The sequence below is a fragment of the Furipterus horrens genome, unplaced genomic scaffold, assembly GCF_987537825.1.
Source record: "Furipterus horrens unplaced genomic scaffold, mFurHor1.1.pri manual_scaffold_6, whole genome shotgun sequence".
Taxonomy (NCBI): domain Eukaryota; kingdom Metazoa; phylum Chordata; class Mammalia; order Chiroptera; family Furipteridae; genus Furipterus; species Furipterus horrens.
In genome coordinates this window covers 182940080-183084258 of record NW_028327176.1, presented here as the reverse complement: position 1 = coordinate 183084258, position 144179 = coordinate 182940080, and the positions used below count along the sequence as shown (strand labels likewise).

At 41.4% G+C, this 144179-nt stretch overlaps 1 protein-coding gene across 1 annotated transcript; it reads right to left on the bottom strand.

Moving 5' to 3' along the window:
* Window positions 1-51951: 51951 nt before the first annotated feature.
* On the bottom strand, window positions 51952-139085 carry CCDC170 (coiled-coil domain containing 170). The gene is made up of 11 exons (XM_090280850.1): window positions 138168-139085; window positions 112279-112407; window positions 110675-110931; window positions 106880-107024; window positions 103779-103964; window positions 91146-91463; window positions 80980-81180; window positions 77493-77666; window positions 74503-74745; window positions 55159-55395; window positions 51952-53131 (listed from the first exon to the last, which is right to left on the bottom strand). Exons 1-11 carry the CDS (start codon window positions 139083-139085, stop codon window positions 52931-52933), a joined length of 3009 nt encoding a protein of 1002 aa, XP_090136976.1. The 3' UTR covers window positions 51952-52930.
* Between the last annotated feature and the right edge of the window lie 5094 nt (window positions 139086-144179).

Genomic DNA, 144179 nt, shown 5'->3' with positions numbered 1-144179 from the left:
ACAGCGGAGGGAGCTATGAATTCAGCCATCTCCTGTGGATTTGAATTAAACTACCTAATGTCTAAGTCCTCACCAAAGAGGTACTGCTGTGCAAGACCTCAGCAGACGTGTAAGGGTTCTAGCAAAATTTCTTTAGGGGTGAAGAGACAGTGTAAGCCCTAATAAAGATGAGTGGGCAGGACCACATCTCAACCAACATCAATGACATATGTGCCATGAATATTGTACAAACAATGTGGACAGTCTGCTCAGGGCTGGGTCAGTGTTATTCTTGCCTGTTTTCCTTGCAGACAGTCTGCAGCCATGAAACAGAGCTGCTCAGTGTCCAAAGCAAACTGAAGCCCAACCACTGGGCCCTGAGCCCTAGCCGTTGTTCTGACCAACTGGGCTAAACCAATATGGACTGATACGCGGGGAATCCACAGATAACAATACAAAATTGTTTAGCAGGCACCCAGTGTGCATATTTAATATTATGTAGAAGTTTAGATTGTTGGGGAGAAGGCAGACAGTACCTAACTCTAAATCCTAACCTGAATGAGAGACACAGGGTTAATTGAAATGAAGAATAATTGCTTAACTTTGTTCTTACAAGAAGTTTAAGACACAGGAGCATTCTCCCTTTTTCTGACTGCTACAAGCAACAAAACAAAACAAATATCTCCAAGGGTCTCAGGAAAATATCCTGCTAGTAAATATAACCTTTATATTCATATTCAAAATGTTGCTTTTTTCCCTACATGTCACATCTCTGATATTTACATTATTTTTGTTCCTAATTTCTTTGAAAATCCAACAACTTCTACAATATTGTGTCTACCCTCTGGAGTTTTAGAGCCATGCGTGCCAAGGCCTGGTGGGCTGTCTTCATACGATATTAATAAAATCCAAACAAGCACTTGCATTTGAGAAATAGGAAGGAATGTTACTGAGTAGAAATGGGCTTTGAATCCTAGATCTCAGAAGTTCCCATCCAATTTCATACACACACACACACATATACACATATGTGTGTGTGTGTGTGTACATATCAAAATGCATTCAAACGCAGATGATTTTCCCAGCAACCCCATGATTGGAGTTGCTCTACAAGCCTGTTAAATTTGGTTCATAAAACTCATAGAAATCTGGCACCTTTGAGCAGAAATCAGTGCCGTGGCCCAAGTCCTGATAAAGCTCAGCCCTTCGATGGAGTTAAAAAAAGGGAGATCATGTTGGCTTTATGGGCATGCCTGAGAGAACAAGGAATGGTTACCTTCTTGACAAAGCATGAAACTTACACCCTAATGCACATTTCCTGAAGCGTGTGGCATTCCTCTAACCAAAATGAAAGTATCCTGCCCGGTCTTCGGTGACTGCCACATCACTACCCAAGGAGCCCTCTGCTGTACGCGGGGGACGCATTCACGGACGCACCATCCTGCTGCAAAAAGGGACTGATAGTTTTCTCACAGCAGAGCAAACTGAGGCAGCAGGATGCAAAAGAACTTGCCTAAACTCTCGGGGCAAAGACAGGGTGTCTCACTTTTGTATTGCCAGATCACGTAGCTTTTCAAAAAACCTTGACTGTCTTCAGGGAACAAATGATGGCTTATACAGATTGCTTAGTCCAAACTCACATAAGTTACGGCACCAAAGATTAAGAAAACAGCTAGTGGGTTCAGGCTAACCCACCATCAGTCCAATTAACAACTTTTAACATTCCGACACATTTCAACAACATAGTTCCTCATAGCTAGAGTTGGAGCCAATAAATCCACAATCCGAGGCAGGCAGATAGCCTATCAGTGCTGTCGTCAATGTTGCCCTCTGAGTCAGCTGAATTTCCACCACACCAACTTTAGAGTTAACCTTTTCATGTCGTAGTAGCACGTGCCGGCAAACTTTGCAAAATATCCCTGGCACATTAAGAGAAAAGGGAACATCTTTTCACGTGGGAGGAAGCTCGCAAGTTAACCTCATGCTTGTAAATAGTAGCCCATCGAGCAACAAGGAAAAAAAATAATAAACTGAAAGAGAACAAACAGGAGTACATACTTGAGAAGAACGTCACTCAAAGACTGTCTTCTTATGCTATGGCCTGGGCCAGAGGAAGGACCATTAACCTTCCAAGCCCGTTAAGGAGAGTCTGAGCCCGGAGCCTGCATTTTCAGTTTTGGTGAAATCAGCTCTGAGGTAGGAGACAGGAGGCTGTTATGACCATGAAATTAGGAAATGCAGGAGCTCAAAACTAAAGAACTAGCACCACCATTTGACTAGGAATGGAAAATATCCTTACAGAATAGAGGAGGGGGTGGCCTTCCTCTCTCCACACAAGGCTCGATTCTGACTTCCTTAGGACTTCGGTCAAGGCAGGCGTCTCACAGAGGGTGAGCAATCTGCTTCATCTGCCTGAAATGTGTTTCCGTAATCTGGCCGAGTTTCTCTTCACTACTAATAAAGCTTGAAGTCTAGACAGGCATGTCGAGTTGGGGGGAAAAAAATAAAGCGTTCATTCAGGACATAAATTTTGTTCATCCAAAATTAGTTCCAGCTAAGAGCAAGAGCGAGGACACGTCTCCTGTGAGCGTCTTTCTTAACTTTCTCTTTCGGCCATTGAATCAGCACCGGGCTCCGCACTTCTTGTCCCTGATTGATTAGGTTCTTGACTTCAGTAACCTGCAGAGGCTCAGCTTCTCTCTGAAGCCTTTCCTTCTGTTATATGATCTCTCCCTAAAGCATCTGGCATTTCCTGCAGTCATTTAAGAGTTTGAGCGTGTTTTGTTTTGTTTACACTGAGAAGAAAAACATTCAGTGGCAAAAAAATGGGCTACAAAGTAAAATTGGAATTTTTTTAAATAATGTTGAAATTGCAATACTTTACAAAGTCTTTCGTGGTTTATGTAGTATGTATTATAAAGGACCTTTAAATATATATATTTCCTCTTTCTATTCGACAAATCTTAAGAAAGGCTGATACTCTGGAGGCGAGAATGGTGGAGAAGGTGAAGGGGAGGAGTCACTCTTGCTGCCGGGAATCCTAGAATATCCAAGTGAAGGTTTACATTTGCAGGGCAACAGGTGAATCACAAAATTGACTTAGAAAAGAAAAAAAAAAAAATTCTCATAATCAATGCTTTAAAAGATTTTGAAATAAAGGATTTTTACTGCCTTCAATATTCTTTATTCTTGTAAATTACCATAAAATAATTTGAATATGCAAATTTGAGATTAATTCCACAGAATACATAGAGCAGGGTGTATTTTAACTACTATGTAAGGTATTTCATTTTAATTTAAGAAACATGAAATTGCAATGAGATTCATTTGCAAAAAGAACAACCATAGATACTCATGTTTTGTAGGGGGATTATTAGTTTTTTATTAGTTTTATTATGGCTTCTGGCAAAAGGTAAATTCTTCAATAAAATGCTTTGAATGGTTTATATGTTTTGAAAGCAAAATAGTTGTTTTCTAAATTAATTAAATCTTCAATTGTTTTACTTGCCAAAATGGATGAACTATGCTTTCAAGCAGCAATTGGCTTCCTGTCAAAATCACTTGTACACATCAATACAGAAAATAAAATTACTTAGAGCTACAGTTCTCAAAATAAAATATTTGGTAGATTCTGAACTGAAGGTTATAGATTTTTTTTTCATTAGAAAATATAATTGTATAATATAAAATAGAAATTAGATTAATTATTCCTAAAAAGCTATCAGTGACATTTATTTGCATTCCAAAATGTGCTTTCTCAAGAAAGAGAGAGAATAAAAAATCATAGCAAATATCTTCTGGGCACATAGTAGAAGTCAGATACTATTCTAAGTGCCTTCATAACAACTCAGTGAGGTAAGTACTACTGTAAACCCACTTTCCAAATGAGGAAATCATGGGATACCAAGATGAAGCATCTATGCCAACACTTCACAGCTGGAGTCAGCTGGACTCAGGTGATCAAGTCAAGCACCTAAGATTTTAACATTCCACTGTGAAAACAGAACCAGCACACAAGAACATACTATGGAAACACACTTATTTATATATGTCTCCATGGGAAGAAAAAATAGTGAGGTTACCAGTGAGCGAGTAAGAACAGTTTCTACAGACTGACATAAAATGTATTTATGAATCACCTTAAAGTTTATCATTCTAATGAAATCACTAAAAATGACAGTGTTTGCTTGGACTAATATTATTTTTAAATATTCTGTGCTTTCTTATAGAAAGAAATTTCCTTTGATGAAAACTTTCTAATTAAATTGCATTCACCATTATTTGATAAACTGAATAATAATAAATAAGAAAAGTCTAATTTAAGTAAAGCTATATAATGCTATTCTAGAAATCTTTCCACGTTCCCACCTTCATTTAATATGTTCTGTCGTTCCTGAAGGGATCACTACAACGGCCTGGTCCTCACAGGCAAGTAAGCAGAAACTCAGTGAAATCTGTCTGGGCCATTCAGGTAAAATACTGCTGTGATCTGGGTGATGCAAGCTAAAATAAAAATCAGGTTTTTGATTTGGAATGTGTGTTTTTGTCTGATGCCCCAGCTGATAGCAGAGTTTAGGACTCAGTTATATAGTTAATAGCACAAATTCTTCACTTGTCCCTATTGCCAAAGATGTGGAATGGAAATTTGGGACTGGAACCCGAGCACTGCTCTAAACCCTCTCCAGATGCCATCACACTATTGTGGCTGCTCTGAGCCTCTCGTTTTCCCCGTGAAGAGCACTCAGAATTGGAACCCTGCTTGCCCTGAGATATCAGACAGTACCCGAGCACCCACTCACTCGTCTGTCTGGGGGGGAATTGCCCTGCCCTAAGGTCCTGTTGTGTAGACAACCAAGTCACAGCCATAGGATTTTCATCCCCCACCTCAGCTCACAGATAACTGGGCCTAAGTTAAACACCTGACCGAGACAGGCCAGGGTCCAAGGACATGACCCAATGTGATAAACTTTACCCATCACATTCGAGCTCGTGGGAGCATAAAATTGGGAACAAAGATGGAGCTAGTGAGGCACACGGGCAGAAAGGAAGTCTTGGGGTAGAGGGAAGGCCATAGTAAGCAAAGGCCCTTAGCAGTGAAGTTATATAGGGGCAGAGAAACCAGTAAGCCAAGATGAACAAATGTGGGGCCCTGGTCCATGAGCAGATGGCAGGGCCCGGCTACCACTGCACTGGTCAGTGGTGGGGTTGTGGACATCACACAGTTCTTCCACAACCCTTATGACTGGGAGCTTAACACAGTCTCTGTTTTATGCCGTTAAAAGAGTGTAACTAAAATTCTCATCTCGGATCACAGGTACTAGTTTTTTGTTTGTTTGATTGGTTGATTGGTTGGGTTTGTTTTTGTTTTGTTTTGTTTTGTTTTTTAGCAAAAAGCACAAAATCCAGCAGTCCTGTTTTCAAAATACAAGTCCAAGTTATTTAAAAATAGCTTTAATATGACCAATATCTGATCACTCTACTCTCATTTACTCAACATCAAACCTCTCCAGTGGAAACTTTTAGAAAAGTAAAGGACTCTTTCTTCAAATACAAGGTCAGGCAGAAAATACTTCTGCAAAAAGATCAATAAATTCAATTAAACCTTACACTTTATAGAAAAGCCTTTAAAATCTGCCTTCATAAATCACATGCCTTAATATAGAAATAAATATCTATCAAGTCACAAACATTCCCAGGTGAGAAAATAATTATTGCAAAATATCATTGGGAAAATAAACAGGCTTTCATATTTATAGAGGTGACAAAGGAAACAACATCTGAAGAATATGGTGATTTAAAATGAAAGAGCAGTTTACTCTACTGAGCAAAGGATATCTCTCTCTGACCCTCTTACTCACCAAGAGACCCCACACCACCCCTGCCCCTCAGCCTTAGTCACAAGGAACACACGTGCACATACTTCTCAGGGGGAAGACAGGTCTCAACCAGGATTCAGTGAGGGACAGCCCTTCCAGTAGTTTATTTGCATGGAGGTCTCAGGTGTCTTTCTAAGGGGAAAAGGAAACTTTGCAAATCTCATCCAAGGCCAAGGAGCCCGGGCCAGAGAAAAACCATTTTTAAATATAGCTCAGAATTTGTCCCAATTCCGTCAATGGCTCATCTTGCACAAACACCTAAGCCGTAATGAAATGAGAGACTGCTATTAAAAAGCAGAAGAAAATCGCTGTAAGACGTTGAAAGCAAAAGGAAGCTTTGATTCCTAAACCAAATAATAATGAGGAGTGAGGAGGACTCCCCATCCGGTGATATGGCCACCTTCGCCTGCTGATTGGCACCGGTGGCCACAGCCTTGGCTGCTGGTGGTGGTTTCCGCGGGCCCTGCAGTGACACTCAGCGCTCCTGGCAAATTCTGCAGCATCTGCTTATTTACCTCGCGCCAAAGGAAGGAAAAATTTTAGAAGACTGAAGGTTATAAAACAGCCGATGGAGAGCAGGGTGAGAAGAGTTTTGTTATTGTTATTTGGATCCTATTTTTTTCCTGGGCTGGCATGTTCTAGAGAACTATGGATTATAAAAACTTCAGACTCCACCTCCAAAACATCTCCAGTCTCCATTGCTTTTATCTCCTTCTCCATTGCATTACTGAAGCCTTCCTCAGCACTCAGCTGGACTGTCACAATGGCGTCCTGACCAGTCTCACTGCTACCAGACTCTGTTTCTAATCCATCAAACGCACTTTCACCAGACTGCCTTCCTGACTAATCACCATCATCATGTCACGATGAGAGCCAATCAGGGGCAAACCACTCACCATCTCCCAGATAATCCGGCCACAGCCCACCCCTCCAGCCTCCACCTCTGATCAAGCTGCCTCTTTCCCTGCCCCCGGTATCCTATGCTTTGGTTCCAGCCTCTTCCCCGTCTCATCAGACACGATTCTGCCACTGCTTTGAGGTTCATCTGAAAGAATACCTTCTCCAGGGAGCCCTTTCTGATGGCCCAACATTGCCCTGTTCTCGCCCGCCTCTCAATCCCCACAGCACACTGCTTATACATACCTCTCCCCTCCAGCAATAAGTACTTAGGAAGCATCTCCTCTGTGCCAGGCAAGGATGTCTAGACACGACCTTGAGGATATTGTGTCTAGGAAAAGAGATAAACACTTCAACAGATGACTTTGTGTGACAGTCTGGTTACTGATGCATCAGGACTGGAGCACACTTTTACTGAACACGTGCTAAGCACTCTTAGGTAAATGACAAGTTTAGTCCAGTGCTGAGTCACTTGTGTATCTTCCACACTTCCTACCACCAATTGATTGTAGGTTACCTGGGCATGTGTCTTACTCCATCTAGCTCGGTGGCAGTAACTCACAGAATGCCTAGACACAGATCTCTTTTCATTCAAATAAACCCCAGTTTGAATAAAAGGGACAGAAAGTCCTATCCATCTTTCATCCACATTCCTCTATGATCCCCATTGTCCAAGGAGACCTACAATTGCCTTGTTCTCCAATAGTAGAGAAATAATAGAAGTTGACCATCCTCAGGGGCACTGAGTAGCTTCAGCTCCAAGGACACCCCTGCATGGATTTGGAAAGCTTCTTCTGCAACGTCAAAATCTGTACTGGAAACTACTTTTTCCCCAGCCCCAAAACTTTCCAGGTCCTTGAACCAGGGACAAGAAGCAAAAACTAAAATGTAGGAAACAAGGGACAAAAACCAGATAATTACATCAGAGACTGAACATGGCAGATTTAAATTGCACAGTGTTGGCATTAAGTAAAGTAAGAGAATAAAAGCAAGTGAAAGGCAAGTATGTGGGTCACTAGATTGCTCTAAGTGTAAAATGTGCTTCAAATGGGTAGTACTATGAGTATTATTTTGTGTCATTACTCGGGCAATGAATGTGTTTACCATCATTTTCCCCACAACTGAACTTTTGTTGATTGCTGTCTATCTGTACTGCTCTTTCTTAAACTCTTTCTAGCATTTACTAGTTTGCTTACTCCACCCTCCAAAGTGAAGATCCACATGGATGTTTCCAGGGGATTTAAAATCCCCTGAAATCATATCCAGCCTTTTGGGTATATAAACACATGTGTATTTTTCTGAGAACAGTCCCTAGAAATTTTATCTGAATCTTTAAGAAGCCTAATGAAACACAGAATACTAAAGGAATGGGGTTATCATTGTAAATGTGGTGTTTAATATGCTATCATATGTACTATTATGTATCTTTTTTAACTTTTAACATTGCCTGTGATTACTTTTCTTTTTCAATATTAGCACCTTTTACCAAATTAGTCAAGTTTTAAAATTTGCATCTTTTCTGTAAAATAAATGCAGATAGTCATTTCTCATTTTTGAACATTTTAGTTATAAAACCCCAAGATCTTTGTTTTTTTCATTAAACTTTGTTTTAATGTGTTTCAAAAATTTGTGACAGATTTATGGTCAAGTTGTTTCCATTAAAGAGTACTGATTTTTAAAACTAACAACTTAAAAACTGCCACCAAAAAAAAATGGTCCATTATCCTTTCCTTATGAAGGTTTTCAAAATTTTAGGTCTATTTAGCAATTACCAGGTGGACACGAAGCAGCCCCTGGAGTTGAGAATGAGTAACACATGGACTGCCCCCCAAGGAGACCCAGTTCCGTCCTTCTTCACCACGAAAGCTTCGTCTCTGGGGAAATGCAAGACAGAAAAGTGAATGTGGGCTGAGACTCGGTCAGCCCCCTGCCGGGCAGGTCAAGGGTGCTAGTTATTTTCCTCAAACAGGAAAACAAAGGAAAGAGAGGGGAGACAAAGGGGTGAACAAATCAAATGACAAACTGTGGAGAGAGTTATTTGAGTATGGAAAAATTATCAAACATTCCACGGGGAAATCTAAAACCTATACTAGGAGGCCCTGGCTGCTCAGCTGGTTGGAGCATCATCAGATCCGCCAAGGTTGTGGGTTGGATCGCCTGTCAGAGCACATTCAAGAATCAACCGATAAATGTGTAAATATGTGCAACAACAAATCATTGTTCCTCTCTCTCCCTCCAAAGTGAAGATCCACATGGATGTTTCCAGGGGATTTAAAATCCCCTGAAATCATATCCAACCTTTTGGGTATATAAACACATGTGTATTTTTCTGAGAACAGTCCCTAGAAATTTTATCTGAATCTTTAAGAAGCCTAATGAAACACAGAATACTAAAGGAATAGGGTTATCATTGTAAATGTGGTGTTTAATATGCTATCATATATATATGATATATATGTATAATTTTCTTAAACCTATACTAGGAGTAAACGATCATATACGAAGTTATCAGGTAAACGGTCTCCTTTACAGGCAGAGCAGACAGTTGATCCGTTTGCGTTTTTCACTCCGGATATTTTAACCTGTCCACGCCCGGGGCCTGCTGTCGCACTTCTGCACTTAGGAGCCGTCTGGGAGGAGCGACACTGGTCCCGCTGCACAGAGGCCCCCGCACCTCGTGCTGAGCCCGTCTCCCAGGGTCGCGCGGCGTGGGTCTTTGTGAGCTGCTGGTTGGGCCATGTAAGAGGTGTTTTGGCAGAACTCACACCCCCAGAAGAACCCGAGGTGAGCTCTGGGCCGCCGTGAAACCCACAAAAGCAGCCGGATCCCTCGGAAGCGCTCAAGCAGAGGAAGCCGCCTGCCCCGAGAGTTTGTGTCCTATTTATTTAGGCAAAGAAAGGGTATTTATTTCAACCAGCATGGAAAATGTTAGGTTGTGTAACACTGGGGATGAAGAGAACGAGGCTTTTGAGGCTTTTTTTTTTTTTTTTTTTTTTCTTTTCCTGGAGAAAAGTGTTGTGAAATAGTCCAGGAACAAGCTCCAGTTTCCATTCTCAGTCTTGCTTCCAGAAGCTTCTATATCACAAGATCAACAGTCAGAGCTCGGACTCTGGGGTGAGGGTTAGAGGTAGGAGAAGCCAGAGGAGAAACAAGACCCTTCCTCACCTCCAGCTGCGCATGCCCCGTTAGAGCCTTCAGAGCTTTCCCAGGGGTTTCCGAACGACGGGTCCCCGCCGTCCTGAAGCATCTTCGCCACCTCCCCACGCTCCAGGGCAGCCTCAGAAGGAATCATTATCCGTGTGGTCTGCTCTGCAGAGCCAGCCCGACGTGTAATTAAGAATTGCTCAAAGGGCTGCTCAGGCAGGACGGGGATTGGCTGATGTATCAAAATTCCAAGAGATGAACAGCCGGCCAGGGGCGCTTGCTTAAGGGAAAAGTTAGGAGTGTGAACCCACGTGAGGTCTCGGCCAAGAGATGGGTCCAGAGAGGAGGGGTTCAAACAAAGACCCCAAGTGGCTGACCGAGCGGAGACAAGAAAGCGATCAGCCACTGTCCCAGGCAGTTGGCAGAGCTCCAGATGTGCAGGACAGGTTAGAAGGTTGCAAAATACGCCATGCGGCCATAGGTTCTATCTGATGTGGGAAGCTGCACCTCTGGGCATCTAGGGCATGCGGCCAAGATTTGGTTACAGAGAGAAGCGAGGCAAACCCAGTCCCTTGGACAGGATTTTAGAGATTATCGAAAACACCAAGCCATTTTTTCTTTCATGGAACAATGGTTTATTGAGTACTCACAACATACCAGGTGCTGTTCTAGGTGTTAGGACGCAGCAGAAACTAAAACGGACAAGAAACACTGGTCTCGTGGAGTTTATATTCAAGCACTAACCGAGAAATAAACTAGAGAGACACAGTCAAATGGTGACAAGTGCTGAGGTGAAGGGGAAGCAGGGAATGGGGGCTGGGAGCCCAGGGGCAAGGGTTGAATTTCTAAGTGGGATGATCAGACTTCAGAAGGTGGCATTGAGCAAATATCTAAAGACAGTGAGGAAACACGGAGCTATCTGGGGAAAGAACATTCGGGGCAGGTGACAGCTCAAATACTACCAAGTGCCAAGACAAGAGTGTCGCAGACACGTCTGGGCAACAGGAAGAAAGCTAGAGTGGCTGTATGAGCACCCACGAGGGGAGGAAGAGGAGATGGAAGTGGTGACCGATGGAAGTGTAGGGTCTCAAAGGCCACCCACGGGGGACTCGCTTTTACTCGGAGTACAGTGGAAAGCCATTGGGAGGTCCTGAGCAGGCCTGGCATGATGTGACTCATGCTTTTAAAGACTCACCATAACTGGTTAGCATAGCCTGGAGTGTGGGTGGGGAGGTGGGGGAGGCAGGGACCAGACAGGAGGCCATCACAATGACCCAGCTGGGCCACAGCGGTGCTGGCACAGGGCGGCGGTGGTGGTGGTAGGTAGTGCCGAGCAGTTCCATTCTGGGTGCATCTGAAAGGTGAGGTAAAGTCAACATGTTTGCTGATGGATTTGCTGTTCAAGGAGGAAGAGAGAAGGAAAGAATGAGTCCAAGCCTGCTGGTCGCCAGGAGCCTTGCATGGAGCCGTCATTTCCTGAGACGAGGAACACCCCCCAGCAGGTGCAGGTTTGGGGGGCAGAGAGGGTTCCAGAGTCCAGCTTTAGACACGTTAAATATGAGATGCCATTGCTGAATGCTTGGTCTTGCTCTTTGGTGTAGATTGGCCCCATGCCACCACTGAAAGACTATGATGGGTCATATACAGTCACGAAAGTGCTGAGAAATTCCTGCTACAACATAAGTGTAGCCTGCAGAAGAAATCCGAAAAGTCTATATAATTGGCTGGACTTCTGTTTTTTTATTTCAGTGTCCTCTGGGATTTCTTATAGCTCGGGAACTGAGATGACATTGCATCTCTTGGTGGACAATACATTAAGGAACGTGTTAAGGACGTAGATTCAGTACCTCCAATGATACTCGTGGTGGAAGGTAAATACAATGCCTGAGGGTAGATGCCTCTCAGCATTAAAACAACTCAGTCTGTTGTTGTGAGGCATGTTGAACATGCAACTTTACTTCTGGGTATAAAATTTGCAGAAATTTAAAAAATATATATATGAGATGTCAATTTAGACAGCCAAATAGATATGGCAAGCTGGCAGCTGGAGGGCAATAGAAAGGGCTTGGATGGAGATAAAAATTCGGGTCATCGGTACATACATGGTATCTAAAACTTGGAAGACTGACCCTGGGTTGGCAACACTGGACGCTGGTATCACTTCCCTTCCATTTGGTCTCCCAGGGTCCCTACCCTCCCCCTTCTCAGGGGCCTGTAACCTTCCTATGATCTGGTTCGCCTGGGTTTGCTTTCCTCGCTCCTGGCTGGTGCCTCCCTCCTCATCCCACACACATGTGCATTGCCTGGGCCTCTTCTCACCGAGCACTCTTCTTTGGATGGAACAGTCTAGCAGATACAAACTAAACTATCAGGTATAGCTGTCTGCAAAGCACCTTTCCAAGATAATGTGATTTCTTTTCCACAAGGGACTTTCAGGCCATGTCGAAGGAAGGGAGCAGGTCACATTTGAGACATGTGGCCTCCTTTGAACTGCACAGGAAATGACAGCTGGTTCGAGGCTGAGTGCATTGCCCTCGAGACACAAAACAGACATGTCATCCACACTCAAATAACAGTCTTTCCACATTTGAATCAGGACCTTGGAAAAATATATAATGTTTGCTACAATTTAGATAAAGCCAGTCAATACCATTTCAGACCACTTTAGTCAATATTTTCATAGTATTGTAAGTGCTTCAGTTCAACTGAAGAAATGCTGTGTTTTGTTTCTGAAGGTAAGGAAGTGCCAGAAAGCGTGGGCACAGTGCCCAAAGAGGAGGCCCACCACTGAATGCCTGATAAAATCCACAAATGTGGGGGGGGGAGGGGCTGGTGTTTGGTGCCAGGCTAAACCCCCTTTCCTCGAGACGGACTCTTCTAAGAAGTGTTTTTCTATTAGCTATCAGTAACTCTCAATACAGGCTACAACTGAGGAGTCTTTACGAATGTCTGTGCCTAACCACACCCACCCATATTCTGATTTCTGGAGAGAGACCCAAGCATCATTTTTAAAAAAAAATCTCCAGGTGATTCTAATGTGCACTTATGATATTGCATATGTGGCGGAACAGCTGCAATCAAAAACCACAGGAGCTGCCAAGTAGAAGGAAGACTACCCCCTACTGGATTTATGGTTTAAAACTGGCAGAGACCAGCTCAGTCCAACATGGCGGGGTGCCTACTTTCACCTACCGGTAACCCCTAGCCTCGTTATATGCCCGTTGTAATACATTAGCATGCTAAATGATACACCCTACGCAACCATGATCAGAAACTGAAAACCCATATAAGGACACAAAATGGCCAACCTCTGGGGCTCCTCTGAGAAATCTCTACCCTTTTCCCAGGAAGTTCCTGAAATTACTTCCCCTTATTGAATACCCTATTGCCCGATTAAATGAGCCTCAAAAAAAGGAAGCATATGGTGCTAGAGAGGCTGCTCTGTCTGTGGGGTAGCTCATTCTCTGTCTCACTGCTTCACTGGTAAACTCAGCCCCATTTTCAACTTTATGCTGGCTTGAGTTTGAATTCTTTCATCCACAAAGCCAAGAACCCACAGTGGCTCACAGATCTTCCAGTCCCCAGACCCCTGGAATACCTGCATCATCAAGAGTTGAGAACCCCTGGGTTGGATTAATTTTCCTTCGCCATTTGTATAACTCTGTCCCGTTCAACCCTATGCATGTACTTCATGCACATATAATCAAAGCAGACCACAGCATAGCCAGTTTCCTGTATTACTATTTCTATTCCTTTACTTCTTGTTTTTTTTTTTTCATTTCATTTACTTTAACATATTTTTCATTATTTTTTTACAAGTTTGCCGTGTTTAACAGTACCTTTTAAGAGAATGTGTGAATTTTCATTAGCGGAAAAGAATAACTCCCAAGAAACAGTTCCAGTGCCTGAGAAAATGAAGCTAAGACAACGCAGTATTCCAAATGTATACCAAGCCCTCCTCCCTCCTCACACGCTGCTGCCGAAACTACACTGCACGTCCTGTGCCCAGAGCGATTCTATTATTGACAATGTGGGTAAAGAAGTAAACAAAAGAAAGCCATGCTCATTTCAAGTCGCTAAGAAACACAGGCCGAAAGAAAAATAAAATCAACCTTTGCCAAGTGGAAAAGAACAAAACCAGCAGGGGCTGAATTTCTATATTCAACTTTCAAAAAGAGTATTTCAAATTACAGAGAACAAATACTGGGTAATCACTCAAAAGATTTCTAAACAGTGCGACAGAACAATGCAAACTGAGTCAGTACTACTGGGCATAAGTTTACCTTGGAAAGAACAACTGGACACCCTGAACTTCATGAATGAAATGCTCTCTGAGTGTCTACACTCATTCATAGTCATCCTCTCCCAGGACCATTGGACTGCCAGTAATATACTCTGTTCTTACCCTAAAAACATTTGTTTGCCATGATGTCAGCAACCACTTTAATTCCCATTTTACATAGAGGGAGGTAAAAGCTAAAAGTGGTGAATGGCTCTTACCTGCCACTTTGCGCCTCGGCACAGCTACGAGTAATCACTGACCTCTGATTATTGGTGTCATCACTAACTAAACAATTTCCATCCATTTTCTCAAGAAAACCCATTCGTAGTGTTTTATGTTCCACAGCCTAACTCAGATTTTCCTTCTTTTCCAAGAACTCTTTAGTGAATTCTCCCTTTGCCTTTCCTTCTCCACACTCCATCTCTACCTCCAAGTTGCCTTCCATGCTTCCAACTCTGTTATAAAGAGTTCTAAGGGACTATCCAAAAGGCTTTGCTTCTGCTCGGATTTTGGTGACTATGTGTGTCTTAAGATAAGCAGCCATCTGCTAAGACCTGGCAATGTGCTTTATTGGATAGTGATTTCTGTGTTGTGCAGCTCACGGGGACTGGTAAGGGGAGACGGGGTGAGGGTAGAGATAAGAAATTGCCAGAATGCCTTCCCACCAGGGGTGCTAAATGCAGCGCCTGAGAGTGCCAAGTCAGGGGAGGGAACGGTGCCCATGTGCTGGCTCTGTTAATTAGCACCACTTGCAGATAATTATGACAAGACCACACAGGGAGAGCATGGTGCTTGGAGTAGAGTAGAGCCATAAGTAAACGGGAGCAATGAACTGTATTTCACGGGTGGCTGTGAGGAATCTTCCAGAAGGTGGACAAAAGGATGCTGAGGGCTTTAGTTCTTGGGAGACCCCAGAAGGAGAAGTCCAAGCAAAACTGCACCACTGCATCCTGATCACTACCAAGTTGTCCCACACTTTCTCGACTCATTTCAATATTTGTCAATAAAACAAGCACTTTAAGTACAATCTCTGCTCAAGAGAGATATGGAGCTGGCACCTTCCATACCTCAGTCCGTTAAGAGCCACTGGCCCTTGGAAGATCAAGCAGGACCAAGCAGGGACCTGGCCACCGTGTTAGGAAGCCATTGGTAGAAATGTTGGTGAAGCCAGCTGTCTTCCCTCGGGCACCTCCTGTCCCAACCCACCCAACTCGCCTTCCTGTTTCTCCTGCTCCCTTTGCTCTGGCCACCCAGTTCTTGACTTGCATCAGTCCTGCTTCAGTCTTTGTTTCCCCTGCATTCTGATCTTTGTGGTATTTCTCTCTTGTTTTCCTCCCATTCTCTTAGATACAGAATTAAAACCTTGACCCTACTTCTTAACTCATTGCCATCAGGGATCCCAGGGGAGGAGAGGGCCTTGCCTGCAGGGGACCTCAGCTGGCTCTCTGCTGCCCCCACCTGATCCTCAGCAGAATCTGCAGATAGTAATCGGACTAACTGGTTTTTAAATCCAATACAGCTCCACCAATTTCTGACGACTCAAATTTACCAATTTTGTTTCACCGTAACCTGACTTAAGGTATGGGTTCCAAACAATTCTTAACCTTTAATAGCTAAGTTATGCTAGGAAGTAAATGAACTTCTTTAGGGTCAGCATTTTATTTTTTACGGTAAGTGCAGAATGATGGCAGTGTGATGAGCATTCTAAAAAGTCCAGCCTAAAATGATGCGCTGTCTTTTTTTTTTTTTTATCACTAGGACACACTACATAAATGTAGTTATTCCCAAAAGTGACCATTTGTATAACATTGATTTTTTTTCTTTCTTTCTGGGTCAAATTTCCTGTAATAGTAATAAAAGGGGTGAGAAGAAGAAGAAAGAAGAGGAGGAGGAGGAAACACTTTTGGGTTTTTGAAGCAGCTTGAAAACTTTTTAAGATAAAATTCAGCATCTGACACTGCTGAGTTAACTATCCAGCCATTCACACACGAAGAAATAGTGGGAACATAAATACATGCCTGACATGTCCACCTCCGCATCACCAGCACCTGGCTGGAATCAGGTACACACACAGCACACCTTCAATAGGTATTTGTTGAAAAGAGCAGTGACTGCACACGTAAGTAACAGCACTTTGTAAGCCATACATTCATTTAGTGCACTGCAAATGTGTTATTTTACGTGGCCTGAAATTGACAGCGCTTGCTTGTCATATGCACAGATACTCAGTAATACATGCACCGTCCCCTCACGTGGCCTTCGTTATTCCTACTTTCATGTCCCCTATTACTGGTCGAAAGTGAGCCTACGAGTGCAAAAAATATTTATTTTTATAAACCACCACACCACTTCAATACGTGGCTCAGAAGAGAATGATCAAAAAAATCCATCTCTACATATTTTCTTCTTCTTTAGAAAGTATACCTTCCTCAAACGGAAAGCTAATACATTCTTACTACCATTCTCTTATCCAGGTACTGGCACCAATGCCTGATGGTCGCAGGTAGAATGGAATTATAACTTAGGCCCAATAGAAAATCGTGCATTAGCTTTATAATGGAGAAAAGTCATTTAGTTGTAATTAACATCCAAAGTAAGCATATTGGGGATAGTATTTTTTTTTTCCAGTGGCAAAAAGTGACATGGAATTTTTAATAAGTTATCTCAAAATATATAGTCTTACAAAGGTCATTGCAAAGGCCCAGTGCTACATTATGCGGGCAGAGTTGCTAACCTACTTTGAAAAAGAATGACATTAATAACATGGCACTCTAAATGTTATGGGGAAACTGACCAAACAATACGGGGATATCATATATTATAAAATGTGTATTTTTCTAAAGAAGGTGTAACAGTCAGTAAATGAAGCTTCCCAAACTACTTGGCAGTAAACATATAAAGCAAAAACTACTTATAAGTGCAAGAACTTGATTGATAGGAAGGCAATTATAATGCAAGATGTCACTACATCTCTTTTAGAAGTGAATCAATACTATATTCAACGATCTACACTTGATAGTGATACAGAGATCCTGACATCTTTCAACTAGAGAACTTTTTTCATTTCTCCACTGTTTACAAAATTTGATTATGAACTTGGGCACAGAGAATATACTTACAAATTATCCACACACAAAAAAGACAAATAATTTGATAATAATCCAATAAAATCTGAATAAAAAGATAAAATCTTTATTTTAAAATTAGTATATATACCTAATTAACCTTTAAAATTGAAGAAATCAATGGTGATATCCAAACTATCTTGAAAGCATTCAAAAAAGATGCTTCAGACCAGTCAGTGGGTTATGAAAGAAACTGACTTAAATGCAGTTTTTTATACATATATCATAATTATATTACATATAATTATGAATTTCTATATAGTTACATATGTATTATATAGATATTATCTGCCTAATTCTATATATTATATATAATTATGTTGCTATAATTATACTATATAATATAGTATATGTAATATGTAGTAATGTATAATTACATTGATAAACTTTTATATATACATCATTTAATTTTACTTATTAAACTACGTATACATATAATTTAATATTATTTCTTAAAATCAGAAATGAGCGAAATAAATCCAAAAATTAAGAGAAATTAGAACTTGAAGAAAGACAACAAAAACAATGGAAATACTAAGTAAGTCTGAAAGCTGTTTCCTTGAAAACAGTAAAATAAAACTCATAATCCTGACATAAGAAATAAAAAAGAGAATTAAAATACACAAAAGGAAGAATGAAAAAACAACAGTGTTTAAGAGAATTACACATGCAAACCTAAGACAATATAAAAAAACCTTTTGGCAAATCATCCTATCAAAATATAAATTACTAACATTTTCCCAGGAAATTGTGGGGGAAATTGAGTAGATCAGTTACCGCAGAGACAGAAGATTTGAGAGAGCTACATTTGATGACCTAAGGGGGTCGCAGCTGAGCCCTCTTTAACACAGAGAGGAAGGACCAATTACGAGAAACCCTTCTTCATTCCCTGGATGCCCTGGGCAGTTCCACCCTCCTCCCAGAGGCACGGAGTCGGGGTCTGGGGGTACCAGAGCCAGCAAATATCTCTCTCCATTCGCACCTCGATTTTGTGGGTCCAGAACCGCAGGAGGCTTGGAGCCGGGCCCAGGTGAGGAACAGCCTGCACCACCTGCCCCCACCCACCGGTTTGGGGAAGTGCGCAGCGAGCTGGTAGAGCGACAGGGTCCAGGCCGTGGGCTGCCCTCGGGCCTGGGACCGGTTCCCCGCCCTCCCACTGACTCCGTTTTCTCTGCTGTAAACGGGACTGTTGGTGGCACCCACGTCAGGGGTGACTGTGTGGATAAAATGAGCGCTAAATGCAGGTAAAAACTTACCACTGTGCCAAGTACATGGTACGTATTCAGAGGTGTTAACCAATGTTATCAAAAACGATCAAATAGAACAGAAGCCAAACAGAGAACAGCTACCGTCAAGAGCAAGAACTGCTAACCGCTGCTTACCCACATTGTCGCGGGATTCCTCCAAGACCTTCCTTCTCCATTCCCTGGGGCGTAGCTGCAGCGCAGCCCACTCTCTCTCTATTCCACTTCCTCTTGATTCCTTAAGATGTTCCTCTGAGATCTATCCGGAGTCCAGCGCCCCAACCTCACCCCCTCACTTTCTACATAATTTATTTCATGATTTACAGAAAAAGAAAGGTAATATAGCTCAATTTGCTCGACTCCTTCCTCTCCACTTCAAAACGCATCTTCCTCACCTAAACTTGCCTCCCATTTTTCTCACACGTTAGAGAAAAATGCATTCACTCATTCATTCAATAAACATTGCGCCGAGCTCCTACCGTGTGTCAGGAGTGACGGAGCGGACCACCACTCGGAAGAGGCCTCTGCCCCAGGGAAGCTTGGATGCCAGTGAAGAGAGGCTCACAAGGGACCGATAAGCAAGAAAACATCCAAAGGTGATAAACACTCCGAGATAAGACGCGGGTGACACTGGACGGCCGCTTTAGGTTGGGTGGCGGTGGGGAAGGCTTCCACAAATTTAAAGTGAGAGGTGGATGGCACAGAGGGGCTCTGTGGGAATATCTGGAGCAATTCGCAGGTGAGAACAATCCTGGCCGGGCAGCAAAAACGAAAGTGGAAGAAGTCTACAAGGCGGTAGGAAGAATGGGAGGTGTGATATAGCTGGAGTGGCAGACAGGAGCCAGTTCCTTGAGGCTTTGGTGGTCCAGGGAGAGAGGCTAGATCTGATTCCAATTGCAAAGCGGCGCCATTACTCCTCCCTCCAAGATTCAATTCCCCGCATCCGTGTATTTCCATATCCTCTGGCCTGGGTCTGAATTTACCTCCCACAAACCCTCTTCTACATCTTTCCCTTTCTCCCTCTCCCATATGTCCTTCCCCTGAGCTTTACATGTGCTTAAAGATGTCCCATTAATTAAAAGAAGCAAACCTCCCTGGATTCTGCTACTCATTCCAGCCAGTGCCATTTACACTTGTCTTCGCTCAACTCTCTAAAAGCATCCTAATGATAGCAAACACATGTACTGCTTATTACATGCCAGGCTGCTCTGAGAATTCTACAGCATTAACTCACTGAATCCCCGCAACAACCCTCTCAGGTGGTTACTATCACCACCTCCACTCCGCAGATGCAGAGGCTGAGGCAAAGGCAGTTAATACTTTGTCCGAGGCCACCCAGCCAGCAAGTAGCGATGCCGAGATTCCAACCCAAACATTCTAGTGCCAGAGGCTTCTTCTTAGTCTGGACTTGGTGCCCAGGGCTCCTTCTCTCTTTGGAGTTAGACTTTTGCCTCGTAGGGTTTCTCAAGCAATTTTCTCAAGGGCATCCTTGTCCTTTCTCCCTCCACTTTCCTCAGCCTCTCTATAGATGTGATCTTGTTGACTACCTTCTCCGTGGTGGGCCTCCCTCCCCCTGTGGGTCCTCTGCAGGTCACGTTGGACCCCCTCCTCCCTGCCCCAGCATGCCCCTATTTCCAGAATCAGCACCCACCCCTGGAGCTCATCGCCGGTCCAGGCTTCCCAGCTCCCAGGTGCTTCCCCACCGCTGCTGTGAATCTCTAAAGCCCAGCTGTAGGTAGCCAGCACCCTGCCCAGAGGTCTGCTGTGGTTCCACACTTCCTACAAAACAAAGTCCAAATGCCTTTACCCTGACCGCAGCGGTCTTTTTAAATGAATTTGCCACAGGTCAGCTTCATGTCACCTGCTAGAGCCGAACCAGCCTGTCCCTTCCCCGGTCAAGGCCAGGTACTCTTCCACCCTCCTTGCTCTTCTCTCCTCCCAAGATGCCACTTCCAATCTCCAAACACCCAAATCCTGCCATTCTTAAAGTCCAAGCTCAAATACCACTTCTCTAATGATGCAGCAGGAAGTAATATTGCTTTCCTTTTAAATCCTTAACAAATAAGAAAACCAAGCCGGGAGGCCTGGCAAGACGTGGACTCCCTGTTTTATCCCGCTTAACATCTTCTTTGTTATATTTTCACCTTTCCTCCCCAACCAGATTTCCTAATCCCTGCGGTCTGATTTATCTTTTTATCCCTTAGCATTTTCCCCAAGAATCCATTCAATAATATTTTCTGATTAAATGAATATATACAAAATCTGTCCAGAAAAAGTCCAGCCATTGTTAATACAACAAGAATGGTTTGCATGACATCCATATAACCTGGCAGCCAAGGAGAGTGGACTGGAATGCGCATGCGTAAACAATGACGACTTCACTGTACTAGTCAGTGGAGATGATAGACCCCATTAAGTGAGCATGTGTACTGTGTGACCATCTCATTCAAAATGGCTGAGCAAGTAGAGTAACAAATCTGCATCATATTTTGTGTTAAGCTTGAATGTTCCTCCATGGGAACTATTCAGATGATTCAGAAGGCCACAGCCATGGGCAACTGGTGATTGGCAGCTTCATCACAACAATGCACCCACTCATGCATCATGTTTCCTGCAGAGTTTTTTGGCAAAACGTCAAATCATCCAGGTGACTCAGCTCCCCCACGGCACAGATTTGGCGCTGTGCAACGTCTGGCTTCTCCCAAACGTAAAATAACCTTTGAAAGGGAGGAGATTTCAGACCATCGATGAGATTCAAGAAAGTATGATGGGGCAGCTGATGGTGATTGGGAGACTGTGTGAGGTTCCAAGGTACCTACTTGGAAAGGGACTGAGGCATCATTGTCCTATGTACAATGTTTCTTGTATCTTGTGTCTTCTTCAATAAATGTCTCTATTTTTCATAGTACACAGCTGGATTCCTGCTGGACAGACCTCATACATGATGCAATATATACATATAGACTTAATTCATTGCTCTCTTGTTTCTGGATCACTCTTCCTTATCATTCTGAAAGATCAAGCTTATCTCTGAAACACCCTTGTAGTGATCTTGCTATAGCTCATCAATTTATCAGATCTTCATGTCCATGACAGATGGATGGGCAATAACATCTTTCCTTGGAAGTGGCTTTTTGCTCTCCTCCTACCATCCTTTCCTACAGTCTTGCATGGTCAATCCAAGGTCCTTTATAAACAGTCTCCTAAGCAGTCACCTATTACATTACAAGATCTTGGGGGTTGCGCCAGACACCATCTCTATCTTCTTGGGTTAAATTGTTTCTGACATCAGGCAGGAAGACCTGTGCTGGGCTGGGCCTTACGTATCAATCTGACCAACTCCCACAGCACAGATGAGGACTCTGCAGTCCATAAGCCTAAACTGACCGACTTGCCCAAAGCACTAGGCTGTCAACAAATATGTAATTATTTATGATGGGCAGCCATTGCTGTGCTTTGGTGCTGGGGCCACCGTGATTAAAAAAGAAAAAGAAAAAAGGCCCTGAAGAAGTTGACAGTCTAGAGGAAAAAGAAGTTAACAAAAAGTAATTTTAATGAAGTGTCAGTAAGTGTTCTGCTGTGTAAAGCATTGATTTCTATGGGAACCCATAGCCTCCCTGTGGAAGTAAAGGAGGTTGTAAATAAATGATGAGAAGAAATGAGTCAGCAAAAAGGAAGGAGGAAAGTTCTAGCTAGCTAGTGAGATCTTAGCTGGGTATCAACTCTATACATTTTTGTCTTTCTCCCTGTTTTTGACTCTATCTGTTTTCTACTCTCTAATTATCCTCTCTGACTCTAAATTCCTATGATCTAACTACTCTTCCATTTTCCTACCTTTCTTCCCTTCTTGCCTCCCTTCCTCCTTTCCCGTCTCTCCCTCTAGCCCCTCCCACTCACCTCACCTGATGGCCTCCATCTGTTTTCTGGAGCACATAACACCCTTGCACAAAGAATCAAACACACTTTGCTGAGTTCAGGTGCATCACGAGAGTAACAGAGCCTTCTTCCTCCAGCCTGTGCGTTTACTCATTCCACAAACACTCCCTGCCAACCCTGAGTTTCCTGGGGGAGGTGACGACCTCAATGGGGTAGGTAGGCATCAACCAGGGGAAGGAAGGCTTGCTTCACAGTGGCCACGCTTCCAGCCATGGAAATAAATGGGCGAAGGCCAGGAGCCCCAACATTTTCAAGGACAAGGACGTGAGAGCTCACAGAGCTAAATCAAGGAGAAGACTGCAATGGGCCTGGCAAGGTTAGCAGAGGTCAGGTGGCAGAGACACATGGTCAAGGAGCCATGGGTGTTTTTGTCAAACGCACCCCACGGGACCCTGATGACTGCGTCCACAGGAGAGCCGGAACATGCAGTTTTCCCCATAAAATAGTTGAGGTTATTAACCAAAACATTCTCTGTAAAGTATGATCATGGCTAAAGGAAGTATGTGTCTCTTCCTCCACACCACTCGGCTTCTTTTTTTAGTCACATCTAGCATCTGAACAAAGGGCCAGTATTGGGATCCTTTGGGCATGGGACTTTTAAAAAATATCTTCAAACCTAATATCTAATTTTTTTCAATGTAGTTTTTCTTCCCCACTACAGCTTTAAATCAATTTCAGAATGCCAGTTACTTATGGCAGACACAGTTCTACAATTTTCTATGAAGAGCCCAAAGAAATACACTGAAATTAGCCAATTTCTTCTGATCACTATAGTTGTGCTAATGGGATTTTTTTCAATGATTTCTTAGTTTTTGAATGCAATTCTTTAGACCCTGACAAAGTAAAATGTAATTTTTAAGTGATACCAGAAAATATAGAAGGAAATAACTGTCTACGAGATTTAAGAAAATTGAAATAAAATAACTAAAATGATTTGAGAGCTAGAACAGTGCAAAATCCTTGTCTCCATCTCTTTGGAGTAATAATTTGAGATAATGTCTCTATATCCCTTAAAGAGACTATGGATAAGAATAAAATCATTTCTTATGTGCTATTCTGCTTTCAGAAAATGTGATAAAACATTTTATGTTAGCAGTCTGAGGTGATTTAGAAATCATTTATTTTTGAAGTATTTGAAATCTCTTGGCATGGGAAAAGGGAGGGAAGATATATTTTTTAAAAAGAAGAAGCCAGCTGCATGCAATGGTGCTGGCCTGCTGAGATGGCAGGGGGCTGGTCACCTCTCCCACTGTGACTAACTGACTGTCACTCCCTCCCCAGCCCTCTCACCTTTAGTTAGGACATTGATAAGAAGAAGAAAACACTAGTTCAATGTTTGCCAAAATCAAAGTTAACTTTGAATATAAAGCAGACTGGTAACATTTACTTCCACTGAACTCAGCGTGACCCAAGAGAGGAGTGGGAAGAGACCACAGTCAAGAGCAAACTTCCATGCAGGAGAGAGTTGGCCATGCCGGACAGCGGTCACAACCTGGTGCACCAGCCATGGAAGACCTTGGTCAGGTCTGGTTGCCCAGCTCTGGCATCCTGTGCTTTCAAGTTCAGAGCTCAGGATTCTCCAAAGGCACTGTCCCTTTAAAACAAAATCTCTAAGGCCAGTTTAAGGATGAAATTAACAATGATTTATATGTCATGACAGACACTTCTAAGAACCAAACTACTTAAAAAAATCAGTGGAGTGGTTGATGCTTGGGTTCAAGTCCAACTCCCCGTTACCCTGCTATTTCTCTGACCCACCCCACCTTGTTTTCCTATTTAATTGAGGGGGCTCCCAGCCAGGAAAATGAGGACATAAAAATAACTGCGCTGGACACAGCTGTAAGCCAGGAAGAACATTAATTCTGCTAATTCTAAACAACCTCCCCACAAATGAAACTTGGAGTGTTCTCAAAACTCGATTTGATCCTTATCACTCCTCTTTCTATTCATAATGATAATAATGCTACCAAAAATATTTTGAGGACTGCAAGTTTGGAGCAGTTAGATTTGGCATGTTTTCTCCTATTCCACAATTGAAGACAGTAATTAGGAAAATACTTATTACTTTGTAAACCCAAACTTATCATCATAGTAAAATGATTATGTATTATCTCCTTTCTTTTCTCAGATCATTTTAAAAACAATTCACAGTCTTCCTTTCCTATTTCCTTCTCAAATCAGAAGATAAAGAGTTTTATTAGATGTGTTTTTGTTTTAAGGGTAAAAGGCAGGAAAAAAAAACGGACACATCACATTTATCTTAACTAGTTTTTAGCAACAACACCAATTGGTCTCCAGTGTAAAAAAGTAAAAATAAAAATTTACACACAGAGTAGAGAAATTTTGCTTTATTGTTTTCTAAAACTTTAAGGAAATGGCTCTGTTAGAATTGAGAAAAACAATTTTGCTGTGTTTGTCAGCCAGGTGCTGTGTATATGAACTTGCCTGGGTGTTCAATCGTTGACCTTTATCAGATGGGCTGGAGAGCAGGGATTTTGGCAGGTCATGCTGTCAAAGATAAATCTGTGCCTGGTATTTTTCTGCCTAAAGGAAAATTGTCTTCTCATTGTATCTTAAGTTTCATCCTTATCATAACCTGATACATTTTTAATAGTTATTTCTTTAGTAATTGTCTTTCAATACTCTACTGGGTAAATAGTAGATCATTTAGAAACTGTCAATATCAGTGTTGCTTAAGTTCTCTAAATGAACTTACTTGAAAATACGGTAATGGTGTCCTTGTTTATTTGCTCTTACAGAAGGTCGACCTTCTCCTAGTAATCCATAAAAGCACTGCTCCCTTCCATCTGGTGGCGAAGTAAGTTCTCAGTATGTCCTAAAACCTAAATATGGCTTTCTACAGAGACTCTATTTCCTCACTTCTAAGTCACCATTTCCATCCTTTGTTTTTACTTCAAATTATGTTCTCTTTAGTCACTTAGCAAGAATGTAACTGAACTGTGTGGCATCAGAGGACACCAAAGGACAGTGGAGAAACTGTTAAAATGCATCCAGGGTCCTTCATAGAAACTAGAACAGAGTCTGAGGCAGAAAAAGCCAAAGCCCACGCCAAACAACAGGGTCTCCATGAAAAGCTCCATGCACCAAGGTCTCCTCTGAGCTCACTCATTTCGCCTTTAGGTTCCCTCTTCTTTCCTAGTCTTATTTCTTCACCCCAGGAAGAACCCGTGCTTTGCTTTAGATCATAGTCATAAAACAAATACAATCACAACCTCCACTATGTACTGTTCCTGCATCCTTTCCCTATAATTCCATGCGGGAGGCTTTTTGAGCCAATGAGATTATCACCGCATTGAATATAAAACTGTACTTTTTGGAGTTACTGTGAGAACCTCACACAGTTCTGGGGACACAGTGAAAGCTCTAACGGGAAATGAATGGGACTGCGCAAAGAAGGAAAACACACATAATTCTCAAGGCCGTCATTAATAACCCAAAGAAACTGCACTAATGCTTTCATTATTAGGAGCAATTAATGTGAACAAATGAAACCAAAGGCACGAAGTCCTCTGAGGGAACTAAATCTGAGTCTATGCTAGTAAAGTTCTTACTAAATGTACAAAGCAAAGTGCTGACACAGACTATTGTCCAGAAATCTCAGTCACAGCAGAAGAACATATATTGAACTGAAAGTGATGAGTTCATAAATATAACTGGGATTTTTAAACCCCCAACCCACATGAAGCTCTACAAGCCCTTCATTAATTAATAAATGAATTAATTTCTAACCCAACTCATTCCTGTAGTGAAGACACAATTTTGACACCATGTGTCCCAGGCACTGTACACAACACTCTCCTCCTATTATAACTAACTGAATAATCACCAAAAAAACAAAAAACCTGAGGCTCAAATAGGTGAGAAAGTGGCTCCAAGAGCATGCAGCCAAGTCCTACCTTGTCAGAGGATTAGGCTCAGCCCTCTGTGAATACCTGAGAATCATGACACAGGTAGCTTAGGAGACTTAGCCAACATGACAGCGGGTCTAGGGCAACAGCAATCCTAGAACCAGGTCTTCTGAGTCACACTTCCCATTACATAGACTAAAAAATGACTTCAGTTACTAGCTGCATGAAAGTTTAACAAGAAGTTTTCAGAGAAACAGGAATGCTTCACATTTTTCTTATAAAGAAGCTCTTGAGACTTCCGGACAAGATGGAGGCCGAGACTGACACGCTCCATCTCCCTCCACAACTAAGAAGAAATAAAACTACCGCAAAACCAGAAATAACCAGAAGTTTCAGAAAATAAATGAAAGTCCAACGTATGAAGTTATAAAGAAGTGGTGCTCATCCAGATGGGTAGGAGGGGCAAAGCCAGGGCAGAGAGGTCAAGCTATGCTGGTGGCAGCAGCAGCAGCAATAGAAGCAGGACAGCAGTAAGCACAGACACCCATATTTAAGGGGAGGTGAGAAGTGCCTGGGGAGCACCCCTGGCTGCAGATCAGACCCGTCAGCTTGTGATTCCAATGCCGGGGAGGGCAGATCTCCATTGCCTTGGACTGTAAGGCCCAGAGGGGGTGGGGATGGAGGAGGCTCCCGGTCTCTCAGTGGAGAGTGAAAGGCAGGAATCCATCTTGGACCCCCACCCCCACAGAAAACACCACAGCATGGTGAGAAGGCTCATCTGGTAGTGATGAGTGCATGGGGCTCCACCCCCTATAGCGTAGGAGGTGTGACAGCCCTGCCCAAGAAGCAAAGGTAAACACAAAATGGTCAGGATGGCACAGATCATGATAGAGATCCTGGTGACACAGCTGACCGGACAGCAAATATCTAATATAACGAAGCAGCAGATAGGAAATGTTTCTGAGGCTCAGTTCATAGCTTTGGTTATAAAAATGCTTACAGACCTAACAGCAGATCTTAAACAAGACGGGGAAGGAATGAAGGCTAGTCCTGCTGAAATGAACAGAAACACATATGAGACAAGTGGTAAGGAAAAGAAAACCAGGGATCAAATCAACAAATCGAAAAATAGGGAAGGAACAAACAGTCAACCAGTGCAGAAAGAGGAAACGAGAAGTGAGGAAAATGAGGAGAGGCTCAGAAACCTCTGGGACAACTATAAGTGGGCAAACATCCAAATCATAGGGTTGCCAGAAGGTGAAGAAGAAGAACTAGAAATTGAAAAATTATGTGAAAAAATAATGAAGCAGAACTTCCTAACTTGGGGAAGGAAATAGACTTACAGGTCCAGGAAGCACAAAGAGTTCAAAAAAACTGGATCCAGGGTGAACCACACCAAGACACATTATAATCAAAATGTCAAAAGTTAAGGGTAAAGAGAGAATCTTAAAAGCAGCAAGAGAGAAGAGAATTATGTACAAAGGGTACCCAATGATACTATCAGCTGATTTCTCAAAAGAAACTCTGCAGGCAAGAAGGGATTGGCAAGAAATATTCAAAGTAATGAAAAGCAAAAACCTATAACCATGATTACTCTATCCAGTGAAGCTGTCATTCAGAATAGAAGGGCAGAGAAAGTGCTTCCAGGACAAAGTAAAACTGAAGGAGTTCATCAGATCCAAACCACTGTTATACGAAATGTTAATGGGACTTGTTTAGGAGAAAGAACATTATGAACACTAAGAGAAATTTATGAAAGAAATTTATGAACATTAAAATGAAAACTGTATCACAACAACCAACAACAGACGCTAGGGGACCGAAACAAAGGCAAACTAAGTAAGCGATGAGAGTGGGAAAAGAATTATAGGCATGGGGAACTTTATGGGGGGAGATCAGTGGGGAGGGGGAAGGGGGAAAGGGAGAGAGATGGTACAGGAATTAAAAAGCATAGTAGGAGGGAGTGGAGTAGACAGGAAGATGTTGAGAAGAACTATATGCACAACCAATGGGCATGGACTAAGGCGGGGGGAGATGACTGGAGGGAGGGGGGTCACTGTGTAGAAGGGAACAAAGGGAAAAGAAATTGAGACAACTGTAACAGCATAATCAATAAAGTATATTAAATAAATAAGGAAAAGAAAGAAAGAAGCCCTTCATTTTCCAAATACATAATAACAACTTTAAAAACTATTTTTCAAAGTTAATTTTAAACAGAAACTAATAAGTGATGCATCTGTTACTTGTCTCTCTCTTCTGCCTGCAACCTGGGGCTGCGGGCTCCTTCCCAGCAGGACAAGGAGCATCTCCAAGCACTGTCTCGTGATCCAGCTCCTCTGCATGCGGCCATCCACCTGGGCTCTTCTCTGCTCTTCAGTCGTGACCCATGGATGTGCTAATGCAGACGCGAGGGATGTGGAAGAACAGAAAATTGGTGGCAGGAGTTCCAGGCAACAAGGCTCAAGACCCAGACAGACCTGGGTTTGAAGCCTAGTCTTTCATTTCCCAGCTATTGACTGAGGCAAGTTACTTAACCTCTGTTTCCTGCCGCCTTCGAAGTGGTGCTCATCGCAAAGGTTGGTAGGAAGATGAAATAATCGGTTCTCAGTAAGAATCACCCATGATGGTTATCACCCAGACCTGAAAGTAAAGCTCTGTTGTTGCGCATAAACTATACGCTGACAGCTAAAGAAATGGAGAAAGAAATAGCGAGACTTTTAAGTCTTTTGCTAGATGGCAGGCAGAACTAATAACCGCCCTGTACACACCAGTAAGGCCAGAAGGATTGTTAAAATATTAAATAATTCCACACCAGATATTAAATAGCCACTCAACTGAGTCTCTGGCATACCCCCTTCCACCTGCCGGGGTCCCTCCCCCAGGATACCACCTCCCATTTCATTCCACCCAACTGGTAAAACCTCAGTGCCTGGCAGGGTAGACGCGCAGGAAGGACCCTGCTCCTGGGCCACCGGTCGGCATTCCCGCTAATTGGTTGGCTCCCATACTATACCGTCTGTGCCCATAACTATTTTGAACACTTGTCTGTGTTTGGAAAAACATTTTGATATGTTCAGCAGTCCTTGTAGTCCTTAAGCACCAAGATGAAAGCCGTGCCTACGGGACCAAGGTAAGTACTTTAGGAACTTTTGGAAAAAGCACTTGCTCCTCCCATTGGAAGCAACAATTCACTGGAAGACTTTAAGGGACTAATGCCTGCGTGCTGGCTCAACTCCAGCCTCCACTTACTGCTCATCCAGACCCCTGTTTTGAGGGATGGTCTACTTTCCTCTTTCCATCCTACTGCCCCAAAACACACTTCAAAATAGAAACAACACGAAGCTGCAAAATCTTTGTAAGGAGGTCCAACAAAGTTGTGATTTTTTTCCCCATGATATCTGTGTACAGTATTCCCTCACTTATCGCAGGTATTACATTCCAGACCCCCCCTCAAAGTAGGAACCTTACATTTATTCTACACTCTTAAACCTACATAACTTTAACAACATATGTACACAGTACTGCAAAATCCTGCGATATAGTGAAAAATCCGTGATAAATAATTAAATATAATATTTTTTAAAATCCCGCGATACAGTGAGGCCACAATAAGTGAACCACAATATAGCAAGGGACTACTGTAGGTTTTTTTTAATATCAAATATTGAACTATTTTAATAATTTTATTTTTTTACCCCTATCCCTTTTCACTTAGTGACTATTGCACTAGCTCTTATAAAGAGATCTCAGTATTGATCAATTTTAACTTCACCTTACAATCGATTGGGCAGCTTTTATACAAAATACTGATGTTTACTGGTTCAATTCCCAGTCAGGGTATGTGCCTGGGTTGCAGGTTTGGTCCCCAGTCAGAGTGTGTATGGAAGGCAGCCAACTGATGTTTCTCTCTTACATCGATATTTCTCTCCCTCGCTTTTTCTCTCCCTTCTCCTCTCTTTAAAAATAAAAAATAAAAATGTTTAAAAATTCAAAATACTGATTCTTAGGCCTAAACCCATACAAAGCAAACCAGAACATCTGGGGGTGGAGCCTAGCATTGGATGTATATTGTAAAGCTCCTCAGGACTACCTAATGGGCAGCCAAGAGGTAAAACCACCATCCTACAAACTGCTAGTGATCATTCCAAAGTGAGACAGAGTGCTGAGACTTGCCAATGTGCACGCATGTGTGTGCTATATCCCTCTCAGTTGTACTAACAAATATTTATTGTGAGTGAAATATACATACATCATATATATGTTGTTTTTCATTACAATAGAAAAAAGAACACCCCAAAGCCTGTCTACTAAAAGAATTGGAACATTCCCAAGTATACAATGCCAATTTTGTGTTATCCATTTTAGTGCCCTTATTTCTTCCTGGCCAGATAACCACTACCCAGGAGTTTGCCTCTTTCCCTTCTTTTTCTTCTTGATTTTTTTCATTGATTTATGTACCTCTAAACAAATTATTGTTGCTTCTGCCTGTTTTCAGTTTTTATAACTGGATTCCTCCTGGGTATATTCTTCTTGCTACTTTTTGGCTCAAAATTCTGTTTTAATGAATATTACATATTTTTCATTTAATCCTCACAACAACTCCATAAATAAGGTTTTGGAGATGAAGAAACTGAGGTTTGAAAGGGCAAACAGTTTGACCAGAGCCATGTTCTAACACGGGCAAAAGTGAAGTCAGAACATAGTCTTCCCATCTTAAAGCTTAGCCACTGAACAATACCAACTAACAATTGTACTAAACTTGACACAGAATCATAATATGAGAAATAAAGTCACTGGATAACAAAGCTGAGAGTTTAAGACCACAAATCATGTTATTTCATCATGCCTGAGCTATACTCTGCTCACTGAAGTTGCCAAAGTCTTATGCAGAGTTTATGGGAATTTTATATTTTACTGTGGAATGAGGACATTGTTTATTTCACTACCACGTGAGTGTTCAGAACTGATATTCATTCTGATTTCTTTGAAACTATTGAACTCTAATGTGCTAAACAGATGACCATACAGACATGTCTATTATAAAGTAGACATATTGCTTATAGATAAGTGCTAGCAATTCTGGTTTGTTTGTTTGTTTTCCACATTAAATAATGATAAGTTTTTCCCACATCCAACTGTGAGTAATAATGTGAGGCTTGGTCTGATTACATCTTGTCCTAGCAATTACAATATTAAATTATCTGAGATAAATTTAATGAAGCAAAATAAAAATAAAACTTACCTTCTTTAAGAGCTAGAGAATATAATTCCTAATCAAGTGGGTTGGTACCAGTTTCTGAAGACGTTTAAAGCCACACGTTCACTTATCGAACTGATCAAAAGCTTAGAATCTACCAAAATAAAATCTATAAACCAAATATTTTTTTTGGACAAAGCTAACACTGTTTGTTTAGGCACTGAGAGCATACCTGCAAGAGGCATTTCTTCTTTCAAATAAATTTTGCTTAAAGAAAGCACAGAACAACTGTCTCAAAAACCATCAGCAATTTCTCTAAAAGATAGTAACTATGGAATTCATGGTGAAGGGAAATGCTGACCGCCACCAGTGTTCATGGTTGATACACCACAAAGTAGTGAAAGTGTGGACGGGCAAATAACAACCTTGCATTCTGACCCTTACAGCTAAAAAACTATATTAGAAAAGAGATTCTGAAAAATACTAATTTTAATGGACAGCAGGTTAATATTCTTAATACATAAAGAGCTCTTAAAAATCTATTTTGAAAATGGGACATGTATCTAGAGAAACTAGCAAAAGATTTATAAAAGACAAAATACTCAAGGCCAAAAAATATAATTTTTAAAACTTTCAATCCCATTCATAATCAGAGAATTACAAAATTTTAAAACTGCATGCTACCAGCCTCATGACAAGACATGGCCACTCTGGGCACTGCTGGAGGAACTATAAATTGCTAAGGCCTTCCTAGAGAGCAATGTGATGTCAGGAACATTATCAAACTCAAAAAACTTTGGTTCGCAATTCTCCAACACTTTATTTAAGCAAAGAAAAATCAATAAATTGATTACAGGTAAGACTATAGACTTTGGAATCAGACTGACCACGTAGGAGACCAGTCTTTATTCTGTGCTGGAACACAGAGCTTGTGTAACTCCCCCGACTTCCTCCCCTTCTGTCTCTGGCCTTCAAAAACAAAAGGTAGTATCATTATCTTGTAGACCACTGGGGGTACTAAGTAAGACTTTCTGTAATGCTCCTGAAACTGTGTCAGACACAAAGCATGTATTCATTAAACTTTTTGCTCTGCATCAGACAACTCAAAGAAGAAGAAGACATAGGGAAAATAGTCAATAACATTATAATAACTATGTGTGGCACCAGGTAGGTACTGAAAATAACAGGGGGAACACTTTGTAAAGTATATGAAAACCTAACTACTACGCTGTACATCTGAAACTAATACAAAATAATATTGAATAAAAACTGTAATTGAAAAATAAAATTTTAAAAAGGAAAAAAGATATAAAGACAGAACTTAGAATGCTTTACATTTTCACATGATTTTATATACATTAACTCGTGTATCCCCACCATAGATACATGAAATAGACAAAGCAAGTATTCTTTTTTCCTGCAGTAACACGGAGAAACAGAGGCATTGTGCTGACTTAGGGGCAGAATCAGGCCCGGAACCAAAGTTCTGACCCAGCCTCTATAATTTCCTGTGCCTGGTCCACATATTTTAGAATATTTACTGATGACACCTACAACTGTCTAGTTCAGAAACATCTCCCTCCCATGCCAAAAGTCAGGGTATGACTATCACTAGCATTATAACATGAACAATATCTTTGGCTACGCATGCAAAAAAATAGTTTTATATGTGCATTTAAGTAATAGATACTAAAATTGTTCCCTGATCTAGTCATAAAATTAGGACAGCTATACACAAACTATTTCAGATTATGTTACCTAACAGACAAAAGCTGCAAGGATACTCAACAGGCACTGTTTATGATACATTGCATCGTTCTGAGCAGTATCTGGTCTGAAATCCACACAGGCACGTGACTGTGGACAGCATCGGGCCAGGACGAAACCTGACTTCTCGGTGCTCCTCTGTTAGAGAAAAGATGGCCTCATAAAAAATTATGTCTCCATATTTTGTATTTTGTGATCAATAATATCCCATTTGGGGTAGGAAGAGCAAATAACCCTAGACAATGTATCATTGAAATGAAAGAGACCTATATGTTCTACCATAGAATAATAGCTAAGCCTCATCACAATTTCAGTAATACAATTAAGTGCCTATGATAAATGTGTCAAAATGTTTAATCTATAAATGGACATGCAATTCATGGTAGGCTCATAAAATATTAGATTTTAAGAAACATTAGAAATTCTTATTTCATCTACCGCCCCCATTTTTAGATCTGAAGATCAGAGATATTAAGTAACTTTCCAGAATAACAGAGACACAAAGCAGTACAATGGTGGGAAGATTCAAAACCTGGAATCTGGAATTAGAGTTATGTTTCTATATCACCTTTCTTATATAATTTAATAATCTAAACCTAAGGCTATAATAATTTATATCTTGGCACTTTGAGGAAAACCAGTCCAACTCTTTCCTCACAGTACCATGACGTAACGATTAAAAAATAAAAATAATGCTTACATCTTAGACTGTAATGAAAATAAACTAAAATGCCCTTTGTGTTAAAAAGCACTGTGTAAGCTATAAATTTCCAAGTAAATATTATTAGCAATGGATATTGAGTGACAGAAATTTCTTACTGTTTTCTCAAACTGCTGGACCCCACCAAGAGTTCCTAAATGGCCAGTATTGCCTTATTCATCACTGTATCCTCAAAACCCATGCAGGGTCTGGCGCAGAGAAGGCCGTCAGCAACTATGTGGGAAATTGATATGTTATTTTTGGAAATGACATAGAATGAATGAAACAGAAGGAAGCTTGTCCCCGTTATTCACATTAATGGATAATAGGGATGATTTTTCTTTTGCTCCCGAGGAAAATCTCTATATGCACTCGGACAGGTTTCTGAATTGGGTAGAAGACAAACAAGATGGTGGACTGAAGCGCCTCCCCCCAACTCCACCTCCCTAAAATTGAGAAGAAGAAAAAAAAAAGATAAGACCCACACACTTACATATATTTATAAACTGATATCAGTCATCGGTGGAGAGATTGAGCAAAAAAGAAAAAAAGCGAGAAAGAACTCATGGGCACGGGCAACAGTGTAATGATTTTGTGGGGGGAGGGGGAGGGGTAGACGTAGAAAGGGTATAGGGGGGATAAATGATTGTGGAAAAATAAAATAAAAATAAATTTAAAAGAAAAGTAAAATAAATGGCTCATTTTAAAACTGTTGACCAGTGATCCTTAAAGCTTTTCTCTGAAAAGAATGGTAAAATAAGCATAATATTAGGAGCTCTCTGTCTAACTTGCTTTTTTCCTATCCTTTCATTGCAACATTCCCCTTGAAGTACGGTGCTCGTGCGCGGCGCCCCTCCCCCAACCCTAGTGCCCCTCCCCCAACCCTGCAAAATCAGCCTCAGAGTAGCCCCTCCACCCGCCCCCTCCGCCGTCCGGTGCTCGGTGGAAACGAAGCCCCTGTAGAGGTTCTCTGCACTGCAGCACTGGAAGCCGTGGAAGTGCGGTGCCCACAGGTGGAGGGAAGGATGGTCACTGGGAGCGAGGGGACCCCTGATGATCCATCCCCTCCTTGTCGGCACCTCCGGGACACGCCAGGGGTGAAGCAACAGGTTCCACGGTGATCTCTGGTGTTGACAGGCTCGTGAGCCATCACTTGCTGAGCTTCACAAAAGACTCCTACGAAGGGTACATCAACGATTACGTGAAATTAATCAAAGAGAGACTTAAAGAAGCGGAGCTGCCGCACCAAGCAAGAACAGACGCTCCTCCGCTCGCTCCTGGGACCAAGATTTACACAAACAATAGGCGGCGCTTCCCTGTACCAGGCCCAGTTTAAGTTCCTCACGTTCATTAACTCACTCCATTGACGCAGTATTGCAAGGTGAATACTATTATCAACTCCACGCCACAAAGGACCTGCGGCCCACCGGGTAGTTGGTTTGCTGGGAAATGATGGGGCCAGGATTCACATACAGCCTTGTAGCTCCAGAATCTATACCCTGAGATGCTGTAAACCACCACTGTAACCAACCTCAGTAGTTTAACAAACAGCGAACACGAATCCAGATGGCAGGAAGATGCCTTGACTCGATGATGGTTTAATTTATGAATAGTTTTAAAATATATATATATTAACAAATTTGGCTAACAGCTTTATGTTAACAGAATGTCCTCATGACCAGCTACTGTTTTCCCTCATCCGCAGCAACTAAAGATTTAGACAAATGAACTGATATCACCTTGAGTTCTATATGTTTGTTTTGATTTATATTTCTTTGTAATAGACGCTTTAAAATTTTTATGTAGGCCATCCCAAATAAAACATCAATTTTTAAAAAGTGGAATAAAAAGGTGATAAATACAAAGATTTTTTTAAAGGGCAGACTAGATTTAAAAATTGGCAGCAAGAAAAGTGAAATCTATATAAGCTTTAACTTCAAAAAAATACGAATTATGAATATTGGTACAAGAATAAATAAACTTAAATATACTAATAGCCATTGAATAAATTAGGAGATTAGTCAAAGTCTGTCTCCCAAGAAAAGCACTGGATAGTTTTACAGGCACTATGTCGTACCTCAGGTAACAGGTACTATACATGTAAACAGGCATTTCATAGACGAGGGGTTAGACAACTGCAGCCTATACTGGCCCTGGCGCCTGCTTTTGTAAATAAAGTTTTATTAGAACACCCACTCTCTCCTTCGTGGGGCCAGGCTCCGATGGTGGTCCGACAGCTCCCACCACAGCCTCTGCTCCCCTCACCAGCGCCTGCCCTGACCAGTCTCCTGAACACCTCTAGGCTCAGCTTCTGCTCCTCAAGAGGACCCGCGCTCCCTGGGCTACTACGCCTGACTATTCCTGCATCAGAGAAATGCAAAATAAAACAGCCACACACCCTTTTACGGTCAGTCAGATCAGCAAAATTCCTAAACTTGATCAAGTCTTTGGTGATGGTGGGGAAGTGGAGAGTCTCACACTCTTCGGGAAGTTAATGGGTTCAGCCGCGTAAGAAAGCAACATGGGAGGTGAGCGCACACTTCAAGCCAGCCTGCCTGCAGCTCCGTTACTGCCCTAGAGGAGTACTTGCAATACGTACAGCGATGCATCAACAAGGCGTTGCATTGCAGCGTTGTTTATAATCGTGAAAAACTGAGACTGTCCAACGGTGTTATTAAATAAGTCAGTAAATACCTGTGTTATGAGACACCAGGCGATATATCACTAGAGGGGCAATATATCCATATGTATTGAAAGATCTCCAAGACATCCTAGTGACAGAAAGCTAGATGTAGAGTAATACATACTCTGTAATACCATTTATGTTTAAAATATACCCAGAAATACATCTCTCTCCCTCCCTCCACACATACATACAGGCATACAAACATACATACACTTTACATATATTTATAAACTGATATCAGTTATCAGTGATGGTATTTGGGTAGAGGAATGGAATTAGTGGTGAAGGAAATTTTAACTTTACCTCATTTTTTGGTTAATATTCACAAGGGAAATCCATTCACACACTATTTTTATAAACATATACACACATGCAAGTGTTCGCGATTCTTCTTTTCTCCTTTCTTTCCGTGAGCTGCTGGACAATATCAGAGGTTCTGTAAATGCAATGGCATATATTACATATGCGGGATCTAGAAATGTCTTTAAAGATCAAGATTGCAAAGAAATCATATTATCAGGGATTCTGTTTCTACTAATGCAACAGAAAAGCACTACATGGTTATCAAAGAAGAATCCATAGAATATCCATTTCCAATAAAGTTTCTAATAGTTAAGAGAGAACTAATTCAGGATAGATGGATGATAGATAACAAGAAGAAATACACACATATATTCAGTAATTACCTACATGTATCAAAATATACATTGCACTATTCTTGGTAATTTGCAGTCAGTGTGTCCCAAACGAAGCATCAGATGGAAAAACCTGCCGTATAGTCGGAGCAGGTTTTATTTACAAAGGGGGCTGACAGGTCATGAGGAGCTGTAGGAAGCAAGCTGTCATTCTTTGATCGTGGTAAATGCTTCTGTCCTTGAGAGTCATAACCAGATAATGCATTTTGTAAAGACCAAGCCTGAAACCAGAGACACTACACAGGCGTAGGCCAGTGCTTTTCCACTTCAGCAGCTTCACATTCATGGGACTCATTTACTGAAAATGAGATAATTTATTTATCTGTCCCTAGTTACTCATCTGCTCTTGATATTGCTCCACCGAAGCCTTTTAACACTGCATGAGATACACATCAGTTCCTCTGCAAAAGCATCAATAACTCCAACAGTTACCCCTTGTCACCCCTGGCTCTCTCTTCCATGTTAGACCATGGGGTAAACTGTGGAGCAGGATTTAGTGATCACATCTGTAACGGTGTTTTCTCTGGGGTGGGGGGTTTATGCTTGTCGATAGCAAACTAAAAGATCACCGGTTGTCATGAATCATTCTGAATCCCAGGAGTTTCGCAGGGGCCTTGTGTAGCATTATAAGGACTAGTGAGTCGCTGCAGACTGGCCATCTGGAAGTGAAGCGGGCCCACAACCTTGTCCCCTCGCCCATTCCTGCCCTGCCTACGGTCAGAATATGTCTGTGCCACAGGGGTGTATAAGTGCAAGTGTCCTTGGCCTAAGGCCAACCACAATATAGAAGGCCAATGTCAGCAGAAAGATGCACTAGGCCAGGGCACCCCGAACCAAGGCAAGGCACACTCCTGCCTCCTAGCACCAGTCTTATCCACACGGCACTTCTGCCTTCCAGGGTTTGCCGCCTCCACCAGCGAGGACTGGCATTCCTCCCTTGGCTCGTGCAAACACAATTTTACTATTGCTTGTGCATCATGTTAGTTTACGTAACATAATGACTAACATCTGTTGAGTCCCTATCACAGGCCAAGCACTTGCCACCTGTATTCTTATTCAATTCTCACAACCAGCCCTATGAGACAGGCATTCTATTGGGTCCCATTTTACTGCTAAGGAGAAGAAAGGTATCTTGCCTAAGATTGCACAGCTTAAACGTCATGAATCAAGGCTCGAAGCTGACTCTCAGATTTCAAGGTCAAGCTCTTTACCACGATGTAATAAAGTCTCCAAATGTGTTAGTGCCCCAACCTGGTCATCAAATAATATTTAAGATTGTTTCTGACAAATCCAGTTTCACTGAAACTTTAGAATATGCTTAAGTTAGGATGCATTCATCATACATTTATTTTTTCAAGAAACATTTACTGAAAGTCTGCAATGTCTCATCACAGATGCAGCAAAGATTCAGGTATCAGGAAGAAGTCATGTCTCAGGAACTTACAGACTAGTAGAGGAGACAGACACACAACCACAATACAGTGAGACAATGGAAATACACTGACAAGCTCCTCTCTTCTGCACAGATTTTCCCTCTTCCTCAGACTTTGTTAGATTGCTAGTCTCTGAAAATTTTCATAACTACATTTTTGCAGATAGCAAATAATTTTTCTTATATTCTCTCTACATAAAATTATCAGATTGGTTTTAGAACCAACAATTTACCAATGCTTTGCCAAGAATTTAATCACAAACACTAACGTATTTCTATTTGTTCTTAACTTTAAAAAAAAATTTTTTGTTTACACAATGCTAAAATTAATTTAAATCTTTCAAAGATGCTTACCTTGCAAAAACCTGTTCTGGGACAAAATTGAAAATACAAAGAACACATAAGTCAACAATAAGAAAACAACCCAATTTAAAAAATGGGCAAAAGATCTGAACAGAAACCTCATCAAAAAAATAAATAAGAGATGTCAAATAAGCACATGAAAAGATTCCCCCCATTATAAGTCCTTAGGGAATTATAAATTAAAACAACAAGCTGCCACTACACACCTATTCAAATGGCCAAACTCTGGAACACTGACAACAGTAAATGCTGACAAGAATCTGAAACAGCAGGAACTCTCAGACATTGCTGGTAGGACTGTAAAATGGAATAGCCCCTTTGTAGGACAGTTTGGCTGTTTCTTAAAAAAACTGAACATACTGTTACCTGATGATGTAGCAAGCACGCTCCTTGGCATTTCCCCAAAGGAGCTGAAAACACGTCTACACCAAAACCTGCATGCAGATGTTTACAGCATTGTTACTCATCACTGCCAAAACTTGGAAGCAACTGACATGTCCTATGGTAGGTGAATGGATCAATTGTGGTACATCTGACAGTGGGATATTATTCGGAGCTAAGAAGAAATGAGGTATGAAGCCATCAAAAGACATGGAGGAATCTTAAATGGACATTACTAAGTGAAAGAAGCCAATCAGGAAAAACTATATACTGTATGATTCTAACAATATGCCCTTTTGGTAAAGGCAAAACTATGCAGACAGTAAGAAAAGATCAGTGGTTTTCAGGGCTTGAGAGGAGACATATATGAGCAAAGCACAGAGGATATTTAGGGCAGTGAGACTATAAGACACTATAATGAAGGGTACATGTCATTACACATTTGGCAAAACCATAGAGAGTACAACACCAGGAATGGCCCCAATGTAAAGTATGGCCTTTGGTGACTATGGTGTGTGTATGCAGGTTCATCAACTGTAAAAAATGTAGCACTCTGGTGTGGGATTTTGATAGTAGGAGAGGCTATGCCCAGGAGGGCAGGAGAGGGCATGTGGGAAATCTCTGTACCTTTCACACAGTCTTGCTGCTCTGAAAAATAAAGTCTAGTTTTTAAAAGAACTGTTCAATCAAAGTTGATTTTGTTTTATTTATTCTTAGTCATAAATTAAATGTATTTTTCCCCTGACAATGTACAATCCCTTCCAATGTCCAAATGATTCAATTCATATAATCTATGCATTGAATAAAAAGCATTTCAGGAAAGGGAAGGAGAGTCCTTGAGACACAGGAGTGTCTGCTGCATGTACTTAAGTCAGCCCAGGGAGCAAGAATAAGTCACATCTGTTCAGCAGCCACAGTGTAAAGAGGTTCATATCCCTTGAAATACCATTAGTCAACTTATAAAGCTCTCTAAATAACTCAAGTCCTTACTCCACTCTTCTTACTAACCACATGTTTTGGCAAAACACCATTAGGGTGCAACTGGCACTAACATTTTCCAAATAAAACATTTGTTTCTGAAAATATAAATTGTCTTATTTTTCGGTCGTAAACACTGGTTTTGTTGGCAAATGGGAATGTGAGTTGCAATTATTGTGGCAAGGCCGTTGGCGTCCTTGTGGGGTATTTTCGTATTTCTACAAGCCAACAGCCACAGTGATAGCTTTCCCATCAGGCAATAGTCCTGGCAACTCCCTAGGTGCCTTCTGATGGACCTCTTGGCACAGAACAGGGGCCCATGATGCAGATGTGCTACTTTGAACTCTGAAAACTCTTCTTTTTCCACACAGCTGTCCATTTGCCAGTAGGAGTATAATATTGGTGCTGTGTTTTTATTACTACAGCTTTGGGAAAAGGTCACGTTTTACAAAGTTAGGCCGACATTGCAGAAGGTGTCTCAATCACCTATTGCTGCATAGCAAACTATCCCCAAAGTCGGTGGCTTAAAACAACATTAATTTACTGTTTCTCATGGTTCTTTGAGTTATACAGACAGTCCTCCTGTTTATTGCTGGAGTTGCCCATGTGGTTGGTTTTGGCTGAAAAATTGGCTCAGGGTTGGGCTCAACTGGAGCCCTGGGATGGCAGGGCCTCTCGCTCCATGTGGTCTTAGGATCTCTGTCCAAGAACACCAGCTGGATCTAATCTTTCTTGCATGATATCTGGGTTCCGAGAAGGCAAGCCCCAGTGTGCAAGTACTCATCAACCCTCTGCTTACATCACACCTGCTCATGTCCTGTTGTCTAAAGCAAGTCACATAGCCAAGCCCAGAGTCATTATGAAGTAGGAAAGGATTGTCCACCGAAATCAATACCAGGATATGATTGTAGTGATTTAGTCCAGGAACAAAGGCATTAAATATGAACACATGATGAGTGGGCATATTAAAGGCCTGATATTAATAATAAGTAGTATATATTGACAATTATGATGTACCACTCATTGACCTAAACATTTCATATTTATTATTTCACTTAATCCTCATACAAACCCTAAAAGACTGGTGACATTATGAATTCTCATGTTACAGATGAAAGAACTGATGCCCAAGACGGGAGCAGACAGTAGAGGTGGGGTTCAGATGAGAGTCCAGTGAGTACAGCTCCTGAGCCCATGCTCTTAATCCATGTTACCAGACTTCTAAACAAAAGGTATAGAGGTCCCCACTGCAGTGAGAGTGGCGTGTCTTTAAAATATAACCTTTAAAATTAAGTTGAAGTAGGTCATCTTAATTCCCAAACCAGAGAGTCAGAGTAGGCTCCTGTCAACCTCTCTGCCTGGGCAGGCTATTATCCCCCTTGTCCAGTTCACCTAGACATTCAAGCCACTGGCTTGATACTGTTCCCACTACAGGGCACACGCTGGCCAGGTGTCCACCTTCGGGGCCTCTGTGAAGGAGGCCAGAGAGCACAGGGGGAACAGCACTGGTTAGACCACCCAGCAGTGTTATCAGACACCAGCCTGCGGCTCCCTTAGCCTGTTCCTTCAGTTCTAAAACGAGGCCAGTCACAGCATCTGCCTGGGAGAGTTCTGGGAAAGATGAAATTAGATAAAGCTTTCAAAGAGCTCAGCTGCGCTGTGTGGTACATAAACGGTAACTATTGTTATGAAGATTTAGTGCTTTTCAGACCTTCTTTGGAAACTAACTGATCACATACTTGGAGAGGAGCGGGAGCCCAGGGGTTTCATCATCTTCAGGGAGGACCTTCTAAGGACCTTCAGCAGAACAATGTCAATTACATATTAACTTACTTACTGAGAAATAATCAAAGAAAAGTTTAAAATCAGCTATTTGACTTGGCTGGTAAAAAGAAAAGCAATGCGATTCTTAAAAGTACATGAACCATGTCCTCCAAAGTCATATATTATATATCCTGTCGGGTTTTATGTCAGCTCAACCTCCAGACTAAAAGCAATAAAGTCAAGTTGCCTGGGTGAAGACTCACATTGGAGTGTGCTCTTTTTAACTGAATATGTTACTTAATTTTATGTATTTTTGCTAAAAGAGGAAAAGGTTCAAAAACAAATACTGAATTAAAAGTCAAATGTTTAAAGAGGCATAAACACTGTGAAGAATTCTTTTTCATGTGTTTTAGAAGCTTTGCTGTGCTCACATTGCTACAGCCATACACAGCTCAAGCCCCAAATACAGGACAGGCTGTTACGTTTACGAAAAGGAGATGCCCAGGGGAATATTTTTTGTTACTTACAAATTCTTCCAGTTCCTTTAAACACTATCACAGGCCAAAGGAAATCGTGAAAGATATGAAACAAAAATAAGGCCCACAAATAAGCTTCACAATTCCCTGTGACTTGTAAATAACAAGGTCCTATGGAGAGGGCAAGATGCAGCTTAGCAGACTTAGCTAAAATGGGTAACTTAAGTACCCATTAGAATGTCTCTTTTCCTAAAATATGGAAATTCCAGTCTTCCTAACAATGTCTGTAGGGAGTAGTTTCTCACATGCTCACCTTGAACAACCAGTGGAAGTAACAGAAACGTGTTCCAGCAGGAAAAGCAAGAGCTGAGTCTGCCAGCACTGAGTGAGAATTCCACTCGTTAGTTTAACAACCGTGGGTGAGCCCGTTTTAATCACCTTAACCTTTCTTTCCCCTCATCTGTAAAAATGAGAATCATAATCCCCCTTGAAGAACTGTGAGGATTATGTGAGTTATTGTAGAGGAAAATGCTTGGTACACCATTTGGCACAGAATAAGCAACTGTTAAAGGTTTATCTGCCTTCCCAATAGGCTTTCCTTTTTTAAAAACCAATTACCTTCAAACCTATACCACATTAGAAAAAAGTCCTTATTGAAAGGCCTCAATTATTGGCAAATACACACACACAAAAAAAGGAGGAGTTTTTACTGAAAAGCTCTACATGAAGGGATTAAATTCTTTACAAACCGTAACAGTGAAATTAACAATCACCTCCCAGACATGGGATGGGTGAACTGATCACACACTTCACATTCAATACCTACTGTCATGCTCTCAGAATGAATTAGATTTCACACCTACGTGCATAACCAGGAACTTAATTAAAGCCAACGAAGAGTTCTTAGGAGCACAACAGTGGATCCGCGAGGGCATTTGCCATCAAGACTGCCTGTGAGCTCAGTCCATCCTCTGCTAAAAAGTACAAAGTACCAATCCCCCTCTTTCCCCTTTTTCCCTGGTGAGTGTCAGGAGGCTCATTAGCACACTGTGGCTTACACAAGCAAAAACAGTTGTTGCAAGGACTAGAACCGGTTCCCCTAATGCTCAGTCCTCTGCACACTACATCATATTACTAAGTCCCTTATGGGAGTGGACTTAAATTCTTCTGTTAATTCAGGGGCAGGGAAGAAACCGTATAGTGTGGTGGATATTTTGGATTGGCATTCAACATCCATTTCTCCCTTCTGGTAGTGCAGTATCTTTTTCAAACTGCCAGTTGCCATCCATTAGTAAGTCATAAAATCAACTTAGTGGGTCAAGACCAACATTTTCTAATGGAGTGGAGTGGCCTTGAGTAAAACAGATTTGCACAGCACAGACTAGAATAGAAGCCATCAGGACATAGTACATTGTCTTCTGAATCTTTTATTTCAAGTAGACATGAATGTGACCATATATATGTGGCAGTCAAATAAATTTTACAATAGTATGTGTCCACAAGTTTGAAAAACATTGTTTTGGTATGCCTCTCTGTGCCTCTGATATCAGGAAGCTAAATACTACATTTGCTGGAATCCCTAGATAAGAGATTCTAGCGTAGTTTTGGTTTAGCCACTCAGATGCCCAAGTGTGATATCTAGAAGATGGCAGTGGTTACACTGCCCCTGACACCTCTATTTGTGTTGTCAAGCATGGTGGACACTTTCGGTCTTCTGTGGCATCATTAGCAAAAAACCCTGCATATGGTCACGAGATCCATGGGTCTCGAGAGGCAGGGCACAAGGCATCCACCTCCTGGCCCAGATAGCATCAATGCAGTTAGTTAGGTTCTGGAGTTAGCAGCAGGAGGCCCCCTGAAGGCGGTGGCTTCCAGACCTTGGTTGTATGCATGAGATTCAGGATCCACTGGCTTTCTGATTGTAGAAGTAACAGCAGCTTTCTTGTGGTCTAGTTCTATGGTGTTCCTTTGGGAACTGCTTTGGGATGTAGAACCTCAAGTGTATTTCCTCAGCCATCACATGATTCTTTCTGTAAGCCACTTAATACCCTATGATAAATCCTTTCTTGCTTATTTGGAGTAGCATCTATTCTTTACTCTACCTTATCGAAACTGACAGGAAATGGAAAAAAAATAAAATTAAAAAGAAATTTTGGTACTCAACATTATATTGGAATCTCTACAGAGAATTCTGAAAAGAAGCAGAAAACTAAATTATTAGTCACATATATTTTTGGCTTTATCTTATAGTTTTTGTTTTTCTGGGTTTTATACCACCAAGTAATCAATAAATACCTGTTATTTGGTTGATTTATTGACAAAACCACAGGATGAACAATACCAAAATTGTTTGATACCTTCATAACTAGTTGTAAGAATGAATTAATGAATCTGTCTTAGTTCCAGTTTCCTGAAAAAAGACACTGAAATTGGAATGAAGACCAGGTCTTTATACCCCCACATTGACCAAGATGCAAACTGCCCTTGGGAAGGGCCTGGGACCCAGGATGAAGTAGCCATTTTCGACCAAGGTCAAGTCCTTGCAAGGGGCTCAACTGTGGGTTGTTAGGAGCCAACTGCTCTGGGCAGCTGAAAAATGAGAGCTTCGGTCCTAAAGAGGGGGCCCAGGTGGTAAGCCACAACATCTGTTCAGAACCCAGAGATGTCTTAATCGTATTTTCCAAGTAGAACTTTAGGAGTCGAGCCAGAGAGCATGAGTGTAAACTTTGCCCCCAAACTTTTATTTCCAGATCAACAGTGAGTATAATTTACAATCTCTCCACTTTTATTTATTGGCCATTACCACTTTGAATAACAACTTTTTTATGCCGTCTTCTTCCCTACTTTAAACTAGGTCAAGAATTAACTACAAAGTTTTCCAAAAAACTGGAAGAGGCAGCTTTGTAAAAAGGAAAACTCATAGGACCAAAACTCAGGAAACCTGAGGTTTATTCTCAGTACTGTCGTATCTCTCTCTGTCTCTCTCTCTGTCTCTCCCCCCCTTCCTCCCTTCATTTCCCAGCATTTCCCAGAAATAACCACACTTTCCCTATTGTATAGATAAAAAATACTGCACACACAAGAAAACATTTTGGTAAGAATTATAATACCTCTTGAAGCTTTTATCATTGGTAGTAAAATGCCCACTTTGTAATTACTCATGCAAATTATTATACTTTGAGAACCCATTCAAATCTGCATGCAGTTGGAATTTCTTGATACATAGAGAGGAAGGGCCAACCCATCCAGATATTCAAACTCTATCCCCTTGGTGATTCAATCAGACATTCAACAAATAAATATTCTTTAAGCATCAACCATGGGCCAAGCAAGCGCTGGACGTACCATGCACAAACCTGCAGGAGCCAGCATGGCTGGAAATGAATTATGTGGACTTTGAAGTAAGATTAGCATATATTTCAATTTCAGCTTAGGCGACTATAACCTTCACTTCTCTGAGTCTCAGTGTTTCTTTGTCAATGCAAAAAAGTATTACCATAAGGGATGGTTGAAAAATAAGTGCAGGTAGAGTTAAGCACAAGACACCATGAAAACCCACAGGTGGATTACCTGACTCAGCCTTAAAATAGCAGGGAGAATTATTTGGTGGGGGTCACATCCGAACTGAGTCCCTGAGAATAAGCAGGAGTCAGTCAAGCAAAGGGAGAAAAGATAGACAGTCCAAATGTTAGTAGTTGCAAAGCCCGGGGGGTGGGCGGTGAGAAGGCACTGGAGAAACTGCAGGACTTGTTCTATAGAAAGCCCGGCATTCACAGGACTACGGGGACGTGGAGAATCTGGGGTGCCCTGCCAGCAAGGCTGGCCTGTATCCAGAGAGCAGCGAGAACGATGCAAGGGCATAAAGCAGCACCTCACAGGGTCATATTTGTTTTGGGCGTTTTGATTTTTTAATGATCACTCTGGCTACAAAGGAGAAGGGTGGGAACAGTCCCTAGTGCCAGGAACACCAAAGCAGAGACAGAGTGAGTAGGAGTCAATGGGCATAAACCCTGGCGGTCGGTGTTCATGTGGAAGGAGAGACAGGGACAGGTGACCGAGAAGCAGGGGGTGAAACGGACAGGGCTTTGTGATTTATCAGATGTCGGAGGAGAAAGGGGGAGAAGTCACAGTCCCCTGCCCCCCCAACATGCTGATGTGGACATCTGAGCAGACACCAGGCCATTCCCTAAGGCAGGGAGCATGGGAGAGAAGTAGGACCTTGGGGTACAGGGAGGGAGGGAGGAAATGGTGGTGGAGGCAGAAATGATAAATTCAGTATTACCTCTGATGTGATTTGAGATGCCTGTGGAATAAATAACATTCGCCGAGCCCTTGTCACGTCTCTGTTCTAAGCTATGCACCTTACATATACTCAATGGATCCTTACAAGGATTCTATGAGGAATGTTCTCATGTCATCCCTACTGTAGTCCTGAAGCACAGGGAGTTCAAAGAGGTTATTCAACCACCCCGGGTCAATACAGAGCCTGTGTTTGAACCCAAGTCTTTTGCTCAATCCTTGCACAGCACAGTACTGCACACCTTGGTGTGAAGCTCTGGACAGGGGTCTCAACTAAAGAGATTCAAGGTAGGCGGCTCCCTTACCCTTAAAGCCCCATGTTTCTCTGCTTCTGTGACCTGTGATCTGTACTGGTTGTGGGAGTTGTAGGAAGGACTCAGGGAGACCGGGGAAACCTACAAATGCATGTATTTTAGAGGAAAAATGGGAAGACCATGACAATGAAGATCAATGCGAAAAAGGTGGGACAAATCTTAGCAGTCATATGGTAGATAGACTCTGTAGAAGAAAAGAAGGTAGTCAATGGAGGCAACCTTCAGCCAGATTCCAAACCATAATGAAAAGAAGAAAACTACTACTGAAATAAAACTACCTAAACCCAGGTAGAGTAGACAAGTCTGCATGCATCACTGGTCCTTTAATAGCCACATGAGCTCACTCACTGGACCCAAATTATACCAGTGTTAGAAATACAAAGAGGAGCCTTGGAATGTGGGAGAGCTTTCAGTTAACTCAGATATCTTAGAAAAGATAAAAGAACTCATGGCGGAAAGAAGGCTCATGAACATAAGGAGTGTGTGAAAGTTTCTCGTTATCCCACTTTTCTTAGAAATCACAAAAAAGAAATTTGTACTAGGGATAAACCCTATGAAGCTAAGCAATGTGGCAAAGCCTTCAGTTGCCCCAGTTACTTTCAGATGCATGAAAAAACTCATAGTGGGAAGAAACCACATCAATGTAAGCAAAGTGGAAAAACTTCCAGTTGTTCCAGGTTCTGTCAAATACATAAAACAATACACAGTGGAGGAAAGGCCCACGAATGGATAAAATGCGGTAAAGCCTTTGGTTACCCAAGTAGTTACCGTGAACGTGTGAGAAGACATTGTAGAGAGAAACCCTGTCAATGTCAAGAATGTGGGAGGACTTTCATTCATCACTCAGCTCTGCAATCACATGTGACAATGCAGTTTGGAGATGGACCCTAAAATTGTAAGGACCATTGGGAAGCATTTATTTCTTCCCGTTTACTATAGAGAATGAAAGAGCTGTCAACGTATACTGCACAAAAAGGCCCTGGCCACTGTGGCTCAGTGGATTGAGTGTCGGCCTGCAAACCAAGTGTCACTGGTTTGATCCCCAGTCAGGGCACATGACTAGGTTGTACACCAGGTCCCCACTTGGGGGTGCGAGTGAGAGGCAACCTCACAGTGATGTTTCTCTCCCTCTCTTTCTCCTTCCCCCTCTCCCTCTCTCTAAAAACAGTTAAATAAAGTAAAAAAAAATAAAAATAAAATAATAAAGTAATCTTGTTAAAAAAAAAATAAAGATTGTACAAAAACCTTTCATCATCCCAGTTCTTTACAACATTATGAAAGAGCTCATACCTAAGAGAACATCTACAAATATGAGGAATGGGGGAGAGTCTTTCATAGGCATGTAAGACACTAGAGAGACATCGTATAAAAGTAAAGAATATAGAAAAGCCTTCAGCTGTCCCATTTCCTTGGAAAGCCATGAAAAACCCTCAAGTAGAGAAAAGTCTATTGAATGTAAACAAGGTAGGAAACCCTCATTTTGACTCACATGCCCACAATACCATGTGAGAATGTACACTGGATACTGTATAAATGAAAATGAAGACAAAGCTTCAATAAATACTTTTAGAGCAGCTTTAAAACTGCACTGAAAGAAAATCATATTCCTGTAACTACTACATGCAAGCTTGGTGCAAATTAATTCATACACTCCCCAAAATTCACAGCACAAAAGACATACTACAGACGTTAGACATATATGGTCATTATCACTGACTCATTCTTACAGTGATTCTCTGTAGTATGGAGTTCTACTTACTTTTATAAGTAAACATGGAGACAATAGAATTCTGTAGTGAGAGCTCACAGGGAAAACAGCAAGTGCCTACCACGTAGTACAGAGGGCTCAAAGAGATCCAAGGCCATGAATCTGCTACGAAAGTTAGCTGTGATTTTGTGATTTCCTCCTGTCTCATTCAGTGGGGCAGAAAAAGCAGCAGAAACATTGGTAGTTGGGATTAATTCAAATCCGAGGACAGAGGGCAAGGGAACAAGGAGTCCCAAGTGTTAGGAAGGAAATAATTGAAGAAATTGGCAATATCTCCATGGGCTCCAGATGGAGTGGGAGTTGGCAAGGCTAGCAGGGACAAAATACGAGGATGAAGGCGTGGCTATTTGGGAATAAGAAAAGAGGTCTGGGGTGATAAGAGGTTAAGATCTTACAGGCAGAGAAGTTCTAGATGATTCGAAAATCCTGAATTTGACCGTGTATCACAGATGTGCGTGTCCCGCTTCTCCTCCTTTGAGGAACGTTCTGTCTGTCATTACATGTGGTTTTGCTTGAACAGCTCTTCCTAGAGCCTCACCCTACCCACCCCACCCTCCCTGCAAGGGCTGGTTGGCATGGAATACAGACTGGTGAGTTCATCCCTGGCTACAGGGCTGGTTCGGGGATGACCAAGAAGAGATCAGACTCTGAGATTTCTTTCACGGATGTTTGAGGCAGCGAGTCTCTCCTATTCTCAGCTCACGAGTTGGAAAGGTCATGTAGCTGCCTGTGACCATCTTTCCCGGCAGCGTGGAGGAGCCCATCTGCAGAAGGTGAAAGTGAGACCAACATGCAAAGGCAAGCCAGTCAGCAGAGGTGAAAGATGGAAAGGCGCTAAAAGAATCCAGATCATTCTGAATCCCTGGATCTAGCCATGCTGAAGCTAGTCTACCCCTGGACCTTTCAAATAACACCCCTCACCAAATTCTGTCTTTGACTTCAGGCAGTCTAAATTGGATTTCTGTAAACCGTAGTCTAGCAGGTGAGCGGCCGAACCAGAAGGACGGAATGGTACGAGAGCTGAGAAGGCCAAGAAACTGAAAATACAGTATTACACGGATTTGGTTTATAGTCATTAAAGTCACCCAAAATGAAGGGAGTACTCCATGGGAGTGGAAGACACTTGTGAACCATTTGCAACAGGTAAGAGCAATGAGGACCAGAAGAGAGTTAAATACCAGTTAGCAGGAGCCTCAAAAGAACAACGGTCTTCATACAAAGGAGAAGGAAGGCCCCATGGGGGAAAGAGAAGCCTATACACCCCTCTTGCTGATGAAAAGTGGGATGGGCAATCATGTGGGGGAAATTGCTGCTGCATAAACTAGACAAGCTGTATTGTGTAACCACGAAATGCTTCAACAGCGAAAACTAGTCTCCGTTTCTAAGTCCTGAGTACTACTGCAATATCAATAACGGAGATATTCTTTAACAGCTCTTCAGCCCACCACACCTTGACCTTGAATCACTCACTATTCCTCTGTAAGACAGACTTTCAGGTAAAATTGGAAATTGAGGTAAATCAGGTTTAACTTTTTGCCCTGACACACTTTATGCCTTCATTTAAAAGGTCTCAGACAATGACCAGAATAATCACCTCCTAGCAGGTATCACTCAAGCGTACTTGATAGAAGAGATGGTGTTAAATATTTTAAAACTCTCTTTAGAAAAATCATATCATCCTAACACATTTTATGGGACAACATAAAATAGAGATGGATATTGTGGAAGAATAAAGCCTGACACAAAAATGGGAAGCTGGCCTGCCAACTCTGAAATGAAAGCACAGAGACAAAGCCAAGAGCCAACAGGCAATTTAACAAGGAAAGAAATGGCTTTATTAAAGGGGTTTTCAATTTGTCCAAAGGACACATAGTTAATGTGCATCTGGGTTACATACACGGACAGAACTTCTTTTTCTTAGCCTATATACTCCTCCCACCAAGAATCTCTAAGGATTAAGTTCAAGAATTTTTAGTATCTCTATATGTGTTAAAGACGATCGCCTCTGTATTTGAATCATGTTTTGGGAATATTACATAAACATATATTCAGATAAATGGAATATAATTTTGTATAATAAAGAGAAAGCCCAGTACTAATAGTTACGGACCATTTTTATTCTCATATAAATCTAGAAATATAAGTAATAATAAGTCAAAATGGAAAAATAACATAACAGCTTATATCTTTAAAGTGATGTTGCTAAATGTCTTTTTGAATAGTGTGGAAACAAATTTACAGAGAGAATGAGACGTTTATTAAAGACTGCACTTAGAGAATGTACCAAAACAATCTCCCACCCCCAGGTGACCCACCCAACATTAGTGCTTTCTAGGGCCTAGGCAAAGCAGAGCCTCTCAGCAACTGCTCCCTCCAGGGACCCAAAGCTAATGCCACCTGCTCCACCCCGGCTGAGTGTGGGTCCGTGGCAGCAGCTGCTGCATTTGGAGCACTTGAGGGGACCTCCAGAGACTGCAGGGTTTCCCCTGGGAAAATCTGAGGCTGCCTCTCCTGCCTGTTGCAGACCTCGCTACTTCCCGTCCTCCGTCAGCGCTCAGCGGTGTTTACTCGGTTGTGAAATGCTATTTCACCCTGTCCTTGCTCAGGAAAGGGAAGTCAGTGACCCCCCCCTGCTGCGGTGATCCTGTCCCTCTCCCTCTGTGTGGCCTGTCAGCCAGCCTGCAAGTGTCAAACTCATTTCTTCTCTTCCAGAGTTTTCATGTTCTCTTAATATTTGGTTGTAATCTATTTTCTCTCTCCTTCAGTTAGACACCAATGCTTTTTTCAGACACTGAAAAAAACTTTTCCTATGACAGAAATAAGGTAATTGCCCAAAAGAGTAACACGTTTTTCTCTTTGAAGTTAAAAAGAGGACTTCCTGAAAAATATTTGTGAAATAGAATTTTTAAAGGAAGTCAGAAAGTGAGAAAAATTCATAAAATCCTGAAGTGTGAAAAAGTCTGCTTGCTGTGAATGCGTTTGATATACTGGTGAATAAAACTGGGTGGGCTGTCCTTGTCTTAGAGGTTTCATGTTAACGGCTCCATTTTTAAAGTAGTGACATCAGCCCTGTTCAAACATTAAAAACTACCACCAAATGCAATCTGGCAACAACATTTGAAAACAGGTAAATTTCTTATAGCACCTCTGACCAGACATGTTTAACCCAAATAATTAGGTGTATTGCTTTTTTAAAAGTTCATATAGGTCACACTCTTAAATCTCAGTTATTTTTGGCCTTCAATTCTTGACTGTAGGGATGTTTTCCTTCCTTGATGCAGGCAATTTTCACCTGAAACATGGGATCCAGGAGAAACTGTAGGATGGCAGAGAAGACATGGCCTTTGATACAGGGTCAACACGGTGGGTATCCTGCTTCTGTCACCAAGCAATCGCAACCCTGGGTAGGTAACATCCTCTTTGAGCTCCAGAGAGGTTGTAAAATAAAAACGTAAAAGCGTCTCCACGTGGCTATTACAAGAATTAGATTAGGTAGTAAAGCTCCTGACTCATGATAGATACCCCATAAATGTTAATTCCCCACTGATATTTCCCATTCTAGATATGCAATCTAGTGGAATTCTTCTGGGCCCCAAAGAGCTAGAAAATGAAATAACAGGTGTGTATCTACCTTTGTTGCCAATGATAGATTCTTGCCCTATTATCAAAGTATACAATATTCACCTATTGATCAAATTTGTTAAACTGAGCATGGTGCCCCATCTCTTAGCTCCATATTTCTCCAGAGATAACGGTGTTCAATGAAGAAGCTTTAAGTGGCCTTGCTGGTGCCTGTCTTGCCTGGTAGTCATGTCTTTGAAGCAGGCACAGGTGACAAAGTGATGCTGGTGGGAATTGATCAGTCTTTCAAGACATTTGATGATTTCATAGTCAGGAAGAGCAAGGCGGGTCATGTTCAAGCCCAGCATCTGGGAAACCACCTCCCTAAAGTCCACCAGCTGGAACATCAAACAGAAACACATGAACTGAGAGAGCAAATGTGCCAGCTACTGCTGGGGCAAATGCCATGAAAACAAAAGAACATGGAAAACCCAGGGGTACGTGAGGCCGGTAAGTGACGTGCTCCCATTAGCCTTAGTTCTCTCGTTTATAAAATAAGAAGGCTCGCCTACTCGATTACCTCCAAAGTCCTTTCGGGCACCAACCTTCAACACGTTCATAACCCCTTTTCCGGTGTGCCAGTCAATGTGGCATTGGCCACCAAGTCAAGGATCCCAAGTAAGCAACCAGGAATGAGACTGACATCACTCCAATTTCATTTTCTCACATTCTCGATGGGAACAACCATAGACCTCCCTCCCAGGACTGTTCTGAAATTGGGGTCAAATGAAATGATGGCCGGGTGTGTGCTCTGCATACTAGGAAGTGCTTGACAAATGTTGGTGGGGTCATGCCCACGAGTGACCAGTGCTTATGCACAAGAATGTTAACTGGGAATAAACCTCTTAAACTAAAGGAAGAATAAATGGCAAGAAGGTACGAGTCAATGAAAACAGCAGGACTTCTAAGCGATGCTCACATCCCGTCAGACAGAGCACCACCTCACAACCCCGAACATTGGACTCTCTGGGACTGCACACAATGCATAAAAAAAAAAAAAAGAAAGAAAGAAACTGAGGGGACTTGGGGTTGGAAAAGAGGGACTAGAGACAATGTTTGAAATGCACATCACACTCCTTCAATTTCTCATAAACTGGTTAGTGATTCGAGGCTGAAGCAGAAGCAGATAAACCATGGATATCTGCATAACATCTCTCTAGAGGTGCCTTCCATTTTATTTTTTAAAGATTTTATTTATTTTTACTTTTTAGAGAGAGTATGGGGGGGAGAAAGAGAAGGAGAGAAATATCAATGCACAAGATATACATTGATCCGTTGCCTCTCACATGCCCCTAACTGGGGTCCTGTTTGCAACCCAGGCATATGCCCTGGCTGGGAATCGAACCATCAGCCTTCTGGTTCACAAGCCAGTGCTCAATCCACCGAGTCACACCAGCCAGGGAGGTGCCTTTCATTGTAGAAAAGAGGTGATCCAGCCTGAAGACAGACGTTACATCCACAATGGCCTTTCAACCCTCCCTACCATATGCTCATTCGCTTCCCAACCTTCTCCCTATGCTGAGTCCCGTTTGAGAAATGTCATACTTTTCTCCAGCCTAGTCTCTCTGATGAAAAAAATGTCCTCAAATTTCCTCGTCCTTTTGAATATGGCCAATGCTCTTAATGCTGGAGTGGTTTCCCTCCGAGAACACTCACTCGTTTGGCCTTCCTCAACGGTGCCTGACACATGAGCCAGAGCAGAGGCAGCAAAAAAAGAAACAGCCCCGGATCAGAGTCCCCTCTGAGACCTTGGAGCATCAGGCAGAGAGATGAAAGCCAGAGGCAGCGGAGGTCAGGCTGCCCAGCACAAGCCTCTTTGTGCCTGATCTCCTGATGTGCTCGTCAGATAACATGCTCCTCCTTGCAACCGGCCAGCAAACGAGCACTGTTTTATGGTTTACACCTGACTTTGGTCGGCCCTCAAGTCTGGGTACCACTGTTTGAGATTCGGGACTATTTCCTGCAACTGATCTCTGCTGGAGATAAGTTATATCCTGACCTCCCAAGGCTGAAGCCCTGGTAACCATTAGGAGACGTGGGATGATGCAGGCTTCAGAGGCAATCGGTGAACATTAATAACTGACCCTCCATCCCCCAGAGCCTGACTGCTCACGGGCTCGCCGTTGCTTTGAGAAGAACGTCTTTATCTTTCCTACAATTGGTGCCATGAAAACGGGAATTGCTTTTCTTAGCAGAGTAAATCATAATGGCTCTTTTAATGCCAAAAACATGCTAGACGGCAGGCACAGACATCGAAATGATATAAAAAGCTCCGTAAATTGTTTATGAACTGAACGGTGATCAAGCTTTTGAGTCATGCTCTCTGTCCTAAGTGAGAAAGTTTCATCTCCGCGTTTCTACCCACCTGTTTTTCCCTCTTTTCTGCTTCTTCCAGGGATTTTTTCAGTGTCTTCATTTCGCTGGTTACCACCTCTATCACGTTCTTGGCCCTCTCTTTGTCCTCCTTGGCTTCCTGCTCTGTAGTATCCAGTTCTGACTGGACAGACAGCAGCTTTTTCTCGGCTTTCTCCCTCATCTTCTCCAGTTTGTCTCTGGACTTATTCAGGTCTTCGATGGCTTTGGTCTGTTCCAAAGTTTTAATCTAAGAAGGCAAGAGAATGCTGATGATTTCTTTGGTATCTGTTTAGGAAAACTGCACAAACAAGTCAGAAGTCAATTGAATTCACTGAATAACATTTTTTATGAATAAAGAATGAAATCCACCCCAATTATACAGACTTTGCCAAACATATGTGCTGGACAAACTATGTCTTAAGACTGTTACAGTTTATAAACAACATATCGGAGTGCCATTATTTGGAATATCAATGATATAAAGTGGTCCATAGCATGATTCTGGGGTGAAATATTAAAATAAAGCCTGCTGGTACTTACACACGGACTCTGCGAGCTCCCCAGGCAAAAGCAACTTGCATGTTTTGCCCCTACCACCAATGGGTCGCTCCTGATGTACAAACATTAGAAAGAGCAAAATGTCTCTCCTCTGTGAGTGTTTTACTACAAGGAAGCCCCACCTAAAATGCCCCCAGCAAGTCTTCATCCCTGCTGTGAGGAAAATCTACACCAGCAAGTTTTCAGAGAAATGTCTTTGGACTTCACTGGGAGGCTGGGAGGCAGGGGATGAGTACAATATTCCACCTCAAGCAGGCAGGGTGGGGTGGGGGGTGGGGCGGTGCCTCTCTCTCAGAAACTGACCTGCGATCTTAAAGCCAAAGCACTGAGCATCTTGGAATATGAGGCTTTTTTTTTTTTTTAGCTTAGTATTTAAAATTATACCAGCTCTGCTTACAAAAAGAATCTGAGTAAATGGGGATAAAATACATACATAGGACAACAAGAATTAACCTTGAAGGCATTATGCCAAACATAAAGGGCAAATATTGCATAACCTCATTTACATGAGGTACCTAGAATAGGCTCATTCATAGAGATGTAATGTAGAACAGAAGTTACCAGAAGCTGGGTGCGTGAGGAGTTATTGTTTCTTGGGCACAGAGTTTCGGTTGAAAATGATGAACAAGTTCTGGAAATGGATAGTGGCGACATTTGCACAACACACACTGTCAATGTATACTTCACTCCGCTGAACTGTCCACTTAAAATGATAAATTTTATATATGTATACTTTACCACAATAAAAACTTGAGGTCTTTTTTGAATAATGAAACACAACATTTTTTTCAACCAAACTCACTAAAAATAAATATGAATGAGCTGCCATTTAACATACACTAGGACAGCTGTCATCAAAAAGACAGACAATAACAAGTGTCGGTGAAGAGGTGGAGACACTGGAACCCTCATGTTCTGCTGGTCAGAGTGTTAAATGGTGCAGTTGTCGTGAAAAACAGTTTGCCAGGTTCCAAAATGTTAAACACAGAGCTAACAGATGAGCCAGCAATTCCACCCTTGGGTATACTTTATATATTCGAGAGAATTGAAAACTTATGTCCACATAAAACCTGTACACAAATGTTCATAGCATATTCAAAATCATCAGATAGAAAACAACCTATATATCTATCAACTTACAAACAGGTCCATGAAATGTGCTAGATCCATAAAATGGAGTATTATTTGGCAATAAGAAGGAAGGAAGTACTTCTTCATGCCACAATATGGATGAATCTTGACAACATTATGCTACAGGAAAAAAAGTCAGTCATGGAGCACCACTTATTGTATGATTCCCTTTATACAAAAGACCCGGAAAAGGCCGGGGCTGGTGGGAGGGGAGAATGGGGAGTCACTGCTAATGGGTACAGTGCCTCTCTTAGGCTTGATGAAAATATTCTGAAAGTAGATAGCAATGATGTTTACCCAACTCTGCAAATATACTAAAAGCCACTGAATTATGCATTTCAAAAGGGTGAAGTTTATGATGTGAATTGTATCTTGATGAAGCTGTTATTGGAAAGTATATTTATAAAGAAGTCTTTAGAAAGTATAAAAACAAATTACTTTGAAACAAATACGTAAGTACGTATGGCATGAACAAACAAAGAGCAAACGAAGATCAGCAGAGCTCTGAGTTTAGTCCTGAGCTGCCTAACAATTCAAACAGCCTACAGCCATATTCTCAAAAAAAGAGAACAATTTTCTGTTTTAATTTTGTTGAAAACCATTTTAAATTCTGTATGAAAGTAATAAAAGAAACCATGTAATGAGTGTTTGCTGCCTTGTCCCTTTTGTCCCAACCTTCTTTACAATGAAGGATGTTTGCTTGGCTCATGTACACCCATCCTTGATCGCAGGGCAGAATCTAGGTTATTGGAAGCATGTCAAGGAAGAAGAAAGCCCGAGAGACTAAATTGAGCTACAGGATAAAGAGCTGAGAGACAAATGGGGAGAAAGATGAGAAAGTCTATGTTAACGAGGCTGCAGGAACCTCTTTTTGAAGAAACTTGAAATGGTGGAAAAAGGAATTGTGGGGTAGGGTAGGTATCATGGAGCCAGGAAATAAGAGAATGAGAAATGAGAAAAAAAATGTTGAAAAATACTGCTGTTTGTCATCAGGGAAATCCCTCTTTGTATTTCTCTTTTTCCTCTTTTTTCTTTTTTTTAAGTAATAATAAAGTTAACAACTGTCATTTAGTTTTGGGGCTGCTGATTATTTATTGATGTGGCTGTGACCTACGTAGACTATATTTAGACACTACTGTCAGAGATTAAAGTCCTTATCAAGTCTCACACTTAGAGTGCATTTTCACAGTGATTGTGCACAAGAATTATGGTGCGAGCACGGATTGACCCGATCTAAACTCTGAATTTTCCTCCAATACTACTAGGAAGTAAGAGGAAAGGTAGGAACTATTCTAAGACTGGAATGATGTGATATGAGGAGAAGCAACTTGGGATCCAATCTCCGGGTGGGAAATTAGAATTATAACGCCTTAAGTGACTTCAATAAATTGCAGAAGCCTCAGGCAAATACCTGAACTGGAAACTTACTTTTATCTACTTTAATACAGAGTTAAGAAATTAAATTTCTTTCTTGGAAGAGAGGAGGTCAATGGCAGACATACGTGAACAAATTCAAAGCTGTTGAACTTGTTCCACACAAGTGAGTGGGAAACAGCGAGCAGCTGTGGGACTTGCAAGCAAGAACGTGTAAGGACAACCGATGCAGCTTGGGAAACACTCAGGAAATAAAAGGCCAAAAACAGCTGGGGGAGGTGACTTCAAGTGAACCATTTAGCCAATGAAATGGCATCAGTAGAGCAAGCACTTGAGGCAAGGAAATGCCACCCACTAAGTGTAGGTCCCCAAAGACTGACTGGACATCATTCAAGATTCCCAGTTACCAAAGCCCATATTTGAACATGGCCTGTATATCATCAGTACATTACAGTACCATCTCAGTGTTGATTCCTGAGTGTGATGTGACAATTGTACTGTGGTCACAGAGAAGAATGCTCTTGTTCTGAAGAGATACCCTGTGCGTATTTACGGGTGAAGTATCAGGATATCTGCAACTTACTCTCATATCATTCAGCAAGAATGAACAGCCCCACATTAGGCAAAACAGAGCAATCGGTAAAATTAACAATTAATTACTACATGCATAATTATATAAAGAGTAAAAGACTGTATTATACTAGTCTTAAAACTGTTCTATAGATTTGAAATTTTCAAAAGAAGAATTTGAGAAGGGGACATTTCCCATGCATGATCAACACAAAGCTGGGAAAAAGCTACTGTCTGTCAAGTCAGAACTGGATACTACAGAGCATGAGGCCAAGGAGGACAAAGAGAGGGCCTCCAGAATTGCCAGAGCATGGGCAACGGGGTGACTGGCAGCTTCATCATGACAACATGCCCATTCATGCATCACATCTCGTGCCGAGTTTTTTGGTATATATGTAATAACAAGGTCTGTCCAGAAAGTACCGAGCCAAGTACTATGAAAAATGGAGACAGTTATTGAAGAAGATACAAGAAACATTGTACACAGGACAATGATGCTTCAGACCCCTTCAAAGTAGGCACCTTGGGACATCACACAGTTCTCCAATCACCACCAGCTGTCTCACCATATTTTCCTGAATCTCATCGATGGTCTGAAATCTCTTCCCTTCCAAAGGTGATTTTAGTTTTGAGAAAAGCCAGAAGTCACAGGGTGCCAAATCTGGGCTGTAGGGGGGATGAGCCAGCTGGGTGATTTGATGTTTTGCAAAAAAACACTGCACGAAATGTGATGCATGAGCAGGTGCGTTGTGGTGACGAGGCTGCCAATCACCAGCTGCCCATGGCTGCGGCCTTCTGAATTATCCAAACAGTTTCTGAGGAGGAATGTTCAAGCTTAACACAAAATTTGATGCAGATTCATTGCTCTACTTGCTCATTTTGAATGTGACAGCCACATAGTACACACGCTCACTCAGTGGGGTCTGCCACCCCCACTGACTAGGACAGTGAAGTTGTCATTATTCATGCATGTGCATTCCAGTCCACTCTCCTTGGCTGCCAGGTTACATTGATGTCACACAAACTGTTATTGCTATATTAACCATGGCTGGACTTGTTCTAGATAGATCTTGTGTGTGTGTGTGTGTGTGTGTGTGTATATAAATTATTTAAACAACTGCTCTAAATAATATATTCTGTAGATTATCAAATGTTTTACAAATTGGAGAGGTAACATGGATAAAATAAATATGAATTTTAAAACAAAGTTACCTCCCTTCATATGCAAACTCATTGCTGCAGAGAAAATGTGTAGCAAACAGAGAAGTTGCTGGGATTGGTGTGTCGAATCCAAAATCTTGAATTAACAGAAGAGGAGATACATTCAGCCATTCTGCTCAGAACTGAAAAACATTTACAGTGGGCTTGCTACCAAAGGCAGCAGAACACAGCTTGGAGAACTGAAAGCAAACAAATCAAGTCTTAATGAGAAGGATTTATAGCCAAGAATTTCTGAAAAAGCAAGACTTTATCGCAATCCTCATGGCTGCCTGAATTCTTGTTGTCAAGGAGCAAGAGCGAGTAATGGAGCTCAGAGTCAAGCCCAGGACCGACTGGGAGCCAGAAGTGGTGCCTGGTGCCGACAGGAAGCCTGCATTTTCTGAATTGAATCCAGCCAACGAGATTTCCGGGAGTGGGGCAGGGCTGAACTGGCTTCTTATCCTCCCCAGGGAACTTCTCAGATCCACACGGGAGTTCAGTGAGACATTGTGCCCGTCAGTGTCCTTCGGTGGCACAGATCTGGTCATAAACAAGACTGATATGTCACCTAGTCCACCATGAAGATGGAGAAGGTTCCCAGCAGTGTCTGCCTCCCTGAGGGAAAGAATTCTAAAATCTGGTGAACAATTCTCTCTTATGTTATAAGGGTCAAAGGCCGTAAACAGAAAGTGATTAAATTTAAAATCTGATGTGTTGAGCTCTCCAGAGGATCTAAGTTCTCCAGCTGGAGGGTTTTTGAGAGGCTGTATTGCACATACATGAGCCAGGCACCACACAGAGCAGGTGGGACAGCCAAGTGGGATAGTTTCCCCAAGTGGGAGAGTTTCCCCAGGGACCAAATAGACGCTGTGCCCTCCTAGAGAGCCATAAGGACTTAACCAGGGGGAAACCAGAGCAGAAACCAAAGGAAGGTGTTCAAGTTTGCCGTCTGAGCACGCTTCCACTCTCCAACCACACCAGGATGTCCCCCCCTACAGGTGCTGCTTGGCGCACATGTTCAAGACCAATGGGATGTGCATAATCAGAGCTGAGTCCAAAATAGTAGGTTAGGAGAAAAGTTTTTTTAAAGGCTAAACTGGCTGGTTTGGAGAAAGTTCCAGAGTGGAGAAGAAGCAGGGGGAGCAGCTATCTTGTGTGGAGATTATCAGAAGAGTTAGCAAGAGGGAGAGATCTCTGCTGGTGGCTGGAGAGTGTTATTCCCTTTGTGTGTCTCTTTGAGAGACTACAATGAAGATGATAATGGCTTTCCATTAGTTTTATTTGTGTGTCTTCCGATTTGTGGCCATCGCACCATACTAAGATTGGGTCATGTGACACAGGCTGAAAGCTCTCCAACAAATATCTATTTTTCCTTTCTTTCGTACTTCCCAGAGTAAAGACACATTTCTCAGGCTGACTTTGTCTGAGTGAGGCCAGGGACTAAGTCTTGGCCAATGGAGACATACAAGGTGGCATGCAGGATGTCTTCCCACCTTTTCTCCTCCTGGTGACTGCAATGAGGTTAGAGTCCCAGCAGCTAGCAAGAGGTGGCATCCAGAAGCTATGGCTCGGATAGTGAAGCAGAAAGCTAGAACAAGCCAGCGATGCTCATGATCATGGGGCAATCCCACTAAGTATGCAATGTTTACTTCCATGCTTTTCAGTAAGAAGAAAATACAGTATTCCTTCACTTATCACGGGTATTACGTTCCAGGACCCCCCCCCCCCATGAAGTAGGAACCTTACACTTATTCTACACTCTTAAACCTACATAACTTTAACAACATACGTATACAGTACCGCAAAATCCCACGATATAGCAAAAAATCCATGATAAATAATTAAATATAATATTTTTTAAAATCCCACGATACAGTGAGGCCACGATAAGTGAACCGCAATATAGCGAGGGAGGACTGTAAATACCTCTCCTGTCTAAGGCATTGTTATTTTATCATGGGGTGGGGGGCAGTGTTTAAATCTATTCAGCCAGAATTAATCGTAACTGACATAGACTATAAAGCACTGGCATTGTATGAGTTACACTAAGGGTCTTCCAGGCCCTGTGGAATGTTGCCATATGATTCCAGTGCCTACATTGGCACTTGTGTATGAGGCCATGTTTGTGCCATTTTGCAGTACCACTTTAATTACTGTATGTTAAGGAGAAAAGAGCAAAGGTATACTTAATACGTAAATAATGTGTCCATGCCCAGTGAAGGCCACACCATGTCATGGTATATGTACAAAGTTTTTGCACTGACAAAATAATGCTCATGGTAGAATAACTGCCCTGCCCTTAGGCAACGTAAACTATAGGCATGCCACACTCAAAAGAACTTGTAAGCAATTGGTACCATACATTCTTAGTAATGGTGATTTTTTAAAAAGTAACATAATCTAGATTTTTGCATTAATATTGCTAATTTTTAAATTCTATTTTTATTCTTTGTTTTGATTTCCAAATTGGTTTGGATCTTATAATACCATAAATTTAATAAGATTAAAAAATTTTAATATAATGTGAAGTTTGTACATATGTAAGCAATATTATAATAAAATAATTTTGACTGAACAAAAGGATGTGAAATCTATGAAAGAATATTTTTCTTTCAATAAGGAATTTCTACAATACTTATGTTTGCTTGACAACTTGAAATGTAATAATTCATCTGAAAAAGTCTACTTTTCCTGATCTAGAATTCAGGGGGAAATTTACTGCATGGGTCTTAAAGAGAGAGATTTCAATAACCCAGAAGTCAAGGCCTTCAGCCGTGGTTTTCCAGCAGACACATATATGCACACAAAAACTTGCACACAAATGTTCACAACAGCCTTATCCAGAATAGGCAAAAAGTGGAAACAATTCAAATCTCCATCAAATGCTAAATGGAAAAACAAAATGTGGTGTATCCATACAATTAAATATATTCAGCCATAAAAAGGAAGCATGATCGTTAATTTTATGTGTCAATTTGGTTGGGCCACAGTGCTTATATATTTGATCAAACATTTTAGGGGTATTTATATGAGGGTGTTTTGGGGTGAGATTAATATTTAAATTAGTGGATTTGAGGAAAGAAGATTGCCCTTCCACCGTGTGGGTGGGCTTCATCTAATCAGTTGAAGATCTGAATAGAAGAAAACACTGACACATCCGACCAAGATGGAGGCGTAGAGAGACACGCTGTGTCTCTCTCCACATCTAAGAAGGAATACAACTACCTCAAAACCAGAAACAACCAGAAGTTCCAGAAAATCAAACTACATGGAAGTCCTGCAAACAAAGAAATAAAGAAGAAATACTCATCCAGACAGGTAGGGGGGGCAGAACTGGGGTGGAGAGGATGTGGTGTGGTGGTGGCGGCAGCAGCAGGCTGGCAAAAAGTGCAGTCACATGTTTTAAAAAGTCAGGAGGGACACCTGGGGAGAGTTCCCAGCTCTTCGATGGTCCTCGGAGCTCACAGTCCCAGCACCAGGGAAAATCAAGCCTCATTGCTTCTGACTGTGCAGACCAGTGGGGGTTGGGGCAGATGCAGAAACTGCCAGTCTCTCAGCAGAGTCCGCTTGTTTAAGGGGCCCCCACAGTCCTAGAATATCCGCAGACCCACCCACTCTGGGAACGATGGCCAGGGCAGCAGCTACAGGGGCGCCAGTCCCATGTGGAAGTGGGAGAGGTGCCTGAAAAAGGGGCAAGTGCTGGGCAGGTGGCATTGTTCCCTCTCAGGTCCCTCCCCCACATACAGCACCACAATGTGGTGAAACATGTCACCCTGCACTGACGAATCCCTAAGGATCTGCCCCTTACAACCTAACAGGAGCAACAGCTCTACCTGGGACGCAGAGGCAAACAAATGCAGGAGCCTGTCAGAATGAGGAGACAGAGAGGTATGACCCAAAAAGGGGAACGGATCAAGGTTCCACTGGGAGAACTAAGCGACGAGGAGATAGCCAACCTAACAGATGAAGAGTTCAAAACACTGGTGATAAAGATGCTCACAGGCTTGATAGATATGCTTGAGTAAGATAAACACATAAGAGAAGAAGTGAAGGCTATGCTAAGTGAAATGAAGGAAAATCCACACAAAACTAATGGTGAAGGGAAGGAAACTGGAGTTCAAATCAATTATTTGGAACATAAGGAAGAAAAAAACAGTCAACCAGTGCAGAATGAGGAAGCAACAACTGAAGAAAATGAGGAAAACTTCCCAAATTTTGCAGAGAAGATGGACATACAGGTCCAGGAAGCACAGAGGGTCCCAGGCAAGCTGGACCCAGAGGGGAGCACACCCAGGACACATCATGATTGAGATGCCAAAAGTGAAAGATAAAGAGAGAGTCCCGGGGGCAGTGAGAGAGAGGCAGAGAGTTGCCTACAGGGGGGTGCCTATAGGACTGTCAGCTGATTTCTCAGAGGACACTTTGCAGGCAGGAAAAGACTGGCAAGCAGTATTCAATGTGATGAAAGGCAACCTGCAACCAGGATTACTCTATCCAGCAAAACTATCATTTAGAATGAAAGGGCAGATGAAGTGCTTCCCAGACAAGGTAAAGCTAAAGGTGTTCATTATCACCAAGCCATTATTATATGAAATGTCAAAGGGACTTACTTAAGAAAAAGGAGATCAAAACTATGAACACTAATATGACAACAAACTCACAACTATCAACAACTAAATCTAAAAAATGAAAACAAAATCCAACTAAGCAAACCAGAATAGGAACAGAATCAGAGGTATGGGGATCATTTGGAGGGTTATCAGCTGGGAGGGTGGAGGGGGAGAAATGGGGAAATGGTGCAGGGACTAAGGAGCATAATCAGTTGGTACAAAATAGACAGGGGGAAGTTAAGAATAATATAGGAAAGGGAGAAGCCAAAGAACTTATATGCCCGACCCCATGGACATGAACTAAGGAGGGCGGGATTGCTGGAGGGAAGCGGGTACTGGGCAGAGGGGAGCAAAGGGGGAAAAAATTGAAACTACTGTAACAACATAATCAATAAAACAAGAAGAAGGAGGAGGAGGAGAAGAAGAAGAAGAAGAGGAAGAGGAAGAAGAAAGCACTGACTTTCCCTGAGCAGGAGGGAATTGTGCCAGCAGTCTGCCTTTGGACCTGAGCTGAAACATTGGCTCTTCCTGGGTCTCCAGTCTGATTCCTTCCCTCCCTCTCTCTCTCGCTCTCTCTCTCACACACACACACACCTTATTAGTTCTGTTTCTCTGTATAACACTGACTCACACAGGATTGAAGTATTAATTACAACATGGGTAACCTTAAAACATACAAAGAAGAGGCCAGTGGCAAAAGGCCACAAAGTGTATGATTATATTAATATGAAATGCCCAGAATAGTCAAATACATAGAGGCAGGAAGTAGAATAGTAGTTTCCAGAGGAATTCTTTTTGGTGGGGGAAGGGGCAGGTGATGGAAATGTTCTAGAATTAGGGGATAAAAATAGTTCCTCAACCTTGTAAATATACTGAAAACTATTGAATTATACCCTTTAAAAGAATAAATTCTATGGCATGTGAATCATACCTCAATTTTTAAATAAATAACATATTAAATAAAAATGTAGTCTAGATTGTTATTTTTTATTGACCCTCCATACATGGTAAAATTAATTCTTAACTTAGTAAGTGTAGTGGGTTGAATAGTGTACCCCGCAAAATTCAGTTCCACCCAGAACCTCAGAATGTGACCTTATTTGGAATGAGGGCCTTTGCAGGTCGAATTAAGGCAAGTATCTTATGATGAGATCATGCTGGGTTGTGGGGGGCTGGGAGGAGCACTAAATCCAGTGATGGATTATCCTTATAAGAGACAGAAAAGGGGAGACGCACAGAGCAGAAGGTCACGTGAAGGTGGGAGCAGAGGTTAGAATTTCACAGCTGCACATCAAGGATAGCCCGCAGCAGCCAGGAGCCAGGAGCCAGGCCAAGCACAGATTTCCCCTCGGACCCCCCGGAAGGAACCAACCCTGTCAACACCTTGATTTTAGCCTTCTGGCCTCCAGAATTGCCAGAGAAAAATTTTTGTTGTATTAGGCCACTCGGGTTGTGCTTATGCGCCCCAGCAGTGCGAGGAAACTAATATAGAAAGGTCATTTTGCTATTGGTCACAGTGTTATTCTGGAGAAACACTGATTTTCCCAGATGTCTTCTATTTCGTTTTAGTCTCTTTCCTGGCAATTTCACCCTGCTGCTTAAAATACTCCAGCGGCTCCCCTACACCCAGAGGATAAGTCCAAGCATCTCAGCATGACGCACGAGACCCTGTGTGATCGGGCCCCTGGCCCCTGCCCAGCTTCCCCCAGGGCTCCCTGACTCCCAGAAATGATCATTCTGTCATCAGCAGCCAATCAGAGCTTCTATTCACCTGCTTACTGCGTAACATTGTCACTCAGAATCAATTCTCTTTTCCAATCCACTATCGTTTTCCAGTTCTTTCCATTCCGCCTCCACAATTTTTGCCAAATCCACATATCGTCCACGTTAATGTTTTCTTCTCAGCCACCTTTCTAACTTGACTTCCATAGAATTTGCCACACATGGAAGGGAACAATAAAACAACCACACAGTGTATAATGAAATCAAAACAGCATTACTAGGTACTATTGCTTGTACTCAGCACTGAACTTCCAGCTTATTCTTTGTTTAAAAAGCAGACTAGCAAGTGTCCTGGAGATACAAAGACATAATAACCTCTAATTATGATTTTCTCTTTGATTGTGAAAGAAGTGAAAAAAAACAATGAGAGGGAATCCATTTTTCACCTGAGGCCTGAACGTTAAGACAATGCCCTGGCCTTACGACCTAGACACACACTGTAATACCACCAGAGGTGTGTGCCCCACACCGGAAAATGTTGCCTTATGCTGCTGATGCTGGAATTGGAAATCCTTAAACCAGGCACTATTGCTAGAACCACATGTTACATAATCACGTCACCCAAAAAGCAAAACTTAATTCTAAGAACTAGGCTTGCTGGAGAAAAGGTTAAGTGAAAAGACCACTTGTAAATAATTAGAATAACCCAGGCAGACAATGGTGCAGACCCGAGGCAGAGGTCACCGAGACCAAACGAGGACATATTCCATAGACGCAGGATGTGCTTTCCACTTCTGCTCTCGGCTACAGAAGTGTGGGCCCCTCTCACCCCAACACATTCCTGGTTCACGGGGTTGTCTGGGCCCAGGTGTCCTATGCTCCTCCCAACACACAGAGCCTGGAAGACCTCCATCGCAGAGCCGAACCTGCACCTGCACCTGCACCTGCCTTTCCTCAGATGCTGCCCGACTTCTGCAGCTGTTCTCCGCTCACTCTCGTCCACTGGGTGCCAGACACTGAGCCTCGTGTCACAGGTCAGGAAGTCCCCACTCCACCATGACTTTGGTCTGCCATGTCCCCTTTCTGCAGGCCAGTCCTACAGAGGCTCCTGAGCGGTAATTCTGAAAGCTCGACCAGTCTCACAGTATGACTTCCACTCTTAGCAGTGACAAAATTAGTAATAATGGCTGCTCATGTTCCTATCATGCTTTACAGTATATGTAGTCCCTATATGATTATATTTCAGCTTTATAATATCTGGAAACATGCAGAGAGCTGGCTGGAATCTGCAGGTTAAGGTCACAGAGGTCTGGCAGCCCTTCATGGAGCCCCGCCAGCTTCATTTAGAAACAGCATTTCACTTCTATGGAGCGAAACTGACAAAAGCAAGGCAGGGTCCCCGTTATGGAAGTAACCCAGATTTTTCAACTCACTGAGCATTAAAATAAAAGTAAGGTTGAGTAAATCCTTGCTTTCTAAGTTAAGCTTCTTAACTTCCCCCGAGGACAGACATAACGTCATCACAGGAGAAAGGGCAAATGTGTTGGTAAGAAGCAAATGTCCCCAGCTGAATGGTGAAGGGCACTGGGGACAGGATGTCAGGCAGCTCACACTGCATCTGCCATCAATACCATATCTTGCCTCTGAAACCCACTGGTGGTCTAATTAGGAACATTTGAGCTCCTTCCTCTAGGAAGTCAACAGGCACTAGGCTTCCTCCGCGTCACTCCCACTTAATTATCTCTAGGAGTCACCCAGAATGTTCAATGTCATGCCCTTGCCCTCTGCTCTGTAGAGTCCCATGGAGTTCACTGTATGAAAGACCACAGTGCTATTTACCCTTCCTTCCTGTCAGAGATTTCTTTAAAGAAATTGGACTATTCCATTGACACATTCTTCAGTGAAACACGTCCTTCTCTTTGACCTCTAAAACACGAAATTTATCTCCCTGTTTTGGAAGTCCAAGTTCACTCTATTTTTCATTCCTTTCTACCATGGTAATCATTCAACACCAGTTATGGGAGCCATTGTCATCTTTTATCCAACCCCAGGAAGCAGGACTGAAATACGACCCCCCTTCCTTCCCAAAGAGAGGGATCTTAAGGCGTATAAGAGGGGCTTTATGGAAGACTGAATGTTTGCTTCACATATGTACCCAGTGGACCGGACAAACACTTGCTCCGCAGATCTGCGTTCTGCAAAGTGGAGCGGACGCTCAATAATCGAGAGACTGCTGCCCTGGAAAACTGAGGCGGCCACCGTTCCAGCAATGCTCCCCTGCGACGTAAGCAAACAGCGTCTTCTTCCCATCACTTCTTTGTTATCTATAGAGATTTTCACATACCTACTGGGTATTTTTATATCTCCCCATCAAACCAAGGCTTACAATGTCTTCTTCTGCCTTGGAAAGGAAGACCAGATAGTTCAGACTAACTCTCCCACAGAATACAATTTAAGAGGGAAATGAGAAGAAAAATCTTAAATATTCGAGAGGCTGAGAAGATGCCAGAAACTATGAGGCCAACCTCTGGAGAGGCTAGGAGCTCAGAAGTACACAAAGTCTCGGCGGTCCTTTGTTCTGTAGGAGGGGCAGCTGAGGGATTCAGGTGCATCTTGTCAGCAGGAGTCGGAGCCTGGATCCTGCCTCTCGGGGGACCCCTAATAAATCCTTCCTACTTTGGACTGGGTACCTGAAAGGCTGCATCTTAAGACCAAGGGAACTGGGTGGGGATGAGAAGGAGACTCTCACTCTAGTGTCTACCTTGACTTCAGGTCATTTGAGTATACTCAAAATAGCCCAAGGCTTAAATTTGGCTGGTCCTGAGCTATTAGGTTAAAATGCCACATGGAATTGGGAAGAAGGAAATAAAAATCCTCCCCAGAAAAAAAGTAACATCATCCTAAACTTCAAATTACTTCAACAAGGATAGTTACAAAATCTCCAAATATTTGGAAATTTAGAAATGTACTTCTAAATAACCTACATATCAAAGAAAAAAACACAATGAAAATTAAAAAATATTTTAAATTAAATGACAATCAAGCAATTATGGACTAACACTTTGATGATGTCACTAGAATAATACTTAGGGGAAATTAACAACCATAAATTTGTGTATTTGAAAAAGAGAAAGACTAAAAATTATGAGCCAATGCGCATCTCAGGAAGATAAGAAAGAAAGAGCACAATAAATCAAAAATGAAACAGGAAAAAAGCAAACAATAAAGACGAGGAAAATTTGACAGAATAGAAAATAAGAGAAACAAGATGGTGGAGGAGTAAGTGGAAGCTACACTAACTTCCTCCCAGAACTAGTCTGGATTTACAACGTAATTTTGGAGAAATCATCTGGAATAACCAACCGAACACCAGCTGGAGAGAAGTCTTATAACCACGGAGAGACAGAAAAGGCCGCTACATCACAATGTGACCGGAATTCCAGAAGGAGAAGAAGAGGAGCAAAAGATAGAAAACCTCTTGGAAAAACTAATGACAGAAAACTTCCCTAACATGAAGAGAGAAAGAATCATGCAAGTCCAGGAAGCACAGAGGATCCCAATGAAGATGAACCCCAACAGGCCCACTTCAAGACACATCATAATTAAAATGCCAACATTCAAAGACAAAGAGAGGATCCTAAAAGCAGCAAGAGAGAAACAACTAATAACATACAAGGGAGCTCTAATAAGGCTATCTATCATCAGATTTCTCAGCAGAAACACTACAAGCCAGAAGGGAATGGCAAAATATATTCCAAGTAATGAAAAACAAAGGCCTACAACCAAGAATACTCTACCCAGCAAAGCTCTCATTCAAAATGGAAGGTGAAATAAGGAGTTTCCAAGACAAAAGAAGGCTAAAAGAATACATCTCCACCAAACCAGTATTGCAAGAGATGCTAAAGGGTCTGCTTTAAGAAGATGAAGAAGCAGAGAGAGACAGAGAGGAACACGAATACAAAGGGGGAAAATGACAATGAATAAGTGCTGAAAGAAAGAAGGAACTTCTACCATTTGCAACAACATGATTGGAACTAGAGAGAATTATGCTTAGCGAAATAAGCCAGGCAACAAAAGAAAATTACCTTATGCTATCACCTGTTACAGGAAACTAATGAACAACACAAACAAATGAGCAAAATTGAACCAGAGGTATGCAAACAAGGAATAAACTAATAGTAACAAAGGGGGAGATGGGAGGGAGAGAAGTGGTAAGAAAGGGAAGAGTCTAGTCAAAGAACATGTATAAATGACCCATGGACATGGACAACTGGGTGGGGACTGAATGTGGAAGAAGGGGGGGCAGGGTGCAGGGAAGCAAGAGGGGGAAAAAAGTGAGACAACTGTAATGGAAAAACAAACAAACAGAAAAATTTTTAGTGGGGGGGGAAATAAAAATATAAAGAATAGAAATGCAAGTTCAGTGAATATTAGAAGGACAAGGATTTTCCTTCACACTGTATATATTTTCTCCCTATCTGATCCCTCCAGAATTTGGTATTCTAAAGAAGTAAGTAATGACCTAAGTTTCTTTGCATAAAACTAATAAGACCAGTTGTTAATAGAGGTTTTGTTTTTTTTTTAACTAAGACTTTGAATGGAATGTCATGCCTAAAGGAGACATGCTTGGGCTTTGGTTGTTACCAAAAAGCCCTGAGCAACTGGGACTGACTTTCAAAGGTAATAAAAGTCCACAAGATAAAAGGTCTGGTACCTTGGATGGATAAGCGGTCCATAGCAATCTTTCCAGGGAAGGAATGAAGATTGTTTTCCTGAAAGATGGCTAGAAGGGACCTTAAGGCACAATGGAAAGACAGGAGGACCTGGAAGGGACAGGTGTTTGCAGGCAAGGCTGAATGCCAGGTATGTGGCTCAGCTTCTGTGCCCTGAAGGGCAGACTGAAGGTCACCCTAAATGTTCCTTGCGTAAGTTCCAGCAAAGCAGAACTAAAGATCATAAGTGATCATTTTCTGCTCTTGTTGTGTTTATGCAAATGAACAGGATAAATTAAAAATGAACTTAATGCAGTCCCTTTAATGACAAGGAGGGTAATCTTAGGGAGAAAAATCACGATTCAAGGAAGATCACAATGCCCAGTGGTAGACTATGAAGTAGTGCAGCTAACCGTCTTTAAAGTTTCTTTTCATTTAAAATTTGTTTTCATTTGAAAGTTAAACTATGTCTGTGGCATTATCAAAGATGTTTAATTTACAGGCAAGAAGAATGTCAAATGCCTTGCAACTGGATGTCTTTCCGATAAGACAGTCCTACAGATTTAGAGACTTGTATGTGGGTTATGTTACATAAATTCACATGTTTTCTGTTTTCAAAGGGCATAAGCCTACGATCTCATTACCTGAGTGATTGTCTGTACGTATAGGCCTCACTTAATCCTGTCTGCATTGCTGCCTCCTGAGACTCAATGGTTTGGCTGAACTAAGTGGCTGGGTTGGTGAAGAACGGGGTGGTCTGTGGGCTTCACTTTAAAACTGGTTTCTCTTTTCTATCCTAATGGCTTGGACAGAAAGAGCCCAGAGGCCTGAGAGGGGGGAAACCTAAAATATTTCCCTCTGTCCAAACTAAGTATAATGGGCAAAAGGGTTTTGGACAGGTGAGATGTACCTGGCATACCCTCCTCCAAAGAAGCCCTTCTTTTCCCTAATGTGGGACACTGAAAAATTAATACCTGTCTTTTGTCATCTAGTGGTTATGGATTGAATGATGTCCTTTAACCCTGTTGCCCCCAGAATACAACAAAGATGCCAGCCTGTTAAACCAAGCATGCTGTTGTCCAGAGACAGCCAACCAACCTGGAGTCTGCACGATCCTTCCCCTTGTGGGAAGGCCACCCTCCCCTCCACATCCCCACTCTTATTAGGGATTTCTTGACCCAAGGGTAGGTAGGACGACGACCATGTCCAGCTTGAAGCAGCTAGAGGAGCTCGAGACCTTCGTCCATTGTCCTTTATAAGATTGTAAAGGGTCTTAAGTCTGAGAGGGAGGGATTGTTATTTTTTATTGTTAAAATATTTAACTAATTAATTAATTATTTTTTTAAAAAGAAGAAGAATATATGAAAGGGTGAGGCAGGAGAGCTTGTATGTACGACCCATGGGCATGGACTCGGGGAGGGGATTGTTGGGGAAGGGGGGTGCTGGGCGGAGGGGAGCAAAGGGGAAAAAATTGGAACTATTGTAACAATATAATCAATAAAATATACTTTAAAAAAAAGAAAAAGAAAATAAACCTATGATTAAGTTTCAATGGTCTATATTACACTTGAGCTACAATGAAATTCTTTTTCTTTTTCTTTTTTTTTTTTTTTTTTTGTTCCAGAACCTTACCCCACTACTCAGTATCTTACCACTGGTCTCCAATTCTTTCATTTTCTTTCTGGTTTCTTTGGAAGGAGTTGGGGCCCTGGATTCTCTCTAACAAAGCAGTGCTCCTGCTAAGCCAGGAAGCCAGCAGGGCCTGTGTGCCAGCCTGGAGATGAAGAAGCTTCACATCCTACAGGTCAGGAAGAGCCCATGCAAAGTCCCAGCAGGATAACGTTAGGATAAGCGGTGTTCTCCTTTGGAAATAAGAAACCAGCTTCCGCCAACCATCACCCCAAACTGTGGGAGCTGAGGGCATTTTGTAACTAAGCGTATTTCCTCTGGTTGAAAGTTTGTTGTCATTCACACGTTGCTCAATCTTTCAAGAATTCCTCTCTTCCCTCCCTCTTCCTGAGATAGTGCCTGGGTGAAGAAAGATCCTTGCGGCAGTTTGCAGAGATGATTCCAGCCCCCAGGCTACTGACCCTGAATCTGTGCTGTATCTGATAACTGACTGGTGAAGTTGGTGAGAGTTTCCTGATCAAGGTCAAGGCCTGGGCATGGGCCTTGGCTGTAACTGCCATTGGATCAGAGCTTGGGTGACCTGCCCCAGCGCCTCTGATGCAGGCTCACATTGTCCCACAGCATCTGCCCCCACAACGAGCCCTCCACACGCATCTTTCCCCGCCTTCCACCTCTGCCTCGAGTGCAAACGGAGCTTCAGGCCCCACGGAATGAGGCTGCAGCCCAGGCCCCCTGCCTCGGCACCTCCTTCAGGACCCCCAGCCAGGGTGGGAGCAGCCGCATGCGGTCAGCAAGGGTTCCACCCCTACGCCAGCCCAGGAACACCCAATGGTGAGTCCCAAGGCAGGAGGGCTGTGTTGATACTTAACATGTTCTCCCCACCATGGCACACCTTCGGATGCTTTCCCTTGTTTCCCCTTCCCCTGTGTTCAAACGTGTCCCCTCTCCTGGTCACACCTGCCCTCCAGGGAAATAAACCTCAATTTAGAATGGTTTTGGAGGGGGGATGATGGGGGGCTAATTTATACAGTGGGAAATATCTTCTAAAATATGGTCCCCACTACACATATTTCATGGCTGGCCTAATTCCAGATTCCTTTTCCCTGCCGGTTTGTTTCTCGATCTGGACATATTCCCTAAATCCACCTCAGATCACCTGTCGGCAAAGAGCCAGGACTTCATTGCCACCTGTACTGGTGACATGCAAATATGAACATTTATAAGATGATATGTGCCTATGATGTTAGTTCTCAATGCCACCTACATATTTTGACTAAATTCTTTTAGGTTTTAATTCCTTTCTTCCATTTATTTGAAGTTGAACACCTCAAATCCAGGAAGCATGTTGCCCCAATGTGCCCCCCCTCCTCACCACTGCCTGACATCACTCGGCTCGCAGAGAACAACGTTACACCCTGGGGCCTGCCTGATTCTTCTACAGAACCGTGTGTTTGTGTCTCATTTCTTCCACAGCAAAGCCCTACGTGTTTGTGTCTCATTTCTTCCACAGCAAAGCCCTACCTGATGAATCCCTGCATGGTCCCTAATATCGTTGTCACCCACACTTTCAAGAGGTATTTTTCTTTTCTGGACTTAATATCACCCTTTTTGAGGGGCCTTTCACAAAGCAACTATAGTTCATCTCAAATATCAAAGAGACTTTAAGTTGATCTAATACGCTGATTTGGGTAATTTCTGCATTTTTCCCACAACCTTGGGAAATCAGAGGAAGTTTTATCTTTTTTTTTTTTTTTTTCTGGCATGTCCATGGGTGAGGCTGCCACTCCTTTGCATGGGTTTTTAGGGTGGCGAGCAGGAAGCAGGAAGGAAAGGGAGCTGAGAACTTACCTTTAGCTCATTGGTGTCAGCCAGTCTGGCTTTGAGCTCAGTGTTTGATTCTCGACAGAGGCTCAGCTCCTTCTGCAGCCTCTCCACCTTCTTCTGTAACCTCTGGATGGTGACATTAGCCTCGTCCCTCTCCACAGCCAGGGCCGTCCGCACCCGCTTCTCCTCTTCCAGCTGAACTATCTTCTGCCGGAGGAGGTTCATGTGCAGTTCATTGCTCTCCAGTCTTTCTTTCTGAGTCTTGAGCTGGTTTCACACAAACAGTAATTTCTTTGTAATATAAGAATTGAACAGCCCTGGCCAGATAGCTCAGTTGGTTAGAGCATTGTCCTGAAACACCAGTCCGGGCACATACAAAAATCAATCAATGAATGCATAAATAAATGGAACAACAAACATTGATATCTCTCTCTCTCTCTCTCTCTCTCTCTCTCTCTCTCTCTCTCTCTCTCTCTCTCTCTTCCCCTTCCTCTCTCTAAAATCAATAAATTTTTAAAAAGATTGAACAGTCAATAAAATAAATGAATCACTCAGATAACATTGACGTTTCTCCACAATTCAATAAACCTAATGTCTAAATCATCAAAAAAAAGGGTACTGGATTCCTTTTCCTGATTGCATTTTTTAAAATCCTTACCCAAGGTCATACTTACTGATTTTAGAGAGAAGGGAAGGGAGGGAGAAATAGAGAGAGAGAAACACCAATGTGAGAGAAACACCAATCAGTTGCCTCTCGTATAAGCCTTGACCGAGATCAAATTTGCATCAAATGGAATTGAACGCATCACCTTCTGGTTTGCGGGATGATGCCAACCAACTGAGCCACACATGGCCATGGCCTGGTTGAATCTTTATGTCTATCTTTCCAAGATTTAATTTTGTAGCTGCAAAGAGATAAAAGAGCCACAGCAAATGCAGGCTCTTAACACCTGATTCCCTCCAACACAATATACACATAATAAAAAGGTAAACTTGCTTTTCAAACAACTAACGTGGGCTTATCCAGAGGAGAACATAGCAAAAGAGAGAAATAAAATCCTCCCCAACCCCCCACGGCAACTGTACTTGCCTTGGTCTTTTCCGAAAGACAACAGGCTGCATTATTACCAAAAATCCCAGACTGACTAATTTCAGTCCCTTAGAACCAGTGAGTATACAGCCTACTTCAAAGTTTGTATATTTTTAAAGTAAGCTATAGCAAGGAAATTTTTAAAGCTTTATTGAAATATTATTTAAAATCTCAGAAATAGAATGGACTTGAAGAAAGTTTGAGTTCCTTCGTGTCTTTATTACGTGCCTGGCCTACACCATCCACAAACCAAGCAGAGAACAAGGTCTTGAAACAGCACTGATCATTGACAATTAAATTTGATGAAGAAAATTATAGCTGTTTTTAGAAAAAGACTGTACACTCTAAGAAGAGAAAACATATCCTCGTGGGCTTCACATGCCACAATTAGTGAATGGAATATTGAGTACAGCAACCTCTTCCATCTGTAACAAACACTAGGAATCAGAATCATGTCACATTATAGAACGTTAGAGCTGAAGACCATCACATGCTCCCTAATTGTAGACTCCGCCTTTGTAAAGTGATCAGAGGTGTGAAGGACTCACAGAAACGTAAGCTTGAGTATCTTGCTTGATGGGGTCAGCAAGGCCACACCCAGGTCCATTTGCAGCATGGCCCTTTCAGTATTTCTCTAACTAACCTCCCTTCCTTGAGCTCCTTCACGTCGAATTCCACTCTACCGCAAACTTACACTGCTGAGTTCTGTACACTGGTCATTTTAATAATTACACAATACTTAAGAAGAAGTGATATTAGATATTGACAAAAATTCAATTATCAGAGGAGAACTTCAGAAGAAATTGTAGCTCCATTTAATGTCTCAGGTGGCAACAGGGGTTGTCTGCTTTCTTTTATAAAATGTTCCCAAGACAGAGTAAATGGAGAGGAGGTCAAATGCGTACCTTTTATGAGCCAAGAGTTCAAAATGTTATTTATTAAAAATTTACAACCTCATGACGTAGGTATTGTCCCCAGCTTCAACATGAGGCAACAGAGACAGAGAAGCATGTAGTTCGCCCAAAGTCACAGAGCTTGATGGAGGCCAGATGTGACTCATCACATACAGCCTGCACACTGTAATTCTACCACAGAACTTTCTCCTAAGAACTATTATAAGAATACATCTGTGTTTCCCTTTTTCTTTCTCCAAAGCCAATAATTATATAACTAATAATTATATTTTTATCCTTTTCATCCATTCATATATTTAGTCTAAATGTTTCTAACTCTTCTTTTCAGTGAGTGAAAGTAAGCTCTTCTCTCTCAACTTTCTAGTCCAGTAGATCTTATACAGGCAGACTATAGTAATAGAAATAATAAATTTTTTAGTTAGACAAATGGCTAGACAGAGTGAAGACTACAGTTTCAAGCCTCCCTTGCAGCTAGCTTTAGCAATCAGAACATATTCTGGCCATAGGATACAAATACAAGTTCATGTAGCAATTTCTAGGGGACTTCCTTTAAAAGACAACTCATGCCCGTTCTTTTGCACCTCTCTCCTGCATTCCTTTATTTCAACCTCTTTCCTGGAACACAAAAATAATAGCTCTAAGAACCATTTTTAACCATGAGGATATGGGCCACCGTAGGGATGGGAGATTGATGAGCTCAAATGAGCCTGGCTCCTTCAAAACTTTACAGAGTGGAGCTATCCCACTAACCCTAAGCTCTCTGGCTCCAGTAATTTATGTGAGAAGAGAAAAACAAAACGTTTCTACTTGTTTAAGCCACAGTTACTTTGGGTCTTTATTACTCACAGCCCAACATAACCTTAGACTTGAAATAGAGATTCTGTATACATATCGTTATAATGGTGCTTCCTAACCACACTGGTAACTATTGTGGCAGTAAATTATATTTCAATATTGAAGTTTCACAGAAATGCATTCTCTCAACACTAACAAGTCTCCATGTGCCCTACCCTTCTCTGTAAGTTGTAGGCGATGGCCTTGCTTTCAATGACAGCGTTGCTCTCCAGGCGCACCAGCTGCTCCGTGCGAGCTAAAACTACATCCAGGCGCATGTCAAAGCCAAGTTCAGCGGCCATCTGGTCCAGTTTCATTTTCTGTGAGAGCTGATCCAGAAATTTAAGATACTAAACCGAAGAACAAAAATGAAAATGAAACACACACAAAAAAGTTAACAGGTGATCTTACAAAATCCTTCCCTTTCTCCCAAGTTTACAGGTAATTATCATTAAATCCAGTATGATCTCACCCACCCACCCCTACTCTAATGTTTGGTAATGAATTCCTGAACCTCCATGCCAATTCCATTCCTGCTCCTTGTCCATATTCTCTTGATTCTGCTCGTCAGTAGTTCAACTACTATACACTCTTCTTTACCCTGACTTATGACAAATTCAGCATGCTCCTGGCTATTTCTCCATCACTGCTTTGCGACATTCTGGTGCCACCACAGCCCCTCCTAGACTAATCCAGCCCCAGGCATCCACTCTCCCAGACCTTCCAGAGAGATTTTTCCCACCTAAGTTGGCTCTGCCCTCAAAAGTGGAAAAGGAGGACTTAACCAGTTGCCACAAGCTTTCCACACAAACTTGAGCAAACTTTTTTTTTTAATTAAATTCTTTAGAAAATGTCTTTAAGAGTTGTTAGTGTGTCATAAAGGATCAACACTCCAAAACAGAGTCGTGTGAAGAAAGTCAAGGTTCATATTTTAACAGGTTCGTTACAAAATAGTTCTGGGACTTTCCTCCACATGATTTCTGTGGCTTCTCTGGCCATGCCAGATGCACAGCAATGTTTACTAAGTGCTTGCTGGATGACTAAATCAATCAATGAGCTTTCTATATCACCATTTCATGATTTGGGTTCTATCTTTGAGACGTTCTTCTCAAGGAAATAACTCAGGCAATTTCACATTTAAATAAGTAAAATTTCCCATTGACTGAAACATGCCATCTTATAGCCCAGAACTATCTATATTTCAGTCATCAGGATAAAATTATTTATAAGTGCACATTTTCCAATTTTGCTTAAAAAAATCACACATGAAAGTTGATCTCTTCCCAGTGGTTACAGCATCACTTATTGTCCTGTGCTGCAAGGCCACAGGTGGCTATTGCCTCTGCGGTGTGACTTTGTCACCTTTCGATCCCCCTCAGCTCTCTGGGAACTCCTCATTCCTAACCTGTGCAAATGAAAGTGAAATAACGGCTATCGTTTGTATTTTAAATAAAGTGGAGTCAGGACCTTCCATGGGGAGGCACAAAAGCCTCTTCCACTATTTCCCATGTGAGCTGTCCACCCAGCGTGCAAGGATCCACAGCAGACAGACCCAAGCCAAACCCCAAAGAGGAAGTGTCTTTTTCAAGGATCTTGACTACCCCTCCAAAGGTTGGGGTTGCTGGAAGGAATAATGTGCATTTTCTTCATTTGAACCATAGTTTTGTATGAATATATTGTTTTGTGAAAACCTCAATTACCTATATTTAAACTTAAACTCTGTACAAGTTTGGCTTTCAGTTTTACATGCCTACGAGCCTTATTAGGGCATGGATTTCATAGGCAGTTAGCTACTGAAAATCCATCCTGGACAGAATCATTTTACATAACTTGCTTTCATAAGTGAGAGCAATTCTGGTATAATCTCAATTCAAAGTAATGAGCCATTATAATGAAGGAAGGGAAGAGACACCAATGTACCTAAAATTCTTTGCTTTGATATGTTTCTTCTATAATATAAATATTTATTGACTCTTCCCTAAGTCTTAGAAAAACCCAGACAAAAGATTTCCCTTGGCTGCAAGAAGGTTGGAGTTGATTGGGGAAAGAGAAATTTTTAAATGAATACAGTAAAGAGATAAGTACCATATGAGACTCGGGCCCTGTCTGCATGAAGTAGAACTAAGTCTCTCAGGCAAAGTTCCAGAGGAAGTGATATTCAAGCTGAGTCTCCTGAAGAAAGGAAAGAAGGTAAGGAGAACAGTTTCTCAGAGAGAATAGCAGTGTGTGTTATGGGATGCCAAGGAGGCCCTTTTCTTTGGCCAGACAACTGTTATTTTTACAAATTTGAATGTGGATGTCCTTGGACTCTGCTCGGTCACCACACATACTACCGAGTCCCTGCCGAGCTGTATACCTGCCTCCATCAGGGCACTGCATGTACTCCTGTGTCCTGATCTGCTCACCTCGTCTGCTGGACTAGGACTTCCCACAGATACCTTTCATGTAACATTGCATATCCAACCCATGACGCAGGCATGATGTCTCCTTGATTTTTTTTAAGTACAGAAGAATGAAAATGAATGAGTTTCCAGAGCACAGATGTTTTTCAACCTAATAGTATTTTCCATGCCAAATTCTGTGCCTGTGCTCTCGATCCCATTCGTCCCTTGTTCCCTTCCCTACACACTCGTGCAACCCACGATGTCCAGCTGAGCCTGCCTTTGATCCTGGGTCTCACAGCTTCTGCTCTTTTCTGCTTTCTCTTTGGTCACCAGACTTCTCCTAAGTCTCTGTCCCTTCCCTTATGAGTCACCCCGCAGCCCAGTGCAAAGTGGCTTCTCTTCCCCACCACTCTACTAAAACTGGCTCCTGGAGGCCACAGACGGCAGTCAGATCCCAACAGTGACCCTCCTCTTCTGCGTCTGCTCTCTTTCCCTCCCCCATGGCTAACGGCGCTGCAACCTCAGTGCCGCAGTGACAGCATATCGCCTTTCTAAAATATTGTGATGTTCAAAATCACTTAGGACACTTCACATTCTCCTGAATAAAGAACACACGATCTTCATAATCCAGACCATTCCAGTCTTCCCTCCCTCCATAGCCCCACCAAGAATGCCATGTTCCAGCCACCCAAGTATAACAACTCTGCGTTCTCTGAATGTGCTGTGTACCTGCAAGTTTTCATGCCTTTGTTCAGGCTGGTTCCCCTGCAACCTGCCCCTTCTCGCCACTAAAAGTGCTACTTATCCTTCAGAGTTTAACTCAACTCATCTTCCAGTAAAATCATCCCCTTTTACTGAAGTTATCCCTCCTTTCACTGGGCTCCTGCTGCACTTCATTAATGAATACATCTATTATTATAACACCTATAGCAAATTATTTGAATGTCTGTCTCTTCTATTGAATTATGAGCCATTTAAGATCTAGAACTGCGAATTATTCATACCTTGCCCTCCAAAGCTTCAGGGTCTCATATATACTAGGCATTCAATAAAAACCTGTTAAGTTTAATTATATTTAAGTGAATTATTAGATTTAATTTGAATCAAGGAAGCACCATACAATAGGAAGAGACTTCAAAACAATACCCATTGTTCCATGAAATGTACTCCTGACTCAACTGAACCAATCTAGTGAAGCTCTCCAAAATTCAGAATATTTTCAGGTAAAATTTGAGCGCAACAGATGTGTCCACCCATGGACATGCCCTCAGGTTATTACTTTTTCCTTCTCAAAACTCAAGTTGTCACGCAAAACGTCTCCAGACACCAGCTCCCCCTCCAGGTGCGTCAGCTGACCCTGAAGGGTCTCCAACTTGTTTTCTGCTTTCTGGGCTCTCTGCAGAGCTTTCTGGTGAAACCCAGACTCGTTGTCCAACTGTTCAACAAGCTCAGATACTCGGGCTTCAAGCTGGGAAACCATCTGGCAACAAAGAAATAAAACGAGAATAATAAACTTTGTTTTAGATGGCAGCAAAGCGTTAAAATCTAGTGCTGACTACGAACGACACATTATTTATAACACCGACTTCCAGATTCTTTGTAAAAATGAAATAGAAACAAGTAGTTGATAAGTGTATTTGTCTCTGCTGAAAATGAATCTGCATTCATTATCTAATAAAATACTTTTGATTGGCATTTTTAATTTTTTTATAATTCCTCAAACAGGTTACTGGATAAATGTTTATGGATAATATTTATTTACCTCTTAAACTGCCATTAATTTCAGGGTTTCAAAGATTAGTCAGAAAAAGAGTTCAGACAGAAAGTACTTTTAAAACTTATAAAAGTGTCCTTCTTCCACTACCTAGAGTAGATTAAAGACTATACAGTGAGTCAATCTTGGTAAGTAACCTTGAGATATTGTCGGTGCAATCAAGTGTATAAAGATACTATTGTTTCAAGCTGTCTTTCAATTTTCTATTGAGTTGGTTACTCCTACGTGAACCATCAATGGTGCTGCTTCTGGGCTGTACAGTTATGGGCAATGTTATTGTTTTAGCGTTTGAAAAGCCAAAATTCTTTTCATACGGTGAGTCTACATAGGGTCAGTGGCAATGTGCAAGCAGGCAGGACAGCGAATTATCTCCTCTCCTACAACATAAGGTCATCGTTTCTGAACTGATGGCCCCAGGACTCACACAACCCCTAACTTGCCCAATGCTTCCATCCTTCCATGGACTTGCTCCCTTTGTCCTGACCTTCTCTTAAACCAAGGACCCAAGTTTACCAAAGGCCTCAGGTACACTCTGAGAAACTCACATTGATCCTTGCAAATCCAGTTTCCATAAAATGTTGGATTCAATAAAAAAAAAAAAAGAAGAAGAAGAATACCAAGCTTGGGGTGATCAATTTAGCTTTGATGTGATGGTTTGTTTTGGAAAAGGAGAGGGCAAGAGTAGTAGATATTTACATAATACTCAGTACTATTCTCACAGAAATTGAAATATCTTGACAGCTTCACAGTTACAGTTTCCACTTAAAACAAAACAACTTCTGCTTGCCTATCTATAAACAAGCATGCCTAAAGGCAAGAAGACATTAAAGCTATCTTCAAATGTTTTGAAAGGATAGCAGGATTCATTCTGAGTACCCTCAGAGCTTAAGTTGAGGACCAATAGGTATAAATCAGAAAAAGACTTCAGCTTCGATGTAAGAAAAAACTATTCCCCAGTGTCCATAATTACAAAGTAATACATGCCCATTGTATCAGATTCATTAAAAACAAAAAATATATAAATCAGGGAAGAAATCCCCATGATCCCACTGCCCAGAATTAACAACAATTAATATTTTCAAATAATTTTTATGTACTGTTTAAATACAGTTGAGATGATATTATATTTGCCATTTTATCTTTTTGCTTTTAGCTCACATTTTAAGCATCCTTCCATGTTGGGTAGTAGATTCCCAGTCTCTAGAGATGGCCAGAAGTTGGCCAACCATTAGTTAAGAAAGTTATGAGGTGGACTGAAGTGCTACCATTAGAAATGCTAGACTTCTTGACCTATAAGTCTCTAATCCTGTGTATCTATGGCTCTCAAGGTCCCAGGGCTATGTTTCAAAAATCAGATATTTGATGGCAAGCTGCTCAGTGACATATCGAAGGAATTATAGTTCCCAAGGAAATTTCAAAGTTCATTACAGAATATGAGGCTCTGAGAACCATCATTTCATATTTCCAATCTTTAGTACTCACTAACTAAGGATAGATCTGATCTTAATGCAAGAGAATGATTTGCTTGTCTTGGTACAATATACAAAGTAACCTATAAAACAACAGTCATCAAACATTGTCCCCAAGATATTGCCTCCTGGGGGACTGCTTAATATATTATACAAGGTATAGCACATCTCTGTGCAGCAGGAAATGTGGTTTCACATTTAATTTCACGCATGAAATGAGTCTTTCTACTTAAAGATCCTTTAACAATTCTCCTCTCCCACAGCTGACCTACCAAAGAAAATGATGCCAAAGAGAAAAGAGACACAAAAAACCTCCACTGGAGGCATAGAGCGCCAAGTGACCACTTAGCCACAGTCAGCACACTTCACAGCAGACAAAAGCAAAGGCTTACCTAGAAATCCATCCATAAAGACTCCATTTTGAAGATGACACCTTGAGCAAGTGCAGGCAGCTAGACTAAGGGAGTGATAATGACCCTGGAAGAAGCAGCAGACATCCTGATATAGACCAGACTGTAGGACAGGACCTTAGGTGTCAGATAGTCCTGGTTTGAAATTCTAACTCTACTACTTACCAATGTGTTGACTGAAGCAAGTAACTAACCTCTCTGAGCTCGTTTAGGTCATACGAATAGCACAGTATTTATACCCAATTGAAGCTTAATGCAGTCCACGCGTTTTTATCATCGTACTACGACGGCACTATGTTGGCTGTCTCAACTATATGCTCTGTCACAGCCTGTTTTTCAAATAGAAGTCTTTCTGAGAACAACAAATAAGGGACAAACATGGTGAATCATAGGTGAGAGGGTCCGTCCTGAATCGTCATCCTGTGTGAGCCCAAGACTGTTCTATGGAACTTGAAGACACGGTAGAGTTGTCGGCAGCCGTCCGTCTCGAGAGATAATGGTGTAGCTTCTTAAGAGTCTATCTGCACCGCCGAGAATGGCTGTGCAGTCCGACTCGGGAGTGACACGGTATCTGTCTCCTCCCGTGTTGAATCGAGATCTTACGATGACGCTGGAGTGTCCTCTCCAGTGAAGCTGAAGCTACAGAGCCTGGGCAGGGTGATATGGAGGGTCTGCTGTTGCCCATGCAGCAGACTCCCCCTCTCTTTGCAGCTGAAGGGTCCAAGGGAAAGACGGAGTCAATACAGCTTGGCTTCAGGTGCGCCGCAGGAGTTGCCAGTGTTGACTACAACGTCAAACCGCCTTAGGGACTCCGGCTCCGGATTTTCTGTCGGGGTTTACTCCCTTAGCCTTTCCCCTGAAGAGGTATGCCGCAAGGCAGCGGAGGTTTTTTGGAGTCAGAGTTTTCCTTCTCTGATGTGCCCTGACTGGAAGATCGAACCAGCGACACTTAGCTCGCAGGCCGACGCTCAATCTTTTAAAACCACCAGTAGGTACTGCCGGCCAAGATGGAGGCGTAGGTAGACACACTTCGTCTCCTCACACAACCGCAAGAAGGCTCACAACTAACCTCAAGACAAAAAACACCCAGAACTACCAGAAAATTGAACTGTATGGAAGTCTGACAACGAAGGACTTAAAGAAGAAATACTCATCCAGACAGGTGGGAGGGGTGGAGATGGGAAGCCGGGGTAGAGAGGACGCAGAGTGGTGACAGCGAGGAGGTGGCAGAGAGTCAGCAGTGGCCGACAGAATGGGCAATCCCAAATTCACATGTGGCAGGTAAAAGCCAGGAGGGACACCTGGGGAGTGATCCCAGCCCCAAGCCAGACTTCACAGCTCATGGCTCCAGCACTGGGGAAAATAAAGCCACATTGCTTCTGACTGTGAAAACCAGTGGGGGTTTGGGCGCAGGAACTGCCAGTCTTTCAATAAAGTCCGCTTATTTGTAGACCCCCATGCTCCTAGAACGTCCGCAGGCCTACCCACTCTGGGAACCATCACCAGGACAACAGATAGAGGGGCACCAGTCACATAGGGGAAGTGGGGGAAGTGACTGGAAATGGGGCAAGTGCCAAGCAAGCTGCAGTGTTCCCCATCTGACCCCTCCCCCCACATACAGCTTCACAAAGCAGTGAAATAGGTTGCCCGCCCTAGCAATTACCTAAGGCTCCACCCCTCACAACGTAACAGGTGCACAAAGAGAGGAAATCAAACCAGCTCTACCTAATACACAGAAACAAACACAGGAAGGCTGCCAAATTGAGAAGGCAAATAAATATGGTCCAAATGAAAGAAGAGATAAAACTCCAGAAAAAGAACTGAGTAAAAAGGAGAAAGCCAGCCTATCAGATGCAGAGTTCAAAACACTGGTGATAAGGATGCTCAGAGAACTCATTGAGTATGGCAAACGCATAAGGAAATAAGTGAAGGTTACATTAAGTGAAATTTAAAAACATCCACGGGAACCAACAGTGAGGGGAAGGAAGCCAGGATTCAAATCAATGATTTGGAACATAAGGAAGAAATAAACAGTCAACCAGTCCAGAATGAAGAAACAAGAGTTCAATAAAACAAGGAGAAAATAAGAAGACTTTGGGACTTCTCCAAAAGTACCAAAATCTGAATCATAGGGATGCCAGAAGGAGAAAAGAAAGAGCAAGAAATAGAAAACTTATTTGAAAAAAATAATGAAAGAAAACTTCCCTAATTTGGCAAAGAAATAGACATACAAGCCCAGGAAGCACAGAGAGTCCCAATCAAGTTGGACCCAAGGAGGACCACACCAAGACATATCATAACTAAATGCCAAAGGTTAACAATAAAGAGAGAATCTTAAAAGCAGCAAGAAAAGCAGACAGTTGCCTACAAAGGAGTTCCCATAAGACTATCAGCTGATTTCTCAGAAGCTCTGCAGTCAAGAAGGGACTGGCAAGAAGTATTCGAAGTGATGAAAAGGAAGGACCTACCTACAACCAAGACTACTCTATCCAGCAAAGCTATCATTTAGAATGGAAGGGCAGACGAAGTGCTTCCCAGATAAGGTAAAGCTAAAGGGGTTCATCATCACCAAGCCATTATTACATGAAATATTAAAGGGACTTACTTATGAAAAAAAAGATCAAAGCTATGAACATTAAAATGACAAAAAATTCAAAACTATCAACAACTGAATCTAAAAAACAAAAAACAAAACAAAAACAAACTAAGCAAACAACCAAAACAGGAACAGAGTCATAGATATGGAGATCATATAGAAGGTTTCCAGCGGGGAGGGGGAAAAGAGAGAATGGGGAGAGGGTAGGTACAGGAATTTAGAAGCATAATGGGAAGGTACAAACTAGACAGGGAGATGTTAAGAATAGTAAAGGAAATAGAGAAACCAAAGAACTTATATGTATGACCCATGGACATGAATTGATGGGGGGATTGCTGGAGGGAAGGAGGGTATCAGGAGGAGGGAAAATATGTGGGATAACTATAATAGCATAATCAATATAGTATACTTTAAAAGAGTAAGTAAATAAAACCACCAGTATGGAGATGTGTGAGCCGGTGTCCAGAGAGGATAGAACAGCTGAGACCCTCCCCAGGCTCTATGCATCACAGAGCCTGGCTTCATAAGCTCATTAGGTATCCAGTGCACAGGATACCACCAAGGTCTTTCTGAGCTGAATTTATATAAATACATAAGTGAATAAGTTAATGTTCCAATCTGAGTTCTTGAGAACATCAAATGCCAGTGTCTGAATGAATATACGTGTCCCACCAAAACTGTAAAGTGGTGTTGTGTTTTCCCACCAAGAAGTCTAAAAAATCAAGAAGCATTTTCTTGTTCTTTCTTCTTTTTCTTAGTATCGTCTGTTAACATATCCCTGATATTCTGTGGGACAAAATGTGCCCGGGATTTCAACACTGAAAAAAAAGGAAGTGGTGGGAAGAGAGGAGGAATGTAATAAAGTCTATATACCTCAATTATTATTATTTTTTTTAATAAAAAGGCACTGAAGTAAACTACACTTCAAACACAAGCCGCTACATTTTTGGAATTGAAGTCATCATGCCCTAAAAGAATTAATTTACTTCCCAAGGACAAGTAGCTGTTGGTTTCACCAGAGGCACTTTTGCACTGAGATTGGGCCGAAGGGAAACACAAGAGCACTAAACTAAAGAAAGAGCCATCGGGTCATGTAAGGACCACTGCCTTTGGCCATAATAACTTTTTTCTGATTATTCAAGTTATAATTTTCACTTAAGAAATACATAAAATAGGTTTTCAGGAATCAGGTAGAATATCAATCAACACTCCCTCCTCCTTGTCAGTGTGTGTGGCCGACACTTGACTGGCTAACCCGAGCCTCTCCACCTCCAACGCAGGTCAGCTTTTGTTATGGATTGAATTAGGTCCCCCCAAAAGTAGAATGCTGAAGTCTCCCAATACCTCAGAATGTGACCTTCTTTGGAAACGTAGTTTTTACAGAGATAATTAAGTTAAAATGAGGTTGTTAGGGTGGGCCCTAGTCCACCGTGACTCACATCCTTATAGAAAGGGGAAACTGGGACACAGAGACACACACATGAATGGAAGGGAAATGATGTGATAATGCAGAGAGAATGCTATGCATGGCCAAGCGGTAGCGAGAGGCTACCAGAAGCGAGGTGAGAGGCATGTGACAGATTCGCCCTCATGGCTCTCAGAAGAATCCAGTCCTGCCGACACCTTGGTTTTGGACGTCTGGTCTCCAGGACTGTGAGACAATGAATTCCCCTTGCTTAAGCCCCCAGTTCGTGGTACTTTGTTGAGGCCATTAATACACTCTAGAGGCTGGGAGAGCTAAAAGCCCTATCTGTTCACTCTTCCCAAAGCCCTTGTGGCCAGGGGTGGCCGGGTACCATTACTGTGGACAATGAAAGGTCAGTGGAAGTCTCTTGATGCTTCTGGGTAAATGATTGCCCTAATAGGTTGGAGGATTAAGAACAGAGCAGAATGATTAGCTCCAAAGAGCCTGGGGGGTTAGTGGAGACCATGTCAGGTACTTCAGGGCATCGGGCTCGTCCCCACAGCCCCCGCAGAGCTACCAGGCTAAGAAACACTCCAGTGGAGACACTAAAGCCTTATGTATACATAAAGCAGAACCAAAGAGCTGAGGTCTAGATAAATGTTTGTGAACTCGTACTAATTTGTCTCTAATTTAGAAAATGACGTAGAAATCAATTGCAGTCATGTCCTCCCTGTGCATAATCAATTCTCATCCTGTTGCCAGTGAGGCAACAGCTAAAAGTGAGACAAAAATTTTGGCCTCAAAATTCTAAACAAAAACCTGAAAATGTCGCAACTTTCAGTTCATTGTGCAAGAAATCATTTCAAAAATAACTGCTGCGAGTATCCTGAAATTCCAAGGCTAAATAACATCTAAGTACTCATTTAGAACTCCTGGAAATTGATGATAGAACATTTCTTTAAAAGATTGGTTTCCAGGCCCTGCTGGTGTGGCTCAGTGGACTGAGCGTCGGCCTGTGAACCAAGTGTCGCTGGTTCGATTCCCAGTCAGGACACATGCCTGGGTTGCACACTAGGTCCCCCAATCCCCAGTTGGGGGCGTGTGAGAAGCAACCAAACATTGATGTTTCTCTCCCTCCCTTCCCCTCTCTCTAAAAATAACGAAATAAAATATTTAAAAAAAAAAAAAGACTGGTTTTCAGCTCTGGGGGTAGGAGGTGCATTTCACCCTCCAGAGTCATATGGCAATGTCTAGACACATCTTTGGTTGTCACAGATGGGGAGAAAAGGAATGTTACAGGTGTCCAGTGGGTAGAAGCCCAGAGATGCGGCCAACCCCAAACAAATGACTCCCCAGCCCAACACGTCAACAGTCCCAAAGCTGAGAAACCCTGCTCTCAGGTACAGTAAAGCTTTATAAAAAAGAATGTTAGAATTTGCTATGAGCACAAAAGCAAGGAACAAGCAGAAACGGCTTGTTGGAAAAGCGTGGGTGGTGTCCTGAATTCTACCAAGAATTGCAAAGACAGGAGAATAAAAATGAATCACCAAGGGGCAGACACGGGAAGCAATGTTCCGTAAGTAGGAGTTGACACAAAGTGGAGAGTTGGCCAGGCCCAGCCGGCGCCCACCGTTGGGCCTCCACGTGGGTATCACGCAATCTGTGACTGCACGTTTAAGCCACGCAGCTGGCAGGGCTGAGCAGCCTCCTCAACAAACACGTTCATCAATGTGTGAAGCTCCCATTCTTCGGAGACCTTTCTGAGACAATATATGAAATGCATTTTCTCCTGATTTTACTTGAAGATGAGTCACACAAGACACTGGCTATGTGCTTGATTTCAGGCTTTTAAAGAGTGAGAGCAGCTATTGGAAAAAATTACAGGGTAGAAAAGGTGGACAAAGGCACTGAAAAGACTCTGAATCGTTCTGATTTTTATGGGAAGTGGGGAAAGGCGATCCAGCTTAACCAATTTACACCATTTTGCTTTAGAAAATAAACATGTACATCATGCTGACAATTGTATACACTGGAATTAAAACCATTTCAGGAAAACATGTGGAAAAATAGAAGAGGGAAGGAATCAAGGGAAATGGCAGAGAGCCATTAGCTGTTGAAGGACATCTATGGCTGGTCAAAGTAAATAACCTAATGACGTTTTCCTCAGTTCAGTAAATAATTTCCTTCCTGAATCTAGTACCTATATGTGTCCTGAAGCACAAGGAAAGCTGAGTTCTCTGAGACCCACACCTCTTACAAGGGTGAACACTTTATGGCCACGAAGAAAATACTATATTGGACAAAAGGGTCACTAGGGGGGCACCTAGAATACATGTAAATTTTGGAGAATTTTTTAAAGGGAATTAAAAATGCTACGTTGCAAAAGGAAATGTGCAAGTGCAGCCCTGCACTTTGAGTTCATGATCACGCTAAGATTTTTAGGAGCATGGAAAGATGGCCATGTTCGTTTCTCCTTTTGAGCAAGCATGAACTCAACAGAAGAAATGGTTCCTAATGGAATGATACAAATAATGTGGTTACTATTCGGGCTAAACCTCATTGATGTGAACTTCAATAATTTGCATTTGATAAAAATTTGGAGTTGGGCTGAAGCTGACTTGACCAAGCAAAGCTTCATAGAACATGAGATTTATTAACAGTATAAACAAGATAACAAAATTAAACAAGCATCCATCACATGTGTGAATTAAATCATTTTTCTACACTTGTTCAATAGATCCATTAAAACAGTGGTCCTCAACCTTTGGGGCACCAAAGATCAGTTTTATGAAAATCAATGTTTCCATGCCAGGGCGGGGGCAGGTAGTGGGGGGCATGGCTCAAGCAGTAATGAGAGCGAAGCTTGCCCACCAGTCACCTCCTGCTGTGCGGCCCCAGTCCTAACAGGCCACAGACCACCGGTGGTCCGTGGCCCGGGGGTTGGGGACCCCTGCCCTAAAAGACTTCTAAGCACCAACACATTATCAAAAGGAGGAGAGGAGGGAGGAAGGGAAAGAGGAAGAGAAGCAACGGCAGCAACAGTTAATATTTATTGTTGCTATTTGTCAGTGTGTGAAGGACTTAACATTTTTTTTCATTAACTGCTTACAATAAACAATAACCTTATGAGAGAGACACTGTTACAGGTCTAGGAACCCTTATCTGCAATTCCAAAATCCAAAAGGATCGAAAAACCAACAGGAACTCATTTACTGATCAAGCTTGACCTGGCTGGCTTTGGCAGCAAGCCCTGCGCCGGGGTGGCGTGAGGCTTTTCCTAATCACGGTGTGTCGCATGTGGTGGGGTTGCTCACAGGTGTCGCTGCAGAGCCATGTGTGGGGTCGATTATGGTGTCTGTCTCTGGCCCCCCTCAGGAGGAACATGTAAGACTGCTTTCTCTACCACCTTTCTAAATTCTTAATTCAAAAACACATTGGACCCCAGAGGCTTCAGATAAGTGTGGACTGGGGGCTGTCCCTGTCCGAGAGGCGAGTAAACAAAATCTCAGAGGCCATCAGCTCAGGAGCGCGGCCAAGGCCAACCCGGAGCGAGGGAGTAAGCATACAACAGGGACAGGATCGGCCTGGGGGGTTTGACTGCGGGGCCCGCAGCATGGGCAACAGTCGCTGGAGCGGCCCTCCAGGCTTGGGAAGTACGACATACAATTGAAAGTGACAAAGCCACATTGAAATGATACTTTTAACTAACTCAGATAACTCGTTTAGTGAGCATGCTACATGAATGAGTTTACCGTCCTGAAGAAGTATGTCAGCGACCACCACCCACTCACCTTGTTCTGGCTTTCTTCCTTGCTGCCCATTTCTCGAATCTTCTCCAAAATGGCCTCCTCTGTGGACCCAGCTGTGCCCAAGCAGCCCCAAAGGAGGGCTGCAATTCTCTCCCTGAAGGAGGAGTGCTGGCTTTGCGAGGCTGCGGCTGCCTCCAGACTGGCCTGCAAACTCTTCTCCAGTTCACAAGAGCCTTTCTTCAAGAGGCCCAGCTCCTGCTTCGAGGCGTCCCAGGCCCGCTGGCCAGCAAGCAGCCTCTCTCGGAAGATCTTAACTTCCCTTTCCAGGGCTTCCTTTGCCTCTACGGCACTGAGCAAGTCCTAAAACAATCACATAAAATGAAGACCAAAAACATTAGCAGCCAACAAGGGATACTCACTTTTAGTTTTCAAGGAACTAGGGTTAAACCCTCACCCCATTTTACAAACTAAATTTCCTACCATCTCTTCATAAAGACATTATGCTGTAAAGGCTACATCAGGTAAGTGTACATGTCTAAAAAAGAGAAGAGACATAACATCAGGGCTAGGAAATAAAGAAAATGGACATAGGAGCCTTTTATATGTGGACTGCCAGAAAGAGTTAATATTGAATAAAAAAACAAAAAAGGGTATATTTAAAATTAATTAAGAAAAACAACAGTTGTTGACATCAAGTTTCAAACTACTTGAGTTCACATCGATTAAGTGTTGGTTAACCAGAACTGCTATAGTACTGTAGCCTCTTAACTGACAAAAATATTTTGCTTTTTATTTAAAATAGTATATCAGCATCATAAACAGCTAAAAAGAAACAATATCTTTGAATAACGGACTCTACATCTAAAACAGCCAGTAACGTTTCAGGCTGCCAGTGAAAATGCAATCATCTCTTTTGCATTAAAACTAAACTTTAAAAGAAATTTATCTCCCCCAACAGCTTGGAGACAGGAAAAAATATTACTTGAAATGCTACTTCCGACTATTTTTTTTTTTTAATGTCTGATTTTTTTTTCCTTCTGGTGATTTTTTTTTTTAATCAAGAAAGTCTCAGGCACCAATTTGAGATAAAATTCATCATGTCGATAGGTAGTTAGAGAAGGCCGCCCTTTTCAGAGATGTAATAACGAAACTAATTATGGAACCTATTTTGTGAAATGCTTTGCTCTCCGTAGTCCTGGCGACAACTTCAGATTCCCTTCCCTTTTCCAACTAGTTATCTTTGCAAAGAAGCCCCACTACTGCTGCTGATTAAATTTTGGCCCTTAAAGTGAAGAGTCAAGGGCCCTTTTTCACAAATACAACATTTTAACACTTTACAGATTTCTTTTCAGGTAACAACACAATAGCTGCTCCATTACAGTAACCAGTAGCAGCGTTGGTGATAACAAACGAGGCCTAGATTTTACATGGAAACTATAATCCTAACATGCAGTTAGAAAATTGAGGCCCGAAATTTGATGACGCAGGGAAAAAAAATAATTCTAATCCCTTCAATTCTTATAGAATATTGCATGTTAATTTTTATGTTGAAAGAAAACCCCTGATGCAAAATAGGAGAGTCTCCGTGACCAATAAAGTGATTTTTTAAACAAGTATTTACAAAAGGGCCTGAAGACTACACAAAAATACATCAGACACTTGAGAACTATAGGCGTACTATCAGCTTGGAGTCAACTAACCAGCCGGCAGCTTATACCGGGTGACCAATAAACAGAGTTACAATATTTCAGCTATGAAAAGTTTTTCTACCCCAACATCAGGCGCTTGTCTCACTGCTTTAGAGACAAAGGCCAAAAGAGCCCTCTAACAAATCCACAGCACCAACACATGTCCCATAAAAATCCAAAAATTCATCTGTGGTCATAGACTACAAAAACACACGGCAGCAGGTCAGATTTCTTTTCTGGACACGTTTCAGCCCAGTGGACTATTCGCTGTTTCTCATAGGGAATTGCAGACCTGGGGAGCCAGTGACCAGGCCCTGGGGTCAGCCACTCTCCCCGTGCACTCTCCCCATGATGAAGCACTTCAGGACGCAGGGGCTCTGGTTGATCTGCTGGACGCAGATGTCCTCAGACTGCAGATGCAGTTAGCTGCAGAGCCCTCGGGAGGAAGCAGCCCGAGTGGAGTCTGGTTGCATGGCTACCTCAAGGTCACCCCGAAGTAATGTGACATGGGAAGCATTGGCCAGGACCTGGAGACTGCTTGTCAGACCACACTGACACGCAGAACAAGAAACAAGTCGCTCCCTCTGAGCAATCGGGGCTGACCTCCACGGAGGGAATCACATCTGCCAGTGAGGTCAGGCTCTACAGACATGGGGACTGGGATCCTTTTACTAGATTTTTTTTTTTAATTAATGAATCTTTAGATCCAGTCCTACTAACACAACAAATGAATAACGATCCTTTTGCAATAACTTTTTAACAAAGACAGCTGTAAATGATATGCCTTCGGCATTCAATTTAGTTTCTCAGTTAAAAGTGTGTCTGTATTAATTTCCAATTAAATGCATTAAGTAATGAAACTATTAAAAGGTTTGTGTTTTTTTATTTTATTTTCCATTGAATTTTTTTCTATTACCATTTATCCCCTTATACCCTCTCTCCCCTCCACAATCACCACACGGTTGTCCATGTCCATGAGTCCTTCCAAAGGTCTGTGTTTTTAAAGCACAGTTGATTCCTATTATAATGTTGTTAACTATTATACAGATTTGGATATGTATGAGATCAGCTTGCCTCTCAAAAATACAATGACTAATCGTCACAGTGGAAAAGTCTCTGGCTCCAGCTCAATTCATCAACCCTAGACAAATTTTGTAGAATTAAAAACCAATTGGCTACTTGTACCTACTGTAGTCAGTTAAGGTGAACAGTTTAACTCAGAAATTCCCCCAGAAACTCTCATACGTGACTAGGTAGAATAGAAACATATTTATAGCAAAATATGTAACAAAATTTAATATGCACATTTCTGTTGCCCCTGCAATTCTAGTCCTAAAAGAATAAGTATAGATTACTGAATATGGAAAATAAGTATGTGCAAAGTTATTCAATTATAATATAGCAGAGGATTAGGTACTACCTAAATATTAATTGATATTGGTGTGACTAAACAGATAGGAGACATCCATCCCACAGAACATTATGTAGTCTTAAAAAGAACTGAGGAAGCTTTTTATACACTGATATGAAAGGCTCTCCAAGATATAATTAGTAAAAAAAAGCCAGGTGCCGAAGCATGTGTCTAGTATCATTTGGACCTACATGAAAAGAGACTCCACAAACATGCACAGGCACCAGCCAATTCTGAGCATCTCTGGAGAGGAGAACAGTAGCCAGTGGGCAGAAGCAGGAGGAAAATGTAACAGAACAGTAGCAATTCTAAAAACACCCAGGGAATTTCAGTCCATTTAAACTTCTGTTAATAGTGACATGAACACTCACACACACACACACTCTCTGAACTTAGCCTGCATTAGTAGTAGTAAAGAATTCAGATGTGCTCCTATTTCTATTTCCCTTTTTCTATTTCCCTTGAACAAAACCAAACCTGAAGTTCGCATTTGGCTCTGGGGTACAAATTGTAATATAGGTAAAACCCTCCTAGAACAGTGATATTCAACATGTGAATAACACATTAGTGTACCTCCTATCACTGTGTGTTCCCAGTCCCAACAAGATAGTTTCAGAAATTAAGGGCAAGAGTTTAGTAATTTCTATAGCAATTTGACATTGATCTTTTTTGTTTGTTTACTGTTCGTTTAACAGCCTTATATAACAGTATGGGGCTTATTCATTACTTAGGTGAAATGCAAGTGGCTCAGCACCTACTTTCAGGTACTAATCAGGAAACTTTCTGTGGATGAGAGCACAGGTACAGACCCTCCAGGATTTGTAGAACTGAAGTGTAAGCAACATGTGTATAAGCTGCATATCTGTCATGCAAACAGGAACACGCATCATGTGATAACTTAAGGTTCTTTTGCCAACTACTATCCAAATGTAAAAAGTATGCCAAACCCCGTCCATTTCTTTTATCCAAAGAATTTAAATTTCCATCAAAAGATCATTTAAATCTAACTGTACCTTCACACAGTAAACGGATAAAACTGTCTACAGATGAAAACTGAAGATGGATTTTGAAAAGGCGTGTGTTTTATTTTAGATACAAGATACAAATAAATATGTTGAGCTTGCTGAAATTGCTTTAAAACCTCTTCTAGTGTTAACAATCCTTTGAGACTCATTTTCCACTGTAAGTGCTTTAAAAGCAAAACAGAGAAATGGTTTAATACACATTAGCCCATGCAAGGAGCATTATCAATCCAACCAAGACGACAAAGGTTAACAAGCAAGAAGCTAGCTCGTTATCACAAGAAAACTTTCATTCAAAGTGAGCGTATAGGGCTTGAGTACAGGGAATTTTAATCCTCACTTTTTGTTCAGGTACAATTGCAGAATGGCAACAAGCAATTAGTACAGCCGTGTTCTCCGCATTAACCCTGCACACACACGCTCGAAGAAGAATGTGCGCAATTGATGTAATTCTTTTCCCTATGTCTATTCTCATTATATTTATCAAAATGTCATTTTATGTCTGTGGCTTCTGACTCTTAAAATGTAGACTTATACTTTTTTGTGTCTTTTTACATAATTTTTCCTATGAACTCATTTTATTGATTTTTTTTTTTTTACAAAAGTACTGATCAGCAACAAAGTGAAAAGAAAGAAAAAGTGATCCTTCCCACAGATCGTGTGAGAAAAGCTGTACTAGAGGGCAGTTAGGGTTTCGGGCGGAGACTGGTGGAAGTCTTCAAACGACGTTCCAAGAGGAAACCGTAAGAGAACCTGAACACTGATCCTGTAGCCGTCTTAGGTAACCGGAAGATAATCACGGAGAAGGAGGGGGAGGTCTGTTCCACATGGGATCACGATCGAATGGAGTGGAAGCTGCACTGTGACATTTCCCTTCAAATGAGGAAGACCTTTCCCAAATCACCAACCTTGGGAAAGCGTAAAACTTCAGCTGAAGCTTGAAATTCTTGTATTGACAAACCCACTACAAGATGACAGTGACTATAGCTGCCCATGAGGCCGGGGTGTCCCAGGCTTCACCCGAAACTGATCGGACTGTGCCCAGAGGACCACGGACAGTTCCCAGATGGGCATTTTAAGAAGGACATCATCAAAATGGAATGGGTTCGGCAACACATGCCATAATTAAACCCATAATAAAAAATATTTATGTAATCATGTTATTTTAAATGCTGTTTTAACTTCTTTTAAGTGTGTGGGTAGAACCTAAAGGCAAATATTTGAAGACTTAATTATAGTTATAGAGCAGAAGTAAATATTACATAACTTGGCAATGTAAACACCGTAATATAAAAAAAATAGGAAATAGAAAGAGGGGAGTAAAACTTGGGAGGCATTAGGTTCCTCATATTTTATTGCAGAAAGTCTAAAGATACTATCACAGATTGTTGAATCTGGAACAGAAATGTATTACTTTAAAGTCTTAATGGTAATTATCAGAAGTTAAAACCAGAGTATAAGGCTAGAAGTGGAAGGAGAGGGGATTTGAAGTTTTACTTTGGAATCTTATTGATGGCTTTGGTTTTTATAGCATGAACAGATGTTACTTTAGTGTTTATTTTCAACAGCCTCACAGTTGACAAGAAAGAAAGTTTGAAAAATCTGGGCTGGAAAGTTGGAAAGATCTGGGCTGCTTAGCCAGAAGAAGAGACTTAGAAATCCATGATAAATGTCTTCAAATACTTGAAGGGTGGCCATAAGAGAAGGGATTTCCATTTATTCTGCGACGTTTCATTGAGAAAGAACGAAGATGTGGCCATGAATTACAGGAATTCTGATTTCCACTTGCTACAATGAAGAACTTCCAGACAATTAGATTGCACTGAGGAAGGGGGCCTCCTTGTCCCGCAGCGAGTTCCCTGTCTCCAGTGGAGGAAAGACTGGGCACTAGCTAGACAGGGACATTTTAAATATGATTCTTGTTTCACGTACAGTTAGAGGATGTGAATTCTAAAAGGCCTTAAGGTCATTTCCAACATTTTGATCCTAGGACTGTATAGAGATCTTTAGTTTCTTTAGTAATTTATCCTGTCTAATAATTTCTCACTTCCGGGAACTATTTCCATATGCCTGTACTCTTAATCCCTGGATAAAAGTAAATAAATAGGAAAGCAAAATAAAAAAACTAAGCATGACACAGGTATTGGGCATGTCCTCAGGATTTTACGTGTATCATTCAACCCTAAGGATAATAGTAAGAGATAGATCCTTAACTGGTTTTCCTATCTGACAGACAAGAAATTGAGGTTCAAAGATGTCAAGTCATAGACCTGAGATCCCAGGCCAAATAATTCTAGAGCTCAGATAAAAACCCAAGATCCCAGCCTGTGAACCACTCTGCTCTTCATGACGCTCCCCTCACACTGCCTCTGGAGCCTGCCTGACTCCCACACTGTATTCTTGCCTTACCTCAATTCTAGCTCTGACATTACAGCAGATGTGAACAGTGCGCAGGGAAAGAAGTATGTAAGTTTAATTTCTGACCCACTGATCCGACCTCCTGAAGTCCATAGGAAATGTTGTGTGTGGCTTGTGTAGGTGAAGTGACTACTGCTCGCAATGCTGGATGATGTCACAATAACCAAGAGAAAAGGTGACAATCTTTGAGAGCTTTTAAAACATACTTGAGTATTAACTACCAAAGATTTCAAATAATACATATGTCTATATATATAGAACAAGCCACCTGATTTTTATTTGGGAAATTTTCATAAAGTAACTTGAATAGAGTCATTAAAAAAAAAAAATCAAAAAAGCTGAGTTTGGTAGAAACACCACCCAGTCCTGCAGATACTTCTACCTTCACAGTTTTTTTGGACTTCACAAAGAAAGTAAGTTTCCTACCTCAAAAACAGAGTTTTAGAAAGCATTATGAAGACTCTTCCTGAGACCATTGATGTTTGGAGATAACCACTTGACAGTATTTTTCAGTAATAAATCTTTGGAGTTGTAATCCTATGAATGAGCACTTTATTAAAGACCACAAATTTTTTATTGCCCACATCTTTTTTTCTTACAGTTTTTATTATGTTGGCAGGAACTTCATCCCACAGTGAATGTGTTTCCCAAGTCTGAACAACATTGCATGAGTCGTTTACAAGTAAAGGTGCTTATGTAAGAAAAGGAACAAGTTCTGTTTTTTATAATGTGCTCTTAGAACACATTTTCATTTCCTAGTGCTCATCTTCAGAACTGGATTCTTATAGAGAAATAGTAAACTCCTCATTCGCAAGCCTGATCTTTCAATAACTACTATTTATAATTGATTAGAGTCATTCATTCACAGAGAAAACTTGCATAGCTATTCGCTGTTGTTGTTCCACTAACAAATAATTTTTGGCATCAGACTTACAGGTAAAATATAGCTGTGAATGTATAAGTAAAAAGGATTATTGATGAACGCATAATAATTTAAAGACCGGAATTCAAAGCCCAGCTTTGCTACTTAATTGCTGTGTGAATTAGAGCAAAGTACATAACTGCCCTGAGTACTTAGTACAATGACTATGCTAATGATAAGTGCTTGATAAATGCTCACCATGCTAATGATTGCTGATAGTATTAATGTAAAAGTCTGAGAGCCTTATACTTCACTCAGAAGGTTTACCAATAGGTAAAATATTAAAAGTATAATTCCAAAGTAATTTTATGTATATTGTAAGACAAAGCAAATGAGTAAATATTGTTGGGATCCAAAACATACAAAATAAAAAGATATTACGAAAACTCTAGAATATTACTTTTTGTTAAAAATACCATGAGGCCCTGGCCAGTGTGGCTTAGTTGGTTGGAGTATCATACCATTAACTGGTTCGATTCCCAGTTAGGGCATATACCCAGGTATCATGTATCAGGTTCAATCCCTGGTCGGGGTGCGTACAAGAAGGCAACTAATTGATGTTTCTCTCGCATGTTGGTGTTTCTCTCTCTCTCTCTCTTTCTCTCTCTCTCTCTCTCTCTCTCTTTCTCTCTCTCTTCCAATCTCTCTCTCTCTCCCTCCTCCCCTCCCTCCCTCTCCCTCTCTCTCTCCTCTCTCACACTCTCTCTTCTTTCCTCTCTCTCTAGAAGCAATGAAAAGCTTTCCTTGGGACAGGATTTAAAAAAAAAATACCATGAACTTTTGTTTGCGTTTTCTTATTTGTTCATTTGTTGTTTTCAGTTTTATATCCCACATAAAAGTGAAATCATATGGTTCTTGACTTTTTCTGTCTGACTTATCTTGCTTACCAGGGGGGAAGGTGGATGGGGTTGCTAAAGGGTAAAGGGGTCAAATATATGGTAACAGAAGAAGATAGGACTTTGGTGGCAGGCATACAATGTAATATATAGATGATGGAGCATAGAAACGTATATTTAAAACTTGTATAATTTTAGTAACCAATGTCACCCAAAATTTTTTATTTTAAAAAATAAATGAAAATACCACTATAAATGTATTACTAAAAAATGTATTTCTAGCTCCATCCACTGAAACCAGTAGCACCCGCAACAGCAGTGAGCATACCTAGAGCCTAAATCTTGTTTCCAAGCACCATTCACCAGTAAAAAGAACCAAAGCTCCTCAGTGAATAGGTTAATTTTAGTTCTGTAGCCTGAAAATTGTAAGTGAGCCTCAGACAGCATCTTCTGTCAGAAAGGAAGGCAGCGATGAAAGACTCAAGCAGTCAGGTTACAGGGTCACAAAGACCATCTTGGTGGGGCTCCTGCTGGCTAAATTTGATGGCACCAAGAAAAGAATAATTGATTTTAACTCAGTAAACAAATAAAAACCCATATGTCCATAGAACTGAAAAAGAAAAGAAAAAAGAAAATCCTTTTCTTTACAGAAGAATGCCATCTAATAAGTCGTCGTCGGCAGCCGTCCGTCTCGAGAGACGATGGTGTAGCTTCTTAAGAGTCTATCTGCATCGCCGAGAATGGCTGTGCAGTCCGACTCGGGAGTGACACGGTATCTGTCTCCTCCCGTGTTGAATCGACATCTTGCGATGACGCTGGGGTGTCCTCTCCAGTGAAGCTGAAGCTACAGAGCCTGGGCAGGGTGATATGGAGGGTCTGCTGTTGCCCATGCAGCAGACCCCCCCTCTCTTCGCAGCTGAAGGGTCCAAGGGAAAGACGGAGTCAATACAGCTTGGCTTCAGGTGCGCCGCAGGAGTTGCCGGTGATGACTACAACGTCAAACCGCCTTAGGGACTCCGGCTCCGGATTTTCTGTCGGGGTTTACTCCCTTAGCCTTTCCCCTGAAGAGGTATGCCGCAAGGCAGCGGAGGTTTTTTTGGAGTCAGAGTTTTCCTTCTCTGCATCTAATAAGTAGAATGGTAAAATTAGAATATTACCATTTTGCCACCAACCTTGATGTAAATTAACCCAGGCAAGAATCTATGGGGGAATAACATCAGTTATTTCTGTTCCCCATCAGTCAATGGGGAACAGAAATAACCTGCCAATTATTACCTCACCGATACCTACATGAAAGCAGAAGAAAAAGATAGACCTTTACACTGCAGAGATTGGCAATCCAACAGTGTCAGCAACAGTGCAACGTTCTAATGTTATTTGCCCCCACTGTGATGCAATATGAAGTATAGAACTTTACCATTGAAATGTTCTTGCCAAAAAGGTTTAACCTGCATCCAGTCCAGCCTCTAGCTGCAACCTTAAGTGTATAACTATAGAGAAACAAGTTAAACATCATGAAGATACAATCAGAGCACTTCTCTCCCAGAAGGCAATGCTATTAAAAATTTTTTTTTAATGAAAAACTATAAAAGGCTAAAAATAATCAACAAATGCAATGAATGAACCTAAATTGGATCCCAGTTTGGGGAAGAAAACAGCTATAAAAGATATTTGTGCAGCAAGTGATGAAACCAGAATATGGACTGTTAGATGACTATTGGCTATTCATTGCTGCATAACAAATTACCCCAAACTCAGTGGCTTAACACAACAAATTTCTGTCATCTCGCAGTCCTATGAGTCAGAAATGTGGGCATCACTTAGCTGGGTGTTTCTCACTAAAGGTTTCTCCTACGGTTACAGTCAAGCTATTGACCAGCACTACAGTCATCTCCAGACCCAGCTGAAGGAGAATTCACCTCCAGGCTCCCTCACATGGTAGCTGGTGGGCCTCAGATCCTGGCCACATGGGCCTTACAGCAGGCTGCCTGTGTGGCCTTACCACATGGCAGTTGGCTCCCGGCAAAAGCAATCACCCAAGAGAAATCAAAACAGTGCATCTGAGACAGAAGCCACAGTCTTTTTATAACCCAAACTCAAAAGTGACCTCCTATCACTTGTGACATGTTCTATTTACTAAAAGTGAGTCACTTAGTCCAGCCCACACAAAATAGGACACAGGAATTAAATTCCACCCCTCAAAAAAATAAAATAGAGGACAAAAAACATGTGGGCTTGAAAACCACCACAGATGATATCATGGCATTATTGTTAAATTTGAGATGTGATAATGGTATTGTTATTTGTAGGGTAATATCCTTACTCTTAGGATACATGTGCTGAAATAGCCAGATACAATACATGTGATGTCTGCAACCTATTTTCAAGTGGCTCTCCAAATACACATACGTGTGTGTAAAGTAATAAAACAAATATGTCAACATGCTAATAACTGTTACATCTTGGTGGATGGGTGTTCAATGTATTCCCTTCATGCTACATATTTAAATTTTTTCACGAGAAAATGTTGGAGTAAAGTAATTGAGAATTGCTGTGGACTGAACTGTGTCCCCCTGAAATTCATACATTGAAGCCCTAACGTCCAGTACAGTGGTGTTTGGAGACGGGGCCCATGAGAGGTCATCAGGTTTAGATGAAGTCATGAGGGTGGTGTCCTCATGTTGGGACTCATGCCCTTATAAGAAGAGACTCCAGAGAGTTTTCTCACTCTCTGCCATGTGAGGACATAGCAAGAAGGCAGCTCTCGCCAGGAACCTTGATATGGCTCTTTCAGCCTCCAGAACTGTGACAAACAAACACCTGTGTTGAAGCCACACAGTCTACAGTATTGGTGTGGTAACCCTGGCTGACCAGCACAGGGTTGTTGGGGTTTTTGTTGTTGTTGTTTGTTTGTTTTTTAAAGATTTTATTTATTTTTAGAGAGAGGGAAAGGAAGGGAGAAAAACATCAATGTTTTGTTGCCTCTCACGCACCCTCAACAGGGGACCTGGCCTGCAAGCCAGGCATGTGCCCTGACTGGGAATCGAACCGGTGACCCTTTGATTCGTAGGCTAGTGCTCAATCCACTGAGCCACACCAGCCAGGGCAACACAGACGTTTTGAAATTACTGAAGTTACTTGTTCTTTTCACAAAGCAAATGTGTCAGAAGAAGAAATCCGCTGGTAAGACAGGATTTTTGATGCAGGGAATTGAGAGGGGCAAGGGATGAAAATGATTATCATGACCGTGGGTCATTTCACATTCTATCCTCCTGTCTCACCCAACTTGGCCATAGTCACTGTAGCCATGGAAGGCCCAAAAGGAGACCCCACAGCAATGGCTCCTTGTACTGCATCCTACCAAGTCCAAAACCCCTTCAGCCTGGGGGATACTAGTGGGCCATGGCCCCTCGTGGAGCCTCTCTTGTTCAACAAGAGTCATTACCTAATTTAAAATTCCATCTCCTTCCCTGTTTCATCATCTTCTCTGGATTTTAGTAACTGACTGTTCTAGCTCCCTTTTGCTCTTGGAAATTAATCATTACTATAAATCCTAGAATTGGTTTCTTTGTCACAAAACTTAAAAAATATAATTAAAGGATTATAGTGTTAGAAGACATACAGCACTAATTCTCAGGCTTAAACAGGTTCTAGTTAATTTGAAAAGATCAAGCAACTTACTATAAAAACAAAAGTTTAGAATTAAGAGTCAGTTTCCTTTGGCAGTGTATCTCCAAATTATAACATCCCTATTCTTTGACCCAGCAAGCCTGCTTCCAGGATTCTGTCTTCCTGATATATTCTCACACATAAGAAATAAGATTATTGCAGCACCCTGATTTATGATAGCATGTAGTATATCACCATTTTTTAAATAAAGAGAAAAATATAGTGTGCAGAGTATATTGCCCCTGTTAAAAATAAATTTTTAAAAGTATCTGCATATATGCATATGGAATATTTCTAGAGAGGTATATAAGAAATTGCTAACAGAGGTTGCCCCTGAGAACGAGTGGATGGCTAGAGGAAGTGGTCCAGGGAAAATTTTTCAGCATATAGCATTGTGTCCATTTAGAGTTTTGTATCTTATTCAAAAAACTAAATTTAAAAAATTTTTTAATCCTTATAGTCTTAAGACACACACTCCACAAACCGTACTTTTAAGTGTTCCGCATTTCTTTTTTTTCTGAGTCACTAACTACGTACCGAATGGCCTGTGCAGGCCCCCGAGTCTCACGCTGTCCCAGCCCTCCTGCTAAGAGCAGCCTTGGGGACCGCGGCCTGTGGAGCAGGTGTGTGTGCTCACCTGCAGCTAGATCGCAATTTCTGCTTCCTAAACGTGCTCACGGATGCACACGCACACACTTGCGGGGCCTACCTGGCTCAGCTGGTCTTTCTCCGCAGTGCAGGAGGCAGCTTTGTTCTGCTCCCTGTTTACTTCCGAAGCCAGCCTCCTGATCGTTTCTCGGCTGGCTTTTGCCTCCATCTCATGGACGTTCACGGTCTCTTCAAGAGCAACAACCTGTCCTCTCACAAGGGTGTTTTCCTTGCACAGCTCCCCAAGCTGAAGAGAAAGCAATTACAGCTGTCCCATACAGATGAACAGTGTCCCGCCACCTTCTCTAAGCAACTGCCCCCCACCCCGCAAGGACTGCGTTATCACGGGGAACGGTGGCAGCGCTGCCCCTCCGCCCACGCAGAGGACCACATTTGCAAAGGGGGCCCCTGAACTCATTTGTTACGGGCAGACCCAGCGGTCAAACGAAAATTAACCAAAAGGTGGCTGCAAGGTAACAATGATGCGAGTCCAGCCCAAAGCTCTGGGACAAGGACAGGCACCCTGGCTGCTACCTAGTCGAGGGAAGGTGACGTTCTACCCACCGCATACAAGGTGCCACCGGGATGGGAGAAGAACAGAGAAGGAAGCAGGGCGCTTTTTTAAAAAAAAAGGAAATCCTCCTAATTGATATAAGGCTAGAAAAGTCCTGAATGGCGTCCTCAAACCGTGGGGATCGTTGGGGTAGGCAGGGCTTTCCATGCTGGATGCGGTGCCTTTCAGTTAACTGGGAGCATCAGCAAGGTTTGTAAGGCTTACAAAGAGGGGAGATAAGACTCGGCAGGCTCCTTGGCCCCAGGGAAGCAGCCGTGCAGACAGCCCGCTCCCCACGGCCACGCGGGGGCCATAGGTGGCAGGTTCAAGGTATGGGTCAGGGCTCCCTGCGGAAGGGACGTCTCTTTAGCCTCAGCAATTTTCCAACGTGGCGCCCTGCTCCCGACTCAGGGCTGCCCTCTCTCTTGAACGGTTTCCCTCATATTTGCACCCTCATCCTCCAATACCCTTCAGAAGTCCCCGTCTCAAAGGGGCGCCCCTGACCCAGCCCATCCAAATGAGCACCCCACGCCTCCCGCCTGCTTCACTCTCTATTCCCCGTCCCGACTTGTTTCCCTCCGTAGCGCCTTTTTCTATGAGGGCTGATGGCGGATACGTATTTCCTCATCATCTTTACCCCACACTGAGCAAAGCTCTAGGGGGCCCAGATTAGTCTCGTCACACTCACTGCTGTATTCCCAGCACCCAGAAGAGGGTCTGGCATAGAGTAGTCAGATACTATTTGGGAGATGGATGAGTGAATGCCAACGAAGTTCTTAGGAACACCCCCATTTCCACCATGGTTCCTGGGACTGTGTGTGCCTGTGTGGGTATAAAGGCTAGAAAAGCGAGGGAATAGCTTTGAAATTGAAGGGGTGGTTTTGCCCCACTTCTCAAGGGAACACCTAATGGGTATTGATGAAGACAGCAGCCTTCTTGCCTTGGGCTACAATTTTTTAAAAAAAGCAGCATCTGCTCAGGTGATCAGGCTGCTAAAGCTCTAGGGTCCTAGTATCGGTTTTAAAGTAGAGGTTATGTTATTATTCAGGTCGGGTGAGGCCAACAGATCAGTTCCCAAGGGGAGGGCACACCACGCCCTGCAGGGCCACATGGGGAAGCACCAGGGGCAGAAAGGAGACAGAGGCGGTAAGGGGAAAGCCTGGGTGAGGTAGGAGAAGCAGGCTTAGGATGGGCTGGTTTGAATAATTTCAGCAGGCTCTGGGGTGCAGGGGCTGTCTCCAGCTGTCTGGTACCTGGCACTGGATGGGATTAGAAGTAGCTGGGGTATGGGCCCTGGAGTGGCTGGCTGGCATAGGAAAGTTGTGCTCCCACGTGAGTCATGGACTAGGAATTGCCTGGCCCGGGGAGTGGCAGTCTCTCCTGGGTCAGCCAGGCCCCACATGCCAAAGCATTAGAAATACAGAAAATAAAAAGGCATGATTAATACCTGGAGGTTGTCTCTGATGTGGGAAAGGCTGTTGGGAAAAGAGCTTCTTGATTCTTTTTTCTTTTTCTCACCACTTGGCTTTAAAGATTTTCCCTCAACTACACCTCCAGGTGGACTTTTACAGCCAGGTGCCTGGTCCCAGGCTAGCGACAAAGAGGAGGAGGAGGTGCATCCAGCCCTCCAGGGTACCAGGCTGACCCGTGGCCACAGGCACCCGTCAGTGAAGTGGGACACTTTCAGCTTTCAGAGGCTCATGGAAAGTGGACCAGTGAACAACTGAGAGGCGGCCTTTATGAATGCTTGCACACCCTGACTGGTGTGGCTCAGTGGGTTGGGCATCGTCCTGCAAAGCAAGAGGTCACCGGTTTGGTTCCCGGTCAGGGCACATGCCTGGGTTGTGAGTTCAGTTCCCAGTTGGGGCGCATGTGAGAGACAACGAATGCATGTTCTGCTCTCACGTCGATGTTTCTCTCCTTCTCTTTCTCCCTCTCTTTCCCTCTCTCTAAAAATAAATAGATCAATCATTTTTTTAAAAGGAACGACTACATGGGAATCTGTCAGGGAGCAAGGGTACGAAAGAGTTAGACAAAAAGGGGCAAAGATATGGTGAGAGGTCACATACCTCCGGATGCCCTGGTGACTCACTACAGACACAGGAATTACTCAACTGATACAACTGACTTTCGTCTTGATGGCAACTTATCATTAAAGCAGGATTTTTATTCTGGGCCTTTCATGTAACACTAAAAAGAACTTTAGAACTAATCTTAACCTTATACTCAACAAGTATTCCAAAAATGATACACAACTGTGTTTGCTTTTGCTGTGTGGGTGTGTGTTTCTGCCTTAATTCAAAACAAACAAACAAAAATTCTTCCAAAAACACTCCATTGAAATGAATAAATAATTGTATTTGACAACCTAAATACATTTTAGACAAAAACAACTAATCCTTTCAGGAAAATAATTAATCCCGAATAATGCTAAAAAGGATCTTGGGATTGAGGCTCAGAAAAGTGACATTCTTTGTCCCAGGTCACTCAATTCATGCTACACTTGGGTCACCCCATTCTCTCACCACTCCCAGACTCAGCCCCTCTTTTCACGGCACATGTCAAAATGACCCCTAAAATTATAGTCTTTTTAATATGCATACAAACACCTTGATAATTAAATCTTCTTCTGATATCTTTTCACTCTTCTTGTCTGGATCTAAGCAGTCACGAAGTTGAGCCAGAAATTCCTCATGTTCTCTACAGCTCTTTGAGACTTGATTCTTATTCTTCTCATTTTCTTTTAAACACTTTCTATCAGACAAATAACACATAAGCCAAGTTTTAGCACCATAATGGTCATCAAACAAAGTCCAGAACTTAAGCTCTCCATGGGAAACCATCACTCTGAACACAACACAGTGTCCCAGACACAGAGCATATTATTGTCATGCAAACCCTGTAATGGAAGGAGGAAAATGGAAGCAATTCTTGGGTATCCACACTTGGAGGAAATCTAGGGAAATCTTCATGGCATCTTAGATCTAGTAACAGCAAGAGAGACATTCTCTGTCTGTTGTCCCCAGCCTCCTAGGATCTACACAAGTGGCAGAGAGGCATCTAGTTCACACATGGAGCCATACGCTATGGGCCTCTGTCGGGGCCTCGTGCAGAAGCAGGAGAGTGCTGCTACAGTGGTTCTAGGGGACCGCACTTATTTTATTTTCAATGATCCATAATGGTTAGTGAGGGCAGTCCCTAGTTCATAGCCAAGGATAACCATAATGAAAAAACAAACAAACAAACAAAAAACATCAGAAGCAAGGGGTGTCCCCACTTTCTGGAAAAGAGAGATGCTTCACTACCAGCAAAGATCATTATTAGGTCCCACACACCCAGAGTTTTTAATGCATATTGGATGGGGCCAGTCAAGGAAAATCGGTCCATTTATGCTCTGCTACAAATATTTACTTGATTTCGAATCTCTGGTAGGTTTGCTGAGATAACACAGTCTGTTTCTCATGCTTTAACTGCTAGAGATAAAGAGATCATCAAAAAAAAAAGACACATTTTAAAGGAAAATTAGAGTCATTTCAGTCTTTTGGTATCATTTTTCAGTGCTCTGGTTAATAAACGTGATTATTGCTTTACTTTTTGCCATGTTGAGTGTTTACTGCATATTCTTTCACACTATTCAAAGTCTAACAAAGCATGTAATTGCATAAACTCAACAGCATATCATATTTCGATTTAGAAAAATATGTAACAATAAAAGACCAACATCAATATATCTCTAGGTTCTTATTTTCAGCATATGAAAGGTCGTATTTATTCAGTCTCTCTGACTCATGAAAGATACAATTAATGCTATGGCTCTGATTGATTTATATAAGAGTTCAAACATTAGCCCTGAGATTTCAATCTTACTTCTCTACTCCAAGGGCTTCTAAACTATTTCCACTTCTATTTGTATTTCACTTTGAGCCAGCAAAGTTCCAGGAGTCTATCCTAAGGACATAGCCACAAAAAAATGTGAAAATATGAATACACATGGATAACCATCGCATCTTGGTTTTGAATAATTTTTTGAGTGGAACTAACATAAGTACTTACCGGAAATGACAAGAAAAACTGGTTAACTAAATTATGCTATTTCAGGCAATGGAATACATGGCCATCAAAAACTTTCTAAAATAGAGACAATATTATTCAGTAAAAATTGTTCATTTGTATGATGCAATTTATGTACAACTGTCTGAAAATCTGTTCAACAAAATGTTACCTCCAGCTTTTCAAGAATCATAAGGTTTTGAGTAATTTTAATTTGCTTTTTGGGTCCTTTTTTCCTTTTCTATATTTTAAAAACTTTTATAATGAGCATATATCACTTTTATTACTCATTTATTTAATAAATATTTATTGGGCATTTGCTATGCATCAGGATCTGTTAAAGGTGCTAAAGATATAGTAGTAAAGAAAACAAAGATCCTTGCCTTCATGCAGCTTATGGTCTCGCTGGGAAGACAAACAATAACCAAATGTTAATGTGTGTAGAATGTATAATATATTATAAAAGCGCTGCAGGAAAAAAAGTTAAGCAGGAAATGGGGTAAGATATATTTGGGGGGAGTGGGGTAATATTTTACATGTGGCTACCCCTGAAGCCGTCACCAAGAGGGCGACTTTCAAGTGAAGACCTAAAGGAAGCAGAGAGGCAGCTACACAATACCTGGAGGGAAGAGCTTTCTAGGGAAAGGGGTTAGCAGGTGCAAAGGTTCTGAGGCAGGATCATACCTGGTGTGCTTGAGGGTCAGCAAAGAAGTCTGAGAGCTGGAATGGAAATAATAAGGGAGAGCAGGGAAGCAAAATGAGGTCAGGGTGAGCTTGTAAGGCCACAGGCAACACTGCCTTTACCCTGAGTGAGAACAGAAATTGGAGGGCTCCAAGAAGAGGACTGACAGGATCTAATCTGTGTTTTAACAGGCTCACTCTGGCTCCAGGGGCCACAGGCAGAGGCAGGAACACCACTCGGGAGGCTCCTGTAACAATCCAGGTGAGAGATGATAGTTGCTTGAATCAGGTTGGTGGCAATGAGGGTGTCAATGGGCTGTGGTCAAAAGTTAGATATTCTAAAAGTAGAGGCAGATAATGGGATTTACTGAAGGGTCAGATGTGGAGCATCAAAGAGAAAGAGAACCAGGTCGATCCACGATTTCTGACTTGATCAAGTAGCAGAATGAAAAAATTATCATGAAATGAGATGAGAAAGCATGCGGGAGGATTTTGTAGAAACCCCAGGAGCTCAGCATTGAGCATGTGAAGTTTGAGATGCCTGTTGGACATCTCCGTGGACGTGGGGCTTGAGTCCTGAGAAGAGCTCTAGGCTAGATACAGAAATATGGGAGTCACGAGCATTGAGGTCATTCTGAAAGTCATTGGACTAGGTGAGATGGCCAAGAAAGCGGATTTGGAAACAAAAAGAGATTCTTAGACTAAGCCTGGGGCACTCCAATATTTGGAAGTCAAGGAGATAAGAAGGAGCAAGCAACAGAGACCACGACAGAGCAACTAGAAGGTAAAAGAGGGAGCAAGCATGTGTAGGATTCTAAAAGCCAACAGAAGATAGTGCTTCAGAGAGAAACCAACCATGACTGATGTACTGAAAGGTCAAGCAAAATAAAGACTAAATCATTTAATTTGCAATGTAATGGTGGACATTGGTCAGCTTAGCGAGTGGATTGAGTGCAGCAGATTTAAGAGAGAAGGAGAGAAGAGAGAAGTTGGATCAGTGAGTATGTACAAACAATTTAAGGAGTTTGCTCTAAGGGGAAGGAGAAGTGGGACAAGAACTGGAACTGTTGGATTTTTTTTTCAAGATGGAATAAGCCAAATTAACACCAAGTTTATATTAATAAAGTTATTACATGCAGAATTTTTAAAGTATACTTCAGGACCAACTAGTTCTCAATTTTGCCTGGGTAATCAATCATCTCTTGCAAGAGCCAGGTGTGGAAAACCTAGATTCATGAGTTCTCTGCATAAACCGGCAATCGAACCTAATGAGGAGTGTTTGGGGTGGTCTGGGCTTCTGGGATATTTTTATATGTAGCTTCTGAATTAATGCCTCCCTCTGTGCACGATTCCACGACCTCTAACTCTGGTTAAACCTCTGCTAAGAGGAAATCTTCCAACTTGTATATATAAGCATTTACAGCCTTAATCATCAAGAAAGAAAATGTTAGGATGATGCTGTGTTTTGTTAACACTCTTTGTGACATTTAGAAATGAACTTGGGGAAAAATTTCAAGACTCCATACCTATCTGAGGTCAATAATTTTTTTTTTTTTCAAATTGAGTGTCAAGGCAAAAAACGCAAAATTCCAGACTTCTAAAGGTGCATCCTGCTATCCCTAGCCAGTATTTTAACACTAACTCAACAAAGAAATATGTCGAAACACTCTTACTGTAATTCCTCATCTAGTTCTACAACCTTCTCCTTTAATGCCTGGTTCTCCTTGACTGTGGTTTGAGCTGTGATTTCTGTCCTAATTTTAGATGTGGAAAGGGCTGCTGATTCTTCCTCCAGCTCCTGAACTCTGTTCCTCAAAGAGGAGAGGAGAGATGACTTTCTAGCATCGTTCTCTTTGTACTTCTCCATTTCAGCTTTCAATTCGTGGCAGGAAACTTCTTGAGAAAGCATTTTGGATCGGAGCTCTCGAAGCTAACATGGAAAAGAAATAAAAAGACAAAAAGGATTGCAACGGCGTAAGTTTGAAGTACCTTTAAGAAACCCCAAACCGTAATTTAAAATTTCATTCTTTAATTCATGACTTAACCCACCTTTACTTTCTTTCTTTTTTCATAATTGTATCTGTATTACCAGATGGGAAATTATGTCTAAATAATGGACTTCATGTTCTATTTTGTTCTGTGTTTTTTTTTTTTTTTTTCCAAAACCAATTGAGCAATGTCTTGTGGTAATTTAGTCTCACTCAAGAGACATTTGTGGTGATTTTGCAAAAGGCAATAAAATATTTTGCAATGGCAACCCATTTTCTAAATCTGTATTGTTGCTATCGCTGCTGAAATGAAACACAGAACCTACAAGCTCTTTGTAATTTCACGGCCACAACTGTTTCCCAAGTAAATAAAGGCTATTCAATATATCACTATATTTCTCCCACTTGCCTGTTGGACCCGTATTGTGAGTAATAAAGAAAAATAACATTCAGATTTCTGGGGAAAATACGGGAGAAAAGGAAAGTCATTATAGGATTTATACAAAGGAAACATTTTACCTTCTACGAATTATGTGGCATCAAAATGCTGAATGATGTACGTGCCTTATTAAGTAAAGATATCAGGTCCACCCTATAAGAAACCTTTATGAATACACGTGCTTCTTTGGACCTGTGAGGAGGCATCATACATTTATTCTATCCACCTATCTATCTTCCAAACACATTATCAGCTTATCTTTCATTGAGGTCCTGGCAGCTCAGTGAAACTGACAGTTACCTCACAGACAAACCTAGACCCACAGGGCCATTAGGCAGTGAGCAGACTGGGTCTAAAGAGACTCTCTCAGAACTTCCACAATAGACCCAATCCAGGCCAGAGGGGAGATAGATTCCAGTCATCTTCCTAGAAGTTCCCCAGCCAATCAGAACTATCGCAAGAAAGGTATTTAGAATTCTATCCTATGAGCCCCAGATTGTAGGCAATCCACAGTAAAGGAACATATTCCGAGAGAAGATAAAGTCCTCCAAAGCCCAGGCAGCTTCAGCCCAAAGTGCTTGGGTACCCCCAGGTCTCTCAAGGCTGTGGAACTTGTCCAAGATCTAGAATCCAGTCCACGTCGCCTCCCTGTGCAGCATGACAAATGCATAACCTTTGGGGAATTCTTTACACCTAGGAGGTGGGCACACAGTAAGAAAATGAGTATAAACTTTGCAAAAGGTCTAAATCTGTGTCCTGCTGTTCTGTTTGTAATCACTTCTGTGCTCTGCTTTACTCTACAAGTGGCTAAAAAGTCGCCTTCCTGAGTTATGAGAATTCACAATCTTACCTCAGACTGAGCACATTCAAATTTGACCAAAGTTGCTGCCAGCTCACTTAGGGCGTTTTCAGCCACATTCCGATAGCGGTTTAATTGCTCCCGAGCGACCGGAGCTTCCAACAGATGATCGTAAATTTCCTGATAGGGTTCCCCAAAAGACAAAATATAAAGAAGAGTGAAAACAATCTTTTCTGTGCAGCTGTGCAGAGCAAGATTAAACACAGACGCGTTCTCTGTACTCTGAACCTGTTGAAAACACTACCCAGAGAAGTGTTTTGTTTGGATCAGTTCATTCTCATTCTCAAAATGCTGAGGGAGGCAGGATGCAGCCCAGGAATGAACGACGCGCTCCCCCAGGACGGCATTTAAAGATTGGCCTTTGTCAGCTCTGAGACATTCCTTCTCCCCAACTCAAATGCTATTTGAGCTCTGACCAGAACCTTTAGTCAACAAAGGACAATCAGAAGAGCCACAATGGGACATCGCAGGGAACTGGGAGGTGGCCTCCTTTGTCATTATTCGCTGTGCCATTTATTCCCAATCTCGCAGCCTCTCTCTGGGTCATGACGGTGACTCAAATGAATCCCTGAGACCAGAGGGGACAGCCCTCCCCTCCAGCAATGGCTCCCAGTGCAGAATATGGATCCTAGCCTGGCCAGACTATTCCAATTTTTCAAGACAAGTCATATATCTAGACTTTTTGAAATAAAAATTCTCGGTTTTTGCAGCTTGGCAACTAAAAAAGAAACACCGTTTGACCCAAATAAACACATCTGCAGAGCAGATTTGATGGGTTTGGCCTGCAACCTCTGGTTCTGTCTTAACACCGTAACGCCTCTTCCTTCAGCTTGAACGCATATTTACACCCACCTCTATGCAATTTCCAGGGCCTGTGGTCTTTGAGAAAGACACACAAGAAAGCCACTCATTTTTGAAAGAATATGTAAAAGGTCACATAAAGGAGGGTTTCCTGGAATTATCTAAGTGGCCTTCAGGGACACACCAGTAAAACCTGTTTATGACTGCCCCACCACTCAACTGCCAAAGACTACTGTTTGAAAATACTCATGAATGCAAAAGTCATCCTAAAGTCCTTAGCTTTCCAAAAAACGTTGTCATGGCTAGAGTGTTTCAGTCCACAAAATGCCAAACACAACCTTCAGTGCACTTAGTAATCGCCAATGTTTGCCAATCACAACATACCCAAGAAGATGGTAGGTATGTACTCCTGGGGAGAAAGCATAAAACATTTAACTGCATCTAAGAAGATAGCCACATCCTGCTCAACATCACTCGGCATTTAGAAGGAATTTCTCCACCCTAACCACCAGAGCAATATTTTCTGAAATCTGCCATGTGTGAGGACACAGGTCACTTACGAAAGGTTGGAACTATAGTTGTGTTTGGCAAGCAACTTATAAAATTCATTAAGAAAATAAGTTCTTGAATAGCTATGATTATTTCTTCCAATGACTAACATTTTTCAGGCAATGACGCACTCATACCATAATTTTACATCTCCTTCTTATGAAAATATCATATATTATGTCCTTTGGACATAATATTCAGAGGCACAGAAGACAGCTCAGATGTGGCCCTTAATTTTAGGAGGTTACAGTTGAATACAGAACACTACCAGAAGCATGAACATCTTCAAATGTCCATTGGTGAAAGAAACGAAACATTAAGATGTCATTACCTCTGACATCGGAACAGAGACTAGATTACTGAATTTAGAAGACTGTTGCTAGATCAATGTCCACAGATAGGAGATTACTTATCAATAAATATTTACTGAAAGCCTACTCTGGGCCAGGCACTGAGTTTACAGTCCAATAAGAAAAACATTCAACAGAAAACCACAGTAGTGACTGCACAATTACAGACCGAAATGAATGCAAGTGAAACCATAAAAGTTGGCATTTGTGCTGCCTGTCACTACCAGAACCAATAAGTAGAGACAAGGATTGAATCTTTATGGGAGCTTTATTCAGATGTTGGCTATTTGAAAATACTGTGGGTTATCGACCCTCAAAAACCCTCTTAACATCTCATCTCAAGCCAACCTTTTTATAAGGAGAAGAAAAGGTAAGTAAGGGGGTTGGTTAATTGGATAAGAGTTGCTACACTTTTCCTAGTGCTTCTTCATCTGTTGAGCAGTAATTCTTTATCTATGCATCACAGATATTCCTTCCCTGGAACACAATGACTCAGGTACCATTTCCAGACCCCCTGGGACACAAAGTCTGAACTGCATAGAGACCTCCTGGAGTCATGCATTCCAGTTCTTGGAATAATAGCTTTCCACATGCATTAGCCACCTAAGCCTATCGACTATGACTGGAGCTAAAATCTTTAACTCTTGAGTTCCTCTATCACAAGGAGAGAAAGGAAAGATTTCTTTAAAGGAGTGATGGTTAGATAGGAATTAAAAAGGCAAAAGGTACTAAAGCAGGAGCAACACACATCAGTCAAGCAGCAAAAAGTTCAAACAAGGATCCTGTGGCCAGGATATAAGCCTGTGTGGTTAAGGATCTGAGAGAAGGCAGTGAGGCTGAAGGACAAAAACAGATGAAGCTCGGTCAGGGCAAGGCTGAAAAGGCAGCTGAGAGATCATTCATATATTTTAGGACGTGGTAGGGCTTCTTTTTCAGAATATTCTGGCTATTCTCACTTGTGCATTTTACCCCGTGAATTTCAGAATCAGCTTATCAAATGCCAAAAAAAATCCTGTTGGTATTTTCATTGGGATTGTGTTAATTTTATAAATAAATTTAAAGAGAATTGACATCTTTTAAATGTTCAGTCTTCCAACTAAAATAATTTTTCCCATTTGTTCAGAAATTATATGTCCCTTAGCTCTGATGGTTAATTTTATGGCTTATGCTTGACTGAGTCACAAGGTATCCAGATGTTTGGTTAAACATGATTCTGGGTGTGTCTGTGAGGGTGTTTCTGGATGAGATTAACATATGAATTGGTTGACTGAGTAAAACAGATTGCCCTTCCCATGAGGGTGGGCCTCATCCAATCCACTGAAGGTCTGGAGAGATCAAAAAGGCTGAGCCAGAGAATGTGTGCTCGCTATCTGAGACAGAGCAGGGACATCAGTCTCTTCCTGACTTGAAACTCAGACTCAGGGTGGAACTTAAGCCATCAGCTCTCCTGAGTCTCCAGCTTGCCAACTGCAGATCTTAGGACTTCCCAACCTCCATTATTGCACGAGCTAATTAATCCCTTACCATAAATCTCTTTATGATAAACTGAAAGAATACATGAGTATATTTACTTACAGCTAAGCTTTTCCTCTTAGCCCTTCTTTTCTATACCATAGATCCTTATGGAGTGTTCTTCATGGCTATCTTCCAGAGAGTCTTTAATTTAGTTTGGACTTCTTTGACTTAAGAGCTTTGTTGTGGTAAAGGCCCTTTGTTTTCTGGGCTTGTTATGGGTTTCCACCTTACTGCACTGTGCTTGGAGAATACTGTCTGCATCACTGTCCATGTAGAACTGGACAAGTGCCCTTACTGTACCGGGCATTATGTATTCCACCATCATCCCTGCTATGCAATTTCTACTTCAGGGAATTTACTGAGGGTTCTATGAATGCTCAATTCTATGAATGTCCTATGGGCACTTAAATGGAAGGTATATGCTCTGTATTCAGGGCTTGGAGTCAGTATGTATCAGTTAGTTCTACCTTATTCATTATTCCATTTATATATTTTTAATAACTTTTTAAAGATTTTATTTATTTACTTTTCGAGAGAGGGGGAGGGAGGGAGAAAAAGAGGAACAGAAACATCGATGTAAGAGAGAAACATCCATAGGTTGCCTCTCACTCATGCCCAGCTGGGAACCTGGCCCACAACCCAGGCGTGTGCCCTGACCAGGAATCAAACCAGTGACCTTTCAGTTTGCAGGCCAGTACTCAATCCATTGGGCCACACCAGCCATGGTCTTATTCATTACTTTAATTAGGCACCTGCAGCCTTGCCTAATTTCTATCATCTTACTCTATCATGAGCTGAGCAGTGAGTTAAAATCTATTACTACCATAATTCTCTATCATCTTATAGCACTTGTATTCTTGCCTTATGAATGCTGGTGCCATTTTACTCAGTGCAGATTCAGAACTGTCACATCTTCATTGTGCATTGTACCTCACAGCATCAGAATGTGCCATTATTTGTCTCATTTAATCCTTTCTGCTTGAAGTTCAGTCTTTCCTGATATTGAGATCATGACCCCTGATATCTTCTTATTTGCAGATGACTATATATATTTTTGTTTCATCTTTTTATTTTCAACCTTTCCGTACCACTTTGTTTCAGAAGTCTCGTGTATCAGTAAAGTTGGGTTTGGCTCTGTGATCCATTCTAAAACTCTTTTTTCCCTTACTGGATGACCTGACTACAATTATATCTGTTAATGACAGACAAGCTTGGTCTTAGTTCCGTTGCATGATTTCACGTTATGCTTCTTTCTCACTCTTTCAAAATCTTTCACTATGGTGTTTGCCTGCTTTCCTATGATTTTGTATGTTTCATCTGATAATTAGGAAGGTTTGTAGTTTTGTTCTAGTTTCAAGTTTATAACTCTAACTTTAAATAATACCGTTTAGATACTTTGCATCCCTCTATTTAGATCATATCTACTAATTTGCTACCATGACATATCTCTTCCTTAACCTTCTTCCCTCCCTTCCAACTTCTAATTTTTGATCTTTATATTATAATTCGAAGCACTTCTCTTGCAACTGTACCTTCAAGTTATTAGATGAGAGAAATCAAAACGCTTACGCTACTGCTCGCCTTCCTTCCTCTCTCACGCTGGTAGTTTTCAGGACACTCTAAATATACATACGCTTGATCTCTTCTGCATGGATTCCAGTTCATTCTTGTCTGCCTGTTCCTTTCTAATTCTCTATTGCCATGTGATTTTTCTTTTCTTCTTATTCCTTCTCGATGCCTGCCTGTCTCCCTGTGTACCTTACAATCTTGCTGTTATTTCTGTGACAGTTCCACTATTTTTGTCTCCTCTTTCCTGAGCTCAGCCAGATGACATTCCCTCTTCTCTTCCCTCCTTGCCATGTCTTTCTTGAGGTCCCAGTTCTCTGCTTTCTGAACTTTCTTTGGTTAAGTATTGGCTTCTTTCAATTGTTTTCTTTACAATGAAACATTTGGTCATAATGTTTTCTTGCGTCATAGCAACAGTTTCTGCTAGACAGTCATTATCTGTCACATTTTTCCTATTCCTTACCCCCGACACACACCCCTTTCTTGTTGATGTTATTGTTGCTGCTGCTGCTGCTGTTGTCATAACCTCAGATAATTCTGTGCTCTTTCCTTTTTGATTGCTGAGTAGGGGGTGAGTTTTTGCTGCACTGGCTGTGGAAGAGGTGTGTGTGCATATAGGAGTGAGAGAGTAGGCTCATTCTTGTTCCAGCCAAGCAGCAGCTTCCCTAAGACACAGGGCTTTGTGTATAACTTTACTTGACCTATAAATTGCTCCAGTCCACGGAGAGAAGGAACTAGAGGCTGTATCACAATGAAGAGCTTCCATGAGCTCACGGTACAGAGCTTCCGAGAACCCCACTGCCAGTCCACACATCTCTGCTTCTCTTACAAACATGTAATTTCTGTTTGACCTCTCTGAGTTTGCTACTGTCTTTGGAAAATGAGCTTTCCCAGCTCCTTATACTGGGCAGCCATGGAGCCTCCAGCATACACTCAACCTCTACTGCTTTGGGATGACCTTGCACTTATTTTGTGATTTAGGACTTTAGCCCCTCTCTCAGTTATGTCAAAAAAATGATGAAGCTTGTTTCTTGTTTTCTTTGTTACTTGTGGCTAGTTTCCAGGAACAGAAGGGAGAAGTGCTAACTGTATGTTAGCATTTTTGAACTAGAAGTGCCTGATTTTTTTTTTTTCCCCTAAATGGCCCTTTGGGGGCGTAGAGGCATTTTTTTTTTTACCTCCTTTAAAAAATATTTTCATTTTGAAAAATGTCTAACTGAAAGAATGTGATGCTCAGTGGGAAATTAACAGGAAGATCTATGGTCCCCAGGAACAGTCCTCAGTCTCTAGTCCTTGGAAGAATTTAGTGTAAGAAGAAAGACTGTCAGAAAGAGAAAGGAGATAAGCTGTTAGTCGATATACAGTGAAGCTAATTACTGAAGGAAAAAGGAAGAAAGAGTAGAGCTGAATTACCCATTATAATCTAAAGTAAATTTAAGATAGACTTAAAATACGAATATTAAAAATGTAATCATAAACAGTACTACAAATTCATATTTACCCTGTCTTGAAATGATTTTCTAAGCCTAGAAGCAATAGAAGAACATCAAAAAATCACAGATGACAACAATGTTATAAAACTTCTACACATTAAAAATGCGTAAAAAGAATTTAAAGCAAAAGAGCATACTGGGAAAATATTTGCAAATGTAATATAGTCAAAACTTTAATATACAAAGAATCTACTCAAACCAATAAGTAATCAATGCCTTAAAAGAAAAATTATGCAGAAAAAAATAACAATTATCAGATGTACTATAAACGGCTAATAAAGTGAAAAGTATCCCACCTAACTGGTCATCAATTAAATACAAATTATAATATCAGTGAGATATTATTTCTGATCTTTAAACTTAGCAACATTTGAAATATACTTAATAGCCAAATACAATATATTAAGAGAGAGTTCCATGAGAAAAACATGCTAACACACAGCTCGTAGAAACAGAAAATGGTACAAAATTTCCAGAAAGGAATTTGAGAGTATGCACTCGACTCTAAAAGTTAACACTATCTGACAAACATTAGAACCTAGAATATTTTTAAATACCTACAATTAGTAAGAAAAACACAAACAACTCAATAAAAATGGATGGCTAGATAGATGATAGATAGAGACATAGATGATGGCTAGAGAGAGAGAATTTCCATTGACAGAAATACAAATGGCCAACAACACATGAAAAGATACTCAATCTCCTTAATAGTCAGGGGACTAAGAATTAAAACATAGACACACCATTTTTGAAATATCTGGGGAAAAATGAAAGGTTTTATAATACTAGGTGTTAGCAAAGTATAAAGAAAAAGTTATTTCCTTATGCAGCTGACAGGCATATAAAATGGTTATATCCTTTGGATGCCCTACCAATTCAGCTATAGTGATGAAAGTTTTTAATGTAAACACTAACTGACCCAGGAGCTCTACACCCTAGTTATCTGCCTTTGAAGAATACTGACACAGGTGCATGAAGGCATGTACCAAGGTATTCATTATATTATTCCTAATGACAAAAAAGGGGGCAGGGTTGAAACAACATGAATTCCTGTTAACAAGGCAGTTACTAAATAGAGGCACTTTCATATTATGAGATAGGTCTGTAGGTTTGAACATAGTAATATCTCCAAGATAAGAAGGTGTAGATTTATAGTTTGATACCCTTTTTCATAAAACACACAAAAGGAAAAGTACTATGCCTTTTATACAAATATTTTTAGAGGGGGAAAAAAGTAAAAGGTGAAAGAACACACATCTATTCAATAACAGTACTTACTTCTGGGGCTGACATGAGAATTGGACCTAGGGGCAGGGCAGGAAACAATGGTTTGCTTTTTTCAAGAAGTATATATTTATGCATGATTCATATAATTAAATATCACTTAAAGATAAGAAAAATACTGGAAAGAAAATGTTAACTGTGGTTGTCTTTGAGTTCAGTGGTTCTCAACCTTCCTTATGCCGCGACCCTTTAATACAGTTCCTCACGTTGTGGTGACCCCCAACCATAAAATTATTTTCATTGCTACTTCATAACTGTAATTTTGCTATTGTTATGAATCGTAATGTAAATATATGATATGCAGGATGTATTTTCATTGTTACAAATTGAACATAATCAAAGCATAGTGATTAATCACAAAAAACAATATGTAATTATATATGTGTTTTCCGATGGTTTTAGGTGACCCTTGTGAAAGGGTCGTTTGACCCTCAAAGGAGTCGCGACCCACAGGTTGAGAACCGCTGTTTTAGTTATAGGACTAGATTTTATCTTCTTCTTTATTATGTATTTCTATATTTTCTAATTTCTTTACAATGACCATGTATAACTTTCATAATCAGAAGAATAAACATTATCCCTTTAAATGAAAAAAAGTAGCAAGTACAAGAACAGACAAAAATGAAAACTCTGCTATGCAGTGTCTTTATAAAGAAGGTGAGGACAAAGAAATAACCCAGGTAGCAAAGAAGACTCAAAGGAGTGTGAGAGCAGGCATATCAGGGGTTCTGCTCTCTTAATTAAGCCCTCCTGAAGTTTGTACAATTTTTTGAAAATTCTTCAACTTTTTCTATAAGTGTTAAACAATCCTCACTTTTTAAAAAACACTAATTTTACCCTATTCAAAATGGCAAGATTAAAAACTCATCCGTTTGTCCTTACCTGAGGACAATCTAAGTTATTATTAGGTATCTTTCAGCTAACCCATGAAGCAATTTTATGTTAATTTTAGAAAGCTTGTTACACATGATTTGATTCTGTTACTGATATTATTATGATAATGATTGAAATTGCCTCACAGGGTGGCTCACAGTCTTTTCAGAATAAAGGATGGTTTCAAAGCTTCATGGCATAAAGAAGATATAAGCGTATTCATAATTTACCACATAATGTGCCCAATTATCTGACCTAGGAACAATGTCTTGGGGCCAGTCTTGCTGCTGTGGTATTTATTTGTCATATTATCCCAAAGACATAAAAATTAGAAGAAATGACTGCCTACCTCTCACACACAAAACCTCCTAAGCCCATTCCCATCTTTCTATCCTATAAGCACGGTCCCTTTGTTCCAGCCTTTTTCCATACTGTCGCACAAAACTCTATGACCACGGCTCTCATTATGGAATGTCTCCTCCTCCTCCCTTCCCGCATCCCTTTCCCCTCCTCCTCTTTCCTTCTTCTTTCTTCCCCTCACCCTCTCCCTCCTTCCCTCCCTCCCTCTTCAGGCTTCTTGTGCTGCCCCAGTAAGCAATCCCTTCTAAGACCCTCTCCCCTAGTCTGCAACTTTTTCCTACCGAGCAAAGTTTCTTCCCTAATTCACGGGGCATAAATCAAGTCTTGAAAAATGTATTTCTCCAACCTAATCCTCGTTCCAGTCCATTTCTGACTGGTCATCAGTTCTTCTCTCTACTTTGAAGGGCTTTCCTGGCCCTTTTGTGGTTTTTTTTTCTCTTACATCCGCATTTGGTTTCAGGGGCTCCCTAGTGCCTGCAGGAAGGAGCGTGACAGGTGTGGGACCCAGGAATTAAATCTGAGCATCTTTATCTTAGCAGTTGTGTGCAGGTGTTTGGAAGAAGGCATTGCTGCATAAAATCAAGTTTTGTGGAAAAGCTAGCCTATTATGTTTACATTATTTTCCCATATCTTTTGTCTTTAGTATCACTCTTATTCATTTAAAACACTTCTGATTCAATATCTCTATTGCAAAAATAATAATAATAATAACATTCCAAAATATTCTTAATACGATTGTTCTACTAAAAAAAAAAAAAAATGTCTTCTTTTGATTGGGTGGCATGGGCTGCAGTTTGAAAAACTTAGATGCCACACCTTTTGGGAGTTCTCAAGAACTAATCCATATATATATATATCACAACTAATATTTCCTGGACCAGAAACTACTCCCACTCACCTTTCCAAACAACCCTACAAGTAGGGACTGTTCTTATGATAATAAAAACAAGGCAGTTTAGGCCTAAAAAGGAAATTCTATTACCAAATATCAAACAACCGGTAGTGGGCCTGAAAGCAATGATTGTTTTTCTGTGCTGCATAATATTTTAATTTTTATTTTTTAACGTAATCTTTATTGTATTTTTTATGTACTGTATAATTTTTTAAATACGTTTAAATTACATTTAATAAGTGGATTTGTACTATGTCCTTGCTACTGCCAGAAGCACTTTGGCATGTACCCTACAACCCACAGTGCTACTCCGAATTCTATCTGAACATCCGTGGTGTCCGGTGTCCACAGGTTGGTCAACTATAGCATATCCATACAGTCTCACCCCTAAGAGGGAGCTCTAGAACGCAGATACAAAGACTGAATGATTTAGAGTAACAGGGATAGATCTCATAAACATACTATTTTTAAAATAAAGTAAATTAGAAAACAAAACTAACAGCATGATACCATGTTTGTTCTTAAAATACAACGTTAAACAAAATAATGTATTTTCTATAGGCATAAGTATGAATAGAAAAAGTATTTTTAATGGTCTGAAGGATGTCCACCAAAATTCATTATATACGAAGTGACTGCCAGAACATGGAGGCAGCTAGAATGCATACCTACCTGGATTTGGCTAATCAACCTGGCCCTGGCCAGGGTTCCCACAGGATATGTTAGTGGACTTAGCTGGATGGGCAGGATTTGTTAACTAACCTGGAGGGCGGAAAAAGCAATGAAATGCAAAGAACCTACTGAATATGTTAATAAGAAGATTCGCCCTCACCGAAATGTGCTGTTGGCAAGTTTAAAAAGCACTCCCACAGAAGTGTGGGTGGGACTCCTGAGTAGGAGTCCTCATTCCCTTGCTCCCCATTCCCCTTGCTCCTACGGGGCCCTCGAGTCTGTCTGTGAGCTGCCTCTCCCCTCCACCCGCTACCTCCCCTTTTTCCCTCAATAAACGTGTTGCGAGCTCCCACAGTGGTCTCCAGGTGGTTTCTCGGAGCGAGACTGCCCTGACAGGGATGAATTTTAACATCAAAATTAATTTCTTATTTAATTAAGCAAAAGACAACTGAAATTATATTTGAAGAATCCAATTTACTAGTTTCTCAATTTTCACATCCTAATCTTCAGACTTAAGAAACTGAATTCTATGTTTATGAATTCCTTCCTGGCTGCAGAGGCAACAGGAAACCCTGAACTTGAACTTGAGCATCACAAAGAGGCAGAAGTAGAAAGAACCGCTGAGTTTCCAGCAATACTTGGAATGTGTTTGTTGTGCAACCACAACATTTTGACTACACTTGAGGCAGGAAGTTCACTATTAAAATAAATGGAATATAAATAACACTATAGCCAAAATAGTAAGAATCTTCAAAAATTAAAACAATTCAGTGATTTTTAATGTTTTTATTAACTGTAAAAAAAAAAAAAAAAGGATCTCCAAATAACAAAAGACAAGCCAGAGAGAAAAAACGACCTAAGTGACTTCTTCGTTGCATTAAATCCTTGCTTTCTCTTCCCAGGTGGCCCTTAGCTCTGCCCAGAGAAAATTCAATAAAAAAAGACACTGTGTCATCATTTCTAGCAGCATGTCTTCTGTTAGAAGGAAGGCATGACATCCAGCCCCACACTCCTGCCGGCTACAAACCTCCACAGGTGCCCATTTTTTAAAAAGTGAGAAGTGTCAGCAATATGTAATCTGGAGGTTTTACTTTACAAAGAAATAAAATAATTTGTAATAACCTTCCTACAAGAATACTTGCAAGAAGACAAAAAAAGATTCACAGTTTTCTTAGAATTAATTTTTCCCTTTCGTGTCCAGAATAAATAGGATCGAAGGCAGATTTCAAACCTGACACTGTAAGGCTTAGCAACCATCATTGCAGGAAGGCGATGAGGATGTCCTCAGCTCCCTCTCTAGGACAGACTAAAGCGGGCAGACTCCCGCTTAGAAACCGCTCCTTTTGAAAGAACACCCTCCCGTATAACCAGAGCTCACCCTCTCTGCTCCACGACCTGCTCCGCATTCTCTTAAAGAACACAGCAGGTGGCCGCTGGGGGAGATCAGAGATGGGATCAGAGGCCAACAAGAACACCAAAGAACGGACAGCGTATACACCTTAAACGAAATCCTCTCATGCTTCTCCTTTACAGCTGAACAGTCTTCCCAGTCCACTTACCAGGGGATTCACTCGGCAGTTATATAAATGTCTAACAACCACAGTGGACGCCTCAAACTAATACAATATTGAATGCCAACTGTAGTTGAAAAATAAAAAACATTTTTTAATAAGTCTTCTAAATCCAGTCGTCCTCAGCCCAGTTTCCTTTGGAAGCTGATCCATCAGAATCCCACTAACCACACTGCTCTCTTTCCGCTGTCCTCTCACAGCCACCTACGTTTCTCCTTCACGGTACCTTGCGCAATGGTAGCGAATAAATTATGTGCGGAACTCAGCATCTACTGTCTCCCTCCCTCAAAAGACTGTGATATTCACTACATCGTACCTAGCATCCACGCAGGACCTCACGCTGCAAACGCTTGATAACCATTTGTAACATGAATGGGTGGGTGGATGGATGTTGATTTTATCGGTATCTTAGACCTCCCACTTGATCCACTTCATGGTCTCATCCCGTTCTCGTCTGCTGTGTCAAGTGCTATCAGCCCCTGAGCTGGCTGATGTCTGCTGAGCCCTCTGCCCTGGTGATGGGTTGGTCTGCCCTGGCTCAGCCTGTCCCTCAGCACTGAGAAACCAGAAACCATGGATGTATCACACAACCATCAGTCCTGACAGAAGAGAAGTTGCCTTCCTTTTGAGTCTATAGGTGTTCTCGAACACAGTTTGCAATAACTGATTAGCAAGTCCCCACTCTGTTAGGGTTTCCCCTAATCTAGATTTCAGAGGATGGTTTTAACTTCCATCCAAAGTTTTGGGTTTATTTCTTATCCAATGGCGAACCAAGAAAAACAAAAAGGAAGTAAGCAAACAGCAGTAAAAAAAAAAAAAAATTATAAAACTAAGAATAAGAGGAAGCAAATATCATACACATTGTTGGTGCTGTGCCCTAGCTAGAGGTGGGCCACCGTTTGACTTTTCAAGCAGAACAACATGAGTCACCTAATCCACAAGGTAAAGCAAACAAGTGTCTCGGCAGCAGCACACATATTCACTACGGGAAAGCATGGCAATATATCAGCACCCGGGAAATTATCCAATGGGTAATGCTAAGCCCTTGTTCAGCAAAACGCTTCTGTACAAAACTCAAAACCATGGAGTCCAAGCAGACATCGCTCCGGGATTTTGGCGTTTTTAGGATAGTTTTGAAGTAGTGCACAGAATGAATTAATACATACTCATTGGCCAATCCTCTGAATATCATTTGACAACATTAACTAAGTTAAATATCAGAAACACATTTCTGGGACCTCTTGTCCGGTATGAAGCCTACATTCCTCATTATCTGGAGCCAGCTTCCTGCTGAGACCAATGAAATATGTCCTGTTAGGTCTGTGTACAGACCTTGTATATCTAACAAACTTACCAAGCTCTCAGGTGTTGTATATTCTAAGCTGATTTAATCATTTTAAAGCATTTCAACATCAAGATTGAAAATGGCTCCGCCAAAACTGCATCCGAAAATAAATGTAGACTAATGCCAATTGTGTGTTTTTTTCCAAAACATAATTGGGGGTCACACTATAACTTTGCACCCTTTCTTCTTCACTAAACATTAATATGTTCCCAGTATTCTTCAAAAGGTTAGGACATGCACAGTAGTCCATTAGAAAGCTGTAAATGAATCTAACTATTCTACCCTTGGACATTTAGTTCTTTTTCCAATTTGTCACTATTACAAATCTGTTGGAATTTCCCGTTGTTTCTGTAGGATCGGTTCCTGGAGGGGAAATAACTGGGTTGAAGTGAATTAAAAAATTTAAGGATCTTTGTACATATTACACATAATTTATTATAGCTGACATTATTTATGACATTAACGGCCATTGCTTCATGAGTCCCTCCTCGATATTTTCTATATAACTTTGAAGATGCCTTAATTTTAATATTTATCACAAGACTAATAACAATAGTAACATGAGTCATCATTTTTTCAGGACTTGATATAAACAGACACAATGTGAGCACTTTACTAATGGTATTGTACTCGATCCTTAGGTTAATCTCAACACAAAGGATGAGGAGCTCAGGGCTGGCCAAAGACCCACAGACAGTGAGTGACAGAAACTGACTTTAAACTCACAAGTCTATCTGATCCTAAATCTATGCTTTAAACCTGAGGTCTGTAAATGTTTTTGTTTGTGAAAACTTATGAATATGACCTTATGGAATAAACTTGAGTATTATTTATGTATAAATGATATACATGTACTACTGTACATATGAGGCACCTTACCGAATATACACAAAAATATGAATTAAGATGAAATACAAACATCTAAATTGATGAGATTCAGATAAATAACAATTCAAATGTTTTCTTCCTGAACCTCTCAATAATCATTTTGCATACCCCTTATTGCCACAAGCCCATTTTGGAAAGAACAGCCCTTGCCTTCTACACTACATTTTAGATTTATCACTGGACTGTAAGCTCCAAGAGGACAGGTCCTATGTCTGTTATACTGGCACAGAGTAGGTACTCATGAAATACATAATGAATATTAATAAGTGAATGATTCAGCTACAAGGTCATGGGTTTGAGGGCAAAAACTAGAACCAAGTATATTTGCATCTCTGGTGCCATGCACATTTCCTATACATGATGAACACCCCTATTAACGTCTGTTGAACAGATATTCAGTCACTGTATGTTGAATAAATGAATGAATGTATGGGTAGATGGATGGATGGATGGATAGATGGATGGACAGATGGATGGATGAGTAGAAGAATGAAATGGAAAGACTTCTTCCCCTCTGATCACATCTTTAAGGCTAGCCTATCAAAGATAAAAACACCTGGCTGAACTTTCTTACTTTATTATAATAGCACCTACTGTTGCTAAACAAATGCCTGTTGGAACAAATACAGGTGGAACTGCACTCATCTCTTACAAAAATAGAAAATTATACACCTCATATTTTAAAAATTAGCCCTGGCACAAAATCAATCTACAATAGAAACATGAGCTTTAGAAGAAGCTGGGGGTGGGGGGCAAGGTCATGAATTATTCATCCATGTCTTGTTAGATAAGAATAAACATGTAAAATATCAAATACTTACCTTCGAGGGAGAAAAATTATGAACATTAATCCTTGTTAGAGTAAAGGTCCCTTCCTACCTAGTTGTAACTATTCTGTATCTTGTTATGAAAATATCTTGACTAATAAGTTTGCGGTTGTTTCTCTAACTCATCCAGTCTTTAGAAGCTTCCTGTCTCTGTCATCCCTTGTCCGACAGCTAATCTTTATCTCAAGGTTTTGCATGCCAGATGTACGTTATAAAAATTCTATTAATCCACATCCAGAACGTCAGCATCTTTATCCTGCACCCTCACTGATAGGCCCTCAGGTTTGCTTGCTAATCAGAAAGCATTGAGTTATTTTGTCTTCTCTCTTCCTTCAGTTGTGACTGCAATAAATCATGTTTCTGAAGCTCTTTAAACAATCATCAGCCTCTCTTTGCTTATTTCCTTTCTTGAGGTGAATATCATCACGTCACCAGAATGTAAACTCAAAAAAGACATGGAAAGAAAAATGTGTATATATATATAATGGAATACTATTTAGCCATAAAAAAAGAAGGAAATCCTGCCATTTACAGCAACATGGATAGAACTTGAGGAAGTTATGCTAGGTGAAATAAATCAAGCAAAAAAAGCAAATGCTATACAACGTCACATATATGAGGGATCTAAAAAGAAATTCATAGGAAAAGAGATTAGATTTGGGGTTACACCTTAGAAAGGTGATCCAGTTATGAGATAAGAAAGTACAGGGAATACAAAGTACAGCGTAATGACTATAGTTAACAACACTTTCTTATATATTTCAAAGTTATAAAAGTTCTCATCACAAGGAAAAAACATTTTCTTCTTCTTTTGTTTGTATCTATAAGGTGATGAACGTTAGTAGACTTATTGTGATGATTCACAATATATGTAACTCGAGCTGTTATGCCACATATCTTATATTTAACACAGTGATGTATGTTTCGAATTGAAAAAAAAAAAAGTTCTGCTGCCTGTCTCTTAGTATTAAGTCCTCTGTTACTTATCCACACTTCCTATGCAATGTTTCCACCTAGTTCCTTCCCCCTAAAGGGCTACATTATACCTTTCATGAGCCCTGTGTACTCCTGCCTTCTTGTGCCCTTTCCTCCATAAAGATATTAAAATTGTATTTTATGGCTGCTTTGGTATAAAGGGGAACATATCAAAATACTGTGTATTAAAATATTTTTTTCACCTTAAAAGTTCTGTTTTTCTTCTGTTCTGATTTTATAAGAAATTAAAACATTCTCCTGGGTCCCTTAAAGTATAGAGGGCCCCAGTGGGCACTGGTGGACAGACGGGTCCTGTCCCTTTAGGACATCAGGCAGGGTCTATGACAAGCTCTTCCCAGTTTTCTTCGGTTGATTATTAGCCTTAGTGTTTGTGTGTGGAGTACCTGCAGGCCTCGCTGCCACTGTCCTTGGTGGTGAACTGCAGACCCATCTCTTGAAAAAAACTCCTCAAGCACAGAAGGACTCAAAATGAGATTGCCCTGTGTAGTAGTCAGGGTTCTCCAGACAACAACAAATATATAGAGAGAGAGAAAGAGAGAAAGAGACAGAGAGACAGAGAGACAGAGAGAGATTTTAAGGAATTGCCTCACAGGATTGTGGAGGCTGGGAAGTCTAAAATCTGCAGGTTACCCTGGCAGGCTAGGACCCAGGGAAGAGCTGAGGCTGTAGTTTAAGTCCAGGAAATTCTGGAGGCAGAATTCCCTCTTCCTCATGGACCTCAGTCTTTTTTCTCATGAGGCCTTGAACTCACTGAACGAGACCCACTCACACTGCAAAGAGCAATCTGCTTTACTCGAATCTACTCATCTAAATCTCAGGATCACCTAAAAAATATCTTCTTGGTGGCATCTAGATTGGTATTTGGCCAAAGAATTAAGCCTAACCAACTTGACACATAAAACTCACCACCACACCCTGTATTTTCAAGACTGTGTGTGACTTTGGGTTGATACCAAGGTTGCAAAAATCTTCCTGCAAATATTGCTATCAGACTAGGGAAGGAATAAATTGTCTCCTGGTCAAAATGATGTGAAATAAAACTATATCACTTGTGTCTTGTAAACAATCTAGCTTTGTACACTTGAATAAACGTAATTATTTTAATTTTGCTTTTAGGTAAATGGCCAGCCTGCCCACGTATGAGCAGGAATGCAAGCATTCTTCTTTACCCAAACGACATGGTTTTTAAGTCATGGACCAGAAATGGCCTTAAAATATTTAGCTTATTATTATCAAAAAGACACATTTAACAAGTACTCTGACCAAAAAAGTAGCTGTTCCCTAATATTCTAATTGTCAATTCTAAACAAACCCAGGGGAACTGTGGCTCCAGTGTACAGGACAAAGAGGACTGGAAGGGAGATGAGCCCAGTGCTTAGGTGTTGCCCACCTGGTTGGGACCTGAGGCCTGAGATGAGTGGGGGGAGGAGGGGGGAGTAATAAAAACTCCAGCTAATTCCCTGGTTTTCACTGATGAGACCAAAGAGATGGAAGTCTCCTACAGAAGTCTCGTGGGCAGCAGGGCTCCTGGGAGTAGAATGAATGGCGAGGACTGGGGGGATGTGTTCACTAGGCCTGAGGGGTGCTCAGCCCCCAGAACCCACTCCTCAACAAGAAAGGGAAACCACACCAACACAGCCAGCCCAGTCCTTGGCCCAGCTAACTCCTACTCACCTTCCAAAGCCCAGCTTAAACTTCACTTCCTGGGAGGAGGCTGCCCTGACCACTAAGTCCAAGGAACACATTGTGCTCCTTCCCTGACTTGACTTCCCTTTGACATCTGACACATGAAACATACTCTCTTGAATGCTCCTTACCCCTCTCTCATACCACCACTAATCTGAGCAGCTCTTCTTTCTCTTCATTGTCTGGCCTTCCATCCTCAGTCTCTCCTTCAGCTCACCCTCGTGCACCCACTCCTTAACTTGGTATTTATTCTCCGGGCTTCTGTCCTCCATCCTCCGTCCTCATCACTCAAGATGCCCTCACTGGCCGATTTCATGTCCTCCTGAGATTTCAACCACTTCCAGTATCTGATGGCTTGCCAGTCTGCATCGCTCACTCGCGATTCTCAATTCCAACGGTCACTGAATGTCACCAGCACGGCCTGCTGGCACTTGAAAGTCAACATCACCTCCCCACCACCAGCAGCCTGTAACCTCAGCAAAACTTCCTCTCCCCCAGCTCTTCCTCTGGAATTGTGTTTGCTTATTTGTCTTTCCCTCTCGGTCCTTATCTGAGAGAAACTGTATCTTTACTCCTGCCAAGCCTGTCATCTTCCTTTTTTAACTTTCATTTATGACCGTTTTTATTTACTTCATGTAAGTTCAAGAGTTAGAAACAGTGTCTGCTACTTTGAAACCCCATTTCTTGCAGGCACATGATTTCTTTTTTTTTTTTTATGTTTTATTTCAATCTTAGGACAAAGTTACAAGAATAATCCAATAAAGTCAAGTGTATGCTTCATTTATATTCACTAACTGTGAGAACATTTTGCCACATTTGATTTATTCCTTTCTTTATGCGTATATTATAATTATGATTGCTGAATCATTTGTAGTTTGCAAACATTGTGACCATTAATCCTTAAATACTTCAGCATGTATCCCCTAAGACCAAGAATATTCTTCTGCATACCACTGTCAAATTCAAGAAGTTTAACAATAATACCATGTTATTCACCAATTATCTTAAGAACATTCTTTAGAACAACTATCAATGCATGAACATAGCTATCAGGTATCTTTAGTCTCTTAATCTGGTTTTCAGCTTTTCTTTGTCTTTCATAACATTAATAATGAGATAAACTAACATAGTGCTCCTGACATAACACACTGAGAAGAACACACCTCTCATAAATTCACCATAAATGCCAAAACTTGAATCTCATGTTGAGGAAATCTTAGACAGACCCAAATTGAGGGACAATCTACAAACTGTCCCCTTCTCCCCCCTCACTCTCATTCCCGCCCAAGGGACTGTAGATGCCATTGTTACTTCTGAGAACACTCCCTCCCATCGTCACTAACAACTCAGCACAGATGTCGCCTCTTTGGAGAGGCCTCCCAACCCACCCTGTCCAAAGTAGACCCTCCCCTTCACCCACTCAATCTCGATCCCGTTGTCCTGCTTTATTTTCTTTTCAAAGTATTTATCACTCTCTTTTTTTACCACAAAATTACCTTGTTTATCTACTGGTTTACTTTTTTGTTGCCTATTTCCCCCATAAAAATATCACTTTTATGGTGATGGAACCTTATCAAAAACAGTGCCTGCTTTAGAATAGACACTCATTTTATAGTTGCTGGAGAAAAGAATTTCCATATCTTTGGTGCCTAAGACTCAATGAATATTTGCTAAATGGGTGACTAATAAATACAAGGTATGATTCACTAAGTAGAATATTTCTGGTTTAGATTTCCTCCCAAGTTCTCATTTTTGCTTAGTCTGAACATTCACAAGATTTCAACATCAAGGCTTCCTTTTGTTAAAAAGTACAAACTGCCATTTATAAAAATAGTCACAGGGACGGGAAGTACAGCATAGAGAGTGTAGTCAACAGTATTGTAATAACTGTGATGTCAAATGGGTGCTAAACTCATCAAAGTGATCACATCGTAAGTTACAGAAATTTCTAATCACTATTCTGTGCACCTGAAACTAATATAATTAAATAATTAATAATTAATTAATTAATTAATTAATAATAAATAAACTTCCTTTGGTATTCTCCACTACTACCTATTTCATTTACTCTGACGTAGAAGAGAATTAGAAAAATGTGATAATTATAGCCGGGTCTTAAATTGTTCCCTTTTGTACAGACTTTGAGATCAGACTGTGATGACATGAATATGCTAAAAAACACATTTCTATACAAAGCTGATAAAGGAGATTCAAGAGGGACGTTATAGGATAAAGTCAGTCAATGAAAAGGAAGATATTTCAGTTACTCAGAAATAAAATTCACATATTTATTTTTATTCACAGTATTTATAAAATATTTTATTCAACACTAAACATGCAGATACAGAATTCTGCCTGAATCAATAGTTGTGCTGGTATCAGTAGGAGAAAGAGAGCAGGGTTACTGGTCAACCTCAGCCATGCCTTTGAACTCCCCATCCTTAGATCAAAGCAACAATTTCAAAGGGAAAAAATTGGAAGTGAAACAAAGGAAAAGGAAACTTTGGGTAAAGAGCATAGCATAAATAATTCCTGGTGCAGCACATGTGACTCCTTCTCTCAATTAAATTTTCTAAGTTGTCCTTGAACACAGAAAAAGTTAAGTCTTTAAATTACTCAACTTAAGTACAAACCTAGGAGCACTCACCATTGTTTCAGACAGACCAGCACTATATTTAGTAACATTAAGTACATCACACACAATCTTTTTAAAACACGCGAAGGAAGACCAGCTCTCTGGTTGGTGTTCCAAAGTTCTTTTCTTCTGTTCTCTGAATGCTTCCTCATATGCTGTATTCTAAAGCCAGATGGTCCAGGAATAATTAGATACCAAGAGAAACGAAGTGCTGTAGTTAAATAAGATTGGTGTGCAAATCAATTAGCTGGTTATTTATTTTAGCTTTTTATTCAAAATAATTTTAGACAGAGAAAAGTTGCAGAATTAGAACAGAGACTTTCTGTATACTTTTTTACCCTTTATCCAGCCTCCCCTAACATTAATAACTTGCATAACTGAGGTGCATTTATTAAAACCAGGGATTGAACATTGGTACAATATTATAAACCACAGGCCTTATTCAAATTTCACCAGTTTCCCATTAATGTCCTTTCTCTGGTCCAGGAGTCAATCCGGACATGCACATTGCACTTGGCTGTCATGTCTCCTAAGTCTCTTCTAATCACAGCCTTGACCCTTTTGCAGAGTTATTTTGTAGAAAATCCTTCGAGGTAGGTTTGTCTAATGTTTTCTCATGATTAGATGGTGACTATTTATTTTGGATAGTATAAACCCCCTTTTTTTATTTAAAATAAGGGGAAAACATCCAATTACTTTTCTAATTCAGTCCCTACTAATAAAGATAGTACAGCTTCTAGGATTCTGTCCAATAGATTAATTCATAGCCTAAAGGTATTTATCCCCTTGGGCAAATGGGAAAAGTCATCCTGTTAACTTCTACAGTCATATTCCAAATATTTCATGTGTTTTTCTTCTTCTTCACAATGGCTTAACCAAGTTTGTATTTTTTAGCTCTCTTAGTCTCCCCTGACAAATTTCCATCTGGTTATCAGACACTAACAGAACTGGGTTTAAAAAATGTTTTACTCTAGCTGTGAATTTGTCTATAACATTTTATAGATTTTTGCTTCTGTCAATTTTTATTTTATATATTTTGAGGCTATTTTTACATGATATACATTTAGAATTGTTAGAACTTCCTTATGAATAAAATTGTTATGAAATAGAAATATAATTTGTATCATTATAGTGACTCTCTTTATCTGTAGTAATGTTTGTTTGTTTTTTGCCTTAGAAGTATTTTATATAACATTGTGGTAGTTAATCAGATTTCTTTTGGTTATTATTTCCCAGGTAAATATTTTTATACATGTATGCTTTCAACTTTCCCACATCATTTTGTTTATAAATAGCACTTCCTTTCATAAATACCATATACTTAGGTTTCAAAAAATTTAACCTGGCAACTTTTGTCACTTAACTGAGCATTTAGTCCATTCATAGTTATTGTAATTATTGATATACTTGCTTTTCTTTCCATCATTACCTTGTTTTCCCTTTCCCCCTGCTTTTTCTGTTTCTTTTTCTCTTCTTTCTTGTCTTTTTTAGATGTGGGTGTTTTTCTTTGTAACTAGAATAGGGAGCTTTCTGATTTAAATTCATATGAAGATACGAAGAAGTTCAAGATCCTCTCTTGAACTTGAGTTTCATTAAAAGGAAGAGAAAAAAAAACACAAGAGGGAGGAAATGGTTTTTTATAAAGTGGAAATGGATACCCCGTCACAAGCATTAGAATGGCTACTTTAAAAAAAAGGGGGGGGGGAGGAAGAAGGAAGAAAGAAAAAGAAAACACAAGTGTGGACAAGGATGTGGCAAAATAGGAACTTTTGTACATTGCAAAATGGTGCAGACACTATGGAAAACACTAGGGCAATTGCTCAAAAAATTAAAAGTAGAATTACCATAGGATCCAGGGATTCCAGTCCTGGGTAGATACACAAAATAATTGAAAGCTGTGTCTTGAAGAGATACTTGTACACCCATGATCATAGTAGCAGTACTCACAATAGCTGAAGGTGGAAACAACCCAAGTGTCCATGGGACAGATGAATGGAAAAAGAAAACACGGTGCATACAACTACAAAATATTATTCATCCTTAAAAAGGGAAAAGGTTCTGACACATGTTACAACATGGATGAGCCTTGAGGACATTATGCTGAGTGAAATAAGCCAGCCACAAAAACAAACACTGCATGATTCTATAATGTCAAATTCAGAGACAGAAAATAGAATTGTGGTTGTCGGGGGCTGGGGGGGGACGGTAATGGGGAGTTATTGTTTAGTGGGTATAAAGAACCAGTTTTGCAGCATGAAAAGACGGATGGTGGTAATGGTTGCACAATAATGTGAATGCACTCAGTGCCACTTAAATATGGTTAAGACAGTAAATTTTAGGTTGTGCGTATTTTATCACAATTTCTTAAAAAGTTGAAATGATGGGGAAGTAAAAGAAAAACAAACTTGACTTCCTTCATAATTCTATGTGACCAGCTAAGTCCTTTGCTTTGAGGAACTATAGCTGTGGATAGACTGTTGCTATTTGCGATACTGTTGCTATTTACATTTGCTTCCCATAACAAGTCCAGCAGACGGTTCTAATGAACCTGTCTCGGACGGAAAAGGAAGAAACTTGCTCAAATTCCCAACCATGGAATACACTGGAACCACAGCTTCGGTTCAGATCTTCTAGGTATGTTCAAAACACTGACATAGCTGGCAAGCCAACACATAAGTGTAGCTCCTGACGCCTAATCCAAGCACTTCTCACCAGACGACTGCTACAGCTTTTGGCTGACTGATGCTACAACTCTGTATCACTTGGTAACGTTTTTCAACTTCCATGCCTTATTTCATGGCGAAGTTACACCGTGCTGCTGAAAGCCATATTTATCAATTTCCCCAAAGCATGTTTCTGTCCTCCATGCTTGAGCTGTTACACAATTCACATTTTCTAGCCTAGTAAAACTCGGCTGACGATTTGATTAGAGGTAAACCTAACTTGAGAAAAATGCAGCATTGAATCTGGTTCACGGGTGATACCAATGAAACAGTCATCTCTTTATCTGTCTGTTTCTCCTGGAACTCTATTTTTATCATTGAATTTATTGGGGTGACATTGACTCACAAAACCAGACAGGTTTCAAGTGCACAGCTCAACGAAACATCATCTGCACACTGCATCATACACCCAAGCAGTCCCTTTCCACTCCCATTTTCCTCCCGTTAGCGCACCTCGCCCTGGCCCCCACGCTCCTTTCCCTCTGGCTCTCACCCCACTGTCATCTGTGTCTATGTGTTCCATATACATACGTGTTTTTCAGCGATTCTTCATTGGAAGCAGAGACTGTGTCAAATTCATTTTTGTATCCTCAGCCTCTGGCACAGACCCTCAACAATTGAGTGCTGAGGTGGTGGCCGAGGTAGTAAAGGAGGGGTCGGTGACGGCAATAGTACGGGTGGCAGCAGTGTTGATGGCAAGGCAAATTCCGAAAGTTATCAAGAATAGTAGGTAATCGCTAACATCAATAAGCACTTACTCTGTCACTCTATTGGGCACTTGACATTGAACTGTGAAGTCCCAAAGCTATACTACGTGATAAGTATTACGATCCTATTCTTCAGGAGAAACTAAAGTTCTGAGACATTAAGGACTATTTTTTTTTTTTTTTTTTTTTGCCCAAGGTGTCACACATAATAAGTGGTATCACTAGGATTGCTTGAACCCAAGAATAAGGCCTTCAGTCCCTGCAGTATTCTATTTCTTCATAGAGTTATATACTATCCCTGTTGTGTATTTTAATCTGCTTTTCAGTGCATGATGGTGTGGTAGGAAAAGTACTAACCTTTCAAAAGGAAGATATTTAAGTTCCCACTCCATCATTAGCTAATTAAGCAAGCCGTTTCATTGTCTACATAATGAGAAACTCCTGTCTTGCCTACCTGACATAAACTCTCTCAGATGAAGGATTTTGTAAACTGAAAAATAAATTGTAATGAATTCTGGCCTTTCTTGCTTCTACTTTTATTCTCCATAAAATTTAGGTCTTCCGGATTGATTAAAATCTTGGGTGTGATGGATATTTTCCTTTATGGAGACAGTAAAATTTATCCTAAAACATTTCAATATGAATCAATAAGATTACTCAAATGATCACTTATTTAATGCTAAAGCTTCTTTTTCCATATTTAGAGTGGAAAATTCTGGCAGATACCACCCATTAGAAACATCACCAGTAGTGGGACAAACAACATCATGTACCTCCTGGTGTGATGCCCTGAGACACATCATCACTTATAAAGCTTTCTACCAAAAACCTAATCATGAAAAACAATTAGATGAACACATTCTATAAAACAAATGACCCAGATTCTGTAAAAAAAAAATATATATATATATGTATATGTGTGTGTGTGTGTGTATATATATATATATATATATATATCAGTATCATCTAAGGCAAAGAGAGGCTGAGGGACTGACTGTTCCAGGTTCACAGAGACTAAAGACACATAATTAAATATAATGTGTGATCCTGAAATGGAAAAAAAATTGCAGCAAATGGCATTATTAGGACAATTGGCAAAGTTTAGTAGGTAGTATACTTTAGATAATATTATTGCAACAATGTTAAACATCCTGAATTTGATCATAATATTTTGGTTAGAGAACGCCCTTGCTCTTAAGGGAGATATACTATTTAAGGATAAAGGGCCATGATGTCTGTAATTTACTTTCAACTGCTTCTCCAAACAAACATAAATAATATAAAAGTCCTACATACTTATGCATGGGCTAGCATTCTTAATTTACAAGAGGACGCCATATTGGGATAAAATATGCAAATGTCAAATAGAAGAAAAATTAGTTTTATTGGTACAAAACCACAAACATGCCAGGAATCAGAGAAATCTGAATATAGGTCAGACGCAAGGCACTACTGGCCAGATGTAAGGAAGGCAACCATTACAGCAGCTGAATGTTAGAAGCCCTGTAGCATATTGGAGAACCCACCCCCTGTTTTGAACCTAAGAGTCGCCCCAGGGATTTTTGTGGTTAGTGTGGTTATGCTGGGGACCTCTCTCAGGTTAAGAATTCAGCTGAACACATTCTTGGGTCTCTAGCAGCCACCCCCGACACACTCTATGCTTGGTGGGGTCCTGATGGCAGGTGCAGAAGGGGATACATAATCTAGGCTGAGCCTGCCTGAAGAGTGTGTTGTGTGTGTGTGTGTGTGTGTGTGTGTGTGTGTGTGTGTGTGTGTGTGTGTCCATACCTTGTGCCCTTCTGGGAATAAATAAGTAAGTGAATCCAACGGCAATTGAATCAATGTGTCTGGGGCGATTAGCAACCACAACAAAAGGCCAGAGACTTTGCTTAGGACTGGCATTAACCCAGCCCCCATCAGATTTTTTAAAAATTGCTCTAAAACATGTCTTAGTAGCTAAGGAGTGTAATTTAAATGAAAGAATTATTTGCTATTAACGGGGTTGGTGGGGGAAGGCAGGGGGTTTGGGGAGGGTCTACAAGAGACGGGCACCCTGCTAACCTGTTCAAATAAATGGTCAGAGAAGCAACTTGGTACCACCTAGAATTCAGACGCACTCCACGAGCTCAGGACCAGCCCCTTACTTCCCAAGAGGGACTGGCCGCTGGCAATTCCAGTCCCTTTCCAAGGCGAGAACACGCCGACTCAGACCCCCACCCCCGCATTCCAGAGAAGTTGGCGCGCCGCGGGCCTCCAGGCCGGGCGCTCCCCCGCGTTAGGAGAGGTGGCCCGCCACCGGGCGCACAGCCGCGGGCTGAGAGCGTACCTCGGCCGCGAGTGGCGAGGCATCGCTGGTCAGGTCCAGGCGCCTGGGGCGGCGGGAGGAGGCCCCGCGGCTCATGCCGGTCGGAGCCCCGCGTGGCGCGCTCAGGCCCAGACCGTGGGGAGAGCGAGTCTGCTGCTCTGGGAACCCGCCGGCGAGTCTCCTGGGGCAACCGGTAAACAGCAAGGGGCGGGGGGGGCGGCAAGGACCGGCCGCCTTCCGCCTCTGAGAAATACCGGGGGCGACCCCGATCCTCCGGAGGATGACTTCTCGTTTTGGGGGGCCCCGTTGGGTCAGGCCGAGGCTTGGCTGAGCGACAGACACTTGCCAAAGCGACTGGGGGACATTGGGGTTGAAGGCTGGTCAACCGCGAGAATTCCACCGCGAGCGTCGTCCTTATGTTGGGGGACAAGTGACAGCCGGGGGTGGATGTTAACAGTGGCGGCGCGCACAAGGGGTAGGAGCACGTTGACACAAAGGTGACCGAGCGTTTCTGTAGCCTTATTGTGGGGAAACACATCTGTCCAAGCTCCAGGGCCAGTGTCGTGGCGCGCAGCCCCGGCGGTTGCATGAGGGTCCCCGCGGAAGTTGAATGCTGTGGTGCCCCCGCTGGAAATTCTTCCTGGGGTCTGAACAAAGGCCGCACATCTTCATCTGGTACAGGCGCCTCCAACTGAGTGGCCTGTCCTGGTGAGCTCCTGTCAACTTTCTCCACGCTGCGGGGAACTGTAACAGCCATAGCTCCTAATTATGAAACACGTGTTCTAAGTGCTTTCCGTGGGTGACCTCATTAAATAAAACAAGATTATGAAGTGGATAGGAGGCTTAGACATTTTTAAGATGTGTTACCCATCACAGGGAAATAAAATAAATTGTCCAAGGGTATACGGCCCGTCAGAGGCGAAGTAAGAGTCAGACCCCCGACCAGGATTAAAGCACAGAGGGAAGGTAACCCCACAATTTGTAGCAGGAGCTAAAAATGAAACCTACCTCCACGTCGCTTTCAGACCCTTGGTAGACCTTTGTACGGTGCAAAATCAGATCTATGGCAGCTTTTCATGGATTCCATTTAGTCGGCTACATGCATCTATTACTGTGTCTGAGAATTCCTTGGCCTTGACAATGGCTTTTGATTTTACAGCAACATTGCCACATATCCAAGCCTCAATGCTTTCCCTTGAAGCAACTCTTAAAAAAAAAAGAAAAATAGTCCTAAGTGGAAACTAAGACTTTCATAAGCCTCATATTAATAGTCTAGTTTGTAGGTTTCAGGTTGCAGTTTTTCCTTGCAGCAGGATCATTACACATTTGTTAAATTGTCAATGGAATGACATACCAGAAAAAAATGCAACAGCTGATGAAACCTCAAGGCACCTGGAAGAGAACCATCTTGAGAAAGTCCCTTCTCTACTAACTCTACATCCAATTGTTTTAGAATTCAATTTTATCAAGTCTAATTTGTAGTCTTTAAAAATCGATGTTGATGATGGACGTGCTAATTAACTGTATAGGAGGAATCCTTCCGCGATGTATATCAAATCATCACTACGCACATTTTAAATATCTTAAAATTTCATTTGTCAGTTATACCTCAATACAGCTGGAAAAAAAGGTGTGCATTATACAGAAAAATTGTAATGCATGTTAAACAGATTTTTCTCTATGTGGAAGCAATGTACTGTTGTGGTAAGTAGGAACAGAAAAAGTGCTTTGGCCTGACCCCTGCCCAGAAGACTTTGAACTTTCTGGGATGTTAAGACATGAGCCAAGTGACTCTTCAAGGCAGTATCTGATGATGTGTCCTTTGAGAGCTGAGAAAGAGGACCCCAAGTGTGGATGTCGGTCTGAGCTGGACCTCGGAAGGGACTACAGTTTGGGACTGCCTGCTCTGTAATGGCAGAACGTACAGTCTGGCCGTGGCCGGAACCCTGGAGATGATGCCCTTTTCATCAGGGGAGGGAAGTAAAAATGCACAAAGCGTGTTCTAGCCCAGATTTCTCACCAAACGGCACATGTGAGCAATAGATTATGGTCTGTAAAACCTCAGTACAGACTTCTATTTTTCTTTATAATGACAACAAAGACAGGAAGCTACCAGCTGTGTGACCTAGTACACCTCCTGTAACTACTTCTTTGTAGAAGACGGATGTTCCTAATCAGATGCCAGGCTGAGTTTGGACCATCAGGTATAGCAACTCTTCCATGAGCCAAGTTTTTGAAGAGCAGCATTACAAATGCTGACCCAAAGGAAGACCACAGGGCAGCAGGTGGTGGGATGACTGGAGGACACAGACGGGAGGCCAGGAGGCCTGCGGGAAGAGGCTGGCCCAGGCCAGGTGAGAGCAAGGACAGCTGGGAATGGGGGTAGTGATGGAGTGGGAAGATTTCGAGATGCAATCAACTGGGGCCTGAGCTTACCAGCCAGAGGCAGCAAGGAGATAAAGCAGAGGAGGGAGAAAAGAAGGTTCAATTTGGGACAAATTTAGTCTGACGTGCTGATAGGGGAAAGCAAACATATTTTGCAGTTTGGAAACAGAAAGTCCTGGGCATATCCAGCTTAAACCAGAATTTCCAGTTCATTCTGCCACACCGTTAAATTTTATCCTGAAATATATTTATAAAGCTGGCATGCTGAGGTATATGTTAAATAAGCATGCTATCTGAGACAGGATAAACATGCCTCCTAAGTAGCTCTGGGAGGCCATGAAGAACCCTATCTTTTCTGGCCCTGGGCTTTCAATTTGGGCCTTTCTTGTTTGTCTTGCAAATATACATGTTTCTCATAAGAAAATGTATAATAGGGTAATGACTTTGGGGGCTTTTTGTTCGTTTGTTTTATTGTATTTTTAACTGTCGCTTTTATTATTATTCTATTACAGCTGTCCCAATTTTTCCCCCCCCCGTTGCCCTCCTCCGTCCACCCCACCCCCGCTCCCACAGTCAGTCCCCACCCTGTTGTCCCTGTCCGTGGGTCAGTCATACATGTTCTTCATCTAGTCCCTTCCCCTTCTTTCCACCATTATCCCCCTCCCCACCCCTCCCTTCTGGTCGCTTTCAGGCTTTTGACTTATATTTAGAAACCTGTAACTGAAACCATTCCTATGACATTTTAGTTGTCTGTGATAGTTTGCAAAGACTATCTTTGATTGAAATATTTTCCTAAGCAACTGAGTGAAATGCTGCCAAAGACTGCGAACTACTTTAGTCATGTGACCAAAGATTCTCTGGTGAAATATATAGGCCACCAAAATCTACTGCTATCATAACTGACAGAGCAATGAAGTGTCTTTAAAGCCACTTTCAACCCTTCCTTGGACTTGCTTCAGTTATTTTGCTGATCTCTACTTGATCTCTTGAAGAAAATGGTCTTTCTTTAATGATTTTAATTTTATCAATTCACTCCAGACCAAATCCCCTCTCCCTTTTTTGTTCTAATATGTCAACACAGCTAGTTATGAAACAATTTATCAATGTCACTTCCAAAGATCTTCATACATTTACAGACATTTATTTTTTAATTAATACTTTATTAATTATATTTATCTTCTAATTTTTCAATTTGAAATAACCTCATGCATGTTAAAACACTGTAAAAATTCTACATTTTACATACACCCATAACCCAATTTCTCAGGTGTTAATACTTTACATAGCCATTATACAATTATCAAGACTCGGAGTACATTTTTCTTTTACTCTATTTACTGTTACTTACTTTACTTACCTTTATATGTGTCTTTATATTTAAAGTAGATTTCATTTTGATTCAACCTCACAACCTGTACTTTAATTGGTGCATTTAGACCATTGGTACTCGAAGCGATTATTGATACAGTAAAGTAATATATACCAAATTTGCTACTGTTTTCTATTTGTTGCTCTTGTTCTTATTCTTATTTTTCAGACATTTATTTTTAGAAGTCCATTTTATTTTATTTCCCCATACATATCACTGCTTCCGATAGATTTTATACCTAAAATAAAAGTGATCCATTTTATAAATTTACTATAGACTAAGCTTAGAGAACCCCTGAAACCTCACTTTATGGAAAATAACCAACTCAAGGACCTTCAGCTTCATTCTTAAAGTAAATTACAGATTGTTCTTTTCAAGAGCATAATTCTTATCAAAAATTGAGAATACTTTTAAACTACATTAGCTGAATATAAGTTCCTGAAAAGCATCCATGATATTACATATTTTCTGGACTTAAATAATTTTTATTTCTTAATTTTTTTGTTGTTTTTGTTTCCATTGTATGTATGTATTTATTTAGCTTAATCCCTTCAGCTTATTTGGTTTAATCTATATTTCCTCAACTAGTGAAACATATTTTTTGTACATAATATCATCCTTCATGGCCTGACTGATCTTTCAGCTGTAAATTTGCAAGCTTAAAATAGTTTAATGTTATAGGAAAAACTTGGAGGGATTAACTGGACAATCGATGTTAATATTTTTCTATTCGAAGGGGAGAGAGCCTTTTCTGGCACACTGTCAGAAGAACCACGTCACCGTGTATCTCTTCATTAAGAAAACAAATGTCAACCAATCAGGAGGATTATGGAAAGTCTGGGGTGCAGTAAGTGCCCTCACACCTCCCGTGATTCCTCTTTCCTCCACATCCCCTGGCAGTTACCTAATCTATTTTTAAACCCACGCACGAATTATTTTTCTAAAACCTCAAAGTTCAGAGAGGGAGCTTGCTCCTGTTCACACTGCATAAATGGCAGCACAGGCCTTTCAGGTGAGGCCTCCGAGTTCTCTGCTCTTTGTCATCGATATTACCCAATAGCGTTTCTCAGGAGGTGAACCCATCCACTCTGCTGCCTGCGCTCCCCCCACGCAGCCTACGCTGCAGTCCAGGCTGCCATATATGATTGGCCAGGTTGTGCGCTGCCCAGGAGCACCACATTTCAAAGGACACCACCCACAATAGAGGCATCTTTGCTCTTTCTTTGTATATTTATTAGTTTTGTTAATTTTGACGATGGGCGATTTGTACATTTATTATGACATTTTTTTCAAGTCATAAAGTGTCTTTTCTGAAAGGTTAGATGCATACCAATTGGTTGGACTTACAAAATAGGAAAGAGTTTGGTAACTGAATGATATCTGAGAGAACTTGGGTTTCATCAAGTGTTGGCAAGGATGTGGAGAAAAGGGAACCCTCAGGCGAAGCTGGTGGGACTGCAAATTGGTGCAGCCAGAATGAGAAACAGTATGGAGGTTCCTCAAAACATTAAAAGTAGATCTACCATACGACCTAGCAAACCCACTTCTGGGTACTTATCCAAAGAAATCCGAAACACTTATTTGAAAAGATATATGCGCCCCTGTGTTCATTGCAGCATTATTTACAATAGCCAAGCTATGATAGCAACCCAAGTGCCCATCAATAGACACGTGGATGAAAAAGCTGTAGTTCATATATACCGTGAAATACTACTTGGCCATAAAACGAATGGAATCATACCCTTTGTGACAACATGGGTGGACCTAGAGGGTGCTATGCTAAGTGAAACAAGTCAGACAGAGAAAGACAAATACCATATGATTTCACTTCATGTGGAACCTAAATAAAGAAACAGAACAGAAACAAACTCACAGATACAAAGAACGAACAGCAGATGGGAGGGGAGCTGAGGGGTTAGGTAAAAAAGGGGAAATGATTAAATACAAATTGATGGTTAGAAAATAGTCACGGGGATGTAGAGTACAACTAGGAAATATAGCCAATAACATTGTAATAACTATGTACCTCATATAGGGCCAGGTGGGTACTAGACTTACTGGGGGGGGGGTCACTTTGTAAGTTATATAAATGTCTAA

Coding starts and splice junctions, on each gene's coding strand:
- CCDC170 (XM_090280850.1), bottom strand. CDS start 139,085: ATGGCTGTTACAGTTCCCCGCAGCGTGGAGAAAGTTGACAGGAGCTCA. Junction 103,965..106,879: donor AAGAAGATTTAATTATCAAG/GTGTTTGTATGC, acceptor CTTTCTCTTCAG/CTTGGGGAGCTGTGCAAGGA. Junction 91,464..103,778: donor AGAAAGACCAGCTGAGCCAG/GTAGGCCCCGCA, acceptor TGATTGTTTTAG/GACTTGCTCAGTGCCGTAGA.